The sequence below is a fragment of the Amblyraja radiata genome, chromosome 2, assembly GCF_010909765.2.
Source record: "Amblyraja radiata isolate CabotCenter1 chromosome 2, sAmbRad1.1.pri, whole genome shotgun sequence".
Classification (NCBI taxonomy): domain Eukaryota; kingdom Metazoa; phylum Chordata; class Chondrichthyes; order Rajiformes; family Rajidae; genus Amblyraja; species Amblyraja radiata.
The window spans coordinates 96493023-96614091 of NC_045957.1; the positions used below are offsets into that span (position 1 = coordinate 96493023).

At 43.6% G+C, this 121069-nt stretch overlaps 1 protein-coding gene across 2 annotated transcripts; it reads left to right on the plus strand.

Moving 5' to 3' along the window:
- Positions 1-11350: 11350 nt before the first annotated feature.
- galnt15 (polypeptide N-acetylgalactosaminyltransferase 15) lies at positions 11351-113573 on the plus strand. 2 transcript variants are annotated; one of them, XM_033050837.1, is made up of 10 exons: positions 11351-11930; positions 40788-40954; positions 50936-51140; positions 70771-70938; positions 84527-84644; positions 101764-101958; positions 103670-103819; positions 105177-105278; positions 106462-106605; positions 113036-113573. In XM_033050837.1, exons 1-10 carry the CDS (start codon positions 11431-11433, stop codon positions 113183-113185), a joined length of 1899 nt encoding a protein of 632 aa, XP_032906728.1. In that variant the 5' UTR covers positions 11351-11430; the 3' UTR covers positions 113186-113573. The 2 variants fall into 2 exon arrangements, with proteins under 2 accessions (XP_032906728.1, XP_032906733.1); XM_033050842.1 differs by having other exon boundaries at positions 103670-103801.
- The last annotated feature ends 7496 nt before the right edge of the window (positions 113574-121069 follow it).

Below are 121069 nucleotides of genomic sequence, written 5' to 3' on the forward strand. Positions count from 1 at the left end.
GATTTGAATTATAGAATCAAACAGCATGGAAGCAGGCCCTTAAACCTAACCTGTCCATGTCGACTAAGATGCCCATCTTCCCTATCCATGTACTTGTACCTGCTTCTGTTTGTTATATGTTCAGAACTGAAATGTTTTAACCAGTGATGGAAATGGGTTTTAGGAACATGGGGTACTCTAAGGTCTGTGAGGCTGAGGTTATGTGCGGTTATACCCATGTAAGAGTACAAGAATGCATAACTTCTTTATTGTGTATTTATAATATAGTTTATTGTGTATTATATGTCATAGCTGCTTTCTTGCATCTCTCTCCCTTATCCATGTTACTGTCTACCTATACTTAGTTGTGAGGGATAACATTCATATCTTTTCATTCATTTTTGAATGACAAATAATTTCAATTCAATTCAATATGTACAGGTCTATTACCAAGAAGATCTTGGAACATTTCACATTGTTTATCAATGCTCTGCATAGTCTACTCTTCTGCCTCACTTTCCCAAAGTTTACTTAAATTTAGAGCCTTGTTTTCTGACTCATCCTTCTCCCTCTTAACTAGTATATCGAATACCATTCAACAGTGACTGCTAGCCAAGCGTTACTGCACCATTAACTAATTGACTAACAGACTAATTATTCATTATTTTTGTTAGCTGAAGGACAAATCGTTCCAGAAAAATTGAACACAATATTCTAACTATGGCACAAACAACGATTTATACAAGTTTTCTATTAGGTTCTTAAGCATTATTTCCCATTTGAAAATGTAGCATATCATTTGCTTTTGAAGGTTTGTATATCTGAACCCTGATTTTGTAAATGTGCACATTTTATGCATCTCCTTTCTCCAAAATACCTCCCAAAATACATCATCGAATTTTCGAGAGCGGGGGAGAGCGGGGAGCGAGGAGCGGGGAGCGAGGAGCGGGGAGCGGGGAGCGAAGAGCGGGGTGCTGGGAGTGGGGAGAGTGGAGAGCAGCGGAGAGGGGAGAGCGGCGGAGAGGGGAGAGCGGTGGAGAGGGGAGAGAGGCATGGAGGCAGAGAAGCACGGAGGCAGAGAGGCATGGAGGCAGGGAGGCATGGAGGCAGAGGCACGGAGGCAGAGAGGCAAATAAAATAACGTGGAATAATAAAATAATGTGACTTTACCTGAGCCAGTGCTTGCAGTCCGGTAGCCCTGACCGTGAGTTTAAGAAATTTCCCTTGAATTTTATTCAAAGGAGCGCAGTGTTAAAACACAATTACATTTACTGAGGAATGTGGATCGATGTATTGATGACACATTGTATAACTACTGTCGACTACTGGCTGTTAACAAGTGCTAACAGTGGCAGTTAACAAATCTTTCTCGAATCTTTCTGCAGTACTCATTAAACCCGAGCTGGAAATTGAAAACTAGTGGAACGCTGTACCCCTGCGTACCCAACCCCCCACCCCCCATTTCACTGGTTTTAACGTCTCATTGCCAAAATTGGCCAATGGCCAAAAATGAAATGAATTTAAAAAAAAAGATATTTCAAGGCTGATGAGTAGTTTGTTCCACTATTTAGCATTTGTTGCAAAGCTACAAAGATCCACGTCACCAAAATGTACACAGCCTGGTGTCTCATGAAGGGATGTAGTCACCATCATTTACTCCGCTGTGAATCAATTCACTATAAACTTTAATTTCCACCATGTGTGCAACTCATCTTGCACGACACAGGCTCGTGTTCATATTTATGTGAGCTAAAACCCCAAATTCATTCGCATTCAATCTGTCCTGATTTTATTCAACATGAACTCATTAGAGATTTAGTCATAATGAAATATGCATTTTTGAAAGAGGGTTAAGGCAAAGCTGTGGTCAACTAGTTTTAGTCAGACAGTTTTTCCCGATCTAAAATCCAGCTGCTTTGTCTACTTTCTTCACAAAATTCACTAGATTAATGTGTTGGTTTTGATGAGCAAAATGGTGAATATTGAATATCTATTAATACCACCCATCACAGTAAGGATTCGAATGCAGGAGCATGGATCTCTTACTGCAATTGAATAGGGCCTTGGTAAGTATAGTGTGCACTGTTAGTCATCTTATCTGAGGAAGGATGTTCTATTATGGAGGTAGTCCAGTGAAAGTTAACTTAAAATGATTCCCAGGATGGCAAGACTAAAGAGAGATTTGGTTAATTCAGGTTATATTGGCTAAAGTTGAGAGAAATAAGAGGAAACCTCAATGAAACTTATCAAATCCCTATTGTTGTGGATAGAGTATACAGGAAAGATGTTTCTGAAAGTGGGGAAATCCAGAACCAGTGATCAAAGCCTTAGGATATGGGGGAAATCATCCATGGACTGAGATGAAGAGAACTACCACACCCAATGATTGGTAAATCTGTAGAATTCTCGCAACAGAAAATGGTTAAATATATTAAAGACGTTAGATATTTCCAATAGCTACAAAGACCAGAGGATATGGGGGGAACAGAATACTGGATCTGGATGATCAAAGAGTGGAATGGCCTGCCCTTACCACTAATTTCCATGTTTCACTTCTGAATTTTCAATTGAAAGCAAAGGATATTGTGAACATATAATTTATAATTATATTGATACGGAATAATATCAATATGATTACATCTTATGGGTTTAGGATAAGAACAACAATTACAATGAATGTAGTTACTTTTACTCTATTATTTTTTGCAATCTGCAAATTTTGGAACTAGCTTGAAGGAATTAGTGAGGTTTGAAATATGGAATAGCTAAGTCAGAACTTATAATGTTATTTTATTTCCACTGCACTTCTGGTAATGTTGGCAATTTGTCTGGCTAGCTTTTACGGTTAATTACTTCTGTTTTCTAAAGTATTCATGACTTTCACAAATATAATGCAGTGATTTCTAAGACATGATATTTTACTTTTTATTCCATCTAAGAAATGGGTTCAATTTTAATTTAGCACAGTTCTTATTGAATACTTATATATTGACTGAACTAGAATCACTGAAACTCACCAGGGCTCCAGACCCCATGCTTCCTTGAAACTTACTTATTTCAAGTTCAAGTTCAAGTTCAAGTTTATTGCCATGTGTCCCTGATAGGACAATGACATTCTTGCTTTGCTTCAGCACATAGAACATAATAGGCATTGACTACAAAACCCATGAATAAATAAACTGATAAAGTGCAAATAACGAATAATGGGTTATTAATGTTCAGAGTTTTGTCCGAGCCAGGTTTAATAGCCTGATGGCTGTGGGGAAGTAGCTTTTCCTGAACCTGGTCGTTGCAGTCTTCAGGCTCCTGTACCTTCTACCTGAAGGTAGCAGGGAGATGAGTGTGTGGCCAGGATGGTGTGGGTCTTTGATGATATTGCCAGCCTTTTTGAGGCAGCGACTTCGATAAATCCCCTCAATTGAAGGAAGGTCAGAGCCGATGATGGACTGGGCAGTGTTTACTACTTTTTGTAGTCTCTTCCTCTCCAGGGCGCTCAAGTTGCCAAACCAAGCCACGATGCAACCAGTCAGCATGCTCTCTACTGTGCACCTGTAGAAGTTAGAGAGAGTCCTCCTTGACAGACCGACTCTCCGTAATCTTCTCAGGAAGTAGAGGCGCTGATGTGCTGAGCATGCTGGATGAACAAGTTTTACTGCAACAGTCAATTGTATATATATAATCAGCGACATTTTACCTTTCTGTGTGTCTGTTTCAAATGGTAGATCCTAGAATTTGACAGAACAGATAATACATGGCCTAATATTTCCAATCAACCTAATGCCGTGATGTAAAAGGAAAAGTCCATTTGTCTTATCTTCCTATTCTATTACGAGATGCTTTATAAGCAATAATTTTCTTATGAATATTTTTTTAATGATAATCCCAAATTCTTGTTCTCTTTTTATAAACTCATCCACCATTCTAAAATATCTCTTGCCCGACTTCTGATAATTATGAATACCGCAGCTTGGCTACCACTTTGGATTTTTTTGGGGGTTTTTTGTTTTGTCTCAATAAGGCAAGGCAAGGCAACTTTATTTATATAGCACATTTCATACACGAGGGAGACTCAAAGTGCTTCACATAAAAACATGTCATACAATAAATGAAATAATAAAATGAAATAAAATAGAAGAACTAAAAGAAAAGAAAAGCAAAATTAAAAATGCATTATAAAAAGTGCAAAAGTTAAAAGTGCAATGTAGTTAAGATTTAGCTGAAAGCTAAAGTAAACATAAAAGTTTTCAGTCTTGTTTTAAAAGTGGTCAAAGTTGAGGCAAGTCTTAAATCTTCAGGAAGTTTATTCCAGCTATTTGTTGCATAGTAACTAAATCCTGCTTTCCCATGTTTTGTATTTACTCTGGGAATCACTAGCAGATTGGTTTCAGAAAATCTTAGCGGTCTAGAAGGCTTATATAGTGGAAGCATGTCAGTGATATACTTTGGCCCTAAACCATGTAGTGATTTATAGGTGAGCAGCAGGATTTTAAAATCAATTCTCTGACATACAGGGAGCCAATGTAAGGATTTAAGAATTGGTGTAATGTGTTCAAATTTTTTGGTCTTTGTTAGAACTCTAGCAACAGCGTTCTGAACAAGCTGTAGCTGCCTGACAGTTTTTTTGGAAGACCTGCAAGGAGACCGTTACAATAATCTAGCCTACTAGTAATAAAGGCAGTACTCAAAGAAAAGTGAAACCACATATATTCTGTGAATGTCCATTAAAAAAAAAGCACTGGATAAGAATATTACTGGAATCATTACAAAGATATTAAAAATAATAGACTTGTTACGTATTTTTTTAATTTATTTGAAAATGTCTCTGGCAACGTTCTCCAACAGAAGTCTGTCTGTTTCTGATAAGTCTTAAGCTCACAGGGCTTTTGGGAGGAGTTGGTGAGGAGTTAGAATTGAAGCCCAATCGTTAAAATTGTCAACGATTGATTCTGCTGTGGGTGGGCGGTAAGTTAAATCACTGGCTTTTGTGTTGGTAACAGGATACTAAATTCTCCAGCAAGGAATTAACTGTTTTAGCAAGCTAGTCAGTCCACCAAAATGGCCAGAAGTGCTATGAAAATCAAATTACGGTCAATTAATTCCAAAATGATGGGATATTTAAGGGTTTAAGAGAAATGGAGGAGATAACAGAGATATGTTGGCTGGCTTGTTAGAATAGAACGGAATTTTGTGGGATGAAACCTGGTGCTTATTTTAAATGGGAAACTCTCTTTATATCAATCAAAAGCAGGGAACACAATCAAAATCTCACAATCAGTCTGTTCTCCTTTCAAGATTATTGTTGAGCTTTCCGAGTGGACTGTTTTTATTTTGAATTTCAATCATTTGCCGGGTTTTTTTTAGTTTACTCTTTTTATTTCTTGAAATAATGTTGAAATTAGTGAACTTGCATGGTCGAACCTAGGCAAACATCTATTTACTGGATCAAATCCAGGTACAATGGGCCAGGATTTCCTTTGTGCTTCCAGAGACATGTTAAACAATTGCCCCATGGTTAGGCATTGACCAACCGTTTAGAAATTCAATAACACCAGAAGCTCACCAAATTTTATTTAAATTTTATTTAAAGTTTAAAATAGTATATTATAATAGTTTTCTAAAAGTATAATACTTTATCTAAACAAATTCACAATTTACTGCAAAATTGGTAATTACAAGGATTAATAAAAAATGTGATTAAAGGGAATAAGAACAAAATAAACCTCAAGCTAAATACGAGAAGATGTTTCATTAATGTTCATAATTATTAGGGACATAAAAAGATTACTTTCAATAATGGTATGGAATGTTTTGTGTTTGGTTATTCGAACAAGAGTAGTTTTTCCAAAAGTGTATTTTTAAGTAGAAACTAATATTAGTGAAATTTCCCTTCTCTACTTAGAGCTCCTACTTTAGGCATTGTATTTTAGATGTTTGTGCAAGTTTATGTGAATAATGCCCGTCAGATGAAGGACACCTGCAGGAAAATAGAACATAGAACAGCACAGCACAGCACAGGAACATTTGCAGGAAACACAAAGAGAAGAGATGTCTTCAAAAATAACGTTAATTACATCTTAATGTTCTAAGATTACCTCACCCGACTTCTAACGTACAGCAGCACTATCCCCCAACTCTTTCCCCACTACATTGGCAACTGCTTCGGAGCTGCATCCTGCACCCATGCAGAATTCATTGATTTCATTAATTTACCACTGCCCTCAAATCTACGTGAACCATCTCTGACACCTCTTTGTCCCTTCTCTTGATCTCTCTGTCTCCATCACAGGGGACAGACCATCGATTGACATCTACAATAAAATCACCGACTCCCACAGGAATAGCACTTCACATTCTGCTTGGGTAACTTACAACCTGAGGGCACCCTTCTCCATCAGGTTTGTGCCACTACCTAAGAGCTAAATGGGATCTGAAAGCTCAAAACTGGACTCTAGCAGATGATGCAGACCATCAGCAAAAGCAGAAATATACATTACACAACGTGTTTCTTACGTCCCACCACATCCCTTACTCTACCATCGGTACACAGTGTTTACTAAATACAGACCCACCACTGATTTTCCGTCACTCTTGGTTTCCGATCCTTTCTGGATTATTCGTATTGCCAGACCAACAGAGGCCGGCAATACGGCCCCCGAGAGTAGTCCAACGGTACCGGAACGGTCCACCAAGGCCACTGGGGAGCCAAGATACCGGTCGGCTAAATCAGCTATGGGAACAAATTAGCTGGCTCCAGCCGGGCCTTGTTCCATAGCCCCAGCCGCAGGGGACAAATTTGATCTGCTGATCAGCGTGGAAGTCCCAATGAGATCAAGATCGGCTGCCTAGGCGTCACATTTTTGAGGGGACTTCCGGGAGGAATTTCAAGTGCACTCATAATTTTGTCTGGATTATAGGAGGTGTCGGACCACCAGTTGCCAGAAAATTGATGGTGGTCCTGTACACAGTACTACAGTTATGTGCCCATGTTACTCCAATAGCATCACCCAAATCTCTAATCTTTTTCAGCAAGAAAGACAAGGGCAGCTGGTGCATGTGAACATGGCCCCCTGCAGCTTCTTCTCTGAGATATGCAACCGTCATTTGGAAATATGTTACTAGTCCTTCAGCATAACTGGGTCTAAATCCTGGAACTCTCTCACAACCATTTTGCAGAATTTTACCAGAATCTTTGCAATGGTTCAAGAAGGCAACTCATCGCCATTTCTCAAGGACAATTAGGGATGAGTAACAAATACTGGCCATGCCAAATGAAGCGCAAATCATGATAAATGAATAAATAAAGCATATTGAACCCACGTTCTCCTGACAGATGTCATCTACATCAATTATTTGGATGAGAACATACAGAGCAAGATTAGCAAGTTTGCTGATGATACAAAAGTGATGTATTTTGCAGATAGTGAAGATAGTTGTGAAAGATTGCAGCAGGATCTGGATCGATTGGCCAGGTGGGCTCAGGAATGGTTGATGGAATTTAATACAGAGAAGTGTGAAGTGTTACATTTTGGGACGTCTAACAAGAGCAGGACTTGGTAGGCCTCTGGGGAGTGTTGTAGAACAGAGGGATCTAGGAGTGCAGGTGCTTGGTTCCTTGAAGGTTGAGTCGCAGGTAGATAAGGTGGTCAAAAAGGCTTTTGGCACGTTGGCCTTCATCAGTCAGAGTATTGAGTATAAAAGTTAGTAGGTCATATTGCCGTTGTATAAGACATTGGTGAGACCGCATTTAGAATATTGTGTTCAGTTCTGGGCACCATGTTATAGGAAAAATATTGTCAAGCTTGAAAGGGTTCAGAAAAGATTTACGAGGATGTTGCCAGGACTAGAGGGTGTGAGCTATAGGGAGAGGTTGAGTAGGCTGGGTCTCTATTCCTTGGAGCGCAGCAGGATGAGGGGCGATTTTATAGAGGTGTACAAAATCATGAAATGAATAGATCGGGTAGATGCACAGAGTCTCTTGCCCAGAGTAGGGGAATCGAGGACCAGAGCACATAAGATCAAGGTGAAGGAGAAAAGATTTAATAGGAATCCGAGGGGTAACTTTTTCACACAAAGGGTGGTGGGTGTATGGAACAAGCTGCCAGAGGAGATAGTTGAAGCTGGGACTATCCCATCGTTTAAGAAACAGTTAGGCAGGTACATGGATAGGACAGGTTTGGAGGGATATGGACCAAGCGCAGGCAGGTGGGACTAGTGTAGCTGGGACATTGTTGGCGGTGTGGGCGAGTTGGGCTGAGGTGCCTGTTTCCACTCTGTATCACTCTATGATTCGAGATCTACAGAACATTCCCGCATTGTGAATGCCGCGTCATTTCTTAATTATAAGATTAATTCAATGAAAAATAGAGTAAGTTTTGTTTTGGAGTTAATTTGTCGTGTAAATAGTTGCACTGTGGAGACAAAGTGGAACAATGCTTCATCCCAGAGTACTTAAGGAAGTAGCCCCAGAAATAGTGGATGCATTAGTGATAATTTTTCAAAACTCTTTAGATTCTGGAGTAGTTCCTGAGGATTGGAGGGTAGCTAATGTAACCCCACTTTTTAAAAAGGGAGGGAGAGAGAAAACGGGGAATTACAGACCATTAGTCTAACGTCGGTAGTGGGGAAACTGCTAGAATCAGTTATTAAAGATAGGATAGCAGCACATTTGGAAAGTGGTGAAATCATTGGACAAAGTCAGCATGGATTTATGAAAGGTAAATCATGTCTGACGAATCTTATAGAATTTTTCGAGGATGTAACTAGTAGCGTGGATATGGGAGAACCAGTGGATGTGTTATATCTGGACTTTCAGAAGGCTTTCGACAAGGTCCCACATAAGAGATTAGTGTACAAACTTAAAGCACACGGTATTGGGGGTTCAGTATTGATGTGGATAGAGAACTGGCTGGCAGACAGGAAGCAAAGAGTAGGAGTAAACGGGTCCTTTTTACAATGGCAGGCAGTGACTAGTGGGGTACCGCAAGGCTCAGTGCTGGGACCCCAGCTATTTACGATATATATTAATGAATTGGACGAGGGAATTGAATGCAACATCTCCAAGTTTGCGGATGACACGAAGCTGGGGGGCAGTGTTAGCTGTAAGGAGGATGCTCGGAGGCTGCAAGGTGACTTGGATAGGCTGGGTGAGTAGGCAAATGCATGGCAGATGCAGTATAATGTGGATAAATGTGAGGTTATCCACTTTGGTGGCAAAAACAGGAAAGTAGACTATTATCTGAATGGTGGCCGATTAGGAAAAGAGGAGATGCAACGAGACCTGGGTGTCATGGTACACCAGTCATTAAAAGTAGGCATGCAGGTGCAGCAGGCAGTGAAGAAGGCGAATGGTATGTTAGCATTCATAGCAAAAGGATTTGAGTATAGGAGCAGGGAGGTTCTACTGCAGTTGTACAGGGTCTTGGTGAGACCACACCTGGAGTATTGTGTACAGTTTTGGTCTCCTAATCTGAGGAAAGACATTCTTGCCATTGTACAGAGAAGGTTCACCAGACTGATTCCTGGAATGTCAGGACTTTCATATGAAGAAAGACTGGATAGACTTGGCTTGTAATCGCTAGAATTTAGAAGGTTGAGGGGGGATCTTATAGAAACTTACAAAATTCTTAAGGGGTTGGACAGGCTAGATGCAGGAAGATTGTTCCCGATGTTGGGGAAGTCCAGAACAAGGGGTCACAGTTTAAGGATAAGGGGGAAATCTTTTAGGACCGAGATGAGGAAAACATTTTTCACACAGAGAGTGGTGAATCTCTGGAATTCTCTGCCACAGAAGGTAGTTGAGGCCAGTTCATTGGCTATATTTAAGAGGGAGTTAGATGTGGCCTTTGTGTAGCAATGTTACAAAATTTTGAGATTTAAAAAATCAAGTCTGTAATTTATCCCATCAGATAAAGCATAAAAAGAAGTTTAATTTGACACCTAATTCACTTTCATATCTCATGTATTTAAAAAGTTATGGCCATTTTCATACTCGGAAATTAGCATCTTGTTCCCTATTGATTTTCTATGGACATAACAAAAAAGCTGTGATCGTGGACAGTCAAAAGCCCATAACTTTCTTAAAAATTAAGAGAACTGAATGAAATTTTCAGTTATCATAGATTGAACCATTCTGAAACAAATATAAAATAATCTTACTTGGATGACCTGAAATTAAAGCATATAATTAGTTAGTTACCCAAGTGTAGCTAATTTCAAACTTCAATTACTAGATCTAAACATCTATCCATTTCTTAATAAATGATTAACATTTTTAAATAGCCTAAGTGTGCAAATAATATTCATAAATAATTCACAATAAAACATGATTTTAAAATCTCATTTACATTAATTTATAGGCCAAATAGAAGGAATTTAGTGTTCAATTTCTGTAAATTAAAGTCCATTTCAAATCAGCTTTCTAGTGGGATCCTGTGAACGCGCTGGTTTAGAACGTTCACATTGCGCTAGATTTGTGCCCTCAAATGCCCAGAAAAATACTGCGGGATATAATGGGCCAAAATGAGCTACTCGCAATATTAAACTTTGTATAAAGGGATCTTAAGAAGCCCTTTTTAATGTAAAAATAAGCTACATATCTTCTGTGGTTTGCTCTATGAGACCCTGACGGCTGCCGTTGTTCGCGGGTTTAGAGATTGATTTTTAAACTACTATAACTATTATACGAGGCCTTTAAAACTAATAATAGCTTTTGCGACGGGGTCTTCCAGCGATTTTTCGTTAATAATTAACAAGGCTGAACATCTTCGATTTGAACAGCCTAGAGAAAATCGCGTTTTAAACCCGCCCCCCTCTAAACGGCGCCAAAATCGCGCACACCCGCACCGGCAGATTTTCAGCGACGCTTCAGGTACGCTGTGCAACATACCTACTTTGTGGCTAAAGGGATCAGGGGGTATGGAGAGAAGGCAGGTACAGGATACTGAGTTGGATGATCAGCCATGATCATATTGAATGGCGGTGCAGGCTCGAAGGGCCGAATGGCCTACTCCTGCACCTATTTTCTATGTTTCTCTCCCCAAGCTCCGAGATATTAGTTAAAACGTTGTAAAGACATAAGTGGTAAGCTACTGTTGACCAGAACTGCTCTGGTAGCGTTTCAGAGGCAGATTTACATGACAGCGAACATAGAAAGACTGTCAAATGAATTAATTGAGGCACTGCATCTTACTGAATAAAACTCTCCGATCTGTGGCTATCGTTACAGTACTCTTCAGCCGTAGGTCGTTTTGGGTGGCGGGCGCTAGGACCGGGCGCTTCGCCTTGTCGGGGAGCAGCTGCTGGAGTCGGTGCATCTGCTGGTCGACGCGAAGAGCCGGCACGCGGACAGCTCGTGGTCACACTTTGGTCACACTGTCGGCGGGCGCGAGGCTCGATCCGTGCGTGACGGTTAGGACGAGCGCCCTGGGCCGTTGCGCACGCGGGGATGAGGAGATGCGGTCGGGCTGTTGCCGCCGGCTGAGGCGCGCGGGCTGCCAGCCGCCTCGCGGCATCATGTGCGCCAAGCGGCGGGGCTGCCGCCCTGCCCTCGCCCTGCTGTGGCTGCTGCCCGGTTTGCTGCTGCTGGTCGCCGCGGCGCTGCTCAACCCGCCGCCCGGTCACCCCCCGGGTCCCGGTCAGGATGGCACGGCGGCGGCGGCGGCGGCGGCGGGCTGGACGTCGGAGGGTAGCCGGCTGCCGGCGCTAGCACCGCCGCCCACCGAGTTCTTCGCCGAAGACGAGCTGATGGTGGCGACCGAGGGACCGGCAAGTAAGAGGAGCTGGAGGAAGACGGTGTACCGGCTGGTGAGGACAGGTGGACGGGGACTCCCCGGGCGACGTGCCGGTCCGGTCCTGGGACCCGAGCAGCATGGGCAACAGCTCCGAGGCTTTAACGAGGTTGTCAGCGAGCGGATCTCCCTGCACCGAAGACTACCTGAGGTACGCGACCCTTTGTAAGTACAGCAGCGCTGGTGCTGCTTCTTTTCCCATTCTCTACTGGTGGCACAGGTATGCCCTCTCCCTGGAATAAAACTTTGCTTCGCAAGGATAGCGGTCAAATTTTAACCATCGCACACAACAATTACTAAATTAAACCATAAAACGCACTGCATTTTTATGTTAATACCGAATACAAAAAAAGAGATGGAAATCTGAATGCAGGGACCAAAAACAGCTCAAGATTGGTACCTCGGAGTCGTGTGTGAACCGAGCAACTCTTAAAATAAACTAGTAAACATTCTGAGGCACTTCCCAACATGTTGCATTTGCATAGTATTGTAGCTGGTTAAATAATCCATCTTCTGCATTCGGCTTTCAAATAAAATATGCTAACCGTTTCAAGTTTAGATTTCGTGTGTTTAGTGCGTTTTTGCCAGCAAAGGGTTGTTTTTTCAGAGATAGTTTTTTAAAAGAAGACTTTTTCTGCAGCGTTGAAGGTATACTTTAGTTGGGAGAGTGTGATGTATAGATTTTAGCAGTAACGGCGCTGTAGAAAACGTAGTGGTGCAATATTAAGGTTTACGAGGGGTGGGGGAGAATCTCAATTCATGAAAGGCAGAGCAGGAGTCGTCATATAAACAGTAATGGCATAATTTCAAAAATAAAAAAATGCTTGAAAGATTCAGCAGTTCAGCAGCAACAGGGCTCTCGCTTAACTTTTTTTCCCTGTTGCCAGCCGGGCAACCTCGGCAGCTTTTTAGGTTGCCAAATGACAGTTTAGGTGGTCATTTAAGACGGCTTGCATGACGTGTGCGATAATGTGCTCGGACGAAGTGCGTAGTTACCAGTTAAGGTCAATGAAGCATTCACATATTATTTCTGCTTCAAATAAAGTCGCAAACTAAACATATTCACCAATCAAGACATGATATATACCACAATGACATGCAGCAAAATTACAATACAGTATCTCATCTCTTTATACACATTGCAATTAATGCAATTTCTATTATCTCTTTCCACTTCCAAACAAAAATATGGTTATTCAGCGTATGATCAACCTCGGTGAGACCAAGCGCTGGCTTGGCGATCGCTTCGCACAACACCTCCACTCAGTTCGCAATAGGGAGGTTTCACGGCAGTCGGGTCACGACCCATGACCCGTACTGTTGCTAGGCTACTCCAAATGGATTACACGCGATGTACTGCAGGTAGGCACTTACCATTGTTTCCAGCGTAGCGGGCCCGTTAAAACCGGCTGAAATTGACAATTTTTGCGCTGTAATTAATTATGGAAATCGGGATAAGCGTGTGAGACATGTAGCATACTTCAGAATTCCAAAAGTGAGGGGAAATGACGGTAGATAAAAACGAGAGCTGAAGGGACAACAACAGCCAAAGTGCTTGGCGAACATTGGCCGTTTGCTCACTGCATTTCATCAACTAAGGCATTATTTGTGTTTTTTCTTGATTCCTTTGACATCTAAAAAGTTTCAGAAGTGATAAATCTGGCTGTAATTTTTTTAAATCGCCCATGGTTCCCAAGTGGGTTTTGACATACAAAATGAAAACGCATCTGAAGAAAAATTTACAGCCAGATTTATCACTTTTAAGAATTTTTAGATACCAAAGGAATCAAGAAAAAACACAAATAATGCCTTACTTGATGAAATGCAGTGAGCAAACGCGATAATTCCCAATATTTTCAATGTTTACCAAGCACTTTAGCTGCTGTAGTCCCTTCAGTTCTTGCTTCTCTATACCTTCATTTCGCTTCACGTTTGGAATTCTAAAGTTGGGTACATGTCTCTCACACTTACTCCGACTCCCACAATTTTTTTCAGCGCAAAAATTCAACATTTTGGCGGTTTTTAACAGGTAGAAAAGTACGTGTTTCTAGCATTAATAACATATACCGGAAGTGACAGATGTCTTCCAGTTGGATTTAGCGGCTCCGTGCGTCCATGACCCAGTGACCTTTCGTGCAACCCCCCTATAACCAACCTGATCTCCCGGTGGCTCAGCACTTCAACTCCCCCTCCCATTCCGAATCCGACCTTTCTGTCCTGGGCCTCCTCCATGGCCAGAGTGAGGCCCACCGCAAATTGGAGGAACAGCACCTCATATTTTGCTTGGGTAGTTTACACCACAGCGGTATGAACATTGGCTTCTCCAATTTCAGGTAGTCCTTGCTTTCTCCCTCCTACACCTCCCATTCCAAGCTCTACTGTCTCCGCCTCTTCCTTTCTTTTTCCCGCCCCCCACCCCTCCCGACATCAGTCTGAAGAAGGGTCTCGTCCCGAAACGTCGCCTTTTGGGCAGTTTACACCGCAGTGGTATTAACATTGACCTCCAATTTCAGGTAGTCCCTACTTTCTCCTCCGCTTCCCAGCTCTCCCTCAGCCCACTGTCTCCGCCTCTTCCTTTCATCTTTCCGCCCCCCTCGCACCCTCACATCAGTCTGAAGAAGGGTCTCGACCCGAAACGTCGCCTATTTCCTTCGCTCCATAGATGCTGCCTCACCTGCTGAGTTTCTCCAGCATTTTTGTCTACCCATTCACACAAGTTCTGTTATCGCACTTTCCTCACCCACTCCCTGCACATTAGGGGCAATTTTACAGAGACAAGTTAACCTACAAAGCCAATGCGTCTTTGGGATGTGGGAGCAAACCCACATGCTTGCAGGGAGAATGTGCAAATTCAACACAGACAGTGCCCGAGAACAGGATCGAACACAGATCTCTGGCATGTGAGGCAGCACGTCCACCAGCTGTGCCACTATATTTTATTTTCCAACACACAAAAAATTATACGTTGATAATTTTGGTAACTAAAAAAAAACAAAAAAACTATCCATTTTCAGTCTTAAATCTCTAAGTGACGCTATGTCCCCCTTTATAGCTACTGTATGTTTTAATTCAGTTCAAGGCTATTGGGGCAGTACATTGGCCATAAAGTTGCTGCCTAAAATTGCCAGAGACCCGGAATTAATCCTGAATATGGGTGCTGTCTGTATGGAGTTTTGTTTTCTCTTTTATAACATTGTTTACAAAGTACTATGTTTACATATACTGTTGTGCTGCTGCAAGTAAGGATTTCATTGTTTTAACTGGGACGTGAGAGAATAAAACACTCTTGACTCTTGACTTACGTCGCTGATGTGTGGGATAGAACTATAGTATGGGTGATCGGTGGTCGGCGTGGACTCGGTGGGCTGAAGAGCCTGTTTCCACGCTGTATCTTTAAATTAAACTAAAAACACTAAAACCAGAGGAAATGTAAAGAAGGGTTTCTACCCGAAACATTACCCAATTTCTTCTATCCAGAGATGCTGGCTACTCCATGGAGTTCTCCCGCACAATTAAAGCATGGTATAGTCTTCACCCTACCATAGATACCAACCAGACGCAACTAAATTTAAGATAGCTTTTGTTTTCCCAAGAACCCTTTTTTGCTTAAGTCCAAGTCAAGAGTCAAGAGAGTTTTATTGTCATGTGTCCCAGATAGGGCAATGAAATTCTTGCTTGCTGCAGCACAACAGAATATGTAAACATAATACAGAACAGGAGATAAAAGTTCAGTGTGTCTATATACTATAGACCATATATATGCACAATAAATAAACAGATAAAATGCAATAGGCTGTTATTTTTCAGAGGTTGGAGTTTGGTGGTGGTGGGTCCACCAGTTTAAATTCCATTTTGAATATTTTTGGAGGACCAGGAAACCAAGAAGCAAGAGTTACTCCAGAGAGCAGCGACCGGACAGCAATGGCGGCCAGAACTCCCACAATGCAAAGGGAGGGAGAAAGTGGCCGACGCCGGCCAGTTGCCATGGCAGTGCGCATGTGTAGGGTCGCACATGCGCACAACCACGGCCGATGATGTGCTGGCCGTGGCAATGCGCATGTATAAGGTGGCCGGCCGTGCCGAGCAGAGACGCAAGACCCGAGAGCCAAGCGGAGACCGGAGAGCCGAGTGGAGACCCGAGAGCCTAGCGCCGAGCCGAGAGCTGAGCCGAGAGCCTAGCGGAGAGCCGAGCGCCGAGAGCCGAGCGGAGAGCCGAGACCCGGACACGGATGGCAGGCAGAGATGGAGATTGACAGAGAGAGAGAGATATAGAGAGGGGGCCCGCTCAGAATTAAACGCTAGGTGTCCCGGTTGCTTGCCAAGCCGGGCAAAATGGCATGGCTTTTAGGTTGCTCGGCGGGACTGTAAGTTGCCATTGGCACCCGGGCAACCGCTAATTTCGAGCCCTGAGCAACCGTAGAATGAGAAGCAATATTTTCAGGTTGATGAGCCATCAATGGAACGGTGTAGAACGATCCTTCTTGGCAGAAGAAATCTCTGCTACATCACCCAACAATGTAGGGAGTTCCTTACTTTGGTGATGCAGCAGGAAGCTCTCACCCCCAATGTATTATATCTAATAAGAGAATGGCGTTAGTAGAAAAATGGAAGATAACATCGTAACTGAATTTTAAAACAGCATAGACAAAAATATTGAGGCTGGATGTCAATTCTACATGTAAGAATGTGGAATGGTTCAATGGATGTTTATTGTCACGTATGCACTGTATAGTGAAATACCTGCATAGATCGTCATATTGTGGCTCCATTTACAGAATAAAAGTCCAGTCCACATGCTGGATGTATTGGAGCACCCCCAATCCAGTAAGCCCCATGCTACTGCAAGGCTTCTTCTGTTCTTCGTTCCAGCCTTCTCCCCATATCCCCTGACTCCGCTATCTTTAAGAGCCCCATCAAACTCTCTCAATGTCACCCCTCTCTCTCAAATAGGTCCCCCCTCGGTCATGACTGACCATGGGTGATGCATCCTAGTTGTTGGCTGCTTGCTCCAAACCTCGGCTAGAGCAGCGTCGCTTGTGGCTGAAGAGACAATGCGGGAGTGACAGTCTCTGTGGCAAAGGTCACATTTGTGTGTGGTCTCTGGTTTGTTGAAGTTGCTGCGCTCCTTTCTGCGTGCCACTGCGTTCAACAGTTTCTCTTCACCCGTTTTGCGAAGTTGGTTCAGGGTACCTCTCCACCTCGTGTGGTCAGCTGCAAGGCTCTCCCAGGACTCCACATTGATGTCGAGCGCCTTCATATCTCTCTTGCAGCCATCCTTGTAACGTAGCTGGGGGCGGCCGATGGTTCTCCTCCCGGATGTCAGCTCTCCATAGAGGATGTATTTTGGAATACGGCCATCCTCCATGCAGTGGACATGGCCCAGCCACCGCAGTCTGCACTGCCTGAGTAGAGTGTACATACTGGGAAAGCCAGCGGGAGACAGGATCTCGGCATTGGACACTCTGTCTTGCCAGGATATGCCCAGTATACGGCGGATGCTTCTAAGGTGGAAGGTGTTGAGTCTTCTCCCCTGTCTGGCATATGTAGTCCATGTCTCACTGCCATACAGCAGCGTGCTGTTGACACAGGAGTTGTAGACTGCTATCTTTGTCTTCACTGTCAGCTTTACGTTGGTCCACACTCGAGTTGTGAGGCAGGCGAGAGTTGACTTCTCCTCATATCCCCTGATTCCGCTATCTTTAAGAGCCCTATGAAACTGTCTCAATTTCAGTAACGTAAAATATAACATAAATCCGAACAACATATGTTTATTTTACATCCCAGGACAATGGTAAGTAAGGTGGGTCAAAGATTGTAATGCTATCATGTACCGTTTTGGCGTGGTTTTGGAATATCGCGCTCATGCACGCATGCATACATACAAACAAACAAGATGAGAGTTTTAATAATATATACATACTAGACTAAGTGAGACCCGTTGGGCCCCATTCCCCCATTGCAATATTCCACCACTCACCCATAACCCCCAACTGCACATGCGCGGCTCATTTCCCCTCATCCCCCAGCACTCCCTCCCCCTCCTCTTCACCCTCCCTCTTCTTTCCCCTCCCCTCCCCAGTCCCTCCCTCACCTCTCCATCCCTCTCCTTTCCCCTATCCTCAGTCACTCCCTCACTCTCTCCATAACGTCTCTCCCCTCCTTACCCTCCTTGACGTCATTGTGAGGTGGAAGCTGCTGTGTTTTTAATTTTATGTAAATGAGAACCCATTGTGATTTCATGGTGGAACACTGCTGTGTTTTTGAAAACGTTTTTTTAAATGTAAATGAGACGTTCCCCCAACTCAATATTCCACCACTCACCCGTTCCCCCAACGCAACCCGTTTCCACCACTCACCCGTTCCCCCAATGCAACCCGTTCCCCCAACGCAATATTCCACCACTCACCCATAGCCCCTAACAGGCTGGGCTCATCCCCAGCAGTCTCTTCACCCTCCCTCTTTTTTCCCTTCTCCTCCTCCCCTCCCCCACTCTCTCCCTCATCTCTCCCACCCTCTCCTTTCCCCTACCCTCAGTCACTCACTCCCTCCATAACCCCTCTCCCCTCCCTACCCCCTCCTCTCTATCCCCCTCGTCCTCACTCCTCACCTCCCCCCTATCCCACCCCGCCACTCTTTCTCCTCACCTCCCCCACTCTCCCTCATCTGCTCCACCACTTTCCCCTCCCTACCCCCTCCTCTCCTTCAATCCCCCCACTCTCTCTGCTCACCTCCCCAGCATCTCGATGTAAACAACTGCCGGCCCCATTTTCTTCACGACGTCGGCGATGAAGTTGTACATGAGGCAGAGGCTGTCAGAAGGAGAGGCGGAGCGTCCTGGAGCCGGGGGATGCCGCGGCTGCGGCCTGGTCCTTGCTCCGGGTCCCGCTTCTCTCCCTCCCCGCCGACCCCAGACCTCGCTCCAGCGTCAGCGCCGCAGCCGTTTGAAATCCCGCACGCGCGGGAGAATATCAGTTATCCGCACGTGCGGATTTTAAAATAACAAAGTCAGTCAGTCACTTTTTGAAAATTGACTTTTTTTAAAATGTAAATGAGATCCCATTGTGATGTCATTGTGGGGTGGAACACTGCTGACAGGCAGTTTATGTAAATTAGATCCCATTGTGACATCATACAATGATAACTGCCAATGCAGATGCAAGTAAATTTTCTCAAAGTGGGGTTTTGTAAAGTTTAAAATGGGAATAACTTGTAAAATAAGCCATCAATCTGAACGAAAGGATGAAAACACGCCACAGGACAATGGTAAGGTGGTCCGAAAATTGTAATGCTATCGTGAACCGTTTTAGCGTAGTTCCGTGAGCACATGGGCAGAATCACAGACATAATAACAAACAAGATGAGAGTTTTAATAATATACTAGACCAAGTGCAGACCCGTTGGGTCAGTTCCCCCAACGTGCGGTTGTGGGGGGGGGGCAGCATGCAGCGTCACACACACTAACTATCCCCCCCCCCCCCTCACTCACGCTAATTACCTCCCTTGATATTATATTAATATTATTAATTTGCTCCTTTTACCCCATAACCACCCTATCTACTGACGCATAGCCCCCAACTTGCAGTCACATCTAGAGAGGGGGGAGGGGGGGTGGAGGGGAAAGTGAGGGCAGAGAGAGAAGGGGCAGAGACACACAGAGAGGGGCAAGAGGGAGAGGGGGTGGCGAGGAGGAGAAGTGGGAGGGTGGGTGAGAGGGGAAAGGTGGGGGTGGAGGGGAAGAGAGAGAGAGGGTGAGAGTTAGGGGGAGAGAGGGGGTGACCGGTGGGGGGGAGAGGGGAAGGAGAGGTGGGGAGCAGGGAGGGTGGAGGGAGGGGGGGAGGGGATGGAGGAGTGGGAGAAAAAGAGGGGAGAAAGAGAGGGGAGGAGAGGACGAGGGGGAGAGGAGAGGGGGGGAGAGGAGAGGGGGAGTGAGGAGAGGGGGAGTGAGGGTGTGTGCTGAGAGGGGGTGAGGTGAGGGGAGGTGGGGAGCAGGGAGGGGGAGGGGGGTGGAGGGAAGGGGGTAGGGGTGTGTGGAGGGGAGGGGGGTTTAGGGGAGGGACGGTGGGGGAGGGGGGGAGAAAAAGAGGGGAGAGAGAGAGGGGGGCAGTGCAGAGGAGGGGGGAGAGGAGGGGGGGGGGGGGGGGGGGGGGGGGGGGGGAGAGGGGTAGGGGGGGAGAGGGGGGGGGAGAGAGAGTGCCTTTTTTATTTCAACCCAAACAACCATTTGCAGGCAGTGCTTTTTTACTTTAACCATATTTTCATTTTCAAACCACATTAAGGGTACTTACTCACAGTTGTGTGGACATGTGTTCAGTGTTATTCACAGCTCAGAGAAACATGACCCTCTGCCTTCCACCAGCTTGCAGACTAATTGCGGCACACCACTTCCTGGTTTTATAGTCCATCCCCCTGCCGCCAGCGGGGGCAGCAGAGAGAATGGGGAATTTTGTAAAATCATTAATATCTCTGTCATTTTTCATCGACTGGAAAAATCCTCGGCACACATGCGGCAGAGGGGGGCTCTGAGCGAGGTGGCCAAAAATGACGGCCGTAGGTGGCGGCGTTCTCTCGGAAATCGCAGCACAGATCGCCACAACCGGTCAAGAACAGACTTTTAGTAATATACTAGACCAAGTGCAGACCCGTTGGGTCTGTTTCCCCAACGGCGTTTGCGGGGGGGTGGGGGGTTGAGAAGAGGGGAGGGAGGGGAGAGGAGGAGGAGGAAACGGGATAGATTTGGGAGGGAAAGGAGAGCGGGGTAGGGGGTGAGAGATGGGGAGAGAGATTTCGGGGAGGGAAGATGGGGAAGATGGGGAGGAGGGAGAGGGGTGGGGGAGAGAGGGGAAAGAGTGGGGAGGGAGAGTGGAGAGGAAGGGGGAGGGAAGTGGAAGAGTGGGGAGGGAGGGAGCGGTAGGGGGAGTGATGTACCTGCCTTCTCTCCATAACCCCTGATCCCTTTAGCCAACGCAGCCGTTCCCTACCCGTAGCCCCCACTGGGGGGGGGGTGGGGGGCGGCATCACACACACTAACCACCCCCACACACAGAGTTGGAAAAGTGTATAAAGACCGTTCCCTACCTGTAGCCCCCAGCAGAGACGTGGTCGTCGAAGTCAGGTTCCGGCCGTCTTAAAATAGCGTATCTTGAAGTCGTCGAAGTCGGGTCCATCTCGGCAACGCGGGGGGGGGGGGGGGGAGGGGGAGGGTGGCGGGGCGGCATCACACACACGAAGCATCCCCACACACAGAGCCTTAAAAGTGTAATGCCCCAACGCAGCCGTTGCCTACCCGCAGCCCCCACGGGAGACGTGGTCCTCGAAGTAGAGCCGTTCCCGAAAGGCCGTTTTTAAATGGCGTTGCGTGAGGGTTTGCTGCGGGCGCCAGCAACCGTTATGGTCGCTGGCCAGCAGGAGGCGACAAAATGAGTGAGGGGGGGGGGGGGGGAGGAGAAGGTTTTAATGAAAAAAATGGACATAAACATAACGAAATGTAATGAGGAGTGGATAGCTGGAAGGGAAAGTGAAATGTCTACCGAAATGGCTGCTTGTATGGGTGAGAAGCCAGTTTTTATTTCAAAAACTGGGGGGGGTGGGGGGGGGGGGAGGAGGCATTACACTTTTGCGTTGGGGCATTACACTTTTAAGTGGTGAAAGTTCTGACATAACAGGAATCAGCCTGGTGAACCTTCTCTGTAATCCCTCTCTATGGCAACGATGTCTTTGAGCATTGGGCATTGTGACATCACACGATGGAACGTTCAGCAGGGGCTGGGGCTGGTGAAGCTTCTGTGGGTGTGAAGCCAGTTTAGTTTTGAAATATTGGGGGGGGGGGGGGGTTAGGATTTGATTAAAAACGTACACTTAAACACGTCGAAATGTAATGAGGAACGGATACTTAGAAAGAAAAGTGAAATCTCTACCAAAATGGAAAAGATGTCGGCGATTCAGCGTTCCCCCTTATCCTTAAACTTTGACCCCTTGTTCTGGTCTTCCCCAACATCCGGAACAATCTTCCTGCATCTAGCCTGTCCAACCCCTTAAGAATTTTAAACGTTTCTATAAGATACCCCCTCAATCTTCTAAAATCTAGTGAGTACAAGGCGAGTCTATCCAGTCTTTCTTCATTTGAAAGTTCTGACATTCCAGGAATCAGTCTGGTGAACCTTCTCTGTACTCCCTCTCTATGGCAACAATGTATTTGAGCATTGGGCATTGTGACATCACACGATGGAACGTTCACCATGGGCTTGGGCTCCTGCATAGGCATATGTAAATGAATCCATTCCGATTGGACATCTGTGAGCATTGGGCATTGTGACATCACACGATGGAACGTTCAGCAGGGGCTGGTGCTGAAGCTGAATCTATGAGTGAGAAGCCAGTTTAGTTTTGAAATATTTGGGGGGGGGGGGGGGAAGGATTTGATTAAAAACGTGTACTTAAACACGACGGAATGTAATGAGGAGCGGATACTTAGAAAGAAAAGTGAAATCTCTACCGAAATGGAAAAGATGTCGGCGATTCTGCGTCCGGTTTCGGAGTTGCAGGGAATCAATGGAAGAAATGTGGCCGGAAGCCAGGCCGGAAGCCGTACATGTAAATGGATCCATTCCGATTGGACGTCTGCGAGCCTCGGGCATCGCGATTGGACGTCTGCGAGCATCGGGCATTGTGACATCGCACGGCGGGAACGAATCGAAAGGCAGGCAGGCAGCCGGACGGAGTTCCGTTTCGGAATCTGGGGCGAGAGTTTTATATAATAATAGATAGACCAGACCAAGTGAGACCCGTTGGACCCCATTCCCCCAACGCAATATGCCGCTACTCACCCATTCCCCCAACGCAACCCGTTTCCACCACTCACCCGTTCCCCCAACGCAATATTCCACCACTCATCCATAGCCCCCAACTGTGCAGGCGCAGCTCATTTACCCTTATCCCCAACACTCTCTCCCCTCCTTCACCCTTCCTCTTCTCTCCCCTCTCCTCCTCCACTTCTCCACTCCCTCCCTCACCTCTACCTCCCTCTCCTTTCCCCACCCTCAGTCACTCCCTCCCTCCCTCCATAAACCCTCTCCTCTTCCTACCCCCCTCCTCTACCTCTATCTCCCTGATCCCCCACTCCTCACCTCTCCCCAATCCCACTCTTTGACTTTGTGTCTCAATGCAAGGAGCATTCGTAATAAGGTGGATGAGTTGAATGTGCAGATAGCTATTAATGACTATGATATAGTTGGGATCACGGAGACATGGCTCCAGGGTGACCAAGGCTGGGAGCTGAACATCCAGGGATATTCAATATTCAGGAGGGATAGACAGAAAGGGAAAGAAGGTGGGGTAGCATTGCTGGTTAGAGAGCAGATTAAAGCAATAGAAAGGAAGGACATTAGCTTGGAGGATGTGGCATCGATATGGGTAGAGCTGCGAAACACTAAGGGGCAGAAAACTCTAGTGGGAGTTGTGTACAGGCCACCTAACAGTAGTAGTGGAGTTGGGGATGGCATCAAACAGGAAATTAGAAATGCGTGCAACAAAGGTAAAACAGTTATAATGGGTGACTTCAATCTACATATAGATTGGGTGAATCAAATTGGCAGGGGTGCTGAGGAAGAGGATTTCTTGGAATGTATGCGGGATAGTTTTCTAAACCAACGTAGAGGAACCAACGAGAGAGCAGGCTATTCTAGACTGGGTAATGAGTAATGAGGAAAGGTTAGTTAGCAGTCTTGTTGTGCATGGCCCCTTGGGCAAGAGTGACCACAATATGGTCGAGTTCTTCATTAGGATGGACAGTGACATAATTAACTCAGAAACAAGGGTTCTGAACTTTAAAAAAAGGTAACTTTGAGGGTATGAGACGTGAATTGGCCAAGATAGACTGGCAATTGATTCTTAAAGGGTTGACGGTGGATATGCAATGGAAGGCATTTAAAGGCTCATGGATGAACGACAACAATTGTTCATCCCAGTTTGGCAAAAGAATAAATCAGGGAAGGTAGTGCATCCGTGGATAACAAGGGAAATCAGGGATAGTGTCAAAACAAAAGATGAAGCATATAAATTAGCCAGAAAAAGCAGCCTACCGGAGGACTGGGAGAAATTCAGAGTCCATCAGAGCTTAATTAGGAAAGGGAAAATAGATTATGAAAGAAAACTGGCAGGGAACATAAAAACTGACTGCAAAAGTTTTAATAGATATGTGAAGAGAAAAAGATTAGTTAAAACAAATGTAGGTCCCCTGCAGTCAGAAACAGGTGAATTGGTCATGGGGAACAAGGACATGGCAGACCAATTGAATAACTACTTTGGTTCTGTCTTCACTAAGGAAGACTTAATTAATCTGCCGGAAATAGCAGGGGACCAGGGGTCAAATGAGATGGAGGAACTGAGTGAAATCCAGGTTAGCCGGGAAGTGGTGTTAGGTAAATTGAATGGATTAAAGGCCGATAAATCCCCAGGGCCAGATAGGCTGCATCCCAGAGTACTTAAGGAAGTAGCCCCAGAAATAGTGAATGCATTAGTGATAATTTTTCAAAACTCTTTAGATTCTGGAGTAGTTCCTGAGGATTGGAGGGTAGCTAATGTAACCCCACTTTTTAAAAAGGGAGGGAGAGAGAAAACGGGGAATTACAGACCAGTTAGTCTAACATCGGTAGTGGGGAAACTGCTAGAGTCAGTTATTAAAGATGGGATAGCAGCACATTTGGAAAGTGGTGAAATCATTGGACAAAGTCAGCATGGATTTATGAAAGGTAAATCATGTCTGACGAATGTTATAGAATTTTTCGAGGATGTAACTAGTAGAGTGGGTAAGGTAGAACCAGTGGATGTGTTATATCTGGACTTTCAGAAGGCTTTCGACAAGGTCCCACATAAGAGATTAGTATACAAACTTAAAGCACACGGTATTGGGGGTTCAGTATTGATGTGGATAAAGAACTGGTTGGCAGACAGGAAGCAAAGAGTAGGAGTAAACGGGTCCTTTTCACAATGGCAGGCAGTGACTAGTGGGGTACCGCAAGGCTCAGTGCTGGGACCCCAGCTATTTACAATATATATTAATGATTTGGACGAGGGAATTGAATGCAACATCTCCAAGTTTGCGGATGACACGAAGCTGGGGGACAGTGTTAGCTGTGAGGAGGATGCTAGGAGGCTGCCAGATGACTTGGATAGGCTGGGTGAGTGGGCAAATGCATGGCAGATGCAGTATAATGTGGATAAATGTGAGGTTATCCACTTTGGGGGCAAAAACAGGAAAGTAGACTATTATCTGAATGGTGGCCGATTAGGAAAAGGGGCGATGCAACTAGAACTGGGTGTCATGGTACACCAGTCATTGAAAGTATGCATGCAGGTGCAGCAGGCAGTGATGAAAGCAAATGGTATGTTAGCATTCATAGCAAAAGAATTTGAGTATAGGAGCAGGGAGGTTCTACTGCAATTGTACAGGGTATTGGTGAGACCACACCTGGAGTATTGTGTACAGTTTTGATCTCCTAATCTGAGCATTTATGGACTTACCACAAGCATAAGGTGCAACAGTAATTTAAAAAATAAATGGTGCCAGGATCTGGTAACGGGGGATGAAAAATTAGATTGGTATATCCCTTTTTGCATAGTTTTTTATAATAGCGCGATTGTTTCTCTTTCTTTCTTTTCTAGGGTCTATTTCTTAACTTTCTTCTCTAACTCTCTTTCTAATGGGCTTTCTTTTCCCACCACTTTCTTGCACTATTACGACTCTTTCTCACTTTCTTTACTTCCTTTATTTCTATCTTTCTTAAAGCTCAAAAAATGAAGGGGTACAACAAATGTAATAAGATATATGTGGTGTGTATTACTGTAACTTATTGTACTTCTAATAACTAAATAAATAAATTTAAAAAAAGCATTCATAGCAAAATAATTTGAGTATAGGAGCAGGGAGGTTCTACTGCAGCTGTACAGGGTCTTGATGAGACCACACCTGGAGTATTGCGTACAGTTTTGGTCTCCTAATCTGAGGAAGGGCATTCTTGCCATAGAGGGAGTACAGAGAAGGTTCACCAGACTGATTCCTGGGATGTCAGGACTTTCATATGAAGAAAGACTGGATAGACTCGGCTTGTAATTGCTAGAATTTAGCAGATTGAGGGGGTATCTTATAGAAACTTACAAAATTCTTAAGGGGTTGGACAGGCTAGATGCAGGAAGATTGTTCCCGATGTTGGGGAAGTCCAGAACAAGGGGTCACAGTTTAAGGATAAAGGGGAAATATTTTAGGACTGAGATGAGAAAAACATTTTTTACACAGAGAGTGGTGAATCTCTGGAATTCTCTGCCACATTATGTAGTTGAGGCCAGTTCATTGGCTATATTTATGAGGGAGTTAGATGTGGCCCTTGTGGCTAAAGGGATCGATCACGGGGTATGAAGAGAAAGCAGGTACAGGATACTGAGTTGGATGATCAGCCATGATCATATTGAATGGCGGTGCAGGCTCGAAGGGCTGAATGACCTACTCCTGCACCTATTTTCTATGTTTCTATGTTTCTCCCACCAAACACAGTTTAAATAACACTTCTCCTCCTGCCCTCCCCACTCCCTCCCTCTCCTTACAACTATGTAACAAAAGTCGCATTGCACTGGGTGGAACACTGTTGACGGGCAGTTTATGTAAATGAGATCCCATTCTGATGTCATAAGCTGCTAAGTGCCAGTGGAACACTAGTGATGGGCAGTTTATGTAAATAAGATCCCATTGTGACGTCATAGCTGTTTACTGCCAGTGCAGATGAAAGATTTTTCTCAAAATAGGATTTTGTAAAGTTAAAAATATGAATAAGGTAAAATATAACCAATCTGAACGAAATTTGATAAAAATGCATGGCAGATGCAGTATAATGTGGATAAATGTGAGGTTATCCACTTTGGTGGCAAAAACAGGAAAGTAGACTATTATCTGAATGGTGGCCGATTAGGAAAAGGGGCGATGCAACTAGAACTGGGTGTCATGGTACACCAGTCATTGAAAGTATGCATGCAGGTGCAGCAGGCAGTGATGAAAGCAAATGGTATGTTAGCATTCATAGCAAAAGAATTTGAGTATAGGGACTTCCGGTGGCGCTATGGAGTAGGAGAGACTCGCGCCAACTAGCTCCGTGAAAAATCCGAAAAAACGGGAGGAAAAGACAGCTCCTACCTGCAGAACCCGGGACCGATTGTTTTGAACTAAGCCCGTGACGTCATCAGGCACGCGACACCGGCAGTATGTCGACTCAACATACTCCCCCCCACAAGGCAAAAAACGGCAAGACTAAAGAGGTAGGCCCAACTGAAGCCTCGGCCTCAGGTTTAACAGCATCCCGAGAAGACATCTCAAAGAAGAAGAAAAAGACTGAGATGGAAGAATTAAAAACGTTCCTTAACGTTAAGGAGGAACTTAAAAATCTTAGACAGGACTTTAAAGAGGATCTAGCATCTTTTAAAAAAGAAATGAAAGACCAAATTAAAGAAGAGGTTACAGAGATGGTACACGAAGTCCTTGAAGACTGGAAATTAGAAATGGAAAGAAATATGACCCAAAATGTTGAAGAAGTAAATGAAAAACTGAATAAGATGGAATCCAGATTTGATTCTAAACTTGAACCTATTCTCCTGACATTAGACCAACACTACAAGATTGTAAAAGAACTTGAGGAACTTGCTGAGACAAGCACCGCAACTACAAAACAACTCATCACTGAGAACCAACGCCTATCAAAGTTATTGTATCAAATAACTGAAAAATGTACAGACTTGGAGGGACGACAGAGGCGTCAGAATTTAAGAATCGTGGGCATCCAGGAAGGCAGAGAGGGGACTCGTGACCCCCGTGAATTTGCTGCAGAAGTACTGAAAACAATTTTGAACCTGGATCAGGCGCCATTACTTGCCCGAGCGCACAGAGTGGGTCGCCCAAAGGTGGGAGACCGACCAAGAATAATGATAGTAAAGGTCCAATATGACCATGTATTGGATGACATGATGAGGAAAATTGGTAAAAGCAGAAATCTTGTATATGAAGGAGACAAGATTAGCGTATTCAGAGATTACCCCGTGGAAGTTGCTAAGAAAAGAGCGTTGTTCACAGAAACAAGAAGAATACTGAAGAACATAAAGAATCTGAGATATGGACTGTTATACCCCGCAACACTGAGAGTCAGTTACGAGAAGAAGGAATACTTCTTCATCAAGCACACGGAAGCATTTGAATTTGCCAAGAACGTCGAGGACAAGATCGAAGATTGAAAAATATTCAACTCTTAACACCTACCCGGACACTCGCAGAGAAGATATGGAACTCTAAACTTTAAACTATTATATTTAAGAGTTGCCTAAAATTCGCAATAAGAATTGGGTATATTTCCTACAACGGATATATATAAAACTAACATTCTAGTACTAACTTCTAACCTCTAACAACTATTAATAATCAAGAATATTAACTAACACTAACTAATGATAACAAGATTATTTAGATTATTTAAGAATTAATTAAAAGTATGAAATATAAGTAAAGTATGATTCAGGTATTTTATAATGAGAAATGTCTGATGGCCCTTGCCCTGATGTTTTCGTTTTTGATTATTCTTTGATAAATGTTTAGATTATACAAAACTAATATCTCAATTTGAGACTACTAATTATACCATTAATGGAATATAATCAATATTTCTTTCCCCCCCACAAATTGTATGCATCGAATTGGAAACTTTCCTTTTAAGGAAAGCACGGAGCTAGTATTTTTATAAACCAAAAGCTACGGAAGTCCATAGATGCTTAGCCACATTAGGGTGGCTATCACTAACTGCACTAATTGTAGTTGTAGTTGCTTTTCTTTTTTACTTTCCACACTTTACTAACCCTATTAGCTATCACCTTTTTTATCTTATATCACATTATATTTTGTATATGGAATGGAATTGCATATTTTATTTAAGGAGATACGTTCGGATGGAAAACAGACGTGACCTAAAATTCATCTACCTGAAGTTCAAGTATAAGGTAGGGTTGAGTGTGCTGAATCATCTGCTCTACCACTTAATCACAAGATGCAAGACATGAATATAAAAATTGGGGGTGAGGGAATTAAATTCTGTAGTTGGAATGTTAAGGGAATTAATGAACCTATCAAGAGAGGCAAAGTGTTAGCACATTTAAAATCATTGAAAACAGATATAATATTTCTCCAGGAGACACATCTTAAAAAGGAAGCACAACATAGACTGAAAGCAAAATGGATTGCTAAAGCGTACCATTCTTCATTCTCACATAAATCAAGAGGTGTTGCAATATTAATTCGTAAAGGCATACCCTTTAAACATATATCAACGATAGAAGACATTGAAGGCAGATATATTATAATAATAGGGGAGTTATACTTAAAAAAGGTGACTCTCCTCAATGTGTATGGACCAAATTTTGATAGCCCTCTGTTTTTTAAGAGAATTCTTAACAATATCCCGGAAGGTACACAACAAAACTTAATAATTGGTGGAGATTTAAATTGTACATTGGATGCTTGTTTGGACAGATCATCAACTCAAAGAAAACTAAAATCTCGATCAAGTGAATTTTTAAATTCATACATTAATACCACTAATATTAAGGACGTTTGGAGAATTGAAAATCCATCGGGCCGAGAATATTCATTTTACTCACCAGTACATAAAACTTACTCAAGGATAGACTATTTTTTGGTAGATTCAAAACTTATCCCATTCACCTATAACTCACAATATCACAACATCATAATCTCAGACCATGCCCCATTAACATTTATGATCAAAGTAAACGGAATGGCAGAGACACAGTCACAATGGAGATTTAATCCCCAAATCTTAAAAGATAAGTCATGTAATGAATATCTAGTAAAACAGATTAAAATGTTTTTTGAGGCTAACGATAGCCCTGAAATCTCTGCCTCGCTTCTTTGGGAAACATTTAAAGCATTTGTACGAGGAGCATTAATTTCTTCCCAATCATTTTTTAATAAAGAGAATAGGGCCAAACAAAAGAAACTGGAAATGGAAATAAAGCAATTAGACACAGAAAATGCAGCAGCACCATCCACGATAAAACACAATAAAATTGCAGTATTGAAATATAAATTAAACAAGATTTATTCAGACCAAGTTATAAAACTTTATCAACATACAAAACAATTAAATTTTGAATTTGGTGACAAACCACAAAAACTATTAGCGCGTCAACTTCGCAAATTGGACGGGGAAAAAACAATATACAAAATAAGAACAGATAAGGGAGAAACATTAACATTGCCTAAAGATATTAATGATAGATTTCTACAATACTATCAAAAATTGTATTCATCTAAAATAACTTTTACAGAATTGTAAGTTTGCGGGTCTAGATCAGAAAGAGAGAGAATTGCTAGGGGCTGAAATTACGATAAAAGACATTGAAGAATCAATAAAGTCCTTAAAAAATGGAAAGTCGGCAGGACCCGATGGACTAAATTCGGAATTTTATAAAAAAATTTATGACTTGCTTTCCCCACGCCTACAGACAATGTACAAATATGCTTATACTCAACAGAAACTCCCAGAAACTCTAAATGAATCAACAATCATACTTATACCAAAAACGGACATGGATCTTGAAGACCCAGGTTCATACAGAGCTATAGCCCTCTTAAATACTGATCAGAAAATATTAACTAAGATTCTATCTAATAGATTGAGCTTAGTAATCAGTAAATTAATACATCCTGACCAAACAGGGTTTATCCCCAAACGGTATTCATTTTTTAATCTGAGAAGATTATTTAATATTATATACTCCAATAGAATCCCCAACGCAGAGCTAGCAATTATCTCGTTAGATGCTGAAAAAGCATTTGACCAGGCAGAATGGCCATATTTATTTTCGGTGATGGAAAAATTTCAACTAGGAGAGAAGTACTGTACATGGATTAAATTGTTATATTCTAACCCAACAGCTAGAATATTAACAAACAAAATGTTATCAACTAAATTTAATCTCTCTAGAGGCTGTAGACAAGGATGTTCACTATCCCCACTATTATTTGCTCTTGCAATTGAACCCTTAGCAGAAAGCGTTAGAAACCATCCAGGAATATTTGGATACAATACTAGAGACACAAGGAATAAAATCTCCTTGTATGCAGATGATATACTAATATATATTACAAAATTAGAAACTAGTATTCCAAACCTATTAAATCTAATAACTCAATTTGGTCAGTTTTCGGGATATAGAATCAATTGGAATAAAATCGAAATCATGCCAATAACAAAATTTAATTTACATACAATACAACAATCCCCTTTTAAAATAGTTAAAGATAAATTTAAATACTTAGGAATCTGGGTAACTAAGACATATACCTCTTTATTTAAACTAAATTTCCCACCCTTACTGAATAAACTACATAAGAATATTCAATACTGGAAAACACTCCCCATTTCAATGCTTGGGAGAATTAATGCTATAAAAATGATTTTTTTACCGCAACTACTGTACCTACTTCAATTAATTCCGATATATATCCCAAAAACTTTTTTCAAAAAAGTCGACTCCATTGTTACAAGTTTTGTCTGGGATTATAAGAATCATAGAATAGGTAAAAAACACTTATGTAAATCAAAGATAAATGGAGGTCTGGCTTTGCCAAATTTCTTATTTTATTTTTGGGCAGTCCATATTAAAAACATGAATTTTTGGCTGGAAGAAATGGACCAACAACCAGATTGGCTAATGATGGAAAAGGAAGACTGTCTACCTTTTGAAATTGGACCGATCATATTTGCCCCCACAAAACAGCATAAAAAACCTATAAAGAAAACCCCATAATACATAGTGGAATACGAATTTGGAAACAAATAAAAAAAGATTTAAAATTGAATAATATACCACTCTGCCTTCCCATTGTAAATAATCCTTTGTTCAAATCATCCTTTATGGACAAAGGTTTCACACAATGGAAAAATCATGGAATCAAAAATATAGGACATCTTTATGGGAAAGGTACTTTTCTTTCATTTCAAGAGTTACAACTGAATTATGGACTGCACTCAAATAATTTTTTCAGATATCTACAAATTAGAGATTATGTTAAATCTAATACACAAGTTTACAAGAATAGGGAATCAGAAATTCTTGATGAGTGTCTGAACAAGCATCCTAATACTGAAAAACTAATAGCTTATATTTATAACACCCTACTAAATAACGAGGTACCACCGACCGAACTACATAGATACAAATGGGAAATTGAAATAGGTCATCCTATCACGAAAGATATGTGGGACGAAAGTTTACAACAAATACATCAATGTTCATTAAATGCCAGACATATTTTAATACAATTCAAGGTCTTACATAGACTACACTTCTCTAAAATAAAACTAAATAGAATTTTCCCACAAATCTCTCCTATTTGTGATAAATGTCTACATTTAGAGGCTAATTTAACACATACTTTTGCAAACTGTATAAAACTTAAACATTTCTGGACAGATATTTTTGAAATAACTTCAAAAGTTATTAATACAAAACTGGACCCAGACACAAAATTAATAATACTTGGAATATCAGAACAAAGCTTAACACTCACAACAAACCAAAGAAACTTCCACAATTACAGTATAATAACCAGAAAAAAATTAATATTAAAATTTTGGAAAGGCCCTACAACCCCCACAATCAAAATGTGGATTACGGAAATGTCGGAGACCCTATACTTAGAAAGAATTAGACTTGTCTTAATGGACAAACAAGATCTTTTCCATAAAATTTGGGCTCCATTCATTAACTATCTGAAGGGATAGACTGGCACAGCACGAGGACCCAGCTGAAACTTGAACTCAGGAACAGATGAAAAACTATACTCTATACTTTATAACCTACGAACCTATCTCCATTGATGTATCACAGGTAACCCATTCCACCTCCCTTGTTTTTCTGTTGTGTTTTTTTTTTGCTTTCTTTTTTATTTGTAACTTTCTACCCTCTCTTTTTCTCGCTTTCTATAAAAAATAAAAATACTAGAAGCAGAAGTAATTGATAATGGAAAATTTTAATAATGTATGACTGATGTATATGAAAAGTTTTTTTTCTACTATAATATGTAATTACATTGTATAATATGTCTACTTCTAATAAATAAATAAATTTTTAAAAAAAATTTGAGTATAGGAGCAGGGAGGTTCTACTGCAATTGTACAGGGTATTGGTGAGACCACACCTGGAGTATTGTGTACAGTTTTGATCTCCTAATCTGAGCATTTATGGACTTACTACAAGCATAAGGTGCAACAGTAATTTAAAAAATAAATGGTGCCAGGATCTGGTAACGGGGGATGAAAAATTAGATTGGTATATCCCTTTTTGCATGGTTTTTTATAATAGCGCGATTGTTTCTCTTTCTTTCTTTTCTAGGGTCTATTTCTTAACTTTCTTCTCTAACTCTCTTTCTAATGGGCTTTCTTTTCCCACCACTTTCTTGCACTATTACGACTCTTTCTCACTTTCTTTACTTCCTTTATTTCTATCTTTCTTAAAGCTCAAAAAATGAAGGGGTACAACAAATGTAATAAGATATATGTGGTGTGTATTACTGTAACTTATTGTACTTCTAATAACTAAATAAATAAATTTAAAAAAAGCATTCATAGCAAAATAATTTGAGTATAGGAGCAGGGAGGTTCTACTGCAGCTGTACAGGGTCTTGATGAGACCACACCTGGAGTATTGCGTACAGTTTTGGTCTCCTAATCTGAGGAAGGGCATTCTTGCCATAGAGGGAGTACAGAGAAGGTTCACCAGACTGATTCCTGGGATGTCAGGACTTTCATATGAAGAAAGACTGGATAGACTCGGCTTGTAATTGCTAGAATTTAGAAGATTGAGGGGGTATCTTATAGAAACTTACAAAATTCTTAAGGGGTTGGACAGGCTAGATGCAGGAAGATTGTTCCCGATGTTGGGGAAGTCCAGAACAAGGGGTCACAGTTTAAGGATAAAGGGGAAATATTTTAGGACTGAGATGAGAAAAACATTTTTTACACAGAGAGTGGTGAATCTCTGGAATTCTCTGCCACATTATGTAGTTGAGGCCAGTTCATTGGCTATATTTATGAGGGAGTTAGATGTGGCCCTTGTGGCTAAAGGGATCGATCACGGGGTATGAAGAGAAAGCAGGTACAGGATACTGAGTTGGATGATCAGCCATGATCATATTGAATGGCGGTGCAGGCTCGAAGGGCTGAATGACCTACTCCTGCACCTATTTTCTATGTTTCTATGTTTCTCCCACCAAACACAGTTTAAATAACACTTCTCCTCCTGCCCTCCCCACTCCCTCCCTCTCCTTACAACTATGTAACAAAACTCGCATTGCACTGGGTGGAACACTGTTGACGGGCAGTTTATGTAAATGAGATCCCATTCTGATGTCATAAGCTGCTAAGTGCCAGTGGAACACTAGTGATGGGCAGTTTATGTAAATAAGATCCCATTGTGACGTCATAGCTGTTTACTGCCAGTGCAGATGAAAGATTTTTCTCAAAATAGGATTTTGTAAAGTTAAAAATATGAATAAGGTAAAATATAACCAATCTGAACGAAATTTGATAAAAACACACCATAGGACAATTGTGTTGTAGCGCTATCGTGTACTGTTTTGGCGTAGTTCTGGGCATCCCTGAATCACAGACAGACAGACAGGCAGAATCACAAACAAACAAGATGAGAGTTTTAGTAATATACTAGACCAAGTGCAGACCCGTTGGGTCTGTTCCCCCAACGTGTGGTTGCGGGGAAGGGGGGGAGGCTGGAGGGGGCGGCATGCGGCGTCACATACACTAACTACCCCCCCCCCCCCCCCGCACACATGCTAACTACCTTGATTTATTAATATTATTAATTTGCTCCTTTTACCCCATAACCGCCCTATCCACTGACGCATAGCCCCCAACTCGCAGGCACGTCTAGAGAGGGAGGGGGGGGGGGGAGTAGAGAGTGAGGGCAGAGAGAGAATGGGGAGAGACAGAGAGAAAGGGGCAGAGACAGAAGGAGAGACAGAGGGAGAGTGGGGTGGGGGGGGAGGAGGAGAGGGGGGGTGGGGGAGGAGGGGTGAGAGAGATGGGAGGAGAGAGAGGGGAGGAGAGAGAGGGAGAGGGGAGGGAAGGGGAGAGGGGGGAACGGAAGGGGGAGAGGGGGGGAAGGGAGGGGGAGAGGTGGGAGGGGAGGGAGGGTGGGGAGAGGATCGGGTGGATTGAAGGGGGTAGGGAATGGGTGGAGTGGATTTAGGGGAGGGAGGGTGGGGAGGGCAGGGGGGTGGGGGAGAGGAATGGGGAGAGAGAGAGGGAGGTGGGAGAGAGGGGGAGAGAGAGGGGAGGGAGAGAGAGAGAGAGAGGGGGAGAGAGAGAGAGCGAAATGCAACCGTGCACCACGCATTCCGAATGTTCTGGAAATGAAGCGTCCGCTTCTCATGCACGAAAGCTATCGGCAGCTCTATGGAATTCAGGGAAGGACCCCCCTCCCCCAGGGAGGACCCCCCCACACACACAGCGGGTCCGATCTAAGCTGTCAATGAAGACAGCAAATTTATTTTTTTTAAACTGTCTTTGAAATTAAAAGTTAATGTTAAGAATTAGTGATGTTATGTCAGAAATAATTCAATTCAATTCAATGAAAAACAATGGAATCAATAACCTGGCAGGCTGGGGGTCGGGCAGGGCCAGGAAGCAGTTGGGTCAGGTGCAAAGGCATTGTGAGGTCACCGGGCGGGGCCACCAGGCAGGCTGGGGGCGCATGGCCGGACGGGGCCAGGAAGCAGCTGGGCCAGGTGCAAAGGCATTGTAAGGTCAGCAGCTGGGCAACCTTAATATTTTTTTTAAATGTCAGTTTGGTTATAAATTTTAGTAAATATCTCGGGAAATAATCCACCAAATTTATAGAGGATTGAGTTTTTGAAACCTTAAGGAAATTGTCTACCAGAAGATGTAAAAAATTATCTGTTATTGTTACGTCAGCAGCTGGGCAGCGGTGGCGTGAGATGGCACTGTGACTCATGCAGCAGTTTGATTTTAGTGGGACCATGTGAAGGTTCCAAACTGATTGGACATGTTAGGTGGCACTGTGACTCATGCAGCAGTTTGATTTTTTTAAAATTTGATGTTTTTGTGAACAATTTTATTCCAAATCTGGGGAAATAATCGACTGAATTTAGAGAGGAGTGGATTTATGAAATCATAAGTTAAATCCCTACCGAAATTGTAAAAATCTCCACTTTTTTTGCGTCTGGTTTTCAAGGAGATATGTTTCAAAGGCAAAATGACATACACCCACACACACACAGAATGACATACACCCACACACATACTAGACCAAGTGCAGACCCATTGGGTCTGCTCCCCCAATGCAGCCGTTCCCTACCCGTAGCCCCCACGGGAGACGTGGTCCTCCAACTCAAGCCGTTCAGGACTCAGCAGTGCGGCTGTTTTTAAATGGCATCTTTGAGGCGAGATGCGGGCGCCAGCAGCCGTTATGGTTGCTGGCCAGCAGGAGGCGACAAAATGAGCGAGTGGGGGGGGGAGAAGGATTTTATTAAAAATGTGTACATAAACACGACAAAATTTAATCAGGAGTGGATACTTGGAATGAAAAGTGAAATCTCTACCGAAATGGAAAAATTCTGGGCGTTTGTGGGTCTGGTGTTGGCGTAGCAACGAATCAAAGGCTGGCACCCACAGGCTGGCAACCACAAGTCGGGCAGAAACACAGCCAGCCAGCCAGCAGCCACAGTCTTAATATTATACTAGACCAAGTGCAGACCCGTTGGGTCTTTTCCCCCAACGTGCGATTGTGGGGGGGGGGGGGCGGCACGCAGCGTCACACACACTAACTATCCCCCCCCCCGCACTCACGCTAATTACCCCCTTGATATTATATTAATATTATTAATTTGCTCCTTTTACCCCATAACCACCCTATCTACTGACGCATAGCCCCCAACTTGCAGTCACATCTAGAGAGGGGTGGTCGGGCGGGTGTAGAGAGTGAGGGCAGAGAGAGAAGGGGCAGAGGCAGAGAGAGAGACAGAGACACAGAGAGAGGGGCAAGAGGGATAGGGGTGGAGAGGAGGATAAGAGGGAGGGTGGGTGAGGGGGGAAAGGTGGGGGAGGAGGGGAGGAGAGAGAGAGGGTGAGAGTGAGGGTGAGGGGGAGAGAGAGGGGGTGCTGTGAGGTGGGGAGCATGGAGGGGGGAGGGAAGAGGGTAGGGGGTTTAGGGGAGGGAGGGTGGGGGAGGGGAGAGGGGGGAGAGAGAGGGGGTGTGCTGAGAGGGGAGGGGTGGGGAGCAGGGAGGGGGAGGGAGGGTGGAGGGAAGGGGTAGGGGTGTGTGGAGGGGAGGGGGTTTAGGGGAGGAATGGTGATGGAGGGGAGGGGGGGAGAAAAAGAGGGGAGAGAGAGAGGGGGGAGGGGGGAGAGGAGAGGGGGGAGAGGAGAGGAGAGGGGGGAAAGGAGAGGGGGGGTGAGGAGAGGAGAGGGAGGGGAGGGGGTGAGAGGAGGGGTGAGGTGGGGAGGGGAGAGGAGGGGAGGGGAGAGGGGGGGAACCTAAAAAACATTTTAGAACCAAAAAAGACACATTCTGCAAGCATTGTAGAACCAAAAGAGACACTTTTTGCAAACATTTTAGAACCAATAAACACTTTTTGCAAACATTTTAGAACCAATAGACACATTCTGCAAGCGTTTTAGAACCACTAAGGACACTTACATTTGAGTAGACATGTGTTCAGTGTTATTCACAGATCAGAGAAACGTGACCCTCTGCCTTCCTCCAGCTTGCAGACACTGATTGAGGCACACCACTTCCTGGTTTTATAGTCCCTCCCCCCTGCCGCCAGCAGGGGCAGCAGAGAGAATGGGGAATTTTGTAACATCATTAATATCTCTGTCATTTTTCATCAACGGGAAAAATCCTCGGCACACATACGGCGGAGGGGGGCTCTGAGTAAGGTGGCCAAAAATGACGGCCGTAGGTGGCGGCGTTCTCTCGGAAATCGCAGCACAGATGGCCAAAACCGGTCAAGAACAGACTTTTAGTAAGATAGATAGATAGATAGATAGACAGATAGACAGACAGACAGACAGACAGACAGACCGACCAAGTGGGACCCTTTGGGTCCTGTCCCGTCCCCTCAACGCGTGGTTGTGGGGGGGGGGGGGGGGGGGGAGGAGGGCAGCATGCGGCCTGCGGCGTCAAACACACATCAACCATCACTCAAACCTGTACGTCTTTGGAGTGCGAGAGGAAACCGGAGCACCCGGTGAAAACTGCACCCATAGTCAGGATCGAATCCGGGCCTCTGGTGCTGTATCAGGCCAACATTACTGCTGCGCCACTGTTCTGCACATATCTATGGATTTTATTCTCAACTCATTGTTCAAGCAGCCATTTTCCATTGGGTAATTTGAACAAATGCTATTTTAAATAATATAAAATAAAGAATAAGGGATTAATCTTGTGTAGGAAGGAACTGCAGAGGCTGATTTAAGTCGAAGGTAGAAACAAAATGCTGGAGTAACTCAGCGGGTCAGGCAGCATCTTCTGAAACGTCACCCATTCCTACTCTCCAGAGATGCTACCTGACCCCGAGTTACTCCAGGAATTTATTTCTGGGATTCATCTTTCTTGGAATGTTAAAATTTTCTGTGACATATTAAAGAAGGATTTTTATAGTGTTGGATAGTGTAGCATTCTAGATCTGTCAAATAGTATTCTATGCACTACACCATTTTAAGAATTGAAAGGGATATATATATAGTTATATAGTTTGTGGTGAATTATTCTTACTCTAAATATAGTTTGTCCCGGTGGGCGGCGCGACTCTTGTCAGCAGCGGCCTCTGCAGTCCGTCTGTCTTTTTTATTGTTTTCTGTCTTGTTCTATGTAGTTTTTATTGTTTTTTTTGTCGGGGTATGTGTGTGGGGGTGGGGTGGGGGAACTTTAAGGCCTTTCCCCTGCACGGGAGACCCGACCTTTTCTTTGTCGGGTCTCCGTTGTCGTTGGGGCTGCAACGTGGAGCGGCCTCCAACAGGAATGACCTGGGGCTCCAGTCGCGGAGCTGCGGATTTACTCACCATCACGGAGCTGGCCGTGTCCGGAGCGGGTGGAGCGGTGGTGGCGCGCTGCTGCAGCCCGACCCCCGGAGATTCGGAAGCTCCAACCGCAGGTCTAGTGGACGGTGACACCGGGAGCCCGCGGGTCCCTGCTGGGAGACCGCTTTTCGGGGCTTCTGCAACGGCGACTTCACCCACCCGAATTGCGGGGTTGAAGATTACCTGGAGAGGGGCCTACATCACCGCCCCGCGCGGCTTGGAATGGCCGCGGGACTTTGTGAGCGCCCGCCGGGGCTCCAACACCAAGAGCCCGCCGGGGCTCCAACACCAAGACCCGGTGCGTGGCCTTGCATCACCCGGCGCGGCTTTAATGGCTGCGGGACATTTAACATCGCCCGCCGGGGGCTTTGACTCTGTCTTTGACTCTGACATGGGGGGGAGAGGGGAGTGCAGGGGAGAGATAAGTTTAAGTTTTGCCTTCCATCACAGTGAGGAGGACTCACTGTGATGGATGTTTATGTGAATTGAATTGTGTTGGTGTGTGTCTTGGTTCTTTTTTTGTATGGCTGCAGAAACCAAATTTCGTTTGAACCTCATGTGAGGTTCAAATGACAAATAAAAGGTATTGTATTGTATTGTATTGTATATTTCATTTTACCATAGAAAAAAAGTTGGGGAAATATTTAGTAAACACTGGAGGCATTTATATTAGTCACCATTACTAGATGTCTAACGCAGTGGTTCTCTGCAGAATGAAATTGAGATCTTATCCCCCCCCCCCCCCCCCCCCCCCCCCCCCCCCCCCCCCCCCCCCCCCCACCCGCCCCTGCTCCCATTTCTCTATGGAATCACTCTTGGACAAATGGGAGCCCTCTCTGGTGAATTTGTTACCAAGTTGGTCTTTGGAGGGATGGCGAGAACCACCGGGCTGCTAAAAGCAGTAGCTGAATAATATTTATTTATTTTCTGTATTCTCCTGTAAACAGAAGGAGTAGATTAAATTTAAAAAAACACTGTTTCAGTTGTTCCTCTCTCTTTGACCCTGGAGTATTTTAGCTGTATTGAAGCACCAGGCACTTTATCATCTATCACACTGGCATAATTAAATTGAGAAGCTAGAATTGATTATTTTGTGTTACGAAATCAGACCGATTTGCCAGAGAGTGTGTTACAAATCTTTATGATTTGACTAGCTAACAAAATGAAACTATATTATGTAAACCATAACACAAAAGGGGACAAAATCTTCTATTCAAGAGCTGATGTACCTCGTTATCTTTTCCTCACTTTTTCTTTCAGTCTGCGTGGTATTTTCTGGAACATGATTATAGCCTCTCAGAATTTGTTAACTCTCCAGAATAATGCAGAACTGTACATGTCAACATTTTCTAGAAACTGAAATTAATATACAGTAAATCAGGTTACATGGATTGTCCACATGTAATCAGGAAAATTAAGTGCTCACTGCGCCTGTTCCTCTGTTTAATAATATTTGCGATAATTTTAAGAATCTGCAACCAATGTAATTGCAATCCAAATTATCTGTGATAAAAGAGAACATTTCCATAAAACTGTAGTGTAGAAATGTTGAAAGCAACACGATAGTGGCTGCTGTATTATAAGTGGTTTGGACTTGAACTTTAAGCTTACCTGAAGCCTGTGAACACGTAGAGTAGTTTTGCCTACAAAAATACGTATAATTTTCAATGAGACTGCTATGGCCAGTTGCCCATCTAGCTAAATGTTACTGTTTTAAATCAAATATAATAGAGAACAGAAGATCCATGTACAGCTATTAATCACATATGGTCACAATATGAATACCCAGTCAATAAATTGTGCTGTGTAGTGTGGTAATTGAACAGAGCTGAGTTTCTCATTAATTTGTATATAGATGCCTGCAGCAGGAATATGGTCAGAACCTGCCAAGTGCCAGCATCATAATTTGCTTCCATAATGAAGCCTGGTCCACTCTTCTAAGAACAGTGAACAGTGTTATGGACACAGCTCCAAAAAGATTTCTCAAGGAGATCATCTTAGTGGACGACCTCAGTAACCAAGGTACTTCTTAAGAAGGAAAGCACAATAGATAGCAAAATAGATGCATCTATGAATGTGTGTGAGAGCGAGAGAGAGAGAGAGAGAGAAAGAAAGAAAGAAAAATGCATTGCACTACAGTACTCAGCAGGGGCATAAGCAGTAATTTTAAAATTGTGTTCTGTATAAATGGTACATTGGTCCCCTGGAGAGCATTAGCAACATTTTCAGATGGGGGGGGGAGGGGGGGCAGGACTATTTTTCCACCTTCCTTCGACGTAAAAATATTTGACTTTATTATGGAAGTACAGGTGCACAACCTTTTATCCGAAGATCCAAATAACGAAAACCTCCGAATAGCGGCCATTTTTTCGGTCCTTGAAGAAAGGTCCTTGAAAACGTTCACCGAGGGCGGCCCGCAGAGGTGACAGCGGAACCTCCGGTCGGTCCTCGAAGAAAGGGGAACTAAATCCCCATTCATAAAAGGGAAGGTGAGGGTATATTGCGCGGGAGGGTTAATAATTGACAATATGCTGCTACCTGCCCGCTGAGTTAAAAGGTTCCTACGGTAGACTCACGATACACAGTGTATCGTGAGTCTTGCGTGGGAACTTTTTAACTCAGCGGGGCAGGCAGCAGCAGATTGTCGCTCGCTTCAGTTTCACCCCACCTACACCCCTCTGCTTCCCGGCCATGTGTGTGACCCCTTCCCTCCCCTCTCCAGCTCCCCGCCCATTGCACCGGCGCGGGGGCTTTGCACTGTCTTCAAGTCGGCGATTGCAGCAGGACCGTGCCATTCACCGGAGACGTCGGGACCAACGGGACACCGACCCCAGGCCCACTGCAAGCACGGAGATCCCAGAGACCCACAGCCAACAGCAGCCCAGCCCAGCCCCGCTCCAACTACAGAGGAACCTGGGTTGCGGATGACGGGGCGCAGCTCGGGGCGTCGTAGGGGCCCATCGGGGAGCGGGTTCCTGTTGGTCCTGATGTCTCCGGTCACCTGCCATCCTCCGGGAACTGTACCGCCCTTGCAGGAGAGTGGGGTTGTTTGCAGTTGCAGAGGGAGGGGGCAAGAATGGTACAGTTCCCAGTCTCAGCTCCAGTCCAGGGGGGTGGCCGGAGACGTCAGGACCAACGGGACACCGACCCCCAGGCCCACTGCAAGCACGGAGATCCCAGAGACCCACAGCCAGCAGCAACTCCAGCCCAGCCCCGCTCCAACTCCAGAGGAACACGTAGGGGCAGAAGCTGATGGTGTGCAAGGTACGTCTTGTTCTTGGGGTGGCGCAGCTCGGGCTGTGGGCAAACTGCCACTTGTCGCCGTAGCGGCCCATCGGGGAGCGGATTCCTCTGGAGGGGGAGGGGGTATTGTGCTGTTTGATCGCCCCCTGCTATCCCAGGGACAGGGAGACACAGCGGCTTTTTAGACTGGTGGGCAATCACTTCCAAAGTTCTGCCCACACAGTCAGTACACCTCTCCTACACTGCATTTCATACAAACATTTATTCTGCAAGAAAAAACTACATTGAAGACTCAAACTCGCGACCGAGTTTACTGCCGGGATCAAGGCGCAAACTCGCGACCTTGCGGATATGAGCCGAGCACTCTACCACTGAGCCAGCCATTAAAATCTACGCTAAAAACATTCCATTCCGAAGACCGACAAATTCTGAATTACGAAAAGTGTCTGGTCCCAAGGCTTTCGGATAAAAGGTTGTGCACCTGTAATACAATTTGGTTTGAACACTTCACAGACTCGCACAACGGTCGCAACATGGAAATATACCATTTGACCCAAGTCCATATCAACTTTGTGTGACGACAATGCAGCTTATTCCTCTCTCCTGCTCGTTCCCTGCTACTTAACAAAGTTTTTCCTTTGAGTTACTTTCTTTTTTTTTTCTTTTTTTGTTTTTGTTTATTTTATTAGAAGTTAATACAGTACAAAACAATACAGTGGCACCTAATTTTAGGTGCCAACTATGTCATACCGTAATCAATTCTATGTACAACCTCTAGTTTTATGTTATGAGAAGGAAGTAAGCAAGACAAGAAAAAGAAAACAATAGAAAGGGGAAAAAGTGGAAAAATAGATGGTAGAGAGTAGAAAAACGTGAAGTGTGTATATAAAAAAAATAAAAAGAAAAGGAAAAAGAAAAAGTGGAAAGTAGAAATAGAAGAGAAGGCCCCTTAAAAGAGAATTTTTCAAATCTATATTCGGAGATGTAAATCTATCCACGTCATGAACTGAAATCAGCAATCCTTATGGTACCGCTGCATCACATGATCCCAAAAAGTCGATGAAAGGAGACCAACTCCTTAAGAATTGGTCATATTTATCTATTAGTCGGAGTCTCATTTCTTCAAGGCGTGCTATATCCATCATATTCCTAATCCACATTTTAACAGTTGGTATGGTTGTATTTTTCCAAAATTTAAGTATCAATTTCTTTCCAATTATTAACCCATAATTAAAAAAAACATTTTGGTCTTTATTTAAATTGGTATTATTCCAAATATAATCCATTCCATTTTGGGTTCTATTCTTGACTTGAAGAGCTTTGTAAATATATCAAATATATCACTCCAAAATTTATTCAACTTTGTACATCCTACAAATGAATGTGTTATATTAGCGTTTTGAAACAAACATTTATCGCATCTGGGAGAGACGTTTGGATAAAATTTATTCAACCTCGTTTTTGAATAATATAGTCTATGTAATAATTTGAATTGAATTAAATTATGTCTTGCATTAATAGAACAGTTATGTGTATTCATCAAATACTTTTCCCATCTATCCTTCGAGATCTTTATCATTAGCTCATGTTCCCAATCTTCCCTTAGTGCTTCTGTTGAGGGTGATTCTCTATATAATATATTATTATAAAAGTTTGATATTAATTTTTGTGAATCAGCCTTAATATTCATTGCTTCTTCTAAAGGGTCTAAAAATATAGTTTGAAATCTATGTGTATATTTCTTCATAAAGTCACATACCTGTATATATTTAAAATATTGATTATCCTTCAATTTAAATTTAAATTTTAATTGTTGAAATGATAACAGTTTGCCCAATTCATACATATCCCCTACTTTCCTAATCCCCAGTCTATCCCATTGTTGATATGTGTTGTCGATGAGAGAAGGTTTGAATGCGGGGTTGTTCAATAGTGGGGTTAGTACTGATAAATTATTTAATTTCAAGGATACTTTTATTTGTTTCCAAATTCTTATTATATTGTGAATAATTGGGTTCTTATATATTATACTATTCAATTTTATCGGTGAGAGCAGGATCGTTCCTATATCGTGCGGATAGCACTCCTCTTTCTCCATTCTTATCCACTACAACTGCTGAGTGGAACTATCCAGCCTCCTTTGAGATACTTTCTGATGGTGGAATTGTATTTTAAATTCCTGCCAATGTAAATTTAATTTGTCTTTTAAAAAAAAAACTGAAACCAAGATCCAAGTCACAAAACTACAAGGACATAAAGAAGGACAGTAAAAGCTTCTTTAGATATGTTAAGGGAAAAAGAATAGCAAAGTCAAATGTGGGTTCCTTGAAGGCAGACACAGGTGAAATTATTTTGGGGAACAAGGAAATGGCAGAAGAGTTGAACAGGTACTTTGGATCTGTCTTCACTAAGGAAGACACAAACAATCTCCCAGAAATATTGGAGGACAGGGGGTAGAGGAACTGAAAGAAATTTTCATTAGGCGAGAAATAGTATTGGGTAGGCTAATGGGACTGAAGGACGATAATTCCCCTGAGCTTGATGGTCTGCATCCCAGAGTCCTCAGGGAGGTGGCTCTAGAAATAGTGGACGCATTGGTGATCATTTTCCAATGTTCAATAGATTCAGGATCAGTTCTTGTGGATTGGAGGATAACTAATGTTATCCCACTATTCAAGAAAGGAGCGAGAGAGAAAACGGGGAATTACAGACCAGTTAGCCTGACCGGTGGTGGGAAAGATGCTGGAGTCAATTATTAAAGAGGTAATAATGGTGCATTTGGATAGCAGTAAAAGAATTAGTCCAAGCCAGCATGGATTTATGAAAGGAAAATCATGCTTGACTAATCTTGTGTAATTTTTTGAGGATGTGACAAGTAAAATGGATGAAGGGGAGCCAGTGGATGTGGTGTATCTAGACTTTCAGAAGGCCTTTGATAAGATCCCGCACGGGAGACTGATGACTAAAATTAGAGCACATGGTATTGGAGGTAGGGTGTTGACATGGATCGAAAATTGGTTGGCAAACAGGAAGCAAAGAGTAGAAGTGAACGGGTCCTTTTCAGAATGGCAGGCAGTGGCGAGTGGAGTGCCGCAAGGCTCGGTGTTGGGGCCGCAACTGTTTACCATATAAATGATTTGGAAGAGGGAATTAGGAGCAACACAAGATACAAGATACAAGATATATTTATTTGTCACATGTGCCAGTTGGCACAGTGAAATATGATCACCATACAGCCATACAATAAAATAAAGCACACTCCACACGATAGAGTTCATCATAAAACATCCCCACACAGCAGAATCAAAAGTTTCCCACTGTGAGGGAAGGCACCAAAGTCAGTCTCTTCCTCGATGTTCACCTGTGGTCGGGGCCTCCGGAGCCCTCCGCAGTCGCCGCTACGGGCAGCCCGACGCTCAGGCCCGCTCGCCGGGATGTTGGCTCTCCGACGTCGGGACTGGAGGCCAACCTCAGCGGCTTGGACCTCGAAAACGGCCGCTTACCACCGGAGTCTGCAGCTCCTGACATCCTCAGGCTGCGCTGGGCGGAGATTCCCACTGGCGGCCATCGGCAAAGGGCCCCAGGACTCCGCGATGTCGGACTCCGCGATGTCGGTCAGCGCCGCCCGCGTTGGGAGCTCCGCGAACCACAGCTCCATGATGTCGATGCTGCAGGCCCAACGCTCCGGAGCTACAACCAGGAAGGTATCGCCTGCTCTGCGGTGAATGTAGCGCCGCGCCGCCGTTGTTGTAGCTCTGGTCCGGTCCCCGGTCTAAGGTAGGAATGGCCGCGCCGCTCCAGCTGGTAGGCCGCGAGGATGGGGGGCGAGGACGCGACTCGGAGAAATAGTCGCATCCCCACCAGGAAGCGACTAGGAAATGGTTTCCCCCTTACCCTACCCCCCTCCCCCACATAGAATAGCTAAAGTAACCCCAAAACATACAGTTTAGACAAACTAAAATTAAAAAAAGAAGGGAAAAAAACGGACAGGCTGTAGGCAGAGGCGCCTTCAATGCAGCGCCCCTAGTGGTCCCACTAGCAAGTTTGCGGATAACACAAAGCTGGGTGGCAGTGTGAACTGTGAAGAGGATGTTAGGAGGTTGCAGGGTAACCTGGACAGGTTGAGTGAGTGGGCTGATGCGTGGCAGATGCAGTATAATATAGATAAATGTGAGGTTATCCACTTTGGTGGCAAAAACAAGGGGGCAGATTATTATCTCAATGGGGTTAGGTTAGGTAAGGGGGAGGTACAGCGAGACCTGGGTGTCCTTGTACACCAGTCACTGAAAGTTGGCGTGCAGGTACAGCAGGCGGTAAAGAAAGCTAATGGAATGTTGGCCTTCATAACAAGAGGATTTCGGTATAGGAGTGGAGAGGTTCTTCTGCAGTTGTATAGGGCTCTGGTGAGACCACATCTGGAGTATTGGGTACAGTTTTGGTCTCCTAATTTGAGGAAGGACATCCTTGTGATTGAGGCAGTGTAGCGTAGAGTCATGAGATTGATCCCTGGGATGGTGGGACTGTCATATGAGGAAAGATTGAAAAGACTAGGCTTGTATTCACTGGAGTTTAGAAGGATGAGGGGATATCTTATAGAAACATATAAAATTATAAAAGGTCTGTGAGGAAATATATAATAAAATTGCTCAAATGATAAGTTCTTAAGGAACTTGTGTTAAGTTGCAAGAGAAGGGTTTGGAGTTGGGACTTTCAGAAATACAGGCCTCCACAAAGAAATAAAGAACAAAGAACACACACAGGAGAACAGATGGCTTATCATAACATGGAAAGGTTGATCTGAATAGGCATATCTTTATTTATTGCTTTGAAGCAATAATCATGCTGTGAGAAGTTGTAGTTGGTTTAGGTTGCTGTTTATAATGGAGGTTGTAAATGGGATCTTTCTCCATGACATGGGCACTATCCTTCTTCCTTTGTGACACATCTCAGAGTTTGGCTGTGTCATTTAAGGCGATTTATGGTTGCCTATGTTGGATTGTAGGCACCAAGGGTAGATACTAGTCTGTGAGATGGTTTGTGCTGTTTACATGTGTTTATGTTGGGATAAGAGATAAGGCATAGGTGATGGTTGTGTGACCTTTGCAAAAGGATTTCTTATGGTTACCAGAAACTGAGAAAGTAATTCTGTTTTGATCTTTCATTTGTTGTGAGGAATGCTTTTAGTGAAGAGGCTTTTACATTCTTTTCTTCCAGAGATAGTAGGGGGAGGTTGTAATACAGAATGAAATTAGACCCGAGCTTGGGAAGAAGCAATCAAGTGTGATAATTAATGGCCTTTATGTGTCTGTAGTTGGGAATTGTGTGATTAGAACTTTGTCTTTATCACTTTGTAAGAATGAGGCAAAACTCATCTTTAATCTTTGTAATCCATAAGTAACTGTATTTTAACTATGTGGTTGTAAGGAAATTAATTGTGAAGTGTATTGTGTTTAATTACGATTGTAAGTACTTTGTTTAAATCGGAAGTTTTAGAAATAACTTTCTTTTCCAAAAGTGAAAATATGTTTTGTATGTATGTGTTGTGTGATTGCTGTATTATGTATATATTCTGAGAATTAGTTGTATATCTGTGGTTTTGCTTTATGGAAATAAAATGATTTTGAGCAAAGAGGTTGAAGAAACCACAGAGGGGAAGAAGGTTGTAAAAGGGCTGGAAAAGGGAAAATCATGTGACTATACGTGTTGTCAATCAATGGAAAGGATTTAGTTGATTGGTTAATGCAAATAAGTTAAATGTATGGTAAACCATAATGATTGGTTAATAGTTTGCCACTCCTTTTGTACTATCCTTGTCTTTTACCTATATAATGTGTTACACTTATGCCAAAGTCAGTAGTTCTTTCGACCTGCCCCAGAGTTTCTAACTCTGTGTTGGAAGGTTTAAAGAATTATCCAGCGCTGACAGAATAAAGAATTGATTTTAGCAGCAATGGTTTGACTCAAGTTTTCTTGAATTAGACTGGCAAAAAGAACTCATTTTAACATTTGGACAGGCTAGATACAGGAAAAATGTTCCCAATGTTGGGCGAGTCCAGAAGCAGGGGCCACAGTCTTAGAATAAAGGGGAGGCCATTTAGGACTGAGGTGAGAAAAAACTTTTTCACCCAGACAGTTGTGAAATTGTGGAATTCCCTGCCACAGAGGGCAGTGGCGGCCAAGTCACTGGATGGATTTAAGAGAGAGTTAGATAGAGCTCTAGGGGCTAGTGGAATCAAGGGATATGGGGAGAAGGCAGGCACGGGTTATTGATTGGGGACGATCAGCCATGATCACAATGAATGGAGGTGCTGGCTCGAAGGGCCGAATGGCCTCCTCCTGCACCTATTTTCTATGTCTATGACATATAGTTCATACTTACAAATAATGGATATTAATTAATCAACATTTTAAAATACAGCTATTTTAACATCTACTTAATGGAAAAAGAAAACAGAATAATTTTCATCCATCCTTTCATTTCCCTTTTACTTCCTCCCATTCTCAATTCTGTCACTAAAGGGGAAAAAAGCTGCTCTATTGAGACTGGAACCATTGTTTGTTATTCAAAATCTCACTTTTTTATGACTGAATCAGTCACAGGACATCTGCATGCAGGTTAAGAGATCTTAGTTATTCATGTCTGAATTTTGGAATTATTTTATAGAATGGAATTATATAATTTTTTTCTGCTCTAAAAGATAATAAATCAAAGTTCAACAATGTACAAGTACACATAATGCAGGGTTAGTAGATATCAGCACAGTTATAGCACCCACAATCTATAGCTTTTCTCCACACACTCAGATTTTCAGAGAATGAAATGAATCCAGAAATCCTGCTTTATTTTTCCATTTTGTGTTTTAATTACATTAATTGAATTACAGTACTTTGTGTTCTCTTTTACTTAAGCATAAGATGATTTTAGCTCAGTGTTCAGTCACTTCTTAAAAATATGTGGTGAATCACGTTGACCTCGTGTTGATTTGGGACTAGTGTCGACAGCATACGCATTTGATCTCGGATATCTTAGCATTTTCACTATGTACGGATGTGCTAATGCAGCCCCTGCCATCCTTTGACCGGATCTTAGGAGTCATTTTACTTTGGAAAATTTGTCAAATCTAAACCAATCTTCAATTATCCCCCACTCTTCCCCACAATCCCAACCCCATCCTTATAGGGTGAAATGATTATGATTCAGATTACTCTTTAAAGCAATCTTGTCCATCAGTGCACATGGAGCCTCTGGCACAAGTAGAGCTGTTCCCTTGGCTAACATTCGCTCCTAATCAATACCACCAAAAATAGATTAGTAATTTATATAGTCATTTAGATTAGGTGGTGAGGGAAATAATACTTTAGGTATATGCCTTTAATTAGAATTGGTTTTTCTGAATCTCTCTACAGATGCTGCTTGACATGATGTTTGTTTCCAGCAATTTTACTTTATATTGTATATTTCCAGTACCCACAATATTTAGCTGTTGGTTATTTATTTCAGACAATATTAGCACAGAATAACTTATTTGTTAAGGACCAACATCTGGAAAGATGAATGGAACCAGCTCAACACACGAGCCCACGACTGGATGGAGAGAGGAATCACTCCGACTGAATGCCTCGCCAGCGGGCACGACCTCCCATGGCCAACCTGGAAGACCCTCAACAGATTACGAGTGGAGCAGGGGAGGTGCAAAGCACTTATGAAAGCATGGAACTACCAGGCAGAAGACACATGCAGCTGTGGAGCAGTACAGACAATGTCCCACCTACTGGAGTGTGACGACGCCCCCCGGTGCAGCCCCCAGGACCTGGCCGAACCGACCCGACCAGCTGTGACCTGCGCCAGATACTGGCAGAACGACATCTGAGATTGCAACGGACTCGAAGAAGAAGACTTATTTGTTTACCTTCTTAGCTGTAGTAGTTGCACGTAAGATATGTTAAGAGTTTCAACATGAAATGCACCACATCATTAAAAGTAATATTTGTTCTTATCAGTCTTTGGGAACGAAATGGAAACTAAAATAAATATATTATAAAACAAAACACAGAATTCTTGATCAAGTAATCTTTTGTTGTATCTCGATTGCAAATAACTGCATGAAAATGAAATGCAAACACATTTTGTCAAAGTGCCAGTATAGAGTAATGCTGTGATATGGAATCATGTTACCAATTAATAAAGTGATATTTTCACTTTTTATATTATAAATAACATTAAAAATATGCATTAATTTTGAATTAATACTTTACTTTCCTAAGTATCATAAATGTATTACAGAACCACTTAAATCCATATAAAGAATAGCATACTGTGCCATGTGTTCTGTTTTTGGAAAATTATATTTCCTGAAGCAATATTTTTATTTTGTTTGCCATTAGATGGCTTTGGTTGACACAATGAGTCTTACAACCAGTCTGCCAACTGACTGGAGGCAGGGAGCAGAAGCCAGCCAAACCCCTAGCCCCAGTTGTTGTTCCATATTGCAGAAAGCTATCCAATTCCAAAGTAGGTCACGTAGAGCTCATGACAAGACAGAATGTTCTAGTCCATGAGAGAAATAAATTCTGTGAATATTTGTTGTGTCTTCAATTATTCACTTGGATTATTGACCATGAGTAAATTACCCCCATCTCACGGGTATAAATGTATAAATAATTTTGTATTTAACACATTGGGAAGAACGAAGAGATGTCTGTGAACAGTGGTACCTTGCTACCTTTTGGAGTCTAATAATTTATTTTTCTTATTCACAGGACACCTGAAGGCAGCTTTAAGTGAGTATATTTCCAAGCTGGACGGTGTCAGGTTGATTCGCAGCAACAAAAGATTAGGGGTGATTGGAGGTCGTATGCTTGGTGCGGCTCGGGCAACAGGAGATGTCTTGATTTTTATGGACTCTCATTGCGAGTGTCACAACGGCTGGCTTGAACCACTCTTGGATAGAATAGCTTTTGACAGGTAAGGTTGGTGAGCTCTCACTTAATATCTGATCAAAACGGACAAATTTAAGACTGAAAATAATGTTTCTTTAATGATATGTGATAAATATTTGAAAGGAGTACGTTGGACTGCTTTAGTATGTAATTTTTTTTTATTTTCCCCCACATATTACTTAATATCACACTTAATATCAAGGTGTGTCACCAACCATCAGTTTCCATATGTAAACATAATTTAATTTAGCCTGAGCTGCAATGCCAGGGCACGATTGGCCTTGTGTTCCTTGAGTTCAGAAAGCAATTAGATTACATTTCCACTCCTGACCACTGTCCTTTAAGGCTGGTAAATACTTGTTTGTCAGTTGAGCAAAATGGTACCCGCCTGAGATACCCCAAGGAGTATTGTTATTCTTTTCAGTGCCAATTCCAAAGTTGTGGGTAAACCCCTCTGCCAATTCTATACATGAATGCCAAAGGTGAAATTGTGTCCCCTTGCTTGCTAAGCTTGCTTACAGAGAATGGTCATTTGGGAAAGATAGCACTGACCCACTCATACTTTTGAAAAATGTTTTTCACATAAGTCATTGCACATACATCAGATGAGGATTACAGAAAGGAATTGACATGAACTTCTAGTATTGCATCAGAATTAGTAATTTGGGGTAAAAAACAATCTGCTTCTGTGTTCCTGAAGCTTGCTGCGAGCACATATTGGAAAATTGACAATTTCAAACATGTGATTTTTCCATCCTTGACAATAAATGGATAGGAAAAATTGACTGGCAAGGAACAAATGACACGTTGTCTTGTCATGCACATGAAAAGCCAAAGCTGAATTTTTACTTTGTTATATTAGGTACATTATATCTTGTTCATCATAGTCAGCTTGCAGAAATTCTTCAAGCTTTTCAAGAAAATCTCTCAAACCACAAATGTATCATGCAAGTGCAATGATCATAATCTAGAATCGAGGCAGTATCTTTGATGAGCTAAATGTTCTTAATCTGCAGTCAATACTACCAGCTCGTATGGAGTCTGCATTGATATTTTTCAATTAAATAATGAACTAATTTGACATTGTTTCACATGTAAATTGATATTTTTGGATTTTTTTAATTGTGAAGTAATAACTTCAAGTTGAAATCCTACTATGCATTAAATGTAGTTTGCATTAAATCTGTTCTACTTACAATGCCCTGTGTGTCTGGTTCTGTCTAGCCTTCCTATAATAATTCTAATGACTGACAATTGGAATGTCAGCAAACTCTGGAACGTCCCAGGCAATGCATCCATCAGGTGATTAATATCAGGTTTCTCAAGCAGCAGCTAAAACTACTTCCAGAGATGACTAACCATAAAGAATAAAAGTAATTACAACATCCCTTGGTCATTATTCCGTAAATTAATTAGATGGTTTGAAAGGCATTATTATTAACTTGTTCAGCTTTTAGGATAAAACTAGACTAAGTGGGACCCGTTGGGTCCCAGTCACACGGGAGGCCTGGTCCCCCAACGCAACCCATTCCCCAACGTAATATTCTACCACTCACCCGTTCCACCAACGCAACCCATTCCCCCAACGCAATATTCCACCACTCACCTATAGCCCCTAACTGCGCAGGCGTAGCTCATTTCCCCTCATCCCCAGCACTCCCTTCCCCTCCTCTCATGTTTGGGGGGATGGAAGTAGGGTGTGTGGCGGGGGGTTGTGGTGTAGGAGGGGAGGGGGGTGTGTGTGTGCGGGGAGGTGTAGGATGGGGAGTGGGTGGTGTGGGGGGAGGGGGGATGTGGGGGAGGGAGGGGGTTGTGGGGAAGATGGGTGTGTGGGCAGGGGGGGGGTGTGTGGGCGGGAGGGGGGTTTTGGGCGGGAGGGAGGGTTGTGGGGGAGGGGGTGTGTGTGTGGGCGGGGAGTGAGCTCGGAGAAAAGACGGGGACGAACCATGGGGGAGAGGGGTATCGCGGGGGAGTCTGGCAGGAGCCAACGAAGGGGACGAGAGGGGAAGAGGCTGGAGCAGGTGGTGCGATGGGGACTTACAGCGAGCGCTGGTCGCTGGTCGTTCTCCTCCGCCGGGATCAGAGTCTCCGCTTTCCATTTCGCCACATCTCTAACTCCGGGCCCGGCCGGGCTGGGTCGCTTCCAGTCCCTCCAATAATTTTGTCCGGTTGGAGACCTCCGCCGGCCACCCGCAGCTCCAGAAAAGACGTAATGGCGCAGGAAGGGGGAGGACCGTTCCGGGGAGTGATTGGAGAAGAGACTAATCCGCGCGGCGCTGACTGGCAGGAGAGGAGTTCGATCTGCGCACGCGCGAGTTTTAAGGTTTTTAAATCTCGCTACCTTTTACATTACAATAAGCCACCGATCGGAACGAAACTTTGTGCACTCGCAGCACAGTACGGTGAGGGAAACCTTAACTATAGACCTGTTGCTCTCACTTCGACCGTGATGAAATGTTTTGAACGGCTGGTCCTGGCCCACATTAAGTCCTCACTCCCACCCACCCTGGATCAGCATCAATTTGCGTATAGAGCTAATAGGTCAACGGAAGATGCCATCAACACAGCTCTACATTCTGCACTGGCACATCTGGAGCGTCCTGGCTCATATGTGCGGATGTTATTTGTAGATTTTAGTGCTGCATTTAATACTATCATCCCCAGCAGAATGGTGGACAAACTGTCTGATCTAGGTGTTAATGCAAACACATGTGGATGGATTAAGGACTTTTTAACAGACCGCCCACAGACTGTCAGGATGGGGTCCAATTACTCCCCAGTCCTGACGCTTAGCACAGGTGCGCCACAAGGATGTGTGCTGAGTCCAATCTTGTATACAATATACACTTACGACTGTATACCAACACACAGTACAAACAGGATCATCAAGTTTGCGGACGACACGACTGTGGTGGGACTGATAAACAACGATGACGAGTCTGCCTACAGGGATGAAGTCCAAAAACTGACCGTCTGGTGTACCAAAAACAACCTGGTACTAAACCCATCAAAGACAAAAGAACTTGTCGTTGACTTCAGGAGGAAGAGGAGAGAGGAACCTGCTCCCTTATACATCAAAGGAGACATGGTGGAGAGAGTCAACGACTTTAGGTTCCTGGGAATAAACATCTCCCAGGACCTCAAATGGCAAATGAACACCGTCACTCTCTTGAAGAAGTCTCATCAGCGGCTGTATTTCCTGAGGTCTCTACGGAGAGCTAACGTCTCACAGCCGCTGCTGCTGTCCTTCTATCGATGCGCCGTGGAAAGTATCCTCACCTACGGAATCCTGGTGGTTGCAGCTGTACTGTGGCTGAGAGGAGGGCGCTGCAGGGAATTATAAAAACTGCGCAGCGCATTACAAACGCTAACCTGCCCTCCTTGGATGACATATACAAGGCCCGATGCTTGCGCAGGGCCATAAATATCAAGAAGGACACATCCCACCCTGCCAACCACCTTTTTACTCTGCTACCCTCGGGGAGGCGACTCAGGTCTCTGCAGGCTCGCACCGGTAGACTAAAAAATAGTTTCTACCCATGTGCGGTAAAAGAGCTTAACTCCAATAGTGAACACTGGGAAGCAAGAAGTAACTTCGAGGAATACCGCTAAATTCTTTTAAACTTTTTAAAAAATGTATCTATTATTTTACTATTAACTGTACATATGTGTATTGGTTGTTGTGTTGTATTTCTTTTAACGGAGGAGAAGCAAATGGAATTTCGTTGCTCAGTTTTGTGCAATGACAATAAACATATTCTATTCTATTCTATTCTATTAAGTTATAAAATGAATAGATTTATCATGAAGTAGAGAGAATTGATTTAAAGTATTTCTCTTAGCAGAGAGAATGGATTTAAAATAACTGGAAGAATTTGAAAATAAATTAGCTTTGTTTTTCATCCAGAGGAGAAGCAGTGTCTGGAATTCATCCCATTTAAAAGGTACTTAGATATGCATTTGTGGAGCTGTGTAATACTGAGATACAGATTGAGTGCAGGAAGGTGGGATTAGACTCGGTAACTCTGTCTTGACTACACAGTGGGCACAGAGTGTCAAATGGTCTCTGTCTGTATTGTAAATGTTCTATGATCCACTAATATGACCTGATATCTCTTTAGAGTGCAGTTATAGAGTCATCAGCATGGAAACGGACCCATCAGCTCAACTCTTCCATGCTGACCAAGTTGCCCTAGCTAAGCTTGCCTCAGTTTGGCACATATCCCTTTAAACCTTTCGTATTCATGCACCTGTCCAAATGTCTTTTAAATGCCGTTATTGTACCTGCCTCAACTACCTCCTCGTAGTTTGTTCCATATACCCAATACCCTGTGAATGAAAAAGTTGCCCTTCCAGTTTGTACTAAATCTTTCCCCTTTTACCTTAAAGTTGTGTCCTATGGTTCTTGATTTCCTCACTCTGGGTAAAAGCCCCTACCTCACCCTATCTATTCACCTCATGATTATATACACTCCTTGAGATCACCCCTCAGCCTCTTGCACTCCAAGGAATTGGCCTAGCCTGGCCAACCTCCCCCTATAGCTCAGGCCCTGGAGTTTAGGCAACACCCTCGTAAATCTTCTCTGCACCCTTTCTGGCTTAATGACATTCTTCCTGTAGCAGGGTGACCAAAACCGAACACAATAATCCAAACTAAAAACACAAAGTGCTGGAGTATAATAATGGGTTAGGCAGCATCTCTTGAGGACATGACTAGGCCATGTTTCAGGTCAGGGTTCCTTCTTCAGACTATTCATGTCATCCAGAGATGCTGCCGGACTCCCAGAGTTGGCAAAAAAAAGAGGTGAACATCCTGACAGGATCAGGAATCATTGAGGTGTGAGCACAAGACTACAAAGGGAGGCTTCTGCTGAGGTGCTCACTTATTTTGTTGTAACCTTTTTTTTTTTACATATGCCAATGTCTCTTGTTTGGCTAAGCACAACTCCAATGTCAGCCTATAGGAGAGAATTCGGAGCAGAATTAGGCCATGCGGCCCATCAAGACTAATCCGCCATTCAATCATGGCCGATCTATCTTTCCCTCTTAACCCCATTCTTTTGCCTTCTCCCCATAACCACGAACCTGTCTGTTTCCACCTTAATAATATCCATTGACTTGGCCCCCTCAGCCTTCTGGGCAATAAATTGCACAAATTCACCACCCTCTGACTAAAGAGATTCCTCCTCATGCCCTTTCTAAAGGTACACCCTTTTATTTTGATGTTATGGCCTCTGATCCTAGACTCTCCCACTAGTGGAAACATTCACCCTATCCAAGCCTTTCACTATTTGGTAACTTTCAATGAGGTACCCCCTCATCCTTCAAAATTCTAGCGAGTACAGGTCCAGTGCCGTCAAATGCTCATCATATGTTAACCCAATCATTCCTGGGATCATTCTCGGAGAGGCGAGAAAGCTGGAAGAAAGGAGGTCCAGGGCATACCCTGGTAAGCAACTTTTGAAAATTGGGCTCTTGTTTACTTCCAATTGTACAATAATCAATATTCATTGGAAGCAACTAAATTAACATATTTACTTTGGTAAATCCGACCATACCGCGGTGATGCTTCTTCCTGCCTACAGGCAGCAATTGAAGAGCGCACCCCCAGAAGTGAGGACAGTACAGAGCTGGTCGGGGGGGGCAGAGGAACAACTCCAGGACTGTTTGGAGTCTGTAGACTGGGCAATGTTCAAGGACTCGGCAACGGACTTGAACGAATACGCCACAGTCGTTACAGACTTCGTAAAGAAATGTGTGGAGGACTGCATCCCTACAAAAACCTTACGAGTGTTTCCCAATCAGAAACCTTGGATGAACTTTGAGATCCGCACTCTGCTGAAGGCCAGACACAGGGCATTCACTTCCAATGATACAGTGGCCTACATGAAGTCCAGATACGACCTTGGTAAGGCCATCAAAAGGCCAAAAGGGACCTGCTCCAAACTGGAGGTTGAGACAGATGTTCGGCAGCTGTGGCGGGGCCTGAATACAATCACCTCCTACAAGGCGAAACCAGGAGGCAGCTCGAATGTCGGCGAAACATCACTCCCTGACGAGCTCAATGCGTTTTACGCACGCTTTGATAGGGAGAATACTGATGTGCCTTCCCGATCCCCCATTCGCTGTGATGGCATTTCAGTCTCAGTCACAGAGGCCGACGTCAGGAAATCCTTCAGAGGAGTGAACCCCCGAAAAGCACCTGGACCTGATGGTATACCCGGTCGTGTTCTAAAAACCTGTGCGGACCAACTGGCTGGAGTTTTTACGGACATTTTCAACCTCTCACTTCTGAGGTCCCCACCTGCTTTAAAAGGGCATCAATTATACCAGTGCCCAAGAAGAGTAAGGTGACGTGCCTCAATGACTATCGACCAGTGGCACTAACGCCGGTGGTGATGAAGTGCTTTGAGAGGTTGATCATGGAGCAAATCAACTCCTACCTCGACAAAAACCTGGACCCACTGCAGTTCGCTTACCGCCACAACAGATCAACGGTGGATGCGATCTCGCTGGCCCTCCACTCCGCTCTGGACCACTTGGACAACAAAAACTCATATGTCAGGCTGTTATTCATCGATTACAGCTTGGCATTTAATACAATCATCCCCTCCAAGCTGGTTACCAAACTCGCGGAACTGGGTCTCTGCGCATCCCTCTGCAATTGGATCCTCGACTTCCTCATTCACAGACCACAGTCTGTTCGTATTGGTGGAAATGTGTCAGCCTCGATAACAATCAGCACAGGAGCACCTCAAGGCTGCGTGCTCAGCCCCCTGCTGTACTCACTCTATACCCATGACTGCATAGCCAATCACAGTGCGAACTCCATCATCAAGTTCGCTGACGACACCACTGTTGTGGGGCGTATCACTGATGGGGATGAGTCCGAGTATAGAAGAGAGATCGAGCAACTGTCCATATGGTGCCAGTGCAATAACCTGGTCCTCAACACCAGCAAAACCAAGGAACTGATTGTGGACTTTGGAAGGAGTAGGAGGGGGACCCACAGCCCAATTTATATCAATGGGTCGATGGTTGAAAGGGTCAAGAGCTTCAAATTCCTGGGCATGCACATCTCTGAAGATCTTTCCTGGTCCGAGAACACTAATGCAATTATCAAGAAAGCTCATCAGCGCCTCTACTTCCTGAGAAGATTACGGAGAGTCGGTTTGTCAAGGAAGACTCTCTCTAACTTCTACAGGTGCACAGTAGAGAGCATGCTGACCGGTTGCATCGTGGCTTGGTTCGGCAATTTGAGCGCCCTGGAGAGGAAAAGACTACAAAAAGTAGTAAACATTGCCCAGTCCATCATCGGCTCTGACCTTCCTTCCATCGAGGGGATTTATCGCAGTCGCTGCCTCAAAAAGGCTGGCAGTATCATCAAAGACCCACACCATCCAGGCCACACACTCATCTCCCTGCTACCTTCAGGTAGAAGGTACAGGAGCCTGAAGACTGCAACAACCAGGTTCAGGAATAGCTACTTCCCCACAGCCATCAGGCTATTAAACCTGGCTCGGACAAAACTCTGATTATTAATAACCCATTTTCTGTTATTTGAACTTTATCAGTTTATTTATTCACGTGTGTATATATTTATATCATGGTATATGGACACACTGATCTGTTTTGTAGTAAATGCCTACTATGTTCTGTGTGCTGAAGCAAAGCAAGAATTTCATTGTCCTATACAGGGACACATGACAATAAACTCACTTGAACTTGAACTTGAACTTGAATATTAAAGTCTCTGGCGATCACAGATACGAAAATGAAGTGGAGACACAAGTAACTGCAGATATTGGAATCTTGAACATTGCCAGACTGAGGCCACATGCAAACTAGAGGAACAGCACCTCATAATCCAGCACCTCATATAACATGCCTCCTCTTCCCCCTCTTTCCTGTAACTGCCTGATCCGGTAAGTTACTTCAGCACTTTGTGTTTTGAATAAAATTAAGTAGTTCTTCACAGGTTTGCATTTAAAATGGAGAATAATTGTAATTTAAGTATTTTTACTAAATTTAGCTAAAAATAATTCATCTTTGGTCTGACCAGGTGCTGTTTGAGTTGGTTGTTAATCCAAATTTAAAAATATTGAAGGGGCAATTAATTATATTTTCCCTTGTAAATATCTGCAGGTGGAATAAGTGGATACATTGTTTGGAAATAAAGTTAATTTGAAAAGTGCATTGTGCTCTAGATGTCACTTTCTCTGTGGTAGTCACATAGGATGAATATAGACCATAAGATCGTGTGATAAACTAGAACGGTTGGAGGGAGGGACTCAAATAGGGAAAGCTAGTAGCCAGTGTGTGAGGCAGGAGGCAGAGAAGGGTAGCACTCGGACACAAAATGTAGGGGAGAAAGAAGAAAAAGATAATAAACAGAGAATACGAGGGGGGTGGGTTTCTTAAATGTGTATATTTTAATGCTAGGAGCATTGTAAGAAAGGTGGATGAGCTTAGAGCCTGGATTGACACCTGGAAGTATGATGTTGTGGCGATCAGTGAAACATGGTTGCAGGAGGGCTGTGATTGGAAACTAAATATTCCAGGATTTCGTTGCTTCAGGTGTGATAGAATTGGAGGGGCAAGAGGTGGAGGTGTTGCATTGCTTGTCAGGAAAGATATCACAGCAGTGCTTTGGCAGGGTAGATTAGAAGGCTCGTCTAGGGAGGCTATTTGGATGGAACTGAGAAATGGGAAAGGTGTAGCAACACTTATAGGGGTGTATTATAGACCGCCTAATGGGGAGCGAGAATTGGAAGAGCAAATATGTAAGGAGATCGCAGATATTAGTAGTAAGCACAAGGTAGTGATTGTGGGAGATTTCAATTTTCCACACATAGACTGGGAAACACATTCTGTAGCCAGTCTGTAGCCAACCAGTCTGAAGAAGGGTTTCGGCCCGAAACGTCGCCTATTTCCTTCGCTCCATAGATGCTGCTGCACCCGCTGAGTTTCCCCAGCAATTGTGTGTACCTCCAAACACATTCTGTAAATGGGCTGGATGGTTTGGAGTTTGTAAAATGTGTGCAGGATAGTTTTTTGCAGCAATACATAGAGGTACCTACTAGAGATGGGGCAGTGCTGGACCTCCTGTTAGGAAATGAGACACGTCAGGTGGCGGAGGTATGTGTTGGGGAACACTTCGGGTCCAGTGATCACAATACCATTAGTTTCAATATAATTATGGAGAGGGTCAGAACTGGACCTAGGATTGAGATTTTTGATTGGAGAAAGGCTAACTTTGAGGAGATGCGAAAGGATTTAAAAGGAGTGAATTGGGACATTTTGTTTGACGGGAAGGATGTGGAGGAGAAATGGAGGACATTTAAAGATGAAATTTTAAGAGTACAGAATTGAAAGGAAATAGTAAAAATTGGAAAGAGCCATGGTTTTCAAGGGAAATTGGACACTTGGTTCGGAAAAAGAGAGAGATCTACAATAATTATAGGCAGCATGGAGTAAATGAGGTGCTTGAGGAGTATAAAGAATGTAAAAAGAATCTTAAGAAAGAAATTAGAAAAGCTAAAAGAAGATATGAGGTTGCTTTGGAAAGTAAGGTGAAAGTAAATCCAAAGGGTTTCTACAGCTATATTAATAGCAAAAGGATAACGAGGGATAAAATTGGTCCATTAGAGAGACAGAGTGGACAGCTATCTGCAGAGCCAAAAGAGATGGGGGAGATATTGAACAATTTCTTTTCTTTAAGATTCACCAAGGAGAAGGATATTGAATTATGTGAGGTAAGGGAAACAAGTAGGGTAGCTATGGAAACTATGAGATTCAAAGAAGAGGAAGTACTGACACTTTTGAAAAATATAAAAGTGGATAAGTCTCCAGGTCCTGACAGGATATTTCCTTGGACATTGAGGGAAGTTAGTGTAGAAATAGCAGGGGCTATGACAGAAATATTTCAATTGTCATTAGAAACGGGAATAGTGCTGGAGTATTGGCATATTGCGCATGTTGTTCCATTGTTTAAAAATGGTTCTAAGAGTAAACCTAGCAATTATAGACCTGTTAGTTTGACATCAGTGGTGGGCAAATTAATGGAAAGGATACTTAGAGATAATATATATAAGCATCTGGATAAACAGGGTCTGATTAGGAACAGTCAACATGGATTTGTGCCTGGAAGGTCATGTTTGACTAATCTTCTTGAATTTTTTGAAGAGGTTACTCGGGAAATTGATGAGGGTAAAGCAGTGGATGTTGTCTATATGGACTTCAGTAAGGCCTTTGACAAGGTTCCTCATGGAAGGTTGGTTAAGAAGGTTCAATTGTTGGGTATTAATGGTGGAGTAGCAAGATGGATTCAACAGTGGCTAAATGGGAGATGCCAGAGAGTAATGGTGGATGGCTGTTTGTCAGGTTGGAGGCCGGTGACTAGTGGGGTGCCACAGGGATCTGTGTTGGTCCACTGTTGTTTGTCATGTACATCAATAATCTGGATGATGGTGTGGTAAATTGGATTAGTAAGTATGCAGATGATACTAAGATAGGTGGTGTTGTGGATAATGAAGTAGATTTTCAAAGTCTACAGAGAGATTTAGGCCATTTGGAAGAGTGGGCTGAAAGATGGCAGATGGAGTTTAATGCTGATAAGTGTGAGGTGCTACATCTTGGCAGGACAAATCAAAATAGGACGTACATGGTAAATGGTAGTGAGTTGAGGAATGCAGTTGAACAGAGGGATCTAGGAATAACTCTGCACAGTTCCCTGAAGGTGGAATCTCATGTAGATAGGGTGGTAAAGAAAGCTTTTGGTGTGCTGGCCTTTATAAATCAGAGCATTGAGTATAGAAGTTGGGATGTAATGTTAAAATTGTACAAGGCATTGGTGAGGCCAATTCTGGAGTATGGTGTACAATTTTGGTCGCCTAATTATAGCAAGGATGTCAACAAAATAGAGAGAGTACAGAGGAGATTTATTAGAATGTTGCCTGGGTTTCAGCAACTAAGTTACAGAGAAAGGTTGAACAAGTTAGGTCTTTATTCTTTGGAGTGCAGAAGGTTAAGGGGGGACTTGATAGAGGTCTTTAAAATGATGAGAGGGATAGACAGAGTTGACGTGGATAAGCTTTTCCCATTGAGAGTAGGGAAGATTCAAACAAGAGGACATGACTTGAGAATTAAGGGACAGAAGTTTAGGGGTAACATGAGGGGGAACTTCTTTACTCAGAGAGTGGTAGCTGTGTGGAATGAGCTTCCAGTGGAAGTGGTGGAGGCAGGTTCGATTTTATCATTTAAAAATAAATTGGATAGGTATATGGACGGGAAAGGAATGGAGGGTTATGGTCTGAGTGCAGGTAAACGGGACTAGGGGAGAATAAGTGTTCGGCACGGACTAGAAGGGCCGAGTTGGCCTGTTTCCGTGCTGTAATTGTTATATGGTTATATAGGAGGAGAATTAGGCCATCAAGTCTACTCCGCCGTTCAATCATGGCAGATCTATCTCTCCCTCCTAACCCCATTCTCATGCCTTCTTCCCATAATTCCCCTTCTCTGCCTCCGTCTGCGCTGAGGCCTAATGGCGGAGCTGGCGACCTCGAGGCTCAGGAGGCAGAGCCCGCCAGGACTCGCACTGGGCTCGCTCCCATGAGGACGGCTCGGCTCGGGGCTGGAACAGTGCTTTCGTGAGGGGCTGTGACGCTCCCGTGAGGACGGCCGGCCCGAGGAAGGAACGGTGCTCCCGTCGGAGTGGCCGAGCTCGGGGAGGTACGGCGCTCCAAGCCCGAGGGAGGAGCGGCGCCCATGTTGGGGCGGCCCAGCCCGAGGGAGAAGCGGTGCCCAGTCGGGGTGGCCCAGCCCGAGGGAGGAGCGGCGCCCAGTCGGGGCGGCCCAGCCCGAGAGAGGAGCGGCGCCCATGTCGGGGCGGTCCAGCCCGAGGGAGGAGCGGCGCCCAGTCGGGGCGGCCTGGCGCGAGGCTGAGACGGTAACGGTACTCACGTGAGGGCGATCCGGCTCGGGGCTGGAACGGTGCTCCGGTGGCTGGGACGGTGTTCTGGCGGCGGTGGCCTGAGTCCGGGGTTCGGCCGCGGGCCAGCGGCTGCGTCAGCAGGACTGGTTGGCGGCAGCTTCGACCACCCCGGGCCGCGGTGTTTGAGCCGCGGGACAGTTGTAACATCGCCCGGGGGTATCGCCTCAGCGCAGAGGGAGAAGAGGAGGGAAGAGACTGGAGACCTAAGACTTTTGCCTCCATCACAGTGAGGAGATGTTGGGTGGACTCACTGTGGTGGATGTTAATATGTGTTTATTGTTGTTTTTTATTGTATGTATGACTGCTTCAATTTCGTTCAGACTTCGGTCTGAATGACAATAAAGGCTATCTAATCTAATCTAATCTAACCTCTGACACCCGTACTAATCAAGAATCCATCTCTCTCTGCCTTAAATATATCCATTGAATTGGCCTCCACTGCCTTCTGTGGCAAAGAATTCCACAGATTCACCACCCTCTGACTAAAGAAATCCCTCCTCATCTCCTTCCTAAAAAAAGCCCTTTAATTCTGAGGCTATGACTTCTATTCCTAGACTCTCCCACTAGTTGAAGCATCCTCTCCACATAGAAACATAGACATAGAAACATAGAAAATAGGTGCAGGAGTAGGCCATTCGGCCCTTCGAGCCTGCACTGCCATTCAATATGATCATGGCTGATCATCCAACTCAGTATCCTGTACCTGCCTTCTCTCCATATCCCCTGATCCCTTTAGCCACATCTAACTCCCTCTTAAATATAGCCAATGAACTGGCCTCGACTACCTTCTGTGGCAGAGAGTTCCAGAGATTCACCACTCTCTGTGTGAAAAATGTTTTTCTCATCTCGGTCTTAAAGGATTTCCCTTCTATCCTTAAGCTGTGACCCCTTGTCCTGGACTTCCCCAACATCGGGAACAATCTTCCTGCATCTAGCCTGTCCAACCCCTTAAGAATTTTGTATGTTTCTATAAGATCCCCCCTCAATCTTCTAAATTCTAGCGTGTACAAGCCGAGTCTATCCAGTCTTTCTTCATATGAAAGTCCTGACATCCCAGGAATCAGCCTGGTGAACCTTCTCTGTACTCCTTCTATAGCAAGAATGTCTTTCCTAAGACTTGGAGATCAAAACTGTACACAATACTCCAGGTGTGGTCTCACCAATACCCTGTACAATTGCAGTAGAACCTCCCTGCTCCTATAATCAAATCCTTTTGCTATGAATGCTAACATACCATTCGCTTTCCTCACTGCCTGCTGCACCTGCATACCTACTTTCAATGACTGGTGTACCATGACACCCAGGTCTCGTTGCATCTCCCCGTTTCCTAATCGGCCACCATTTAGATAATAGTCTACTTTCCTGTTTTTGCCACCAAAGTGGATAACCTCACATTTATCCACATTATACTGCATCTGCCATGCATTTGCCCACTCACCCAGCCTATCCAAGTCACCTTGCAGCCTCCTAGCATCCTCCTCACAGCTAACACTGCCCCCCAGCTTCGTGTCATCCGCAAACTTGGAGATGTTGCATTCAATTCCCTAGTCCAAATCATTAATATATATCGTAAATAGCTGGGGTCCCAGCACTGAGCCTTGCGGTACCCCACTAGTCACTCCCTGCCATTCTGAAAATGACCCGTTTACTCCTACTCTTTGCTTCTTGTTTGCTAGCCAGTTTTCTATCCACATTAATACTGAACCACCAATATCGTGTGCCTTAAGTGTGTATACTAATCTCTTATGTGGGACCTTGTCGAAAGCCTTCTGAAAGTCCAGATATAACACATCCACTGGTTCTCACTTATCCACTCTACTAGTTACATCCTCGAAAAATTCTATAAGATTCGTCAGACATGATTTATCTTTCGTAAATCCATGCTGACTTTGTCCAATGATTTCACCACTTTCCAAATGTGCTGCTATCCCATCTTTAATAACCGACTCTAGCAGTTTCCCCACTACCAATGTTAGACTAACTGATCTGTAATTCCCCGTTTTCTCTCTCCCTCCCTTTTTAAAAAGTGGGGTTACATTAGCTACCCTCCAATCCTCAGGAACTACTCCAGAATCTAAAGAGTTTTGAAAAATTATCACTAATGCATCCACTATTTCTGGGGCTACTTCCTTAAGTTCTCTGGGATGCAGCCTAACCGGCCCTGGGGATTTATTGGCCTTTAATCCATTCAATTTACCTAACACCACTTCCCAACTAACCTGGATTTCACTCAGTTCCTCCATCTCATTTGACCCGCGGTCCCCTGCTATTTCCAGCAGATTATTTATGTCTTTCTTAGTGAAGACGGAACCAAAGTAGTTATTCAATTTGTCTGCCATGTCCTTGTTCCCCATGATCAATTCACCTGTTTCTGACTGCAAGGGACCTACATTTGTTTTAACTAATCTCTTTCTCTTCACATATCTATAAAAACTTTTGCAGTCAGTTTTTATGTTCCCTGCCAGTTTTCTTTCATAATCTATTTTCCCTTTCCTAATTAAGCCCTTTGTCCTCCTCTGCTGGACTCTGAATTTCTACCAGTCCTCTGGTATGCAGCTTTTTCTGGCTAATTTGTGCGCTTCATCTTTTGTTTTGATACTATCCCTGATTTCCCTTGTTATCCACGGATGCACTACCTTCCCTGATTTAATCTTTTGCCAAACTGGGATGAACAATTGTTGTAGTTCATCCATGCAGTCTTTAAATGCCTTCCATTGCATATCCATCGTCAACCCTTTAAGAATCAATTGCCAGTCAATCTTGGCCAATTCACGTCTCATACCCTCAAAGTTACCTTTCTTTAAGTTCTGAACCCTTGTTTCTGAATTAACAATGTCACTCTCCATCCTAGCTTCCTCTATTGCCTTCTGCCATCCAGCCAATCTGATTTCCATGCTAGTATCTTAAATATAAAAGCTTTAATTTCCACCTGTAATTTTTAGTACTGAATTTCAACACACTTTATGGAAAATAGCCTGCTTTGCTTATTTGTGGTGGAACAAATAAACCTTTGTATTGAACTCACCCATTAACATCCACTCTATCCAAGCCTTTCACTAGTCTGTACATTTCAATGAGGTCCCCCCTCATACTGGCCCAGAGCCGACAAACGCTCATCATATGTTAACCTACTAATTTCTGGGATCATTCTTGTAAACCTCCTCTGGACCATCTCCAGAGCCAGCACATCCTTCCTCAGATATGGTGCCCAAAATTGCTTACAACATTCCAAATGCTGCCTGACCAGCGCCTGACAGAGCCTCAGCATTACATCTGTGTTTTTGTATACAAGCCCTCTTGAAATAAATGCTAGCATTGTGTTTGCTTTCTTTACTACCCATTCGACTTACAGATTAACTTTTTGGGAATCCTGCACCATCACTCCCAAGTCCCTTTGCACCTCCGATTTCTGGATTCCCTCCCCATTTAGAAAATAATCTATGCCTTTATTCCTACTACCAAATGCATGACTCCACACATTGCTACACTATATTCCATCTGCCACTTCTCTGCCCACTCTCCCAACCTATCCAATTCCTTCTTCAGAGTCTCTGCTTTTTCTACAATACCTGCCCCTCCACCTATTTTTGTATCATTCACAAACTTGGCCACAAAGCCTTCAATCTCCTCATCCAAATCATTAATATACAATGTGAACAGCAGCGGCCTCAGGACCGAGCCCTGCGGAACTCCGCTATCGACTGGCAGCCAACCAGAAAAAGCTTCCTTTATTGCCTTCTGCCATCCAGCCAACCTGATTTCCATGCTAGTATCTTAAATATAAAAGCTTTAATTTTTAGTACTGAATTTCAACACACTTTGTGGAAAAAAGCCTGCTTTGCTTGTTTGTGGTGGAACAAATAAACCTTTGAATTGAACTCACCCATTAACATTGGGGTAAGGGGTAATTTTGAGTCTGAACAATCAGTAAAAAGTTATGAAAAGTGAAAAATTATGCACAGCATACATTAGAGATGAGACCTCCCAATGGGTAGGGCATGGTGTCGACTGCATTTGTAAAAATATTTTAATGTTTATCTGTCATATTTTCTGATTTAACTTAGTAAAAAGATGAACCATTTTGGAATAAGTGGATTAACCATTTTGAAATGAATGGGATTAACATTTCCGCTCGAGTTCAGGGATGAAATTGTAGATATTTGAGTTAAGCATCTAATATCTATCCTTATAAACTTACTCAGCATGGTTTCAAATCGCTGCCTTTTAAAGTCACATATTTGTGCTGATTGTAAAATCATACACACTTTAGTCAATTAAAAAGGCTTAGAATTACATTCCCACTGTGCCAGTACCATTTTTCCATTTACCCTCACTGCTTTTTGTGAGTAGGCATGTTAATTGTTGTGTCCGTTTTATGCCTGAAATATTGGGTTGACTATATCCAAACTATATTGTACAGGACTCATACAAGGTAAGTAGACTTTTATTCAATCCAGGCAGCAAAACAAAACTCCAAGCATGTTTCTCTGTGAATGTGTATAATTTTACTGAGATTGACGTTGGTAGAACAAATTCATCTAAAATTATAGGACATATGTAATTGTAAGGGGTGAGGAAGGAGGGGTATGGGTGTGGGGGAGGAGGTTGAACGGAGGATTTGTTTATTTACCGATTTTCATTACATCTTGTATATCTAGATCCAGTACAAAATGTATTTTGTGCATTAGCCACCAAGTGGAATCAAGAAATAAAATAGTTATTAGACATCAAGAACTGAAGCACCTTCTAGGCACTTCCTATGACACTAATGTTGCCCATGGTACCACTAACTACATTTGTATTTTCCTCAGGCATGGCTATTGCATAGCTCCTATCCATGATTATGCTAATTATATGTGGTAAAAAGCAGTCACATGCCCACATTTCTCACACAAATGCTACTTCATCCCTGAAAGCAGATTTAAATTCTAGACCTTTTCAAATAAAGCAAATAGGTTAGATTTTACAAATTACCACTGTCATTTAGCCATTTAAATGATACTAGATCAAGTCTTCTGCATGTGCAACTTCAAAAGCAAAGACATAGAGCCCAGCAATGGAATTGCTCTTATTAAGACTCTCCAGCATCCATTCTGGAGAATTGCCTCCAGGATCCAGGGCCAGATGAAACCTGCAGCAGAAACCAAGACTTGATTGATTTCCACAGATACTGTTGCTGTTAATTGGAGACAAATTGGAAGGTGCTTTCTTTTGAATTATTTTGTTAATTTTTAATGTTTTAAATATAAATGTTTTTATGTTTTTGGTTAACTTTTTAATAAGTACTATTTAATGTTTTTATAAGACTGAATTTTTAAAATCATAGTTAAAAATATTTTATTTTTGTATGAATGATGGGACATTTTGAACAATGATATTACTCTCACAATGTTGAGGATGAAAGTTTGCTAGGCAAAACTGTAATTGAACCATGGCCCTCAGTTATTTACTATCTATACTTTTCTATTTACTATCTATTTTGCTGATGACACGAGTAGATGGCAATACATGTTGTGATGAGCATATTTGGACTCTACAATGGGATATAGATAGGTGAGTGGGCAAAAATGTGGCAATAGAGTTTATTCCAGGATAGTGTGAGGTTTTGCACTGCATTGGGAAGAATCAAAATACATTATTATCACATGGGAAATATCAATTGAGTGGATTTCAGAGGAGGTTAGGTGTTTTTCTACTGTATGGATTCCACCATCAAACACATATTCTCCATCATATGTATTTCCAGCATTCTTGTTTTTTTATTTCAGTAACCTTAAGGCAAGCCAATTAACGTGTTTCCCTCAACTCTCCAGAATGGCATAGCTTAAATGGATGAAAGGATAGAAATTGAATTGAGTGCCATTCTTCGGATTATTTCGCATAAATCCCTGTATTCTACCATTGTGTTGCTTAATTAATTTAGTAATGGAGCAGTAAATGAACATTCCCATTAACATTCTTTTGGTTAGAGATGCTTCAATTTTTTAGCTGTTGCAGTATGATCCTAAGCAATTTGTAAGTTTTCAAGAATACAGGGAAATTGAATCAGGGATAGGCCATTAGACTGTTCACCATTTAATATTGTCATGGCTAACCTATGCTAGCCTCAATCTTTGCCAATCTTCTATGCCAATCTTCTATGCCATTTCTCCCTACCCCTGTTGCATAATCTATTAAATATTTATCCAGCTCAAAGTCAAAGTAAATTTTATTCGTCACATGCACATCACATGCAGTGAAATGAATTTGCCAGCAGCGATACACTTAAAAAGAACACACGACACACAATAAAATTTAACACAAACATCTACCACAGCATTCTTCACTGTGGTGGAAGGCAACAAAGTTCAGCCAGTCCCCCTCCCTCGTTCACCCCTGGTCGGGGGCATAAACCCTCCGTAGTCGCCGGCTAGAGACGGCCCTCGATGTACAGGCCCTCTCATTGAGATGATCGAAACTCCGACACGGGACGATGAAACACACACGGTTTGGAGATCCCGAATCGGCACTTTCCTACCAGAGTCCGCGGCTTCAGGATGTTATAGGTCGGCGGTCGGAGCTCTTCTCCGGCAATCCCCGGCGAGGGATCCCAGGCTCCGGATGAAGTCCACACCCTGCCCGCGGCTAGAAGCTCCGCAGACCACGGCTTCAGGATGTTATCGGCCGCGGGCCGACGGTCGGAACTCTTCTTCGGCGAACCCGGCGAGGGATCCCAGGCTCCGGATGGTAAGTCCACGCCATGCCCGTGGCTAGATGCTTCGCAGACCACAGCCCCACAATGTCAACAACACCAGGCCAGCGATCGGAGCACTCCTCTCTAGCGACCCCCAGCAAGGGTTCGCCCGCTCCGCGATGGAAAATCCACGCTGCGCCTGCTGCCGATGCTCCGGGCCCGACTTCGGGAAAGGCCGCTCCAATCCAAGCTGTTAGGCCGCAAGAGAGGTAACATGGTAAAAGTCGCCTTTCCGTGGAGGAAGTGGCCGAAAGCAGTTTCCCCCTTTTCCCTCCCTACCACCCCCCAAATAAGACATACCGAGAGACACCCAAACTGACACTAGACAAACCCCAAAAAAGTAGAAATAACCAACCGTCTAAAACCGTCTCGCAGCGCCCCCACCAACCTGCTTGGTCAAGCTCTGCTTGACATCTAGTGATTCATCCTCCACCACCTGCCAGGGCAGGGATTACAGAGATTCACCACCTTCTTCAAGATGAAATCTTTACGTACTTTTAAATGGCAGGCCCTTATTTTGCAGTTGCGTCGCCTGGTTGCAGACTCTTCCACTAATGCAAACATCCCAACATCTACTCTGTAAAGCCCCCTAAAGAACTTATATATGTGAATAAGATAACGTCTTTCTTCTAAATGCAGCTGTATAATGTTCAAACTGCAGTTTGGGATTTATTGGAGTAATTTATCGATATTTTATTGCGTGTCTCTCCTGATGTTATTCTCACTCATGTTTAATTTGATCATCAATTGAATACTGATTAGTTTCGAAATCTGTAAATTTTCAATTATTAATGCTTAGTACTGAAGTGAAATACAAAGGAAAGCTTTGCTGATAAAGTTAGGGAAGGAGGAGTTTGATCAAATCTTATAGAATAAATCCAAATCAGGAGAAAATGCAGGTGATGTTTATTTATTTTTCTTTCATTGCAGGACTCGTGTTGTTTCTCCTGTAATAGATGTCATTGACTGGAAGACATTCCAGTATTATCACTCTGTTGATTCGCAGAGAGGAGTCTTCAACTGGAACCTGGACTTTCATTGGGAACCAATACCAGAGAATGAACAAAAATGGAGGAAGTCTCCTATCAGCCCCATACAGTAGGTGTTAAGAAGAGTGCTCATTTAACTCACAAATTATATTAAAAAACATAAGGTAAAAAAGGATGTACCTATTCCCAATACAACTAGAAATCAGAGGGGACAAATTCAAAACATATACAGTGATGTAAACTAAACGTTAAGAGGTAATAAATATCCTCATACTTTACATAATACTACATATGGAATAACCCATTTGACAAGAAAATAATCCAGTATTTCAATTGCCACTGACACAGACAACCAGGGAAAGTCCAGGGTCTGATCTCCCACTAGCAATGGATTTGACTTAATCAATGGCCATACTGCAATACTGTTGAGTCAGAGTGCTTCATAGAGTGGCACACCATTTGGGTTTCAGTTCGCACTTGTCAATTATTCTTGCTGCATGTGAAATGTCGCGTGCACAGGAGAAGGCTATAGAGCAGGGGTTGGCAACCTACGACCCAGGGGGCGGTCCGGCCCATAACCCGAAATCATCCAGCACGCAGGCGTATTTTTTTTTTTCAATTAAGGGCCTGTCCCACTTACGCGACCTTGGCTCGCAAATTACGCGACCTCGTGGTCGCTTGAGGCGTACGGGCACCGTATGGCCGCGCGGGGCCGGTCTGCCTTAGAAGCGCGGAGGGATATGGAGTTGTGCGGGGCTGGTCCCGACATCGCGCGGGGCCCCGAAATTCCTGCAGTGACCGAAAATTTAGCGCGCCAACGGCCTGTCGGCCCGTGTACGCACGAAGGCGCATTGCGGTCGTATGCAGCGTCTTGACGTCGTACGCAGCGTCTTGACGGCGTACGCCTAGTGCGTGGCGTTGCGTGATGACGTCACCGCCCGGTGTGGCGTTGCGTGATGACGTCACCGCCCGACGCCGTGCGACGCCCAAATTCAGTCGGCCCGCCTCCTGCCCAGCTGATTTGTAAGCATGAGGGCTGCTGCTAACAGAAGTCTCTGTTGCTGTTGCAGCAATGCAGTCTGCATCTCTTTCATGATGATCATAGAATAGTAGCCAGCAATCCCCCTTTTTATGCGTAAATGACGTCACGCGCGAACTTAGCGCAACTTCTGCTTCCGGTTGGTTGAGCCAAACGCACGCAATCGCATGCAAGTGGGACAGGCCCCTTAGATTTCGCGACCTGGGAACTGCAACCAGTCCCGGGGCACGCCGGCGACCTGGGCGCTACACCCAGTCCTGGGGAAAGCGAGCTGACCTGGGAACTGCAGCCAGTCCCGAGGCATGCAGGCGACCTGGGAACTGCAGGCCAGTACCGGGGCATGCAGGCGACCTTGGCGCTACAGCCAGTCCTGGGGCAGGTGAGCTGACCTGGGCGCTACAGGCAGACATGGGGCAGGCAAGCCGACCCGGGCGCTACAGCCAGTCCCGGGGCAGGCGGTCCAACCTGGGCACTACAGCCTGTCCCGGGTCGGCGAGCTGACCTGGGCACTACAGCTAGTCCCGGGGCAGGCGAGCTGACCTGGGCACTACAGCCAGTCCCGGGGCACAAAGGCAATCTGGGCGCTGCAGCCAGTCCTGGGGCAGGCGAGCCAACCTGGGAACTGCAGCCAGTCCCGGGGCAGGTGAGGCGACCTGGGCACTACAGCCAGTCCCGGGGCAGGTGAGGCGACCTGGGCACTACAGCCAGTCCCGGGTCGGTGAGCTGACCTGGGCGCTACAGCCAGTCCCGGGGCAGGCGAGGCGACGTGGGCGCTACAGCCAGTCCCGGGGCAGGCGAGCCAACCTGGGAACTGCAGCCAGTCTTGGTGACGCGAGCTGATCTGGGAACTTCAGCCAGACCTTGGGCACGCGAGGGACCTGGGAACTGCAGAAAACTAATTGAAAAACACGTGAAAACTAATGCGAAAAACATCATCAAGTGTCACACTGTGGCGATAGATGTGGCCCTCCATCCGCTCACAGACATGGGGCCCGACCCCTATGCAGAACAAGGTTGCCGACCCCTGCTATAGAGTAATGGCCCTGCAACTGAAAGGTTTATGCTTCTTATGGCTGCTGGGGGGAAATATTGTGAAACTGAGTAGCTGTATCCCAGCAGGAGTTAATATCTGCAGAATAGTTCATCATTTTATCGAAGTAAAGAATTTAAAATGTTTCTGACATGGCATCTTGAAAAATATTTATTTTATCATCTTTGTTTAAGAAATGTGAATAGCTTTCTCATAGTGTCCAAATAAAATCTTTTACATGAAATGTTTTTTAGAGATACATTCTTGATCTATTCTCCACTTCAAAATGAGGCACTGAAATCGAACTTTCTCATAATCATTCCAGTGATGCATGTTTTTCTTGTGATCTGAGAGTACAAGTTCGAGTTTGAGTCGAATTCAGTTTATTGTCTTGTGTGCCGAGGTACAGTGAAAAGCTTTTGCTGCATGCTAATCAGTCAGCAGAAAGACATACATGATTACAATTGAGCCATCCACAGTGTATGGGATACACGATAAAGGGAATAATGTGAATAACCGTTTAGTGCAAGATAAAGTCCATTAAAGTCTGATCAATGATAGCCTGAGGGTCTCCTTTGAGGTAGATAGTAGCTCAGGACTGCTCTCTAGTTGTTGGTAGGATGGTTTTATTGTCTGATCACAGCTGGGTAACAGCAGTGCAGGAACCAGCATCGGGGAACTGCCATAAGCGGGGGGTAGGAGGGGGGGGGGAGAAGAACAAAGGAGGATCCGGCATGGAAGAATCGATGTGGGGATAGAATTCAGTTAGAAAATTGGTCACATGAAATGATCAAGGCCAACTTGCTTCCTATATTTATCTGTGCATTCTTCATGGGATCTGCAGACTTTGCCACAGGTAGGACAGGTGAAGCTTGACAGGGCTGGTGAGTGGGTTGTTTAGATTCATTGTATGTTCTTTCTGCTTTTTGCTCCTGGCAATCAAGCGCTCAAATTGGAAAATCTCAAAGTTATTATTACCTTTTGAAATGGTTTTCCACCCGTTTAATCGGATGTGAGCCATGGTCCCCAAATTTTTGAAATAGATTTTGAGGAAGTGATTGAAGTTCTCTGTCCTCCTGGAACTTGCCTTAAATGGACTGCTTGCTTCGCGAATCTGTTGTTACGTGTGCAGACGATGTGGAGGGCTACCTGAGGATAATAAGAGCCTCGGTGGTAGACTCTGGCTTTGGATTGCATGTGCTAGATTTGGAGGATTTTAAGGGGCAATATCCAGGGCTTTGAGATGTCTGCTAAAGGTTATCCATGTCTTGACCTCTGATTTTGTCTTTAACACTTGAATTGCCACAACATACTTTTGTGCGACTATGTTGCTCAATTTATAAAAATGTTATTTGTATATTTTTAGGCAATGCAATACTAGTAAAAGTCATTATGAGTCTATATCTCTGACACATACGGAAAGGCGTGAATCACTACTCCCTGTGGATCCTGAACTCGGTGCTGGGTTTGAGGTCTTGGTCTCGAGCATGATTTGTTTAGGTGGCCTAAAACTATGCAGCCAGTCAGTGATGAATTTCATAATCAATGTCTACTCTCTAAGAGAGTGGTTGAGATATAAGAACTGCTCCTGTTGACTAGAGTCTCATTAGGAAGCTTGATTATTTGAGAGCAGTTGCAAAGTACTGATATAGAATAGAATAGAATAGAATAGAATAGCCTTTTATTGTCATCCAGACCGAAGTCTGAACGAAATTTAAGCAGTCATACATATAATACAATACAATAAAAAACAACAATAAACACATATTAACATCCACCACAGTGAGTCCACCCAACATCTCCTCACTGTGATGGAGGCAAAAGTCTTAGGGCTGCAGTCTCTTCCCTCCTCTTCTCCTTCTGCGCTGAGGCGATACCCCCCGGGCGATGTTAAAACCTGTCCTCGCGGCTCAAACACCGCGGCCCGGGGTAGTCGAAGCTGCCGCTCACCAGACCTGCTGACGCAGCCGCTGGCCCGCGGCTTATGACTTATTTGCTGTCTTTCATCCAGATTACCCAGTCTAACAGGTGCTCTAACTTGTATTCCTACAAGGTCTGTCCTTGTTAATCAGTATTAGTTATGACAGTACCATGTTCCAAGCACTTCATTAAGAGGTGACCGCCATTGTATTTATCTTTGACGTTTTGGGTCGAGAGCCTTCTTCAAAATGGTTAGGGAGAAGGGAAACAAGTGATAGAGATGGTGGTGTGGAGAGATAAAGAACAATGAATGAAAGATACGCAAACAGTAATGATAAAAAACGATAAAACTATAAAAAAGTAAACAGGTAAGCTGTTTATAGGGTGAAAATGAGAAGCTAGTGTGACTTGGGTGGGGGGGGGGGGAATAGAGAGAGAGAGGGAATGCCAGAGCTACCTGAAATGAGAGAAATCAATATTCATACCACTGGGCTGCAAGCTGCCCAAGAAAAATATGTGTAGCTTGGGCCTGTGTGAGTTCCCTTAACTATTCCTTTTATCTGGAAATGTCTGAGGATATCAGAGGAATCACATATGTGAGTGAGAAGGGACTGGATCAGGGGAGAAGGGTTGGAGTCAAGAGATGAAAAATTAAGTTCAGTGGGGCTAAATAAAGGGGCTGTCCCACTGCGGCGACCTAATTGGCGAGTTTAGGAGAGTTTGAAAAAATGTCACGTTGAAGACCTCCTTCGACTATGTAGAAGACCTCCTTCCACCTCCTTCGACTATGTTGAAGACTAGCTTCGACTAGCTTCTGGAAAATTGGACACCGAATAGTGGAGAGTGAAGACGATCTCCTTCGACCTCCCTTCGACTATGTTGAAGACTATCTATGACTACATTCAACTACGTTCGATTACCATCGACTACCCTTGATTACCTACGAATAACATGCTGACCTACTACGACCTACTTCGACTAAACCTACGAGTAAAAAAAGTATTGATTTTTTCCATGGCGACATTTTTAACTCGCGGGCATTTTTCAACATGTTGAAAAATATGCCGCGACCTAGCTGAGGTCTCGAGTACGCGGGGACTACTCTCGAGCATGAAGGAGAGTTACAAAGACATCCTAGGACCTATTGTCGACCATTCTGCGAGTATGAGTCGAGGGCAAACTCTTCTAAACTCGCCTCAGTGGGGCAGGCCCTTAAGAAAAAATGGGAAACAATGGGCCTGCTTAGACAGTCTTGCTTGGGGATCTTGAGCAGAAAGTAATAATAATAATAATAATAATACATTTTATTTATGGGCGCCTTTCAAGAGTCTCAAGGACACCTTACAAAAATTTAGCAGGTAGAGGAAAAACATGTAAGGGGAATGAAATAAATAGTAGAGACATGACTAGTACACAAAGTAAAGACAGAATACAATTCAAAACACAATATGAGGCAATTAATGCACAGATGAAAAGAAGGGGAACGTGGGGCTAAGGATAGGCAGAGGTGAGGAGATGGGTCTTGAGGCGGGACTGGAAGATGGTGAGGGACACGGAATTGCGGATCAGTTGGGGGAGGGAGTTCCAGAGCCTGGGAGCTGCCCTGGAGAAGGCTCTGTCCCCAAATGCGGTGGTTGGACTTGTGGATGGAGAGGAGACCGGCTGATGTGGATCTGAGGGACCGTGAGGGTTGGTAGGGGGAGAGGAGGTCAGTGAGATATGGGGGGGCCAGATGGTGGAGGGATTTGTAGGTGAGGATCAGGATTTTGTAGGTGATCTGGTGGGAGATGGGAAGCCAGTGAAGTTGTTTGAGGACTGGAGTGATGTGATGCCAGGATTTGGTGTGGGTGATGAGTCGGGCAGCTGCGTTCTGGACCAGTTGGAGTCGGTTGATGTAGGTGGAGCTGATGCCAAGGAGAAGTGAGTTGCAATAGTCCAGTCGGGAGGAGATGAAGGCATGGATGCGTCTTTCAGCAGCAGGAGGTGTGAGAGAGGGTCTGAGTTTGGCGATGTTGCGGAGATGAAAGAAGGAGGTTTTAATGACATGGCGGATGTGAGGCTCAAGGGAGAGGGTGGAATCAAAGATCACGCCAAGGTTGCGGGCCTTGGGAGATGGGGAGACGGTGCCGTCGATGGTGAGAGTGGGGTTATTGATTTTGCTGAGTGTGGCTTTGGAGCCTATGAGGAGGAATTCTGTCTTATCGCTGTTGAGTTTGAGGAAGTTATGTTGCATCCAGGTTTTTATAGCTGACAAACAGGAGTTGATATGGGAGAGGGGGGGGTTGTGGGGGGATTTGGTGCCGAGGTAGATCTGGGTGTCATCGGCGTAACAGTGGAAGTCCAGGTTGAAGTGGCGGAGTATCTGACCAAGGGGGAGGATGTAGATGATGAAGAGGAGGGGGCCGAGTACGGAGCCTTGGGGAACGCCTTGAGTGACTGTGGCTGTAACAGAGGTGTGGTTGTGGAGAGAGATGAAGTGGGATCTGTTGGAAAGGTAGGAACGGAGCCAGCTGAGTGCAGAGCCTTCAATGCCGAGGTCTTTGAGCCTGGTGAGCAGGATGTTGTGGTTCACTGTATCGAAGGCTGCGCTCAGGTCGAGGAGGATGAGGATGTTGAGGGAACCAGTGTCAGCAGAGGTGAGGAGGTCGTTGAGGACTTTGAGGAGAGCAGTTTCTGTGCTATGGAGGGGGCGAAAGCCAGATTGGAGGGGTTCAAGTAGGTTATACGCAAGGAGGTGGGAATGAAGTTGCGACGCAACGATACGCTCCAGGGTTTTTGAAAGAAAGGGGAGGTTTGAGATTGGGCGATAGTTAATGAGAGAGGAGGGATCAAGACCAGGTTTCTTTAAGATTGGTGTGACAGCAGCAGTTTTGAAAGCGGAGGGGACAATTCCTTGGGACAATGAGGAGTTGAAGAGATTAGTGAGGTAGGGGCAGAGAACGGGGAGGCAGGACTTCAGCAGGGGAGTGGGGAGAGGGTCGAGGGAGCAGGTAGTGGGTTTGGAAGAGCTGATGAGTTTGGAGATTTCAATAGGGGTGGCCAGGTCAAACTGGGAGAGGAAGCAGTGTGGAGGAGGGGTAAGGAGGTCAGTGGAGATGTTGAAAGGAGGGGCCTTGGTAGGTGGTGGAGTAGATGCTTGGGAGTCGGGTACAGGGGATAAAGATTGATAGATGGTGCTGATTTTATCAGTGAAAAAGTGGAAGAATGAGTTGCAGAGAACCGGAGTAGAGGTAGGGAGAGTGTTTGCTCGAGGCTTGAGGAGGTTGCCCACTGTGGAGAAGAGGGTTCTGTGGTTTAGGCAGGGATCAGTGAATATGGAGGAGAGGTAGGCAGATTTTGCAGCAATGAGGGTATCTTTGTAATCAGTGAGGTGGAGTTTGTAAGCTTCAAGGTGGACTGTGAGAGATGATTTCTTTGTGAGTCGTTCAAGTCGGTGACCAGTCTGTTTCAGTTTACGAAGTGCAGGTGTGTACCAGGGTGAAGATGTGTTGAAAGTTACGGTTCTTGTTTTGAGGGGGGCCATAGTGTTAAGGGAGGTAGACAAGGTGGAGTTGAGATGGTTTGTGAGATCATCAGGTGAGATGGGGGCTGAGTCCAGGGGGAGAGTGGTGGAGAGGAGGTCAGAGAGATGGAGGGGATCAATGGATTTTAGATTACGGAAGGTGATTTCTCGGAGGAAGCGGGGGCGAGGTGTCGGAGAAGGGATGGTGAACCATATAAGCTTATGATCAGAGAGGGGGAAGAGGCATGGATGGAGGTCGAGTACCGGTTGATTTGTGGAGCAGACCAGGTCAAGGATGTGACCTTTGTCATGGGTGGGAAAGGTGACGTGCTGAGTGAGAGAGAAGGTAGAAGTGGGCTCTGTGAAGCTGAGGCACTAAAAGGTTGGAAGATGCTTGCAGCGCCGCAGACCCGACTACGGAGTTGGTACGTTCTCCCTGTGACCGCGTGGGTTTTCGCCAAGATCTCCGGTTTCCTCCCACATTCCAAAGACATACAGGTATGTAGGTTCACAAAAATGCTGGAGAAACTCAGCGGTTGCAGCAGCATCTATGGAGCAAAGGAAATAGGTGACGTTTCGGGCCGAAACGTCACCTATTTCCTTCGCTCCATAGATGCTGCTGCACCCACTGAGTTTCTCCAGCATTTTTGTGTACCTTCGATCTTCCAGCATCTGCAGTTCCTTCTTGAACAGGTATGTAGGTTAATTGGCTTGGTATAAGTGTAAATTGTCCCTCGTGTGTGTAGGATGGTGCTAGTGTGCGGGGATCGCTGGTTGACATGGACTCGGTGGGCCGAAGGGCCTGTTTCCGTGCCGTATCTCTAAACTAAACCAAACTAAAAAATGTCCAGGGAAGATCTCGCATGGAAATGAAAAGGGTAATTGTGTGGAAAACAATGGCTTGATGTTTATCGGTGGAGACATGTTTCGGAAGGAGGTAAGAGGATGTGGCATTTGGCCTCTGTGAAACAGGGTCAGATCATAATAATATTACCCTTATCACCAGAGTTTAGAGTATTGTGTTCAGTTCCGAGCACCATGTTATAGGAAAGATGTTGTCAAGCTGGAAAGGGTACAGAGAAGATCTACGAGTATGTTGCCAGGACTAGAGGCTCTGAGCTATAGGGTGAGGTTCAGTAGGCTGGGACTCTATTTCATGGAGCGTTGGAGGATGAGGGGTGATGTTATAGAGGTGTATAAAATCATGAGAGGAATAGATTGGGTAGATGCACAAAGTCTCTTGCCCAGAGTAGGTGAATCGAGGACCATCAGTGAAGGGGAAAAGATTTAATAGGAATCTAAGGGGTAATGTTTTCACTCAAAGGGTGGTGGGTGCATGGAATGAGCTGCCAGAGGAGGTCATTGAGGCAGGGACTATCCCGGTTGAAGAAACAGTTAGACAGGTACATGGATAGAACAGGTTTGGAGCGATATGGGCTAAACACAGGTGGGACTATTGTAGCGAGGACATGTTGGGCCGAAGGACCTGTTTCCACACTATCACTCTTTAACTCTGACCAGGTTTGATGGTGATATCAGCATTGGTTGCTTGAGTGGATGGCTGCAAGTTGAAAAGGGGGGTAGTTTAGAATGAGTGAAGAGAATGGAAAAAGAAAGGCTGTGAATGTCCCTTTAGTAGATAGCAATGCACAGTTCAAAATATGATATGAGACCAAAAGGAGGGGACTAGGTAGATTGGGAATTCTGGAGAAAGAGATGCCACTGTTGAAGATTTCTGGTTTGGCATTAGAGGGAAGGTCAGGAATAGTGAAAAAACAAGGGTTGGAATTGGGAGTGGGAAAGGAGGGAGAGAAGTGGGGGGTCAGAGGAAAGGGAAGAGGGAGAAAGGTGTGGAACGATATTGGAATCCAAGAGCTGTTGAAGTTTATAGTCTTTGACGTCTGAAGCAAGGAAAAACACATGGACATCAAACCTGTAGTTGTATGATGATAAATAGCTATTCAATGTTTAGTTAATTTAGTTTAGCGATACAGCATGGAACCATGCCATTCGGCCCACCAATTCCATGCCAACAAGCAATCGACGGTACACTAGCTCTACCCTACACACTAGGGACAATTTTACAGAAGCTAATCAACCTACAAACCTGTGCACATTTGGAATGTGGGAGGAAACTGGAGCACCCATGCCATCACAGGGAGAACGGGCAAATTCCGTACATAGAGCACCCGTCATCCTGGGTCTCTGACGCTTTAAGGCAGCAACTGTGCCACTGTGCTAGAGTTTTATTTTTATCGTCTGTTTTGAATAAAAGTTTCTAAATAAAAGTTTTATTTTTATTGCCTGTTTTGAATGAAATAGCAAGGAAAATTAGGATGCAAGAAGCAGAAAATAACAATATTTGGAAATCTGAAATAAAAACAGAAAATGCTGGTGATTTTCCAGGCTGCATCGGTGGAGAGACAATCCAAGATAATATTTCAGGTCGATAACCCTTCAACAGAACATATTGATAATACTTAAGCAGGGGATGAGGTTCTTGCTATTCAGCATTGATATCTCCTCTTAGCATTCTTTGTCCACCCGCTCCTCTTACACCTGCAGGTTTTCAAATCCTGCCTTACAGCTCTAAGACTCTGGGGCTCCCTGCTGCCTTCGGCACCATGGCTTCTGTGGATTACAAGATTGTGGTGTCACCATATTTGCTTGATATGTGCTTTTGGACACTCCCAGACTGCAGGGAATGAAATCTCACTTTGAGGTGATTAATGGCATTTTTCACTGCTGTTCAGGCACTCTGATCCTCAATGCTTGTTTGTAGTCCAAACTGATGTAAACAGCCACAGAAGTAGACGCTATCTTTGGTGTAAACCAGCATCTGCAGTTCCTTCCCACACAGTAGAGGCTAACACAAGCTCACAATTTATTGGAGTAGATTTAGGCCATCCGGCCCATTGAGTCTACTCTCTGCCTCCTAATCCCATTTACCTGCCTTCTCCCCATAACCCTTGACACCCATTCTAATCATAAGTAGAATTTGTCTATCTCTGCCTTAAAAATATCCACTGACTTGCAGGCAGTGAAGAAAGCGAATGGCATGTTGGCCTTTATAACAAGAGGAATCGAATATAGGAGCAAAGAGGTTCTTCTGCCGTTGTACAGAGCCCTAGTGAGACCACACCTGGAGTATTGTGTGCAGTTTTGGTCCCCTCATTTGAGGAAGGACATTCTTGCTATTGAAGGAGTGCAGCGTAGGTTTACAAGGTTAATTCCCGGAATGGCGGGACTATCATATGCTGAGAGAATGGAGCAGCTGGGCTTGTACACTCTGGAATTTAGAAGGATGAGGGGGCATCTCATTGAAACATATAAAATTGTTAAGGGCTTGGACACGCTAGAAGCATGAAACATGTTCCCGATGTTGGGGGAAGTCCAGAACCAGGGGCCACAGTTTAAGAAGAAGGAGTAAGCCATTTAAAACGGCGACAAGGAAACACTTTTTCTCACAGAGAGTGGTGAGTGTGGAATTCTCTGCCTCAGAGGGTGGTGGAGGCAGGTTCTCTGGATGCTTTCAAGAGAGAGCTAGATAGAGCTCTTAAAAATAATGGAGTCAGGGGATATGGGGAGAAGGCAGGAACGGGGTACTGATTGGGGATGATCAGCCATGGTCACATTGAATGGCGGTGCTGGCTCGAAGAGCCGAATGGCCTACTCCTGCACCAATTGTCTATTGTCTATTGACGGCCTTCACAGCCCTCCGTGGCAATGAGTTCCACAGATAAACTACCCTCTGACTAAAGTTCCTCCTCACCTCCTCTCCAAAAGAGCACCCTTTAATTCTGAGGCTATGACGTCTAGCCCTAGACTCTCCCGCCAGAGGAAACATCCTTTCCACATCCACTCTATTTATGCCTTTCATTATTCTGTAAGTTTCAGTGAGGTCCCCCCCTCAACCTTCTAAACTCCAGCAAGTAGAGGCCCAGTGCCGTCAAACGCTCATCATCTGCCAACCTACTCATTCCTGGAATCATTCTTGTAAACCTCCTCTGGCTCTCCAGAGCCAGCATATCCTTCCTCAGATATGGGGCCTACATTTGCTCACAGTACTCCAAATGCGGCCTGACCAGCGCCTTATAGAGCCTCAGCATTACATCTCTGTTTTTGTATTTCAGTCCTCTTGATATAAATGCTAGCATTGAATTTGCCTTCCTCGCTATCAATTCGACTTGTAAATTAACTTTTTGGGAGTCCTGCACCAGCACTCTCAGGTCCCTTTGCGCTTCCGATTTCTGGATTCACTCTCCATTTAGTAAATAATCCACGCCTTTATTCTTATTACCAAAATGCATGACTCCGCACTTTGCTGTACTGAATTTCATCTGCCACTTCTCTGCCCCCTCTGCGAACCAGTCCAAGTCCTTCTGCAGTGTCCTTGCTTCCTCTACACTGCCTGTCCCTCCACCTATCTTAACATAATCTGCAAACTTGACCTCAAAGCCTTCCATCCCCTTATCTAAATCATTAATTTATAATATATTATATAATTAACACTTGTCCTTCAATATCCATAAGACCATGTCATAGGAGCAGCATTAAGCTATTCGGCCCATCGAGCCTACTCTGACGTTCAATCATGGCTGATCTATCTTTCCCTCTTTCCCTCTTAACCCCATACTCCTTCCTTCTCCTCATGGCCGTTGACACTCTTACTAATCAAGAACCTGTCTATCTCAGCTTTAAAAATAGCTAATGTCTTGGCCTCCAGAGCCGTCTGTGGCAATAAATTTCACAGATTTGCCACCCACTGGCTAAAGAAATTGCTCCTCATTTCCACTCTAAAGGTATGTCCTTTTATTCTGAGGCTGTGAATAAAACTCCAGCGAGGACAGGCCCAGTGCCATCAAACATTCATCATATGTTAATCCAATCACCCCTTGGATCATTCTTGTAAACCTCCTTTGGACCCTTTCCAATGCCAGCACATCCTTCCTCAGATATGTGGCCCAAAACTTCTCAAAATTCAAAATCACCAGTGCCATACAAAAACCTGGGCATTACATACTTTTATATTCTAGTCCCCTCAAAATTAATACTAGCATTGCATCTGATTTTCTTACCGCCTTACCAACTGCATCACAGTATGGTATGGCAACTGCTCTGTCTCCGACCGGAAGGCATTGCAGAGGGTGGTGAAAATTGCCCAACGCATCACCGGTTCCTCGCTCCCCTCCATTGAGTCTGTCCAAAGCAAGCGTTGTCTGCGGAGGGCGCTCAGCATCGCCAAGGACTGCTCTCACCCCAACCACGGACTGTTTACCCTCCTACCATCTGGGAGGCGCTACAGGTCTCTCCGTTGCCGAACCAGCAGGTCCAGGAACAGCTTCTTCCCGGCGGCTGTCCCACTACCCAACAACGTACCCCGGTGACTGCCAACCCCCCCCCCCCCCCCCCGGACACTTATTATTATTTATTCAAATCATTTGCTATGTCGCTCTTCCAGGGAGATGCTAAATGCATTTCGTTGTCTCTGTACTGTACACTGACAATGACAATTAAAATTGAATCTGAATCTGAACTTGCAAATTAACATTTTGAGAATCCTGAACTAGCACTCCTAAGCCCATTTACGCCTCTGCATATCTGAATCCTCTCTCCATTTAGAAAGTAGTTTGCACCTTTATTCTACCAAAGTACATGACTGTACACTTTGCTATGCTGAATTCCATTTGCCACTTCTTTGACCACTCTGCCAACCTGTCTGTCCTGCTGACTCCCTGCTTCCTCAACAATACCTGCCCTTCAACCTATCTTCGTATCATCCATAAACGTAACTACAAAGCTATCAATTCCATCATCCAGATATTTAACATATCTGGATGTATATATACATAAAGTAGCAGACCCAACATGGACTTCTGTGGAACACCACTAGTCACTGGCAACCAACCAGAAAAGGCCCCCTTTAATCCCGCTCTTTGCCTTCTGCCAAAAAGCCAGTCCTCTATCGGTGCATGTACTTGCCTGTAATACCATGGTCTACCTTGTTTAGCAGCCTCACATGCGGCAATTTATCAAAGGCCTTCTGAAAATTGAAGTATCCTTTCCTCAAGAGATAAATGGCTTTGAGATAAAGATAAGGAAATATTTCCTTAAAAAATGTAGCAAATACTCTGTTTTATTGTCTTTTTACCTTATTCCTTAACTTATTTCCACATGATTACATTCTATGATCGCTCTTGTTTCAGAAGTCCAGCAATATCTGGAGGGGTGCTAGGAATCAACCGACATTATTTCCAAAATATCGGTGCATATGATCCTGGAATGCTGATGTGGGGAATTGAAAATTTGGAACTATCTCTCAGGGTAAGATCAAATCATTTTGTCATTCTCTCAAAACTGAATGATACATGGATGCATAGTCATTTTGGCAGACTGATCTGCTTACATATAGCAGCAACTAGGAGGTTAACCTTTGATTCATGACAACTCCGGGGAAGTCACCTTGCATCTCAGAGTAATGTGGCCACTTTGTGTTGCATTCAAGTTTATTGTTAAAAAACAGTACCATTAAATTGGATCAACTAAAGCCATTTTTATGTGCACACTGCACATAAATACAACTTAGCCTGAGTTAGATCACACACGTGACTATTTCTTAGTAAAAATGCACATTTTAGGAAACTGAACTGTGCACTTCATTGAGCATACCTGATGTTTTTCAAGCATTGGTCGTACCCTTAATTATGTCACCAGGCATGCATTGCCTATTTCCTCCCTTACTGATGTGAATAGGGGCTCAAAATTGCATCTTCAATCTTTATGAACAAATCACAGAGGTTGTATATTTGGTCAAAAAGACAGGGCCTTTGAGGAATATAAAACAAACAGGAAAGAATTACAGGGAATCAGATGGACCAAAAGACACCATGAAATGTCATTGGCAAGTTGAAATGAAAGAACATTTCAGTGCTTTTTTATGTATATATTAAAAGCAGGGTAATTAGGGAGAAGGTATGACCATTCAGAGATAGAGGGAATTTATGCTTGGAGTCAGAGGATTTAGGTGAGGTACTGAAAGACGACTTTGCAACAGTATTCACCAAGGAGAAGGACATGGAGGATAGTTACGTCTGTTTGTGGTATACTAATATGGTAGGGCAGTTTGAGATCAAGAAAGAGGTGATGTTGATAAATCTATAGGACCTATCCCAGGATATTAAGAAGAGATTGCAGGGACCACAATAAAGATCTTAGTATCCTCTGTAGCTCCAGGCAAGTCCCAGAGGACAGGAGATTGCTATGGTTGTTCCTTTTCAATAAAGGGAAGCAGCGGTAATTCAGGAATTATGGGCTGGTGAGCCTCACTTCAGCGGTAGGGGAGCTTATGGAGAGGATTCTTCGGCATGGGCTTTACTTACCTTTGGAAGAGAATATGATAATTAGGTTCCATCAGCATTACTTTGTCGATGGAAGTCGCATATTCCTAACTTAATTGAGTTCTTTGAGGTGTTGACAAAAGTGATTGATGAGGGTAGGGCAGCAGATGTTGTCTATATGGATTTTATTAAGGCATTTGATAAAGTCCCTGATGGTAGGCTGATCCAGATGATTACGATGTATGGCATCCAGGGTAGTTTGGATTCAGAACTAGCTTACCATAGAAGACAGGATAGTCATGAAAGGGTGTTATTTTGGTTGGGCATCTGTGACCAGTGGTGTTCTGTAGGGTTCTGTGTTGGGACTTCTATTGTTTGTGATATATATGAACGATTTGGACGTAAATGTAGAAAAGTCGGTTAGTAAGTTTCCAGACCACACAAAAATTGATGGTTGTGGATACAGCGGGATATTGGTTTGCACAACTATAGGCAGAGAAATAACTAACAAAGTTTAAACCACATCATTGTCATTTAAACCTCATCATTGTTTAAACCACAGCACAGGACTGTGCACCCCACAAATGTTCTTAGATATGGTCCCAGAGTGGGCAAGATTGGAGCACATGCTATTGGGGGTAAGGTACTGACATGGATAAAACATTGATAGACAGATAGGAAAAAGAGTAGGGATTAACAGGGCCCTTTCAGAATGGCAGGCAGTGACTTGTGGGGTACCGCAAGGCTCGGTGCTAGGGCCACAGCTATTTACATTAATCTGGAGGACAGAGGATCTAAGGGGGTAGAGGAACTGAAAGAAATTTTCATTAGGCGAGAAATAGTATTGGGTAGGCTAATGGGACTGAAGGATGATAAATCCCCTGGACCTGATGGTCTGCTTCCCAGGGTCCTCAGGGAGGCGGCTCTAGAAATAGTGGACGCATTGGTGATCATTTTCCAATGTTCAATAAATTCACGATCGGTTCCTGTGGATTGGTGGATAGCTAATGTTATCACACTTTTCAAGAAAGGAGCGAGAGAGAAAACGGGGAATTACAGACCAGTTAGCCTGACTTCGGTGGTGGGAAAGATGCTGGAGTCAATTATTAAAGAGGTAATAATGGGGCATTTGGACAGCAGTAAAAGGATTAGTCCAAGTCAACATGGATTTCTGAAAGGGAAATCATGCTTGACTAATCTTCTGGAATTTTTTGAGGATGTGACAAGTAAAATGGATGAAGAGGTGCCAGTGGATGTAGTGTATCTAGACTTTCAGAAGGCCTCTGATAAGGTCCCGCACGGGAGACTGGTGACTAAAATTAGAGCACATGGTATTGGGGGTAGGGTGTTGACATGGATAGAAAATTGGTTGGCAGACTGGAAGCAAAGAGTAGGAGTGAACGGGTCCTTTTCAGAATGGCAGGCAGTGGCGAGTGGAGTGCCTCAAGGCTCAGTGTTGGGGCCGCAACTGTTTACCATATATATTAATGATTTGGAAGAGGGGATTAGGAGCAACACTAGCAAGTTTGCGGATGACACAAAGCTGGGTGGCAGTGTGAACTGTGAAGAGGATGTTAGGAGGTTGCAGGGTGACCTGGACAATTTGAGTGAGTGGGCAGATGCGTGGCAGATGCAGTATAATATAGATAAATGTGAGGTTATCCACTTTGGCGGCAAAAACAAGGGGGCAGATTATTATCTCAATGGGGCTAGGTTAGGTAAGGGTGAGGTACAGCGAGACCTGGACGTCCTTGTTCACCGGTCACTGAAAGTTGGCGTGCAGGTACAGCAGGCAGTGAAGAAAGCTAATGGAATGCTGGCTCGAAGGGCCGAATGGCCTCCTCCTGCACCTATTTTATATGTTTTTATGTTTCTATCTCCTCAATTTCTATTGTTTGTGATGGAGAAGTGGCCAGGTGGGTAGTGGAGGAGGGCCCAGTCTTTGCAAACTGGAGCCAGGCTGTAAGTAGGTGTGAAATGGGATTGGAGAGGAATGTGTGGGGGAGTGGTACCTGGGTTATGTTTCTGTCTTTCAAACCTGACGATTGCCCAAGGAGTGGGGGTTTTCCTCTTGTAACTGCTGATTTCTTGCACGCCGTTCCACACTGAAGAAGAGTCACTAGCTGAGAAATTGCTCCTCAACGTTTCAGAGTACCTTTCCTTGGCAGCTCTGATTCTTCTTCTCAGCTTGTACTTGGCCTGCCTGTAGAGGTCTGCATCCCCGCTCCTATAGGCCTCATCTTTAGACTGGCGGAGCTGCCTGGGTTCTGCTGTAAATCAAGGTATGTCGTTGTTGAACCTGATCCGGGTCCTAGTGGAAATGCAACTGTCCTCACAAAAGCTGACACATGATGTCGTGGTGTCTGTATATTCATCGAGGCTTGTGGTTGCATCCCTGAACACATTCCAATCCGTGCAGTCAAAGCAGGACGACTGTAGGTTTTCAATGTCCTCGCTTGTCCAATGTTTTTCATTGTTCTGACCACAGGCTTAGCAGATTAAGTTTCTGCCTGTAGGTCAGAATAAGGTGAATGAAACAATGATCAGAGAGTCCCAGAGCCGCACGGGGAGCAGAGCGATATGCGTTCTTAATTGTAGTGTAACATTGGTCGAGTGTTCTCCCGTCTGGTGGGGCAGGTAACGTGATGTCTGTATTTTGGAAGCTCTCGGCTGAGGTTAGCCTTGTTAAAATCCCCCAAAACAATAACCATGGAGTCCGGGAAGTCACTCTCTACTCTCATTACCAACCAAGGTTGCAACCAAGGTTGCTCTAGGGGAGCGGCCTTGTCGAAGGAAGTGCCTTGTGAGAAAAGTGCAAGTCTTTGCCTTGTGAGAACAGTGCGAGTCTTTGGCTCAAGAGTCTTTGGCGAGGAGGCTGAGGAGAGGAGACTAAGCCAAAAGTTGGAGAGGACGAGGTGCGGTGATGATATGATGGGTAAGCTGATTCAGTGTGAGGCTTGCAGGATGTGGGAGGTCAGGGACACTGATGGTGTATCTGGCTGCTACACCTGTGGAAAGGTTCAGCTCCTGAAGCACCGTATTGGAGCACTGGAGAAGCAACTGGATGACCTCAGGATCATCCGGGAAAACGAACGTTTCCTGGACAGGACCTACAGCGTGATCGTTACACCGAAAATACCCGAAGAGAGAAGGGGAGTGACGATGAGGAAGGGAAGGAAGCTTGTAATACAGGAGACCCCGGGGGGGATATACCTCTTGAAAACAGATTCACCCTCTTGGAAACTGTCGGGACAGAAGACACTGCAATTACGAGTGTGGGACAGGTCTTCGAGTTAAAAGGTGATGATGAGGCAAAGCCGAAGAGACAGACGTCAGGCAGAGCCGTGGTGGTCGGGGACTCCATCGTGAGAGGTACAGACGGGTTTCTGCGGTAACAGGCGGGAGTCAAGGATGGTGTGTTGCCTCCCTGGTGCCAGGATCCAGGACGTCATGGGCCAATTGCAGAGCATCCTCAAGGGTGAAGGGGAGCAGCCGGAAGTGGTAGTGCATGTCGGCACAAATGACATCGGGAGGAAGAGGAAAGACATTCTGCATTGTGACTTCAGTGAATTCGGAAGAGGGCTGAAAAGCAGGACCTCCAGGGTGGTTAACTCTGGTTTGCTTCCAGTTCCTCGTGCTGGTGAGGACAGGAACAGGGAGATAGAGGATCTAAATATGTGGCTGTGGAGCTGGTGCGGTAGACAGAGATTTGGATTCTTAGACCACTGGGATCTGTTTTGGGGGAAGGTTGTATTGTACAAAAAGGACAGGTTGCACCTTAACAGGAGGGGGATCAGCATTCTGGCAGGCAGGTTTGCCACTGCTGCATGGGTATGTTCAAACTAAATAGTGGGGGGGAGGAGAAAAATGAGATATAAGGATGGAGTTAAAGGGAAAGAGAATATAAGAAAAGTTAAGAAAGACACCAGATTTAACGGGCAGAAAGCTCAGGAAGGGATAGGAGACTATGGCCAAGTGAAAAAGGAATCGGTGTGAAGAATGAGGGGAGTAATTGATTAAAAGTATTATATATTAATGCACGAAGTATAAGAAACACAGTGGTTGAGCTTGAGGCTCGGTTAGAAATGGGCAAGTATGATGTGGGAATTACAGAGACATGGCTGCAAGCAGGGGCGGAAAACCCGGGGGGGCCAGAGTGGACACGTCCCCCCCCCATGTTTTGAGAGGTGGGGGACATCCCCCCCAAGTTGTTGTCATCCGGATTTTAAAATCTCCGCTTTCCGCGAGACAGTGGAGGTGGGACTGCTGATCGAGGGCGTCGATTGGACGAGAGAGACGTCGGTCAGCAGGCAATGGGGGCGGGACATGATGATTCAGCGCGATCATTGGAGGAGGGTGGAGTGGGGGGAGGGGGAGTGGGACTGAGGATAGAGCGCGGTGTTTGGTGAAGGGAGACGTGGCGCAGACCTGCGCCTCATCCGCAGCCAGGATCGATCCCGGCCGGGTCTCCGGCGCTGTCCCGTCACCACCCGAGTACCCCCCCACGGGTGGCCAGAGAGGTCGGAAGTCAGACGAGAGCTGTACCCCCAGGCCCAGAGCCAGCGCAGAGAACCAGCACTAAACCCAGCTCAACTCTGCCTATCCCGCCAGGTTAATCTGCCTGGGCTTGCGGGAAATGCAGATTAACCTGGCGGGACAACATTTCAGATTTCAACATGCAGGTAGACTGGGAAAATCAGGTGGGCACTGGACCTCAAGAAAGGGAGTTTGTGGAGTTTCTCTGTGATGGATTCTTAGAGCAGCTTGTACTGGATTTAGGGTTGTGTAACCGGATTTTATAAGGGAACTCAAGGTAAACAGGAGCTATCAGGAGGTAGTGACCATAAAATGCTAAGTTTTAATCTGCAATTTAAGAGGGAGAAGGGAAAATCAAAAGTGTCAGTATTACAGTTGAACAAAGGGGACTATGGAGCCATGAGGGAGGAGCTAGCCAAAGTTGACTGGAAAGATACCCCAGCAGGGATGACAATGGCAGGTATTTCTGGGAATAATTCAGTTCATTCCAAAGAGGACTAAAGGTTCCAAGGGGAGTAAGGGGCGACCGTGGCTGACAAAGGAAGACAGTATAAAAATAAAAGAGGAGTATAACATAGCAAAGATGAGCAGGAAGCCAGAGGATTGTGTAACTTTTAAGGAGCAACAGAAGATAACTAAAACGGCAATAAGGGGAGAAAAGATGAGGTACGAAGGTAAGCTAGCCAAGAATATAAAAGAAGATAATAAAAGCTTCTTTAGATATGTGAAGAGGAAAAAATTAGTTAAGACCAAAGTTGGTCCCTTGAAGACAGAAACAAGTGAATTTATTATGGGGAACAAGGAAATGGCAGACAAGTTGAACAGATACTATGGATCCGTCCTCACCAAGGAAGACACAAACAATTCCCCTGATGTACTAGTGGCCAGAGGATCTATGGTGACGGAGGAACTGAAGGAAATTCACATTAGGCAGGAAATGGTGTTTAGTAGACTGAAGGCTGATAAATCCCCAGGGCCTAATGGTCTGCATCCCAGGGTTCTTAAGGAAGTGGCTCTAGAAATCATGGACGCATTGGTGATCATTTTCCAATGTTCTATAGATTCAGGATCATTTCCTGTGGATTGGAGGGTAGCTAATGTATCCTACGTTTTTAAAAAAGCGGGAGAGAGAAAACAGGGAATTATAGACCTGTTAGCCTGACATCGGTGGTGGGGAAGATGGTGGAGTCAATTATCAAAGATGAAATAGCGGCACATTTGGAAAGCAGTAACAGGATCAGTCTGAGTCAGCATGGATTTACAAAGGGGAAATCATGCTTGACTAATCTTCTGGAATTTTCTGCGGATGTAACTAGGGAAATGGACAAGGGAGAGCAAGTGGATATAGTGTACCTGGACTTTCAGAAAGCATTTGATAAGGTCTCACATAGGAGATTAGTAGGCAAAATTAGAGCACATGGTATTGGGGGTAGGGTGTTGACATGGATAGAAAATTGGTTGGCAGACAGGAAACAAAGAGTAGGGATTAACGGGTCCCTTTCAGAATGGCAGGCAGTAACTAGTGGTGTATCGCAAGGCTCAGTGCTGGGATCGCAGTTATTTACAATATACAGTGGCTTGCAAAAGTTTTCATACCCCTTGAACTTTTCCACATTTTGTCACAGTACAACCACAAACGTAAATGTATTTTATTGGGATTTTATGTGATAGACCAACACAAAGTGGTGCATAATTGTGAAGTGGAAGGAAAATGATACATGGTTTTCAAATTTTTTTACAAATAAAAAACTGAAAAGTGTGGCGTGCAAAAGTATTCAGCCCCCCTGAGTCAATACTTTGTAGAACCACCTTTCGCTGCAATTACAGCTGCAAGTCTTTTGGGGTATGTCTCTACCAGCTTTGCACATCTAGAGACTGAAATTTTTGCCCATTCTTCTTTGCAAAATAGCTCAAGCTCAGTCAGATTGGATGGAGAGCGTCTGTGAACAGCAATTTTCAAGTCTTGCCAGAGATTCTCAATTGATTTAGGTCTGGACTTTGACTGGGCCATTCTAACACATGAATATGCTTTGATCTAAACCATTCCATTGTAGCTCTGGCTGTATGTTTAGGGTCGTTGTCCTGCTGGAAGTTGAACCTCCGCCCCAGTCTCAAGTCTTTTGCAGACTCTAACAGGTTTTCTTCCAAGATTGCCCTGTATTTGGCTCCATCCATCTTCCCATCAACTCTGACCAGCTTCCCTGTCCCTGCTGAAGAAAAGCATCCCCACAGCATGATGCTGCCACCACCATGTTTCACAGTGGGGATGGTGTGTTCAGGGTGATGTGCAGTGTTAGTTTTCCGCCACACATAGCGTTTTGCATTTAGGCCAAAAACTTCAATTTTGGTCTCATCTGACCAGAGCACCTTCCTCCACATGTTTGCTGTGTCCCCCACATGGCTTGTGGCAAACTGCAAACGGGACTTCTTATGGCTTTTTTTCAACAATGGCTTTCTTCTTGCCACTCTTCCATAAAGGCCCGATTTGTGGAGTGCACGGCTAATAGTTGTTCTGTGGACAGATTCTCCCACCTGAGCTGTGGATCTCTGCAGCTCCTCCAGAGTTACCATGGGCCTCTTGGCTGCTTCTCTGATCAATGCTCTCCTTGCCCGGCCTGTCAGTTTAGGTGGACGGCCATGTCTTGGTAGGTTTGCAGTTGTGCCATACTCTTTCCATTTTCGGATGATGGATTGAACAGTGCTCCGTGAGATGTTCAAAGCTTGGGATATTTTTTTATAACCTAACCCTGCTTTAAACTTCTCCACAACTTTATCCCTGACCTGTCTGGTGTGTTCCTTGGGCTTCATGATGCTGTTTGTTCACTAATGTTCTCTAACAAACCTCTGAGGCCTTCACAGAACAGCTGTATTTATACTGAGATTAGATTACACACAAGTGGACTCTATTTACTAATTAGATACATGACACCATGTATCATTTTCCTTCCACTTCACAATTATGCGCCACTTTGTGTTGGTCCATCACATAAAATCCCAATAAAATACATTTACGTTTGTGGTTGTAACGTGACAAAATGTGGAAAAGTTCAAGGGGTATGAAAACTTTTGCAAGCCACTGTACATCAATGATTTAGATGAAGGGATTCAAATTAACACCAGCAAATTTGCAGATGACACAAAGCTGGGTGGCAGTGTGAACTGTGAGGAGATGCTATGAGGATGCAGGGTGACTTGGACAGGTTGGGTGAGCGGGCGGAAACATGGCAGATGCAGTTTAATGTGGATAAATGTGAGGTTATCCACTTCGGTGTAAAAAACAGGAAGGCAGATTATTATCTGAATGGTGTCAAATTGGGAAAAGGGGAAGTACAAAGATCTGGGGGTTCTTGTTCATCACTCACTGAAAGTAAGCATGCAAGTACCGCAGGCAGTGAAGAAGGGTAGTGGCATGTTGGCCTTCATAACAAGAGGAGTTGAGTACAGGAGCAACAAGGTCTTTCTGCAGCTATTCTAGTGAGACCACACCTGGAGTATTGTGTGCAGTTGTGGTCACCAAATTTGAGGAAGGACGTTCTTGCTATTGAGGGAGTACAGCTTAGGTTCACGAGGTTAATTCCCGGGATGGCGGGACAGTCATATGTTGATAGAATGGAGCTGCTGGGCTTGTATATACTGGAATTTAGAAGTGTGAGAGGGGAATAGGGGATCTTATTGAGACATATAAGATTAATAAGAGATAGGACACGCTAGAGGCAGGAAACATGTTCCCGATGTTGGGGGAGTCCAGAACAAGGGGCCACAGTTTAAGAATAAGGGGTAGGCCATTTAGAACGGAGATGAGGAAAAACATTTTTACCCAGAAAGTTGTGAATCTGTGGAATTCCTGCTGTGTTCCTCCAGCACTTTGTATTTTGTTCAATCTTCCATCCCCATCTGCTTCAAGGAAATCACCATAGTTTTAGTCCCCAAGAAAAGAAAGCGTCATGTCTCAATGACTGCTGCCCAGTGGTTCTAACATTGGCCATGCTTTGATTTTCAGACTTAAGAACAGCTTCTTCCCCACTACTATCAGCCTCCGAAGCCAATTGCCTCTTGCACACCCCTTTCCCAGAGGTTCTGCAATGTACTCTTGCTCTTAACTCTACCTCTTTCAGTTGTGACATTATTGCACTTTAGTATTTTATTTGTACTACAGATTGCATTATAACCTTTCATTCTGTCGTTTTGCATTTGTTGTGTATTTATTGTTATCTATCATTGCCATATATTGTAATTATAAACTTCATAAGAACTAGGACTTCTGTTCAACGGTGGTGTATATGATAATCTGTCTAAAATAAACTCATTTGATTTCTCTGGAATTGATCACCAGATTTGCAGAATGATAATTAGCGAATTCAGTTTAATTTCATCTCGGAGATTGCTGGCATTCTGTTGAATGAGTGTTCATACAAGAATTTCCATCAACAATACACAGGGGCTTATGTTGTTTCCATCAATAATAAAAGATAGCAGGAGCTAAGTAACTATCCTGCGTTTTTGCCCCTCTTAATAACATGCCAAAAAATTATTAGTCCCAAAAATCTGAAGACTGAGGCCCTACAAATTGAAAATTGCTGCAAATTATATCGATGTACACAAAAAAAGGAAAAAAACATTGTGGATTATATTAGATATTAAAACAGGCTGATTTTACCAACTGGTGGAATTAATTTAATTTGACAATATTTTCTAAGCCTTCTTTCCAAGCTACTTTACTGAACATATCCCTAAACAGGGTTACAGGGTTTCCTTTATTGTCATTCAGACCGAAGTCTGAACGAAATTTCGTGCCTGCAGTCATACATACAATACAATAAAAAACAGCAATAAACACATATTAACATCCACCACAGCGAGTCCACCTAGCTAAACAATTATTTCTTTAAGTCTCTTGGGCCAGAGAAATCAACTTCAGTTCAACTGATCAAAATTGATGAAATCTTTGTGTTGTCAAACACAACTGCATGAATTCAATAACAGTGGCTCGTTCATTCACCTTAGCTATTTACTGTAGGAAGTTACTTTCGCTAAGAAAACACCTGAAAATAATAAATCACCGATCCATCTGTTGTATTGATTTGCAGGGAATTGTCTAACACTGACTTAATCACAGTATTTTACATATGAATCTTGATTAAGCCAGATGTTGTGACTCCATTGGTTGAATATTTTGTATCACATAATTCCTGTTTATGGTCATCCATGATTAAATTATTTCCCATTGTTATATTATGAATTCAGTGAGAAGGTTATAGTCAAGATAATACTGGTTATGTTCAATGGTTTCAAAGGATCTACTATCCACAGACAATATACTTGCCATGACCAGTAACAGCAAGAGTATGAAGGTCTTGCTAGAACAGTATAAACCACCAGTTGGGCCCATAGCTTGGGTCCTACACTAGCCACCTCATTACAGGAAGGATGTGACCACACTGGGAAGCGTGCAGAGCAGATTTGAGGATGTTACAAGGGCTGAAGACATCCTTATGAACAGAATCTGATGTGAGAGTATTGGAAGAGAGGATATTATGGATATATTTACATGAGGTGGACAAGATTGAGGCCTAGAAAGGTGAATTATAACTAGGCAATTGGTTGAAGGAACTAAGGGGAATTTGCGAGAAATATGTGAGAATGGTGGGGATTGGAAATTTACAGCCCCAATATATTGGGGATTTAAGAAACTTAAATCCCTAATATATTTAAATACTGAAGAAATCAGAAGAAGGGTCTCGACCCGAAAGGTCACCAATTCCTTTTCTCCAGAGATGCTGTCTGAGTCTGACCCGCTGAGTAACTCCAGCTTTTCGTGTCTTATCTTCTATACATTAAATACTTCTTGATTGAGCATATGAATCGCAGTAAACCTTTATAGGTTCTATTGATTTTGAACTGGGAAGCATTATTAATCTAAATAGATTTATATTTGGTATAAGGACTGGGAATGATGGAAGGTCTTTTGGGCTCTGCTTTGTATGATCTTGTGTAATTAACTACAATTCATATTACTCCTGTTTCTAACTTCAATTGGAAACATGGAAGTAAAAATCAGAAAAGCAATAAAACAAAGTTCAGATTCATTGTCATATGTTTTACTATTTTGAGTAAACTCAATAATTTGACCCAGTTTCATAAAGAATTTTAACCTTTTCATTGATTGTAATACGATGATAGAATAAGATTATTTCCTCTGATTGGGAAATTAGGAAAATAAAACCTATCAATTTAAAACTGCTTTAGGTTTTGAAGACACTGAAATGTTGGGTAATTTTTTAGTAATTCTAAAGGAAGACCTGTACAGTATTTCTCTACAGTAATTGTTTGTGATTGAACACTTGACCCAAAGTTTACATTTAGAGGAAGTAAAATTCAAGGAGTTAACCTGATACTTCAAATCAAAATGTAAATATACAGAAATAATTAGAATATTTAATAAGAGAAAATTAGATCATTTAGATAAATTAGATTATCTAATTAATTATTTCATTAATTAAGAAATAAGAAAGCTCTACACTTAATTGTTTTCTATCCAATACATTAGTAATGTCAACTGCTGGTTTGTGCTGTCAAACTTGAAATTGTAGCAGTAATTGCACAAAAAGCTTTCTTTTATTGAACCTTATCCCAAACTATAGGCTCAATCAACGCAGTAGCTAGTGTCTGTTATCATTCCCTTTCCAGTCTTTTTCCTTATTCCTTTTTCTCCATAGGCAGCATGGCTACAGCGATTAGAGCAGTCTCCAGAAAAAAAACTACGTTTTGGGATCAAGAAGACTGTTACAGGCAAGCCAGAATGTGTGCATTGTGCATGGCCATGCACTATTTTTCATCAGAAACTAATAGATCAGATCCATGAGGGTATAAATTGTTGATGTATTTTTCTGTCATCATCTTCGAAATACTGATACACATTTCCAATAGTCTAGCTGTGAATATTAACTTATCATTCACCAATAATTAACCTGTAAGACTCGTACTGAATTATCCCATAACCATAAGTGGATACTGCGCTAGGCATTGCTTGTACATTATGTTACCTGGCCTAACATATTGTGGTGATGTCTGAAAAATAACACGGCAATTTAGAAGGATTCAGTGAACCAATATGTATTTATGAAGAATGATATCAGATGAATCCAGCCTCAAATAGACACATTTAGGGAAGAAGCAGGTAGAATTACATAGACACTTGGACAGGAACACAGATATGAAAGATTTGAAGGGAAGGTACACAAAAAGACTAAGCGGAGGTTGGGCGATCGTTTCGCCGAACACCTCCGCTCGGTCCGCAAGAACCTACCTGACCTCCCGGTGGCTCAGCACTTCAACTCCCCCTCCCATTCCCCGTCCGACCTCTCTGTCCTGGGTCTCCTCCATGGCCAGAGTGAGCAACACCGGAAATTAGAGGAACAGCACCTCATATTCCGCTTGGGGAGTCTGCATCCTGCGGGCATGAACATTGAATTCTCCCAATTTTGTTAGCCCTTGCTGTCTCCTCCCCTTCCTCAGCCCTCGGGCTGTCTCCTGCCATCCCTCAGCCCTCTGGTTCCTCCTCCTCCTTTTTCCTTCCTTCTCGCCTCCACCCCCTATCAGTCTGAAGAAGGGTTTCGGCCCGAAACGTTGCCTATTTCGTTCGCTCCATAGATGCTGCTGCACCCGCTGAGTTTCTCCAGCATTTTTGTGTACCTTCGATTTTCCAGCATCTGCAGTTCCTTCTTGAAAGATTTGAAGGGGATATGGGCAGGGCCCAGTCAACTAGGTCTAGTTCAGTTAAGCAACTTGGTCGGCATGGACGATTTTGGCTGAAGGGTCTCTTTTTGTGCTATATAGCTGTATATATCTGTGATACTATTTTGAAAATATTGTAATTGAATTGAATTTGCATAAATTACAGAACTGTAAATCTCTAAAATATTTTATCTCTGTCAAATATTTAACATAAATATGGCAGATGAGACAGTTGCGCATGAGTTTGCCTCTGGTCTGTTTGATTATTCATTCATGAGCAGAAGTTGATTGAGGTGAGCTAAGTTTAATTATAGTGCTTGATAAGCAAAAACATGCAGGTCTGGAAATCTGAAATAAAAAATGAAATTGCTGGAGTTATTCAGCACATTAGATAGCATTTGAGGGGTGAGAAACCTCTGAGGGGTGAGGGCGGCACAGTGGCGTAGCGGTAGAACGACTGCCTTACAGCACCAGAGACCCGGGGTTCGATCATGACTTCAGGTGCTTGTCTGTACAGGGGTTGTACGTTCTCTCCGTGATCTGCGTGGGTTTTCTCCGAAATCTTCGGTTTCCTCCAACACTCCAAAGACGTACAGGTTTGTCGGTTAATTAGCTTGATATAAATGTAGAATTATCCCTAGTGTTAATGTCCAGGGATCGCTGGTTGGTGCTGACTCGATGGGCCGAAGGGCCTGCTTCCGCACTGTATCTCCAAACTAAACTAAGTTAATATTTCAGGTCAATGACATAGAAACATAGAAAATAGGTGCAGGAGTAGGCCATTCGGCCCTTCGAGCCTACACCGCCATTCAATATGATCATGGCTGATCATCCAACTCAGTATCCTGTACCTGTCTTCTCTCCATACCCACTGATCCCTTTAGCCACAAGGGCCACATTTAACTCCCTCTTAAATATAGCTTCAAGCAGTACCATTATTATTAAGGTATTTGCTGTTGTAGGTGGCTGCTTGCAAAGAGTTTATAATATGAAATGGTGTGTATATTGAGAAGATAATTAATTTTATTGGAAATATTCGCTTCTATTTAAGTAAACAAGTTAATAATGTAAGAGGCATTCTCACAATGGATCTTTTTGATCTTATTTTTAGAATATAAATTCCTTTAAGGAAATATTTGTATTTTATGATATACATTCTCATCATTTTGACTAGTTGCCCTGATCTGAATGCAGCTAGGATATGGGTTTCTCTTAACACATTGCACAGACTGACCGACCGACTGACCCTGACCCTAACCCTAATCCTAACCCTAATCTTAATGCTAGCTCTACATTTGTTATTTATCATTTTTATTTAACAGTTCACTTCATTACTTTATAAAGATAAATCAATTGAAAAACAAAATGATCAGCAAGGTTAGCATTACCTTTATTCCTTGGAAACCTTTTTATTGTTTTGATATAATGAGGAGGCAGCCATGATCCCAGGGTCCTCGCTGCCTAGCAACCATAAAACAAAGCGCGGGTTTGGTTCATTTGCGTTCGACCTCAATGTCAAACGTGCATTGATTGGACAATTACCACTCGGAAAATTTGAAGTTTTTCTCATATTTAAACAAAATGTGCAGGTTTTGGTCTTGACGAGTTTCAGGTATGATTTATATAATATTTTTACACAATATGTTAAAAATTCTGGTAGTTCCATGAGTTGGGTCACGAACTTGAACAAAAAAGCTCTTCGGCCCACAGCCTATACTCCTAATTTAAACATTCATACATTACACTCAAAGTGTGCGATTGAAAACACTTAATTGGTGATATTAGAGCATAACATAGTGGCAGAGAAGTAGTGCTGAGGTAGTTAGATGAAGCATCCATTAACTTGTGAAGGGTGAGACTTTGTTCTCTTTGCTTTAATGTGCACAACACTTGCATGGTGAGTATTAGAACCCTAAGCTGCTTGGCACCTATGACTAATAAGCTCGGATTTCAAATACAACGCTAAATGATATAAAACACAAATCATTAATGTTCATTAGTACTAACTGTATATGCGTTGTACTCTGAAATGAAATTTGTAGATAGCCGTTAAATTCCTGCAGCAGTTTCCTGAGAGCAAGAAGGGACCCAACCCAAAACATTGCCTATCCATGTTCTCCAAAGAAGCTGCCTGACCTGTTCAGTTACTCCAGCACTTTGTGGTTTCCAACAGTTTTTTACTGTATTGCCCATTTAGTCCTATCAACCAGGGATGAGTTTCTAAACAGAAGTGTGTTATGTCAATAATGATTTTTACTCTATCGTAGATTAATCCCAGTATTTTGTTGAACACTGAAATAAATTTTATTATTTTTGGTCAGAAAATCTAATCACACTGAATAAAACACTGCTTATGAAATAAGTGCTGGATGATCCCAGCAGGTCAGGCAGCATCTGCGGAGGAAATGAACAAGCAACGTTTTGGGTCAAGACTTCTTCACGCTGATTCAGATGCTGCCTTAACCACTGAGTTTCTTCAGTACTTTGTTCAATATTCCAGCATCTGCAGTTTCTTGTGTCTCCATTTTACTGCTTATGAAGTATATGCTGCTCTAGTGTTTCAGGTGTCATAGAGTACTAGAGCCATAGAAATGGGCCCTTTAGCCCAACTATTCCTGCTGACTAAGTTGGACTCCTCTTGAACATCAAAAAAACTAAGGAACTGATCGTGGACTTTAGGAGGGCACATCATCCGAGGACGTACACACCATTGAGGATAAATGGGGATACTGTGGATAGGGTGAGCTGTTTTAATTATCTGGGAGTCCACATCTCTGAGGATATGACATGGACATCACACGCCGCAGCACTCGTAAGGCAAGGCAGCACCTTTACCATCTCAGGCAATTGAGGAAATTCAGAGTGTCTCCGAGGATCCTCCAGTGCTTCTACTGAGCGGCTGTGGAAAGCATCTTGTCCGGAAATATTACAATCTGGTTTGGGATTTGCTCTGCCCAGGACAAGAAGGCTCTGCAGAGAGTAGTGCGTTTGGCCGAACGCACTATGGGAACTTCACCCGCCCCCCTGCAGGAACTATACATCAGGAGGTGCAACTCCAGAGCCAATAAAATCATGGGAGACCCCTTCCACCCCTGCAATGGACTGTTCCAGCTGCTACGGTCAGGCAAACGCCTCCGTTGCCATGCTGTGAGAACGGAGAGGTTGAGAAGGAATTTCTTCCCAGAGGCCATTAGGACTGTAAACGCCTATCTCACCAGGGACTAACTTTTACTGTACCACTCTACTGCTTTTTTTAAAAATTGCTGTTTTTATCCATTTTTCCTTCCGCCCACAATATTTAATATGTAAAATAATATGTGATTCTGTTCCACTGTTTGTAGTTTGTTTGGTTGTTTGTTTGTCTTTTTGTTTGTCTTTTTGCACAAAGTCTGCGAGCATTGCCACTTTTCATTTCACTGCACATCTCGTATGTGTATGTGACGAATAAACGTGACTTGACTTGACATGACATTCTGGGCTAGTGCCATTTGCGTGCATTTGATCCATATTCCACTAAACCCTACTTATCTATACATCTATCCAAATATCTTTTGATCATCATAATTGTATCCACTTTTATAGCTTCCTCTGTCAGCTCATTCCAGATATGGAGTACCCGCTGAGTAAAACAAATTGCCCCGAAAGTTGCTCTTACACTCTCTCTTCTTAAAACGATGTCCTTTTTTGAAATCTCTACACTGGGGAAAAGACTGCGAGCATTCCCTTTATCCCTGCCTCCTTTTAATTGTAGTGCTTAGAAATTGTCGGAAACATCAACTAAAATTTATTAGAAAATTCAATAATATGTTTATTTTGGATGGTGTTTCTTCTTCTAGGTCTGGCTCTGTGGGGGTTCAGTGGAGGTCCTGCCCTGTTCCAGGGTCGGTCATGTGTACCAGAAACATGCCCATAGTTCTCTACCTGATAAAGAGACTGTAATGAAAAACAAAATTCGTGTGGCTGAGATTTGGTTGGATTCCTTCAAGGAAATCTTCTACAAGAGGGACTTGGCTGCATATTTGCTCAGTAAGGTAATAATATTTGCATTGTTCAATTAGAAGCAATACTTATTTCTAGGCAGCTGTTCTGACGGTCACTGACGGCAGCTTTAGGATTTCCTCAATCAGGTGTCAACGTTATAGTTAGATTTCCTCCTTTATAACAAAGTGTACAGAAAGCTTTGATATTGTCCTTACCTGTAATTTTGGATGTTTGTATGTGGTTGCAAACCATATTTGTGGTCACTCAGTGGCTGGCTAATTTTATTTCTTTGTAACCACATATTGTACACTGATCGTGGAAAATAAACAAATGGAATATTCTGCTTCCGTTTCATTCCAAAGAAGCAATGTTGCCATAATTTGTTTACTATGGCACAAAAATGGCTGTAATTCTTTAGAATAAATGATAGGTTGCTTATAATTGATTTCATATTATTACTGTCATTTTTTGCTCAGAGAACCTTATTTGCACAGAGGACCTTATTTGATAGTGCTTACTCTTTCCTGTAAATACTATTTATTAGCAAGATTTGTGCAATAACTCCTGTGTGATCATAACTGAATCATTTTTTTTTGTCTTTGAAGGTAACTTGCTTAATTTCCACATGGATGTGAATTAGGTTTTAAATGCTCACGGCATAGTTCATGAAATTACATTGAAATTAACAAAAAAGATACAAAGTTTGTCTCCTTTTTTCGTGGATATCTTTTATGCTGCATTAAAACAAGTGCAGGATGTAAATCCCAGATTCCACCACTCATCTATACAAGGGACAAATTACAGTGAGTAATAAACCTACAAACCCACATGCCTTTTGAAAGTGGAAGAGAACTGGAGCAACAGAGGAAGGTTATGCAATTTTGCATATGCAGGGAGAACATGCAAAGTTCAGGAGAGGACATTCCAAGTCAGGACTGAATCCTGGAAATCACTTAAGCTGTGTGGCAGCTGCCCGTGTGTCGTTGCCCATCCCCCCACCACCAAGTTGCACCAAATTGTCCCTCATTGAGGTTCCAAGGGATACACTTCATGATAACAAGGTTTGGTAAAACTTTCATAATGGGATTCATTTATATAGAAAAGAAGGGAGGCTCCAATAGTGACTTGTTCATGTTTTATCTTCAACCTTACTTTTTTTAAATATACAAAATGCGTTTTTAAGTGTGCAAAATAGGCTTGCAGAATATGGCTTGTTGTAGTCAAGAACCATGAGAAATTGGCTTTCATTGAAGTTTAATATGATCTGATTACCTTTTGAAACATAAGATATTCAAGACAGAAAGATACAGTGTGCCTTCTATCTTCCTCGCAGACATATAATGCAACAGCAGGATTATGAACAAATTACAGCAGTGAATCTCCAACCCTGGCTCCTTGTGTCATTCAACAAAGTACTCAGGTGCTACTGATCACTCGTACTGTATGCCAAAATATTACTTCCTGAATAGTGCATTACAGAGATTTCAAAAATATTTTTAGATATGTTTCTTGAAATAAGAATGAAATAAAAATAAGAAATAAGAGCTGGAAAAGCATAGATGATGGTCAGTAAATGATAGAAAGGAAGAGTTAATGTATCATCTAAAACAATTCATCCATAGATGCTGCTTCACCTGCTGAGTTTCTCCAGCATTTTTGTCCACCTGCGATTTTTTCAGCATCTGCAGTTCCTTCTTAAACATCAGAATTCATGAAATCTGTTTCTCACCATTTATCTGTTTTTCACTGGTATTTCTGCAGGCTGAGATGCCAGACTGTAAGGAACGACTGCAGCTGCAGATGAGACTACGCTGTAAGAATTTTCATTGGTTTTTAAATAACATCTACCCAGAGCTCTATGTGCCCGAAGACAAACCAGGATATTCTGGGGAGGCAAGACAAAGGTTTTTGGTATTTTATCTAACTTTCTGTTTGTAATTCTGACTATTAAGATAAATTAGCCATCAGAAAGGTTTATGCGTGATGTTTCTATTGGGAAAACATCTCAGCTGTATTTTATTTTAAATGGAAACAAAAAATTCTGCAACATTGAGGTTCAGGCTGCATCTGTGGAAACCAGTTGAAGACCTTCGTGACATTGGGAAAGGAAGAAAACTATTTGAAATTATGGAAAAGATGGGGAGATTGTGGATAAGACAAAAGGAATATCTCAGAAACTGAGGTTGTAGTCTCCCAGGTGATTCCAATGTTTGCAGAGGTTAATGAGGGAATTTAGAAAGAGCAAAGCATGTTAAAGCTGTGAAATGCAGGTCAGAGCTATTGCTGAAACCTGGAGTCCACTTTCACTCCCAACATCCTACTCTCACTGATCCCTTTATGGCTCTACACTGTTCCAGTGGGAAAATAGGTTGTGGAACAGGATTGCTCTGGCATCCCTGCAGGGACCTGAAAAGCTGAAATAGCTTCCTACCTTATAGAAATATGTGTGAGAAGCAGTACTTCATTTTCTGTCAAGGCATGTTGTGATCTCTCAGAACATGATATAGAGTTCAACATTTTCAAATAACTTACTTTTCCTGTTGGTATCAGAGCAGACCAGTTCTTTTCCAAGGTTTTCCAACTGTAATATTAACAGAGGTTTTCTCTCCCCACAGGCATTGCCTATCTGCATTTCATCTTCTATACATTTCTTGCTTTCTCTAATTGCTTCTATAATTATCAACTGCATAGCTTCATCAACATTTGTCACAACAGCAGCCTGACCTCATCCTATCAGGGATATTCCCTTAGTCTTGCTCATTATTCACCACTTTTAAGATTATCATATTTTCCCACTTTTCCAGTTTTGATCAAGGGTCTTCAACCTATTTTTCCTCAGATGCTGCCCCACCTTGAAGTGTTTCCTGTATTTCTGTTCAAATTTTAGATTTTCAGCATCTGTGTCTTTTTTTAATTTTCATCTTTTTTTCATTCATCTAATTGTAAACAGACAGCAAGAATTTTAGTAGGGTTTGTAATATGATACAAACAACACATCAAATTTGAAATAATACGCTGCATGTAAATAAAAAAAATCAGGTTATAATATTTATTAGTCTTGCTCTTTGAAGCATCTTGAACGCCACACTCCATACAATAAATCTGATGCATTCTAAATTTAATGAGAAACTATCTGATTAAAGAAATAAAGATACCAAATATTTAATTGTTTTCTTTAAATTGCCTAGAATGAGTAGTTCTTTTTCAGAGAAATGGTAAAACATTGAGTAATAATTGTGTTCACATGTATATTTTCTTCTTACTCCAGCTCTATAATATCGGTACAGGTTTCTGTGCAGACTATGAAACTAAATGGAACACCGGTGGATACCCTATTATTCTTGCACCATGCAGTAGCAATGGGAATCAGGTAATACCGATAGTACATGATGTTATAAAATAATTTAATTGCAAAATTTCTGGTGAACTTGATGTGTGGATGAATGGTTAGTAATGATTCTGTCAAAGATTAATCATTGGTGTGAATATTTAATGAAAATGTCAACCAATGGACAAATGTTTAAGAAGGAACTGCAGATGCTGGAAAATGGAAGGTAGACAAAAATGCTGGAGAAACTCCGCGGGTGAGGCAGCATCTATGGATCTGAAGAAGGGTCTCGACCCGAAAGGTCGCCTATTTCCTTCGCTCCATAGATGCTGCCTCACCCGCTGAGATTCTCCAGCAATTTTGTCTACCTTCAACCAATGGACATTTACTTTCATAATTGAGTGGTATCTCAGGACTCCATTGTGAAGGCCAATGTTCTTAAATTCAATGCAGCTGATTGCCCGTATATGTATTACGTCGAATATCTATAACGTACCGTCCTCCCAGCTCATGCTTTTAGGTTCTACCCAGATTAGATCCCTGTGAGTATTGAAGTGCCAGGTAATGACATTTTTGAAAAGATGGATTGAATAGAAAAAAACAGCCATTTAGTCCTTTGGCCTGTTTCTCCATTCAAAAAGATTATGTTTGATATGTAGTTCATCTCCATACACCCACTTTTGCTCCATGTTTTCTAATTCATTTGATTAACATTGTGTTTTTATTATCATATTTTATTTTATTTTTAAATTGACCAAATGAATAAACTTCAGCACTTCCCTCTTTAAATAAACTGTTTCCTAATGTTACTGTTGAAAAATCCTGGCTCTAATTTTAAACTGTGCTCTCGTCCCAGTCTTAGTGGAAATATTTTCTCTTTATCCAGCTCATCTCCTCAATATCTTACACACTATGATAAAAATCATCCTCTAAATCATAGCAATGGCGTACTTGCTTTAGTATTCTATTCATCAATTAATAAAGTTTAAGTTGAGTGAATATGTGAACTTTTATTAGTTCACTTGCCAAGTGTAGGGTGAGCCTGTGTTTAAAATAGGACAACAATGAGTTTAGAGAAAACAAGTAAATATTCAAGAATCTTGATTAATTAATCTTCTAACAGCAGTCTTGATTAGGTCATTCCATAGTAAGTCAATTCTAATCTTAATGAATTAGTACACCACACAGTTGTATTACAAATCTATTCTTTTATTTTAATATACAGCACTTTGAATATAACAGTAGAAGAAAAATCAGGTTTGGTACCGTTGTGGAACTTTGCGTTGATGTCAGAGATGAACAGGTCGTATTACAGAATTGTACCAGAGAGAACAGAATAGAATCACGTCAGCAATGGAATGTACAGAAGGTTTGTCCGTCTACAATAACTTCCTTGACAACTATGCACAACTATTTGGACAGTCTGCAAGTAGGCTCCAATTAATTTAAAGGAACTTAATTTAAAGGAATGTAAAGGAACTTAATTCAAATTGTGATGCAAGACCTTCCAACAATTGAATCTGTAAAGTAATATTCTGTCCTGCTTTTGGCCAGTTAGCTTCAACACCAACACATTTGCCACTTAAAATAGTTTCTGCTTCAAAATCATCCATAATTTTGATTTTCTTTTGTTCTTAACCTTCCTTTGCTCCAGGAGTTTGTATCCCAGATTTTTCTCTCTCTAAACACATTTCCCCATCCATGGTACCATTCTAGTAGACCTCTTCTGCATCCTCTTGATGGCCTGGGTATGCTTCCTAAATGTCTGGACATTGAACTGAATCCAATACATAGGTATGTTACAAAACTTGCCTCAGCAGCACTGCAGTTCTGTCACTGGCCGTGTGCACTACTTTGGCGCCTTTGAGGGGGGGGGGGGTTAAAATGCGGTTTTCTACCGCCTGTCCTGGATATATTTTCTCGGGGAGCTCGGTAACGCTGAAGATTTGTTCCGACTGTCGGTCTGTGAAAAAATATTTTTTAATTGCTGGACCATTTCAGCGCTGGAGTAAATTAAAAGCCGCTTCTAATGCCGTGAACGGCGACAACGGGGACGGATTTCAGGTACGGGACAGCTAAAGGAAAGCCGTTTATTTTACATATAAACGTGCTTCTTAGGATAACCTTAATCCACACTTTACGTTGCGAAAAGGTGATTTAGGCCCCATACGAACCGGCAGTATTTTTCCTGCCGATATGGGGTTTAAATTCACCGCAACTGCAACGTTCCATTCGATCGCGTTCCACAAAATCCCACTCGCAAGATGATTAAAATGGCCATTAATTTACAGGAATCAAACACTAAATTACTTCCATTTGGCCTATAAATTCATGACAATGAGATTTAAAAATCATGTTGCGGATACCCTGTCCTCCCACTCCATTTGCTGCTGCCATTCTTACTGGATGAGGTGTTAGGTTGGTTACCCAACCAGCCTGGATCCACCTCTAAGCCAGCAACTGACAGACTCCTGGTCACCGACATGACCTCCAATTTCAATCCGTGCCAGATCCGCGATCCACGATCCTCGACCTGGGAGAACCGCCAGAACTGTTCTGATAAGAACCCAAAAAGACCTCTGCCTTTTTGATCACGGTCTCTCCCCTTACACTTGACCTTAGCCAAAAGGCCGAGAAGGTAATAGAAGTTTCACGTCACCTTGTAACTCTGGCAGTTGGCCAGGAAACCCCCAGGTAAATGACATAGAGTACTTTAACAGCCATTATGAGTCGTTTTCCTGCTGAGGACTAGTCTATTTAGGTTGTTTATTTAAAACTTCATGAAACTGATTTTTGTACATTGTAACTATGTCTTGGATATGTCTATAATGGATTTTTTTAACATAAATTCATGCATTCTTGTGCAAACATGTCAGAAGAAATTAATTAGAGGGCAGGAGGGTCCAATACGGTATCATTGGCAGCAGCTCACAGAAAGCAGGCAATCTATCAGAAAATCATGAGTAATTTGTCCGTAATTTTCTGTGCGTACCCATAAATGGGCAAAATCCTGTGAACAATACATCTACAGTTTTCCAGTTATATAGCCTCTGCATTTGGGGCCATGCCCAATGTTTTCCAATAAAGCAACCTGGCTAAAATTAGCAAAACAATTCAAAAGAGAAAAACCCCAGTAAAATAAATCATTATATTTTTATTTATTCCTTTGAAGTAAACCCCCCGGGAACATTGTGAGAAACAAAATCAGCCAACTAAATTAAAGTAAATAACACTGAAAAGCATTAATTACTGTTGAGAAACAAAGAGAAAAAAGATGAGGGTAAAACATAGAAACATAGAAAGTAGGCGCGAGAGTAGACCACCAGGTCCGTCGAGCCCGCACCGCCATTCGCTCATGGCTGAACACTAAACAGACACACTTACCCACAAACAGTAGACACAAGACACAGAACACAAGACACTACCCTCCCCTTTATACCGCTATCACCCCTCTCCACCCCAAGAACCGCGTGATCTCCTGGGGGAGGCAAAAAAACGGATAAAAACCCAGGTCCAATTCGGGAAAAAAATCCGGGAAATTCCTCTCCGACCCCAATCCAGGCGATCGACACTTGTCCAGGAGATCACTCAGGTCTTACTATACTAACCATACCTAGGTCCATATCCCTGCCCTCTCCCCGTAGCCCCTTATCCCCTTGGCAGCTAAAAAACCATCTATTTTAGACTTAAATATATTTAACGTTTCTGCTTCCACTGCTCCCTGGGGCAGTGAATTCCATAAATTAACCACCCTCTGGGTGAAGAAGTTCTTCCTCATCTCAGTTTTAAAAGAGCCCCCCCTTATTCTGCAACTATGTCCCCTAGTTCTAGTTTCCCCGATCATTGGGAACATCCTCGGTGCATCCACCCGATCAAGGCCCCTCACGATCTTATATGTTTCAATGAGATCGCCTCTCATTCTTCTAAACTCCAAAGAGTAGAGTTCCAGCCTACTTAACCTTTCCTCATATGTCAATCCCCTCATTGCAGGAATTAATCTTGTAAACCTTCGCTGCACTGCCTCCAGGGCTAGTACATCCTTTCTTAAGTATGGACCCCAGAACTGTACACAGTATTCCAAATGTGGTCTCACTAATACTGTGTACAGCTGCAGCAAGACCTCCGTGTTTTTATACTCAATCCCCCTAGCAATAAAGGCCAAAACTCCATTGGCCTTCCTGATTGCTTGCTGCACCTGCATACTAACTTTTAGTGATTCATGTACTACTACCCCTAGATCCCTTTGCGTTGCATTACAACGCAGCTCCTCCTCATTTAGAAAATAACTTGCCCTATCATTTTTTTTCCCAAAGTGAATGACTTCACATTTATTAGTATTAAATTTCATCTGCCAAGTTGTTGCCCACTCACCTAGCTTATCTATATCCTTTTGCAGACTCTTCCCATCCTCCTCATCCCCTACTTTTCCTCCCATTTTTGTATCGTCCGCAAATTTTGATATATTACACTTGGTTCCCTCCTCCAAATCATTTATATAAATTGTGAACAACTGGGGTCCCAGCACCGACCCTTGCGGAACCCCGCTAGTTACCGGTTGCCATCCCGAGTATGAACCATTTATCCCCACTCTCTGCTTCCTATTTGTTAGCCAATCCTCTACCCATGCTAATATATTACCCCCAATCCCATAATTTTTTATTTTTAGCAATAGTCTCTTATGTGGCACCTTGTCAAAAGCCTTTTGGAAGTCCAAGTATACCACATCCACCGGTTCCCCTTTATCCACCCGGGTTGTTACTTCCTCAAAGAATTCGAGCAGATTCGTTAAACAGGACTTCCCCTTCACAAAACCATGCTGGTTCTGTCCGATGAAGTCATGTTTATCCAAGTGCCCCGTTAGTGTTTCTTTAATAATTGTCTCTAACATTTTACCCACCACCGATGTTAGACTAACCGGTCTATAGTTACCCGCCTTCTGTTTACTTCCTTTTTAAAATATAGGTGTTACATTGGCCATTTTCCAATCCACTGGGACCGTTCCTGCCTCCAGGGAGTTTTGGAAAATTATCACCAATGCATCCACAACCCCCACCGCTATCTCCCTCAAGACCCTTGGATGTAATCCATCAGGCCCAGGGGATTTATCCTCCTTCAGTCTCATTAATTTCCCTAATACCACCTCCTTGGTGATCTTAATAGTATTTAGCTCCTCCATTCCTACCGCCCCCTGTTTATCCAGCGTTGGAATATTTTTTGTGTCTTCTATGGTGAAGACTGATACAAAATACTCGTTTAATGCCTTTGCCATTTCCATGTTCCCCACCAACAACTCTCCAGTCTCACCCTCCAATGGACCAACGTTCACCTTAGCCACCCTTTTTCTTTTTATATAGCTATAAAAACTCTTACTATTAGTTTTTATGTTGTTCGCTAAATTCCTTTCATAGTCTATTTTCCCCGTCTTAATTAATCTCTTAGTTATTTTTTGCTGACCTTTAAATGCTTCCCAATCCTCTACCCTCCCACTATCTCTGGCTACCTTATATGCCCTTGCCTTCAGCCGAATACTATCCTTTATAGTTTTACTGAGCCATGGCTGACTGTTCTTACCCTTACCCCTTTTTTTCTTCATAGGAATAAATTTTTCTTGAAGGTTATACAGTAGATCCTTAAACGTACACCACTGCTCATGTACCGTCTTATTCTTGAGTCTGCTATCCCAGTCAACTTTGATCAGCTCAGTCCTCATACCTTCATAATCCCCCTTATTTAGACTAAGCACCCTAGCCTGAGTTTCGACCTGCTCCCCTTCTATTTGAATATGGAATTCGACCATATTGTGGTCACTTGTTCCCAACGAGTCCCTAACTATGACATTTTTAATTAATCCTGCTTCATTACACAGGACCAGATCCAAGATTGCCTCCCCCCTTGTCGGTTCTGTGACATACTGTTCTAGGAACCCGTCTCTAATACATTCTATAAACTCTTCCTCTCGTCTACCCTGCCCAGTTTGGTTTGCCCAATTAATATGAAAATTGAAGTCCCCCATGATTACAGCAGTTCCCTTTTTACATGCGTCAACTATTTGCAGATTTATGTTCTGACTAACAGCGTCACAGCTATTTGGAGGTCTATAAATTACACCCACTAGTGTTTTTTTCCCCTTGTTATTCTCTATCTGTACCCAAGCTGTTTCACTATCCTGATCCTTCAACGCAATATCCTTCCGCTTTATTGCCGTTATTCCCTCCCTTATTAAAAGGGCCACCCCTCCTCCCTTTCTTTCCTGTCTATCTTTTCTAATTGTCGAGTACCCCTCTATATTTAACTCCCAGTCCTGATCCCCTTGCAGCCATGTCTCCGTAATGGCCACGATATCATAACTATATATACTTAATTGCACCGTTAATTCATTTATCTTATTTCGAATACTCCGTGCATTTAGATAAAGCACTTTCAGATGATTTTTACTACCCTTCCTTTCCGTTTTTGCCCCTTTTACATCTAGAGCTTTATCTTCACACATTCTGGATCCTCCTGTCACATTTTGATTTTCCGTTTCCCCACTGATACCCTGCTCTATTTCCTCTACCCCTGCCGTTATTACCCCCCTTGATACCTCCCCCCCGCTACTTAGTTTAAAGACCTCTCTACTGCCCTAGTTATATGATTTGCCAGGACCCCAGTCCCAGCACCGTTCAGGTGAAGTCCGTCCTTACAGAACAGATCCCCCCTGTCCCAGTACTGGTGCCAGTGGCCCAAGAAACCAAACCCATTTTTCCCACACCAGTCTTTGAGCCACGCATTCAGCTTTTTAATTTTACGTACCCTCGCCGATTTGGCCCGTGGCTCAGGTAGCAATCCGGAGATCAGTACCCTCGAGGTTCTGCTTTTTAATTTATTCCCTAACTGCTCAAACTCCTTCAGCAGATCCTCCTTCCTCGTCCTTCCTATGTCATTGGTCCCCACATGGACCACGACCACTGGATCCTCCCCCTCCCTCTGCAAATTTCTCTCCAGCATCGCAGAGATATCCTTAACCCTAGCACCGGGTAGGCAACACAGCCTTCGGGACATGTTCTGCTGGCCGCAGAGAACCTTATCTACCCCCCGAATAATACTATCCCCTATCACAACGGCATTTCTTCTAACTCCCCCCTCTTGAATGGCCCCCTGATCCACGGTGCTGCAGCCAGGTTGCTCATCCCTCCCACAGCCCCTGATCCCGTCCTCACATTGAGTAAGAGCCTCGGTCATGCTCGTCAGGGACAAGGGCTGTGGCTCCTGCCACATCTCCTCCTGGTTCCCCCTACCTGCCTCGCTTATGGCCACACCTTCCTTTCCTTGCTCACTAACTACTGAATTAGTTAAACTGGTCGGTGTGACCATCCCCTGGCACAAAACATCCAGGTAATACTCCCCCTCCCTGATGTACCGCAGCGTATGAAGTTGGGTCTCCAGCTCATCAATGCGGAGCTCGAGTTCCGCTAGCCTCAAACACTTACTGCAGCTGTAGGGATCATCTACATCAATGGTGTCGACAAATTCCCACATCTCACAGTATTGGCACATCTCCTGGCCGCCCATCTTATATAAGTAATTAACTGGTCCTATTTAAGAATCCCCTACCCGGATTACTGTATTGATACACTCCTTATTTATATAATCCTACCTCCTATAAATGGGAAAGTACTCACCCCAGCCGTAAATTACCTACTGGTTTGGCTGTCTAGTGGTAATTCCATACTTTAAAAAGAAATGACTTGAATTTGAGGCTGATTGGCAACTTCGTCTACATGTAGATATGTAATACATACTCTTATTTTGCTTTGCAGAGTGGAGAAATTATTCATGCCTTTTCTGGGAAATGCATTGAGGCAATAAGGAATGCCACAAGCCAAGACCTGTTTCTAAGGCCATGCAACAAGGATGTCACCCAACAGCTGTGGCGATTCGAGCAACTGTCTGTCATAAATGAGAGATGAGCTGTCGCACCTGATGCCTACTATGTGATGGCTGCAGTTCATATCCCCCTGCCTAGTCAGGAGCTGTCAAGTATTTCAAGGGTGTACAGAACTCAAGACTACTGACCACGTGTGCCTTGTACATTGTTTGTACTGAAAATCATCACTATTTCCAAGCATCTTTGAAGAGCTGGAAAAGATAATCAAAATAGATTATGTGACATAATTGATCTGTCTAAACTCCACTCACAATTAGGATCAGCAAAAATGGAACTAATTCTCATTCCAAGCAGAATCCGTTGGCCAACATATTGTGTACATTCTTTTTTTTTAATATGTTTCTATTTTGTGGCAGCACTGTTTACTTTAATGATTGAATAAGAAAAAATAAACTTGAACAGCATTCTAATCAAGTTGTCCCATTTTCTGTGTTGATTACTGCCTGTTCATCCTAAAATCAGAAAGCAACCAACGAAAAATATAGTCTTCCGCTATAATGAGGGTATTTGATATGGTATTTTTATAAACCTGGCCATAATTTACAAGCATCTGTTGAATCAGGGTAATACCGTAGAACTGGAAAATATCAGATTATAACCCCTTGTAGTAGCCATTTAGTTTAACTCAGTATATTATAATTATAACCAGTTACTTTTAATTTTATTTGCCTGTAATTATGTGGGTGGGATTTATACGTAGTCTGAGGCGTGTTTTTGGCTAGAGGATTCTGGCGCAGATGCCCAGATGTTTTAGTTTATTTCGGCAAAGACTATGGGAGGATATAGTTTTCGACCATGAACACGAGCATGATCACGACATGATCACGAGTATGATTGAAACGTATATATATTGGAAGACAGAGTGATTTTACTGTTTGTACTACTATAATAAAGAAACTATCAAGAGACTGTTTCTGGAATACTTACCGTTCGACGGCTTTGAATGCCTCATGGAGAGCTCGTGGAATGCGTAAGATTACCTTCTGACCCATAGTCAGCACATTAGTGACTATCGAGGACTAAATCCTTGAGACGTTGTAAAAACTGTCACTACCGAGTCGAAAACTACCGTACCACCAGGAGGTAGAAGATTAGTCTCATAAAAGAGGGACAGAAGATTGGACTGGATCTCTGTGAGAGATTACTGCCAGAAGAACTGGTTCCGTAGAAGAGGAACTGAAGACTGGTTCCGTAGAAGAGGAACTGAAGAAGGTAAATCTCTGCCAGAGATTGTAGCTTGACCCGGTTTAGAGCATACCCGCCGGTAGGTTAATTGACACAGCCACTCGACTTATCTGAAGATTGAAAACTTCACTGATTGTGCAATCGTAAGTAATCTCCCGAGACTGCGAGCTCTTGATGGTAAGTCCGCAGGCCGCGGTTGGAGCGATCCCAGGCAAGCGATCAGCTCAAATGTTAAGTCCACGCCCCACGGTGGGAATCAAGTCAGTGCAAGGAGGCCTCCAGCTCCATTGATGGTAGGCCGCAGAGCGACCGGAGATGCGACCCGAAAATTAATCGCACCTCGGCAAGGTAAGAAACTAAAAAAAAGTTTTCCCCGACCCCCGACCCCCACATAAAACAAACCAGAGAACATTTACACAAACTTTTAATACACACTAAAATAAAAAAAAGACTTAAAAACAGACAGACTGTTGGCGGGGCTGCCAATCGAGCTTTGCAAGGCTGGTCGTGGGGCACATTATCTCCAGCCTCCCAGACAGTTTAAGACCACTGCAATTCACCTACTGCTGCAACTGCCCAAGGCAGATGTCATTTCCCTGGCCTTTCAAGGGCATCTATGTCCAAGTCCAATTTATTGACTGTAGCTCTGCCTTCAACATTATAACCCTAACCAACCTCACCTGGACCCAGGAGTTAACACCCTACACTGCAACTGGATCCGCGACCTCCTGACCCACAATCAGTGAAGATAAGTGACAACATGTCCCCCACAATAATTCTTAACACCGGTGACCCCCCCCCCATGTTAATTTGTGTTTATTGTTGTTTATTATTGTATGATTGTATGTATGACTGCAGGCACGAAATTTCGTTCAGACCGTAAGGTCTGAATGACAATAAAGGTATTCAATTCAATTCAATTCAATTTTCGAGCCAAGGGTCTGTAAGGGTATAAAAGAGGGGAGAGCACAAATGGGGTGTGCCCATCTTCTGGGATAGCACATTGGAGTGTGCTGATCTTCTGGAGTTCTATTCGCATGAGGTTGATGAGTTCGAATGAGTAGAGACAAGGATCGGACCAGGTATTGGGCTAGGTATTATATTGGTGTTGTACAATAAAGAGAGTTGGATTTCCAGTGTTCGTATTTGGTGTTTGACTGAACCAGACTAGGGGGGTAAGATTAGGACCGGAATTACAGGTATATGGAATGAATTAGGTACGGGTAGTAGATAAGGCAGGTACGATAACAATATTTAAAAGGCATTTGGACAGGCATAAGGATAGGAAAGGTTTAGAGGGATATGGGCCAAACGCAGGCAGGTGGGACTAGTGTAGATAGGGTGTCTTGGACAGCATCGGCATGTTGAGCCGAAGGGCCCGTTTCCCTGCTGTATGACTAATCGCTCTACTCTTTTTAATAGTACCATTTGGTCTGTTTATAGTATTATCTGATCCGATTGGATAGCATATAAAACAATGCTTATCACTGTACCTTGGTATATGTGACATAATAAACCACAACCCTTTAAGGGCCTGTCCCACTTGGGCGACCTAATCCACGAGTTCTGGCGAGCTTGCCCTTGACTCATATTCGCAGCATGGTCGACACGAGGTCGTAGGAGGTCTTCGTAACTCTCCTTCATGCTCGAGAATGGTCTCCGCGTACTCGAGGCCTCAGCTAGGTCGCGGCGTTTTTTTCAATATTTAAAAAAATGCCTGCGAGTAAAAAAAGGTCGCCATGGAAAAAAAATCGATACTTTTTTTACTCAGGTATAGTCATAGTAGGTCGGCATGTTAGTCGTAGGTAATCGAGGTTAGTCGAAGGTAGTCGTAGATAGTCTTCATCATAGTCGAAGGGAGATCGAAGGAGGTCGTCTTCACTTTCCACTATTCTGTGTCCAATTTTCCCGAAGTTAGTCGTAGCTAGTCGTAGCTTGTCGAAGCTGGTCTTCAACATAGTCGAAGGAGGTCTTCTACATAGTCGAAGGAGGTCTTCAACATGTAATTTTTTCAAACTCTTCTAAACTCGCCAATTAGGTCGCCCAAATGGGACAGCCCTTTTAGCATTCACAATACCATTTTGCATGAAATAATGTCCCACCACAGTAGGCTCTAAACCCACATTTAAACCTCCTTAGAGACTTTCTTGCTGTACATCTTTATTCCAGGCTGGAATTTTAGAAAGTTTAAAGAATACATCCTTTGGATAACATAGATGGCATAATAGTTAAATACAGTAGATTTGCCCATCTGAAATGCTATGCTCATTGGACACATAACACCATAAAAACCCCGGCCTAGCCACTCTGCTCCACAATGATCCAAGCCACAAGAGTACATTTCCAAATGCAAAGAGTGATGGAGATGGGAAAAGGGTGTGTGTAAGTGTAGGGACTGCTTGCTGAAGATAAAAGGAACAGATTTGAGCAAAGAAGAGTAAATACAGTATTGACACACCTCAGTGGTGAACACTGACTGAAGACTCCACACATCTTTTGTTAAAACCCATTTTGAACATTAATAGAGCGACATCTAGTGACTACAATTATAATGACAATACATAAAAAGGGGAGAGAGGTGTCAAAATAGTCCCGTTTAATTTGAATGCAAGTCAAGTCAAGTCAAGTTTATTTGTCACATACACATACGAGATGTGCAGTGAAATGAAAGTGGCAATGCTCGCGGACTTTTGTGCAAAAGACAAACAACCAAACAACGAAACAAACTATAAACACAATCATAACACACATATTGTTTTACATAATAAATAATGGAAGGAAAAACGTTCAGTAGAGTTAGTCCCTGGTGAAATAGGCGTTTACAGTCCGAATGGCCTCTGGGAAGAAACTCCTTCTCAACCTCTCCGTTCTCAACGTATGGCAACGGAGGCGTTTGCCTGACCGTAGCAGCTGGAACAGTCTGTTGCAGGGGTGGAAGGGGTCTCTCATGATATTGTTGGCTCTGGAGTTGCACCTCCTGATGTATAGTTCCTGCAGGGGGGCAAGTGAAGTTCCCATAGTGCGTTCGGCCGAACGCACTACTCTCTGCAGAGCCTTCTTGTCAAGTCAAGTCAAGAGAGTTTATTGTCATGTGTCCCAGATAGGACAATGAAATTCTTGCTTGCTGCAGCACAACAGAATATTGTTGGCATAAATACAGATCAGATCAGTGTGTCCATATACCGTAGAATATATATATATACAAACACTGTTATATACACACACTGAGTGGATGTTAGTAGCAAAGTTGATGGAGAAAGTATCGGAGAAAGAGTTGGGCAGTGGTGCCAGAGTAGGTTTGGAACAAGGGCTGGCCTACATAGCCAACAAAAAGGACGCATCGGTGGGGCGATTGCTCCTGGCTATACCTTTGATTTGTAGAAAATGAGAGGAATGAAAAGAGAAGTTTCTCAGGATAAGAACATGTTCTGTCAGGCAAAGGAGAGTGTTTGTAGAGGGTAATAGTTTGGATCTATGTTCTGAAGACAAACAAGGGGTCTTAGGCCTTCTTAATAGGGAATGGAGGTATAAAGTTTTTGTTTTTTGAGGTCCTTTGATGTGGGGGTGGGGGAAGGGGGAAACTGTATTTCTCGGTCCCTACCTGATCGGAGATGCGGCTTTCCTCCGAGCCGCATCTTCGCCCCTTCCTCGCGCCTACCAGCGGAACTAGAGCGGAGTTTCCTGCCGGGACCGGCCAGAACCTCAGCTTTGGCTGCGGCACAGCGCTGAAGCACCAGCACGGAGTGGGCGATGCCTTACCCGGGCTTTCCTACGAGCCGCATCTTCGCCCATTCCTCACGGCCTACAAGCGGAACTAGAGCGGCGTTTCCTGCCGGGACCGGCCAGAACCTCAGCTTCTGCGGCACAGCGCTGAAGCACCAGCACGGAGCAGGCGATGCCTTACCCGGGTCGCCGCGTGGTAAGCTCCGGAGTGCTGGGACCGCCCACTCCAACATCACGGAGCTGTGGTCGCGGAGCGTCCAGCTGAGGGCGGCACTGAGTTTAAACACCGCGGAGCCTGGGATCTCTCGCCGAGATTGTCAGTGTTGGAACTCCGACTTCGGACTTCGGGAGCCGCGGTCTCTGGCAGCAAGCGGCCGTTCCAGACACTCCAGGCCGCTGAGAGTGTTCCTCCGACGCCGGTGCTCCATCACCCGGCGAGAGGGCCTGAAACATCGGGCCGACGTCGCGGTGACTGCGGAGGCTTCAAATAGCCCCCGACCACGGGTGAACAGAGGAAGAGGACTGGACTTTGCTGCCTTCCCTCACAGTGGGAACCATTGTGGGGGGATGTTTTTATGTTTAATGTTAAGTTCTTTAATGTTGTGTTTTATTTTTATTGGTGTGCTGCAAATGGCAACTCAAATTTCACTGCACCAAAATGGTGTATGTGACAATAAATGTCCTTTGTCCCTTGTCCTTTGATATAGGTCCTGGACATCCATGTTAAGTTGAGGCAGTGGGGACCAGGGAAATTGAAGTTGTTAAAGTGCAAGGTTTCCAGAGCATAATCAGAAGTGACTGGTTAAATGGAACAAGATATAATTAAGATATGAGGAGATAAGTTCAGTGGGAGGGAGACAAGAGGGGGGCAGAAACATGGAGTCTAACAGAGCAGTCCTGTTTGTGGTTCTTGGGTAGGAGATGGAAATGGACATGGAGGGCTTGGGGAACTGTTAGGTTTGAGGCTGTGGAAGAGAGATGTCCTAAAGTGATAAGACCTGTGATAGTATTATTATTATTATTATTATTGCTTTATTTATATAGCACATTTTAAGTCAACTTGCATTGACACCAAAGTGCTTTACATAAATTAAATAATAAATGTACATACAAACCATAGAAAAAGGTTAAAAATAAAGAAAGAAAGAAAATGGACACAACACATTATAGAGTTCAACACAAACATCCCCCCACAACAGAATCAAAAATGTCCACTGGGGAAAGGCAACAGAAAGTTAAGTCCTCTTCCTCTGAAACACCCGAGGTCGGGGCCCATTTGTGGCCTTGCAGCCAGTCCGATGATTTTCAGGGCCCTCTTGCCGTGAAGATGGAACACTGGCGTCAGGTGAAACAATTCCTCAAGCGGCTTGGAAAGTCTGGAGCGGCTGCCTCCTTCCCGGAGACTGGAGACCGGGGCACTCGTAGACTTCAGGCCGCGCCGACCCCGGCGAACTCGATCCCTGGCTCCGCGGCGCTCCAAATCCAGCGCCGCCCGCGGCCGGACGCCCGCAGCCCCAGCTCCGCGATGTTTGGATCGACGGCCACAGCGCTCCGGAGCCTACCGCACGGCGACCCGGCAAGGCATTGCCCGCTCCGTGGCTCCGCTCCGTGATTAGGTGTCCTTGCGCTGCGCCGCCGCCGAAGCTGTAGTCCCGGCCGGTCCCGACAGGAAACGCCGCTCCATTCTCGATGGTAGGCCGCGAGGACGGGGCGAAGAAGCAGCTCGGAGAGATGCTGCCTCTCTGACCAGGTAGGGGACTAAGAATTAAAGTTTCCCCCTTCCCCACCCCCACCCACCACATAAAAGACCTCCACTAACATTTTGGACAGGATTTAATTTTTTTTTTAAAAGGTGAAGAGACGGACTGCGGGCAGGCTGCCATACACAGACGGCGCCCAGTATGGGAGACAGTGGCCTGGAACTCACTGGTGGGGTCATATTCCAAGAGCAAGTATGAGGCGTCTGGAAACTGCTTTCTGGCCTCTGAAAAGTAGAGACCAATCTGCCATACCACATAGTACTGCCATTGTTAGTGGGTTTGATACGTTTGGGATGAGTGCACAGTGAGTGGATGGCTAAGCATTTGGAGGGGTGACGGCTAGAGTGGATGAGGGAATGGAGGTGAGGTGATTGATATCTGGAGAGGGTAAAAGCCCACAGGATGGGGGGTTGGGGCCCAAGAGGAAGAAGAGTGTTAGAACAAAGTAAAAGATAGGTGCTAATGACACCTTGCTAAAGATAAAAGGCAGAGATGACGAAAAAAGGCACACATCCTCAGGATCAGAAATCTTTGGGATGCGGGCACAGGGATATAGTCGAGGAGCTCACTTATTTCCTTGTAAACTATTTTCTCACATATGCCCATCAACGTCCCATTTCTCTTGTTTGGCTAAGCATAACTCCAATGTCAGCATACAGGAGACATAGAACATACTGCATGGAAACCCGCTCTTCCGTCCAACCTGCCTGTGCCAACCAAGATGCCCCAGCTACACTAGTCCCACCTGCCCATGTTTGGCCCATATCCCTCTAATCTAAAAATTTCCTGTACATATAGAAACATCTGGTTGATCGATGCCACAATGACCTTTTGCTCCATTTTAACTAAACTAAGGAACTAATCATTGACTTCAGAAAAGGGAAATTGGTGGACCAAGTGCATTTTTGTCAGGAACTTCAAATTCATGGTTGTTAACATCCTGGACCTATCCACGAAGCAGCACATGGATGTAATCTCGAAGCAGGTACACCAGCAGCTTTTCTTCCTTCAAAGTTTAAACAGATTCTGCATGTCATTGAATGCTCTAAAACACTTGTACAGATATACTGTAGAAAGTATCCTGATTGGTTAAATCATGACCTAAAAGAGCAAATCCAATGTATAGGAACACAAGAGGCCGCAGAAAGCAGACACACCCTCCCCACCATCTACAGATTTATTAAAGCAGCACCTATGAACAAGTATACCTACCAACTAAGCCATATCTTCTCACTGCT

Coding starts and splice junctions, on each gene's coding strand:
- galnt15 (XM_033050837.1), top strand. CDS start 11,431: ATGCGGTCGGGCTGTTGCCGCCGGCTGAGGCGCGCGGGCTGCCAGCCG. Junction 40,955..50,935: donor GGACGACCTCAGTAACCAAG/GTACTTCTTAAG, acceptor TCTTATTCACAG/GACACCTGAAGGCAGCTTTA. Junction 101,959..103,669: donor CTGCATATTTGCTCAGTAAG/GTAATAATATTT, acceptor GTATTTCTGCAG/GCTGAGATGCCAGACTGTAA.